Here is a 144,179-nt window from a genome sequence, read left to right as displayed (position 1 = left end):
ACCTCTTATGGACCTCCTCGTGGTATACAGTGATCTCTCTCCACCTCCTCAGTGATGTCATATGCCCCAGGTCACCGCTGAACACTGTTATTGACATGGGTACACCAAGCGCCATGATGCTCGACATGCCCATGTGACCGCTGGTGGTCTAATCATAGGCCTCAGTGGTAACCCCGGGTGCATGATGTCACCAGAAGAGTGCTGGTCGCAATGAGAGGACCCAAAAGAGGCACAGTGAATATGAATGGTTTTTTTGCTACCTCCTTTTTGTTGGGCCTTGTGGTATACAGTGCTCTCTCTCTGCCTCCTCAGTGACGTCATGTTCCCCAGGTCACCACTGAGGACTTCAATTGACATGGGCACACCAATTGCCATGAGTATTGACATGCCCATGTGACCACTGGTGATCTAATCACAGGCCTCAGCAGTGACCCTTGATGCGTGATGTCACCAGGAGAATACAGGTCGCCATGATAAGGCCCAAAAGAGGCAAGGTGAGTATGAATGTTTCTTTTTTTACCTCCCCTGGCCTCCACCCATTATAATCTGGAGTCTGAAGAGACCACAAAGTATAATGCAAAGACCATTTTACAAACCCGGCTCAGCATGAGTTGGTTCGCCCATCTCTAGACAGACCCCACTGATCATATAGCCATATCTTCTATCCAGTGGAGATCCCAGACTTGCCCCCAAATTCTTGATGGGTCCTGTTGACATTGGAGGGATTTTACATTGCTTTGTATGATTTATGCAATGTTGGTTGAAAATTTTGTAACTATTTAACAATTAAGGGAACCCACACTGGTTCAACAAGGCATAGCATGGTAAGGCAATGGGTCTTAGGTTGAGGGTTGGAGACAGTCTAGACAGACTATAAAGTTTTTCTTTATTAAAGTAAGAAATCTTTGAAGGAAACATCAAAGTGACCCCGTGCTAGATTTTCTATGTTGTTCAGATGAATTTTCCAATAACACATCATATACTGAAATGAAACACTTACTGTAAATGAAATATAACTAGATGCTGATGCTATTTGTATCTATGATGTGTCCTCTCCGTGTATTCGATATCTTCATTGCTTCATATTTGGCTGCTGATGTTCACTACATTCCCATTAACAAGAGTTTGATACTTTGTTACTTTGTTGCCCATATCGGTCATTGTTGGTGGCTGTAGTATTGTATCCTGGTGGTTAACTTCCATTGTTAGAGTGGTTTCTTATCCTGAACTCACTCAGTCAGTTACACGTCAGATATATCATTCTGAGTCTGACCCCTGCTGGTGGTGGTGGAACGTCGCACAAAGATAGGACAACAATATCTTAGTGCACTTTATGGTCAAGGCATTTGTCTGCTAAATTTACGTTTCAATACTAACATTTTGATGGGATCAGAGCTCTAGTTATCATGCACATTGCTCCAAATCCTCTGCTTCCTTTTATACAAGAAATGTTACAACTCTGGTCAGCTGCAGCCAACGATAGGGAGAGCCAGTGGCATAATGATCATGGTCGCCAGGGGTGGAACCACAACAGGGTCTGGAAGGGTATGGGGCCTGTGGTCAGCTGAAGATGGCCAGGCCCCACAGCACTATGTTAGCGGTCAGGGAAAGCCTGGTTCCCCAACTAGTATCTCCACTATACAGTTCACTAATAGAAAGAGGCTGCCGTGTCCAGGCGAGGTGATTACAAAAACCTTACACTTATACTCACCTCTCCTAGGCTTCCGGTGGCTCCCAGCATCTTCTTCGAGCCTCTTCCAGCTTGCAAATGCTGGGGCCTGTGATTGGGCCTCAGCAGTGACATGGGGTGCTGACCTCATTACACCATCGTGATGACCTCTAGGGCGAAGGGAAAAGAAGACTCGAGAGGATGCTGGAGCAAGGATACCCAGGAGAGATGAGGCAAGGTGAGTATAAGTGTTTGTTATTTTTCCCTCACCTCCACTGTTATACTCTGTGGTCTGAGGAGAGTATAAAAATATCACCAAAACAAACCAGATGGCCTAACCTCAAGAATATTTATCAAACTGAATTTTTGGGGGTTTGCCTGAAGTGGCTCAAGGGGGGCTCATAGGAGCATTTTACACTGTATGGGCCATTGTGGAGCATATTACACTGTGTGGGGGCCATTGTGGAGCATACTGTATTATGTGGGGGGCACTGTGGAACATATTATATTGTGTGGGGCCTCTGTGGAGCACATTATACTGTGTGGGGGCCATTGTGGAGTATGCTATACTGTGTGTGTGTGTGTGGGGGGGGCACTGTGAAGTATATTAAACTGTTTGGGAGCCACTGTGGAACATATTATATTGTGTAGGGCCACTGTGTATCACATTATACTCTATGTGGCCACTATGGAGTATCTTATACTGTGTGTGGAGCATAATATATTGAATGGGGGCTTTTCTGGCACACAGTATACTGTGTTGAGGCCATTGTGAAGCATATTATACTGTGTGGGGGCCTCTGTGAAGTATATTATACTGTTTGGGGCCACTATGGAGTATAGTATACTGTGTGGGGTCCACTGTGGAGAATATTATACTGTGTAGAGGTCACAATGGAGCATATTATACTGTGTGTGGGCCATCACACAGTAACTGTTTAATAGCAGACAGGCTGTAATAGCATTGCACGGTCAGCTATTTTTTAAATTTTTTTTGTTGTTGTAATGGACATGCCTCCTGCGCTGTAACATTCGACTGGAGGATGGCACAGAGGCCCGAGCGGGCAAAGATGTTACAACACTGTTGTCCTACATAGTCAAGTCCCCTAGTAGGGCTAAAAGTTGTTAAAAAAATTAATGAAATTATTTTATTTTTAAGAGTAAATAAATAAAAAAAAATTATTTTTAGATTCATCCTGCCTCCCTAAAAATGGAATATAAAGCAATCAAAATGTCATATGGTACCAGTGAAAATGTCAATTCCATTGACAAATTTAAAAAAAATCCCAAAAATGTATGGCTCTTATATGTTCAAAAACAATTCAAAATAGACAAAAAGACTATTCAAAGAATTCAAGCTGAGACTGAGCTTAAGGACCTAGAAGCAGTGAACAGATCTGCTTGGTAGAAACTGGATATCCCTTCTAATAAAATTTAATAAATACATTATATGCACACCAAAAATGGATTCATTGAAAAATATAACTCATCCCACAAAAAACAAGTCCTCCTATAGCTACGTTCATGGAAGAAACAGGAAAAGATATGATTATTGAAATGTGAGCATCAACAAAAATTGATCGTCCTTAAAGGGTTAAAGCTCTTGCCGCCATCTAGTATGTAATGGTTCCTGGACAGGACATTAAACCTCAATATCAAACCACTTTAGTAGATGCTCAGCTGAACATCCTTTAATACTCGTGGCTATATAAGGTTATTTAACCATAGAGATGCAGATGTAAGTCTTAAGTATAGCTTTATAGATCTATTTAGAAAGTTCCTTAAAATGTCATTTTCCACCGATTTTTACCTTTTCCCTAAAACTGACATTTCCTCTTTAATATAAGTTTATTTCACATTTAAATGTCATCATTTTAGCTAAAGGGCATTCGATAATGAACAGGTGGGATTATAAAAGAGCCCAATATTACTTTCAACAATATAGAGTCGTTTGATGTGAAAACAAGGTTATTCTGCACAAATCCTGTATGTAAAGTCATTACAAAGCTGAATGAGTGATGAGTAGTGGTTGGTCCGTATATACAATATACAATTATTTGTCTGTAGGTTGTAGAATCTGAATACAGGAAGAAGAAGATCAGAAGGATATTGTTATCCTAAGAGGAGTCCAATAATCCAGAAACATCTAAATATGTGGATTGTTACACACTTAAAGGGATCCTATCATTCAATCACTTTTTTTTTTCTAACACGTCGGAATAGCCTTAAGAAAGGCTATTCGTCTCCTACCTTTTGTTGTCTTCTCCACACCGCTGTTCACATAAAACCACGTTTTTCTCGGTATGTAAATTAGTGTTTTCTGGGCCCGCCCCCAGTGCTGCGAAATGAGTTCTTTCGCAGCACTGGGGGTGGGCCCCGGTGCTCAGACAGCACTGGGGGTGGCCCCAATGCTGCGAGAGAAATCTCTCCAGCGCCGCCTCCTCTTCTTCTGCAGCGAGGTCTTCACCGCGGCTTCTTCTGGTGGCGGCTTGTAACTTCTATGCCCCGGGTCTAGGGCAAGCCAACTGTGCATGCTCGAGACCATGAGAAAAATGTCTGCTTTCATAGTATCGGAAGCGGACATTTTCTCGTGGCCGGCGGGCATACACAGTTGGCTTGCCCTAGGCCCAAGGCCTAGAAGTTACAAGCCGCCACCGGAAGTAGACGCGGTGAAGACCTCGCTGCAGAAGAAGAGAAGGCGGCGCAGGAGAGAGTTCTCTCGCAGCATTGGGGCCGCCCCCAGTGCTGTCTGAGCGCTGGGGCCCACCCCCAGTGCTGCGAAAGAACTCATTTACTTACCAAGAAAAAACAGGATTTTAGGTGAACGGCGGTGCGGAGAAGACAACGAATGATAGGAGACGAATAGCCTTTCATAAGGCTATTCCGACGTGTTAGAAAAAAAAAGTGATTGAATGATAGGATCCCTTTAAGTGTGTAACAATCCACATATTTAGATGTTTCTGGATTATTGGACTCCTCTTAGGATAACAATAAGTTATAAGTTAGAAAAAAAGTGATTGAATGTTAGAATCCCTTTAAAGGGCGACTGTAACCAGAACCCAACCGAGGACCACAGATAGATAGGTTAGGGTTACCTGAATGGTGTTTCCCCTTGTGTGATTTAGTGCCGCTATTGCTGAGACATAGACAATATGCAATAAATATGTTTAATAGAGATGAGCGAACACTGTTCGGATCAGCCAATCCGAACAGCACGCTCCCATAGAAATGAATGGAAGCACCTTTAGAAATGAATGGAAGACTTTCCCATAGAAATGAATGGAAGACTTTGCCGGCGGCCAGCCGCTTAACCCCCCGCGTGCCGGCCGCTTCCATTTATTTCTATGGGAGCGTGCTGTGAGCGTGCTGTTCAGAACGGCTGTTCCGAACAGTGTACGCTCATCTCTAATGTTTAATAGAAAGTATAAAAAAAATAAAAAGTGAAAAAAATTCCTTTCGCAGTTCAAATAATGTAACCATAAATTATACAAAAAACATATCAGGTATTGCTGTGTGTGTAAGTCCAGACTATCCAAAAATAATGGCAAAACACAATGAAATAAATACGGTATCGCCATAATGGTAATGATCCACTGGACGAAATTGCCGTGTCATTTTTAATGCAGAGTGAATGTCATAAAAACAAAATGCAAAAATGAATGATATAATTGTACTTTTTTTCACATGGACCACCCAAAACCGTTAATAAAAGCCAATCAAAGCATTCTAAAGTACAACACCTCATGCAAAAAATAAGTCCTCAAATTTTTTTGGGTTTGGCAAAACTGACGAGAATTTTGATGCTGAATTTGAAGCAGAATTTGGATGGGAATTTGAAGAGTGTCACTGTATTTTGCCTAAATTCTAAATTCTGTAAGCGGATTTTGACAAATTCTGCGCTGACGGAAAAGGCGCATTTTCTGCCTCCCATTGAGTTCTGAAGCAGAATTTGCCTGAAGAACAAGCAGGATGTTGAACACTTCTTACTGTCAGGTGGGCGGAGCTGAGAGTCTCTAGCCACCGACATGACCATAGAGGACAGAATGGTGCTGAAACTAACAGCAACGATTGCTTGGGAATGTTGGGGGGATAGATATAAAATTCCAATTCAGATTGGTGGGAGTCCAATGGGTGGGACCCCCACTGATCATGATATTGGGGCTTCCTGTACCCCTACCTGAATAGAACAGTGCAATATTGCTCCAAGTAACTGTAAAGGACAATTGTCGAATGCTGTACTCGGCTTCTCTTTGAGAGTCTCACATAGCTGAATGAACATGACTCACCGATACTGACCTATTCATCTTGGGGTACAAGGAACCCCATTGCTCAATGGGTTCACCGTGGTCAGCTGTCAGACACATCTCATGTATCCTATAGGTAACCTTGCCGCAACCCCTTTAAATAATGTTCTCTGATACACATCCAGTACAATGTAACTCACATCTCTAAAGCATCGAAGACCAGGAGGTCAGATCTAGAGGAGGTGTATCTTTAATTTTTGATGTGGATATAAAGTGCATTGGAGTGCCTGGGAACGTTCGCCTGCTTCAGGTAATGTTACGTACTCCATGTTTTATCTACCATTGTCTCGCAGAGAAGTTATTACACGCATCAAGTCCTGTTTATGTACTAGATATAGATAAAAGACATTGTCTTACCGCTTTTTATGAAGGCATAAAGTCAACTTGGATTGTATACAGATGTGACTATTGTGAATCAAGTTCCCCGTGCGCCGCCATCATGACTGACATTACCATCATCAGTGAATGTACATCCAATAACTCAGGGAGAATACTATTACACAAGTTCTAGATAAAACCCTCGGATGGACAATAAATGGAAGTGGAAAGATTGAAATTGTTCCCATTTTACATTTTCTGTTTAATGTAACAACTTCATAACCTGAGGAGCGCATTTATGGTTGCGCACATGTTCCGGGTTGATAGAGGACCATAATATGGCTTTGATGTGTTTTCGTAATCGTATCTATTTTACGATCTGCTCGCCCTTGAATGTTACCATATTTTTGTTCTCAAATACTCAATGATTCTTTATGGCAAAAAATAACGCAAGATCAGACATTTATGATATCTTGGAAAAACTAAATATGTCTTATACATTATGGGGCCTAAGGGCCTGGTAGAAATCTATTATATGTTCATGCTCTTAAGAAAGAAGAATTGAAGTTCTTCTTAAGTGTTGGCCATATTTTTATATAAAACATACTGGAAAAGGTTGTAAAAAAAACCCTAGGATTAAATATGTCCTATGGTAATGTAAAGAGCTTTACAGTATATCCCATAGGTAATAACATCCACTGGATGGTCCATTGACAACAGAAAATAATTTTTATTATTTAATTTTTATTTTATTATATAATTATTTTTAAAAAAATAAGTTTTATATTTTATTTAAAAAAAATCCTAAAAATCCTGCAGTTCCGACTCTGTCCACTAAGTCAAATAATATGCTAGCACTTCCCGTTTTCTGAAAAAGATTTCGTTGCAGCAGTCGCCTCACTTACAGCACGCTGATGATCACCGCTATCATGTACAGTATATATACAGTCCTATGAAAAAGTTTGGGCACCCCTATTAATCTTAATCATTTTTAGTTCTAAATATTTTGGTGTTTGCAACAGCCATTTCAGTTTGATATATCTAATAACTGATGGATACAGTAATATTTCAGGATTGAAATGAGGTTTATTGTACTAACAGAAAATGCGCAATATGCATTAAACCAAAATTTGACCGGTGCAAAAATATGGGCACCTCAACAGAAAAGTGACATTAATATTTAGTACATCCTCCTTTTGCAAAGATAACAGCCTCTAGTCGCTTCCTGTAGCTTTTAATCAGTTCCTGGATCCTGGATGAAGGTATTTTGGACCATTTCTTTCTACAAAACAATTCAAGTTCAGTTAAGTTTGATGGTCGCCGAACATGGACAGCCCGCTCTCAAATGATCTGAAAACAAAGATTGTTCAACATAGTTGTTCAGGGGAAGGATACAAAACGTTGTCTCAGAGATTTAACCTGTCAGTTTCCACTGTGAGGAACATAGTAAGGAAATGGAAGACCACAGGGACAGTTCTTGTTAAGCCCAGAAGTGGCAGGCCAAGAAAAATATCAGAAAGGCAGAGAAGAAGAATGGTGAGAACAGTCAAGGACAATCCACAGACCACCTCCAAAGAGCTGCAGCATCATCTTGCTGCAGATGGTGTCACTGTGCATCGGTCAACTATACAGCGCACTTTGCACAAGGAGAAGCTGTATGGGAGAGTGATGAGAAAGAAGCCGTTTCTGCACGTACGCCACAAATAGAGTTGCCTGAGGTATGCAAAAGCACATTTGGAGAAGGCAGCTTCATTTTGGAAACAAAGATTGAGTTGTTTGGTTATAAAAAAAGGCGTTATGCATGGCGTCCAAAAAGAAACAGCATTCCAAGAAAAACACTTGCTACCCACTGTAAAATTTGGTGGAGGTTCCATCATGCTTTGGGGCTGTGTGGCCAATGCCGGCATCGGGAATCTTGTTAAAGTTGAGGGTCGCATGGATTCCACTCAGTATCAGCAGATTCTTGAGAATAATGTTCAAGAATCAGTGACAAAGTTGAAGTTACGCCGGGGATGGATATTTCAGCAAGACTGATCCAAAACACCGCTCCAAATCCTCAGGCATTCATGCAGAGGAACAATTACAATGTTCTGGAATGGCCATCCCAGTCCCCAGACCTGAATATCATTGAACATCTGTGGGATGATTTGAAGCGGGCTGTCCATGCTCGGCGACCATCTAACTTAACTGAACTTGAATTGTTTGTCCAAAATACCTTTATCCAGGATCCAGGAACTGATTAAAAGCTACAGGAAGCGACTAGAGGCTGTTATCTTTGCAAAAGGAGGATGTACTAAATATTAATGTCACTTTTCTGTTGAGGTGCCCATACTTTTGCACCGGTCAAATTTTGGTTTAATGCATATTGCACATTTTCTGTTAGTACAATAAACCTCATTTCAATCCTGAAATATTACTGTGTCCATCAGTTATTAGATATATCAAACTGAAATGGCTGTTGCAAATACCAAAATATTTAGAACTAAAAATGATTAAGATTAATAGGGGGCCCAAACTTTTTCATAGGACTGTAGGTGAAACACACAATCCACCAGGCTCAATAGAGGATTTCACAGCTTATCTACTCCCCTTTCCACACAATGACCTCAGCACAGGTCAAATAGTAGGCGTACAAAGCTCTCCCATAGATTTACATTGGTCCATCTTCAGGAAAAGGAAGTGACTGTCCATTTTAGGTTTAGTAGCAAGAGTTGGAATTGCAGGATTTTGAGTATTTTTTTTTTTACTAACAAGAAAAATTAAAAACAAGATCATCAAAAATTCTTAAAAACGTGTTAAATTTAACAATGTGATTTCAACAAACGGTCATTTTGTGCAGACAAATTCTTTTAAGTTGCTTCTGTACATCCAAAAGTTATATACCGTATATACTCGAGTATAAGCCGAATTTTTCAGCACAGTTTTTGTGCTGAAAAAGCCCCCTTGGCTTATATACGAGTCAAGCAAAAAAATAAATAAATTTTGGGTGGGGGGAGGGGGGGGGCCTATGACCAGCCGCAATAGTAATGTATAGAATCTCCCATAAAATAGTGAAAAAAAAGAAGCTTTAAAAAAAATCTAATAAAAAAATACAGTAAATAAAAGTTGTAAATCCCTCCTTTCCCTAGAATACATATAAAAGTAGAAAAATACTGTGAAACACAAACACATTAGGTATCCCTGTGTCTGACAGTGCCCGGTCTACTGAATATAGGGGATCTGCAGTGCTCCTGTTCCGTCAGGAAGGGGTTAATAGGAGCACTGCAGATACCCTATATACAGCCAGACTGAATTCCAAGTGGGGGAAGAAAAAACCCAGTCCTCAAGCTCAGGGAAGGGGCAGACAGACAACCAAAACAGCCCCTCCCCTTTCCCAGCACCTACTGCACCCAAAAACTCCAACCATTTTAATTTTTTACATTTTCCAGTAGCTGTTGCATTTCCTCCCCTCGGCTTATACTCGAGTCAATAAGTTTTCCCAGTTTTTTGTGGTAAAATTAGGGGCCTCGTCTTATATTCGGGTCGGCTTATACTCGAGTATATACGGTAATACATAATCCCCAAACTTACCTGACAACCTTTAATGGAGTTGTCTCTAGATAATAACCCCTGTCCCTACACATTATTTTGTCTTGTATGTTGAGGCAAGAATTTTGATGTTGCAATTTTCTGTGTTGTGGTGGATCACTTACTTACTGACAGCGGCTGGACACTAGACGTCAGAGCTGCTTTGCCCCTACAGCAGTTACCTTTTTGAGGTAATAATAGTGTGTCCTGGTTCTCAGATACCCCCAGAAACCACTGTAGGGCTGAGAGTTGTAACAGCCATATAATTAGGCTCCGTTCCCACGGAGTAACGCACCGCGCATTCAGACACGTATACACCTGTCAGAGTGTGAGCGCTCAAATCAGATCCCATTCACTTCAATGGGTGCTGGCTTACGGGCGCTACACATTGAAATCAATGGGAGGCTTTTTAACCCATTGATTTCAATGTGTAACGCGCGTGAGCTGGCACACACTGAAGTGAATGGGATCTGTTTTGGGCTCGTTATTCCGTGGACACAGAGCCTTACAAGTTAAGAGCTATATAAATAGGACTATGGAGTCAGTAGGCCAAACCACCAACTTTTCTATAGGTCGACACCAGCTCCTTTATAGGTCACAGTCATGGACAGAACCAGTAAAACTCATCGAATTCATTGATAAGATACTGATTGAATTACTATGAAAGTAAATATATAACAGACTATACAGCTAAAAACTTTAATGTGATTAAAAATTATTAATCATTTCATTTTAACACCAGAATTGAAGTCAGTAATTTTTTTCTGATGCCACCCAAAATCGGTCCAGGCTACGACTTCACAGCCCTGCTAACTAATTTCCCTGAGTCGTTTCCTAGATCTTTCCCTAAAAACTGACTCTAACACCAGTCAGGACCGACCCTCGCTGTCTCTAAAGATATCCCTAATGGAAACCATGATCTACAATAAACACAACCAGCACTAGGACCAACAGACCAAAGAACCAAGGCTCAGAAACAAGGGCTGGACTAGAATAACTAGAGCACCCCAGTTACTGTGAAACAACCGGGAACTCCGATGGAAGAGAATGGAGCATGTTGGGAGTTGTAGTTTCACAGTAGCTGGAGTGCTAAGGGCTTGTTCAGATGGTGGCGGTGGGGTGGATTTTGGTTCCCCGCCTCACTCTCAGATCAAAACCCGCCTGCCATGACCTTCGCGGTCGCAGCTTCCCCCCTCTGGAGTCGGCTCAAATGAATGGGTCGATTCCGGAGGTTGCTGCCACCAGGAGGGCAGCCCGCTTCTTTTTTCCACTATTAGCTACATGCCGCTAGCGGAAAAAAGAACACTAGTGGTCTCCATAGACCACCATTCTATGGAGGTGGATTTTGAGGCGAAATCCGCTGTGAAAATCTGCCTCCTTGCCCCCGTGTGAATGAGCCCTCAGGTTGCCACCTCTGCTCTACTTATTCTAGTCCAGCCCTTGTTTTTGATCCTTGGTTCTTTGGTCTGTTGGTCCTAGTGCTAGTTGTGTTTATGTTACGGTCAACATTTGTCTTGTAATATAAGACAGAATTTTGTAGGTTCAAGGATGTTGTCTTATATCATATACCCCTTGATGAGGATATAACTTCAACTCCTACTGCCTTGCAGCGCTGGAGCTCTGGGTTCAAATCCTGCCAAGGACAATAAGGAGTTTGTATGTTCTTTCTGATGTTTCTGTGACTATGACGCGAACTTCTCAGCCCTGTCCACCATGTAATTCTAAAATTCTTATGCAGTGACATCTGCAGCAGAAATGCCTGGGAAAAATCACTAGTTATGGGAAAATGTTTGACCTTGGATACTGTTAAATGTCCTTTTAAGGCTAGGGCCCCACGTTGCGGAAATACAGCTTCTTTTGTTGCAGATTTTGCAGCGTTTCTTTTATTTTGATTTTTTTATTGAGCCAAATCTAGGAGTGGCTACAAAAGGAATGGGAAATATATAGGAAGCTCTTATACTTCTCCCTTCTGTTGAATCCACTTCTGACCTTGGCTCAAAAAACCGCAACAAAATCTGCAAAACACAAAGCTGCATTTCTGCAACGTGGGGCCTCAACCTAACACATCTTTATTATAATCTACATTTAGGGTATGTTCACATGGAGGAATTTGTCACTGATTTTGAGTCGGATTCCTCCTCAAAATCAGTGACAAATTCAGCCCTTAATCTTCCTCCAGGTCGAAGCAAGACACTGAAAAATATAAGAGTCCTACTCAACCGTACTGTGGATTCCATGGCTGATCAGATAGGGGACCTTTGATAGGGGACACTCCTAATTCCTCTGGGGGGCGATCAGTTCATGAAAATCGGAGGGATCTTAATCGAAAGTCCATCTCAGTTCCTCTTCATTTTAGGTCATAGGTTAGGGTTCTTGATGTGTCTCTATTTACCGTATTTTTCGGACTATAAGACGCACCTAGGTTTTAGAGGAGGAAAATAGGGGAAAAAAATTTTGAAGCAAAAAATGGTAAAATATTTAATATATGGGAGTTGTAGTTTTGCAACAGCTGCAAGGCCACATTGACAGGTGACCCTGCAGCTGTACGGGGACGCATAGAGTGTTTTTTTTTTTTTTGCGGGGCCAGATGTACTTTTTAGTTATACCATTTTGGAGAATGTCTATTGCTTAGATCACCTTGTATTGAAAAAAACCCCGGCGGTTTAGCACTTGTGATTTTGACGTTCACCCTACAGGAAAACTAGTAGTAGAGCGGGCATTTTCGGACACAGGGATACCTAATGTGTATGTGTTTGACATATGATTTTCTACTTTTATATGTATTCTAGGGAAAGGAGGTGATTTAGAACTTTATAACTTTTATTTATTTCATTTTTTTATTATATATTTTTAAAGCTTTTTTTTTTTTTTTTTACTATTTTATTCCCCCACCCCGGGGGGGCTTGAACCTGCAGTCACTTGATTGCAAGTCCCATAGACGGCAATACAACTGTATTGCCGTCTATGGGACATTCTGTATATTAGTATTACGGCTGGTCATAGACCCAGCCGCAATACTAATATATAGCAGTGACAGGCCTGGGAGCCTCATTAGGCTCCCGGCTGTCACCCGAACAGGTCAGCTCCTGCGATATCGCCGCGCAGGAGCCGGCCTGCAACTTTACAGGTATGGGACCGGGGAGAAGGGGCCGCCGATACTGACCCGGCATCCGCAATACTAGAGAGGCGGATGCCGGAGAGGGATAGACGCCGACACAGGTGTCGGGGGCCTGAGACATCGCTGCGCTCCTCTGCCATGCATGAAGCCAGCGGCGGGGGGACGGAGCAGCAGAATAGTATCTCCCCTGCCGCTGCTGGCTTCATGCTGGGCAGAGGAGCGCAGCGATGTCTCAGGCCCCGGCACCTGTGCCGGCGTCTATCCCTCACCGGCATCCGCCTTTCTAGTACACATCTCTAGTACACTCTCTAGCGACCACATTCGGACTATAAGATGCACCTCCAAATTTGGAGGAAAAATATAGTCCGAAAAATATGGTAATATCTGAGGAGCTAATAAACATGGGTCATATCTGGTGGCGACTAGGGTTGAGCCGATCTTGAGATTTCAGGATTGATTTCAAAATCTGATTTCCGATCATTTTCCAGCTGATCCCGATCGTGATTGTGAAATTTGCTCGATCGCCGATCGGGATCTGATCTTTTCGGATCCTGATCCTCAACCCTAGTCATTACTTCTCTATGGGAAAAGTCACTTGAGGGTTGAGTTGATCTTGAAAAAATCTCCGACCTCGATCCCGCTGGAAAAGATTTGGTCGGAATTTCAATCGCGATCATGAAATTTACTCGATCACCGATCGGAATCCGATCTTTTCCGATCCCGATCGCTCAACCCCAGTGGCGACCCCTCATTGACTGCAATCCTCCCATTCTTCAGCAACACTGGGACAGGTTTACAAATACTGGCATTATGAATTCCAGTCTTTATAACCCCTGAGTGGGCGGAGAGTGTACCTCATTTATGAGGAAGCCCCTTCCTCCATATAAATAATGCGCACCCACCACCGGGTCCTATACATTCCTAAATTTACGCCGGTTCATAATTGGCCCCTCTTTGGGAAAGTGATGAGAATGGAACAGAAATTAAAAACCTGCCCAATGTGTTTCCTGAAATATATGACTAAACCTGAGACTGTGACCTCGATGTGTGCTAAATCCCACATTACGACACAGACTTGTACGTGACCTTTCAGTATATTTCTGTGCGAGTCATTTTGCCGCTCCTGCAAAGTTAAATTCCCTTCCGTGTGAACTTTAAGCAGAGATCAATCTTACTGCCTTCGCCTTGAGTATTTCTATTTTTGCAGCCTTGATACAATTTTAATTATTATGCAGAATGGTCGTGAACCTACATTACACTGTTCTCATGGCAACGACTCCTTATTGTCACTTGGTCTTTCCCCTTAAAAAGGACAGGCCTGTTACTTGTGACACCGTGAAATCCTTATCTAACACTCCTGATTTTTTCTTCTTCTCCGTGAATGTTCGGCATTAACCTCCAGAACATTTAATGGCTGCATTTTACTTGGCCAGAGCCAAATAGTCGCATGTGATTCAAGGCTGGAGCTTTGTAGTAATGCGGGGAGGTCAGAGGTCAGCAGCGGGTACCGCAGGGTTAAAGTTCTATAAAGAATATGACAATCTATTAAAATGTAATTTTTTGCAAAGTACAATCGACATTATCTGATAGAGCTAAAAGACCTGAGAAAAGAGTCAATTAAATTCTGAATTGAAGTGTAGCCTAGAATGGTCACCTTTAACAAACTTCACATAAATCAAAGCGAATATAAGAAACTTTACAATGTATCAATTGTTTCTTATCACAAAATGTCATTTTCTCATCATATTCACTTTCTTCTCTGTTCCTTTACTCTAAATTCTTCACTTATTCTGAAATCTAGGAAAAATCTGTCTTGGTCTCCCAAGGCAGACTGACCACTCACTCAAGTATTAGATTACATATGCCCATAGAATCCTTTGGAGAGAGGAAGGGGAAAAGGAAAGACTCAAACACAGACATGGTAAATACAGAAGTGATCATATTTAAAGGAGCTGCGTTTTGACTGGGATAAGCTTTAATCTGGGGAAGTGACAGGGAATGAGAGAAGGGAGAGGGGATATATATATATATATATATATATATATATATATATATATATATATATATCCCACAGAGTGGGTCATGGCCCTGTCACCACCTGCAGACTGGGCCATGAACTGTAAACAGCACTAACAAGGAGTTAACCCTTGCGGTGCTGCAGAACAAGACACGTGCAAGACTAGGGAATCCCAGTCATGCCGGGCCTGCGCTCGCTTCTTTTAGCTGCAGCCCTCACTTTACCAAACATTTGCCTAAAGTTTATGTAAAGGGTGTGGAAGGAGAAACTAATGCCAAGTTCTGAGTGGCAAAATTGGAAGGGAACTATGAATTTGCTACTTGTAGAAGATTGTCAGATTTGTCTCTTCATCTGATCTGAATGAATTTGCAAATTGATTTGATTGATCCAAACAAAACATGAGTTTGATTTATTCATCCATTGGATTTCAGGGTGATTGACACATCCCTATGGCTACCCCGATGGGCCTGCCATATATCTGTATGAGTAGCAGATTGTTGTCTGTCATCATGGCTATGTGCACGGCTTAGTAACCTCCATAGCTCTAGAAGAGATGGAATATAGAAGTTGCTGTGGCTGTCGGCGACCGAGAAGGATCTGTAATGATTCATTAGCAAAATGTAAAAAGGTCAACTGTTACATTTAATCAGAAAGTTTTGCCGCTGCTCTTTGTTCTGAAGTCCTGAACCCTCGATGTAAAAGCTGTTTGACTTGTGACAAAAGCGAGGAATGTTAGCACGTCTAGTTATAAGCGGCGGATTGATGTGGCGCAAACCCCATAGTGCTCCTTTTATACTCGCTGCCTTTCTTGTTTTAATGAAAACAGAAATTTTTAATGCTCCTTTTTCTGACCGTATTATTTTTGCTTTTGACATGGTGTTTTTTAGTTTTCCTACATACATTCTTTCCAGCGAAGGAAAAAAAATTGGTTTGTAAACAATGTAAAATGACGTCTTAGGGTCCATTCACAAGGAGTAAACGCGCGCTCATTTTGGCAAAATACACGGACTCAGACTTGTAACTGCTAAAATGTGAGTGTGGGCGAAATGTAGGGTGCGTTACAATCTGGAACAATGACTGACTAGAACTGAAGACCTACTAGGTGACTAATGGATGAGAACCAGACCTAAACAAGACAATGGAATTTAATGGATTATACAATCTTCATTCTTAAAGGGGTTGTTCTGACAATGCAATGCCTCCTTAGTGGCCCCACACAATACAATGCATCCTTAGTGACTACACACAATATAATGCCTCCTTAGTGGCCCCACACAATACAATGCCTCCTTAGAGGCCCCACACAATACAATGCGTCCTTAGTGACCCCACACAATACAATGCGTCCTTAGTGACTCCACACAATATAATGCCTCCTTAGTGGCCCCGCACAATACAATGTGTCCTTAGTGGCCCCACACAATACAATGCGTCCTTAGTGGCCCCACACAATACAATGCGTCCTTAGTGACCCCACACATTACAATGCGTTCTTAGTAACCCCACACAATATAATGCCTCCTTAGTGGCCCCGCACAATACAATGCGCCCTTAGTGACCCCACACAATATAATGCGTCCTTAGTTGCCCCACACAATATAATGCCTCCTTAGTGGCCCCGCACAATACAATGCCTCCTTAGTGGCCCCACACAATACAATGCGTCCTTAGTGACCCCACACAATACAATGCGTCCTTAGTGACTCCACACAATATAATGCCTCCTTAGTGGCCCCACACAATACAATGTCTCCTTAGTGACCCCACACAATATAATGCTTCCTTAGTGGCCCCGCACAATACAATGCGTCCTTAGTGGCCCCACACAATACAATGCCTCCTTAGTGATCCCACACAATATAATGCCTCCTTAGTGGCCCCACACAATACAATGCCTCCTTAGTGACCCCACACATTACAATGCGTCCTTAGTGACCCCACACAATATAATGCCTCCTTAGTGGCCCCACACAATACAATGTGTCCTTAGTGACCCCACACAATATAATGCCTCCTTAGTGGCCCCACACAATATAATGCCTCCTTATTGGCCCCGCACAATACAATGCGTCCTTAGTGACCCCACACAATATAATGCCTCCTTAGTGGTCCCGCACAATAAAATGTGTCCTTAGTGGCCCCACACAATACAATGTCTCCTTAGTGACCCCACACAATACAATGCCTCCTTAGTGACCCCACACAATATAATGCCCCCTTAGTGGCCCCACACAATATAATGCCTCCTTAGTGGCCCCATACAATACAATGCGTCTTTAGTGGCCCCACACAGTACAATTCATCTTTAGTGGCCACACACAATGAAATGCCTCCTTAGTGGCCCCACACAGTACAATTCATCTTTAGTGGCCCTACACAATAAAATGCCTCCTTAGTGGCCTCACACAATACAATGCCTCCTTAGTGGCCCCACACAATGCAATTCCTCCTTAGTGGCCCCACACAATACAATGCGTCCTTAGTGACCCCACACAATACAATGCGTCCTTAGTGACTCCACACAATATAATGCCTCCTTAGTGGCCCCACACAATACAATGTCTCCTTAGTGACCCCACACAATATAATGCGTCCTTAGTGGCCCCACACAATACAATGTCTCCTTAGTGACCCCACACAATATAATGCGTCCTTAGTGGCCCCACACAATATAATGCGTCCTTAGTGGCCCCACACAATACAATGCGTCCTTAGTGGCCCCACACAATACAATGCGTCCTTAGTGACCCCATACATTACAATGTGTCCTTAGTGACCCCACACAATACAATGTGTCCTTAGTGGCCCCACACAATATGATGCGCCCTTAGTGACCCCACACAATATAATGCCTCCTTAGTGGCCCCACACAATATAATGCCTCCTTAGTGGCCCCGCACAATACAATGTGTCCTTAGTGGCCCCACATAATACAATGCCTTCTTAGTGACCCCACACAATACAATGCCTCCTTAGTGACCCCACACAATATAATGCCCCCTTAGTGTCCCACACAATATAATGCCTCCTTAGTGGCCCCACACAATACAATGCGTCTTCAGTGGCCCCACACAATATAATGCCTCCTTAGTGGCCTTATAAAATATAATATCCCTTCACAGAGTCAAAAGCCCCTCCATGCAACATATTCCTGCTCTACATCCTGGAATCAGAGACCCTCTGATCCTTCTGTTAACTCTTTGATCATCTGAGTCTATAACAATACATAATAATAAAATAATAAAAGACATTACCTTCTGGTGGTCCATGATCAGGGTAGGAGAAGGCACAAGATGCTACCTTCATGCAGTCCATGGCTAGGGAGAAAGCACAAGACACCACCATCTGGCAAACCATGGCTGGGGTGAGAAGGTGTGGAACGTTAGATTCTGGTGGACCAAGGCCAGGGGGAAAAAGACACAAGACGCTACCTTCTAGTGGTCCATGGCCAGGGTAAAAAGTCGCAAGACTGTAGGTAGCTTCTTAGTGTTCCATGGCCAGTAGGTAAAGGCTCAAGTAGTTACGTTCTGTTAGTCCATCTTGTATGTATAGGATGAGCCACTTCACAAGGGTCAAGATATGTTACAGGAAGCCAATTTACCTATCAGTATATTTTTGGGAGGAAACCATGGCAAATATGGGAGGAAACTGAAGCACTTAGAGGAAATCCACAGAAACACTGAATAGAAATATTGCCCTTGGTTGGATTCTAACCCATATAAAACATACTGTCAGGGTCTGGGGTTGCTAGGTGGGTGGCATAGACACACATGTCCAGTTTCTTTAGTCCAAAACAAAGGTAGAGTTTATTTTCACTTAAAAAGGTAGTGCAGCAACAAAAGGAAACAATACAAAAATAAATCCCTGCCCGGCTAGGCTCTAACTGAACATAGAATAGGTTACCTCACCTAGAATAACAGAAATCCAAAAGCCAGTAGAATCACTCAGGACACAGCTCCAAAAATATGACCTCTCTCTATCAGCTCTCCAGCCAAGCTCTGCCCAAGTGTTGCTGCTGGAGCTGACTTCTTAAGCCTCCTTGATGAGGAGACTCTCTGCAGCTGAGTTGCTGCCGGAACATCCCCAAAGTGTGGACTGGAGGGGGGTGGAATGACAGGTCCCACTACCAACCTACCTGCCATTCCTAAAAATCCAGTCCAGTACTGAGCATTTACCAAAATGCTCAGCAGACGAAAGTTGTCTGCTGAGAACAAACATTCCTTCTGGAGTTTTCTCATCTCACCCCCTCCATTACCTAGCCAGCCATCGGCTTACAATACATATATATACTGTATGTGGGGAATGTATCAAATCCTCTATATAACATTTATTTTTTTTACTTGTAGCGCCATCATATTAGAGGATTTGGTAGACCCATGTTCTTCTTGGCCTCCTCCTGGTTGTTTTGCCTGATCTAATCTTATATTTGCTTCTAGAAATGTTGCTTTCCCAGTGGTCACAGCTGATCATTGGGGTCTCCATCTGTCAGATTAAAGCTGATTCTCCTATGCAAATAACACCACATACGTTACATTTACATTTTTATAGATCAAGAACATCTGGGATATCTTTCACTCCTAAGAGTGACATTTAATTTGTTCTCAATCTATCTCATTAGTTGTGATTTAGTATAAACTTGTATCATTAACCCCTTCCTGCCATAGTAAGTTTTCTTTGACTTCCTGACAGAGTTCCATTTTTCAAATCTGACATGTCACTTTAAGTAGTGATAACTCTGGAACACATTAATTCACTAAAGTGATTTTGAGATTGTTTTTTCATGACATATTGTACTGTAACATCTCTGCCTGTTCAAGTATCTGGTTAATTCTAGCCTTGCTTGTGTGAGTGACAGTCTGTCTTCCAATCAAGCCTAGGGCGGGTCTTTGGCTTCCTATATACAGGCCATCAGCCTACATACACTTGCTGGCTATTGTGACTCTGTCCTTACACTTTGTCCCCGCTAAGCTCTTCTTTCTGCTACTATTGTATTACTGATCTCTGACCCTTGGCTTCCCTTGTGACTATTCTCTTGGATTACGATTCTGTACTGTTTTGCCCAACTGCTATTAGACCCTTGGCAAGCTGACCTCCCGTTGTTGTTGTTTGTCTTGTCTGCGTTCTGTGTTGTTCTGTGTTGTCACTTATATACAGTCCTATGAAAAAGTTTGGGCACCCCTATTAATCTTAATAATTTTTTGTTCTAAATATTTTGGTGTTTGCAACAGCCATTTCAGTTTGATATATCTAATAACTGATGGACACAGTAATATTTCAGGATTGAAATGAGGTTTATTGTACTAACAGAAAATGTGCAATATGCATTAAACCAAAATTTGACCGGTGCAAAAGTATGGGCACCCTTATCATTTTATTGATTTGAATTCCCCTAACTACTTTTTACTGACTTACTGAAGCACAAAATTGGTTTTGTAACCTCAGTAAGCTTTGAACTTCATAGCCAGATGTATCCAATCATAAGAAAAGGTATTTAAGGTGGCCAATTGCAAGTTGATCTCCTATTTGAATCTCCTCTGAGGAGTGGCATCATGGGCTACTCAAAACAACTCTCAAATGATCTGAAAACAAAGATTGTTCAACATAGTTGTTCAGGGGAAGGATACAAAAAGTTGTCTCAGAGATTTAACCTGTCAGTTTCCACTGTGAGGAACATAGTAAGGAAATGGAAGACCACAGGGACAGTTCTTGTTAAGCCCAGAAGTGGCAGGCCAAGAAAAATATCAGAAAGGCAGAGAAGAAGAATGGTGAGAACAGTCAAGGACAATCCACAGACACCTCCAAAGAGCTGCAGCATCATCTTGCTGCAGATGGTGTCACTGTGCATCGGTCAACTATACAGCGCACTTTGCACAAATAGAAGCTGTATGGGAGAGTGATGAGAAAGAAGCCGTTTCTGCACGTACGCCACAAATAGAGTTGCCTGAGGTATGAAAAAGCACATTTGGACAAGGCAGCTTCATTTTGGAAACAAAAATTGAGTTGTTTGGTTATAAAAAAAAGGCGTTATGCATGGCGTCCAAAAAGAAACAGCATTCCAAGAAAAACACATGCTACCCACTGTAAAATTTGGTGGAGGTTCCATCATGCTTTGGGGCTGTGTGGCCAATGCCAGCATCGGGAATCTTGTTAAAGTTGAGAGTCGCATGGATTCCACTCAGTATCAGCAGATTCTTGAGAATAATGTTCAAGAATCAGTGGCGAAGTTGAAGTTACGCCGGGGATGGATATTTCAGCAAGACAGTGATCCAAAACACCGCTCCAAATCCTCAGGCATTCATGCAGAGGAACAATTACAATGTTCTGGAATGGCCATCCCAGTCCCCAGACCTGAATATCATTGAACATCTGTGGGATGATTTGAAGCGGGCTGTCCATGCTCGGCGACCATCTAACTTAACTGAACTTGAATTGTTTGTCCAAAATACCTTTATCCAGGATCCAGGAACTGATTAAAAGCTACAGGAAGCGACTAGAGGCTGTTATCTTTGCAAAAGGAGGATCTACTAAATATTAATGTCACTTTTCTGTTGAGGTGCCCATACTTTTGCACCGGTCAAATTTTGGTTTAATGCATATTGCACATTTTCTATTAGTACAATAAACCTCATTTCAATCCTGAAATATTACTGTGTCCATCAGTTATTAGATATATCAAACTGAAATGGCTGTTGCAAATACCAAAATATTTAGAACTAAAAATGATTAAGATTAATAGGGGTGCCCAAACTTTTTCATAGGACTGTAGGTAGGGCTTGTCAACCAGTTGTCGCCAATTGCTTAGGATAGGACTGGCAAGCAGGAAGGGATAGTGGGGGGGGGGGGGGTCCAGCTCAGGACTCACTGTCTATTGTGCCTCTCTCCTCAGGGTTCACCAGAAGCTACTGGGGAATTGCTGCTCTAGCAATTTCCTTACATGTACTTTGTATTATTGGTAAATTTTGCTCGATTTGTGTTTAACTATGAACAAAATGTAAAATTGGTGAAAATTTTGAAAGATATGCAATTTAAAAAGTTTAAAATTATCTGCTTTTCATATGGCTAGTCATACCAACGAATCTAGTTCATAAATCGACCATATCTCTGGATTATATTGCCATTAAACTTTAAACATCCTTTAACTTTTTTCGGACATTATAAAGCCTATCAATCAAACAGCAGTTTTCTCAATTTTCAAGAATATTACTAAAACCCATTTTTCAAGGGACTAATTCAGTTCTGTAGAAACCTCTGAAAGACCTCTGTATTAGAAACCCCATAAATCACCCCATTTTCAAAACTGTGCCCATTAAACAAGTCAAAACAGCATGTAAGAAGTTTGTTAGTCCTTTAAGCATTTCACAGGAATTAAAAAAGAATGGAAGTGAAATTTATACATTTCAATTTCTTTTACTAATACAGTAATTTAGCCCTATAATTTACACAGTTACACGCAGATAAAGGAGAAAATGCTTCTAAATAGAGATGAGCAAACAGCGTTCGATTGAGTACATGTTCGATCGGATATCAGGCTGTTCGAGATGTTCGATTCCAGTCGAACACCAGGTGGCAAATTCGCTAAAAATTTGATTCCCCTCCCACCTTCCCTGGCGCTTTTTTGCACCAATAACTGCGCAGGGGAGGTGGGACAGGAACTATGACAATGGAGGCATCGAAAAAAAATTGGAAAAAGTAATTGGCTGGCTAAAAAAGGTGACCTACAATTTATACAAATAGTGGATTTAATATCCGGTTCATATGAGACTGTGAACTATGTGACTGTGAGACAGGGACAGATGTACAGGCAGGGATAGCTAGGAATTACCTTTATTTAGGTGGAAATGTCACTCACCCAGCTCTTTGGGGCTCTATCTGGTCGGGATCCCTGTCAGCATGCGATATGCACAAGCTGACTTTTTCCCATAGGAATGCATTGACCAGCATTGATTGGTCAAATGCCATACAGAGTACAGCATTCGGCCAATCAACGCTGGTTCTGCTGGAGGCTTGTCTGTGAGGAGGCAGAATCTAATATCGGACCAGAATGGAGACTGCTGTGGACCGATGTTAGACTCCGCCTCCTCCGGCAGAACCAGCATTGATTGGCCGAATGCTGTACTCTGTATGGCATTCGGCCAATCAACGCTGGTGAATGCATTCCTATGCTGAGATGTAGCAGTGCTGGCTGTGCGCTGAGCTCGCCTACACCGGACATGCAGCCAAGCTGAGCGCACAGCCAGCACTGCTACACTGAAGATGTGAACCCTGCTACACACTCAGCTCTGCTGCATCAGAAATGCGCTGCTGAACCCTGCTGCATTTTTTTTAACAAAGTTTTTTTGCCATTCACAATATAGCATAAGCAACACATAACATTTATTCTATGGCTCAGTATAATTATGGCAATTCTGTAATTTATGTTGTATTTTAATGCATTACTAATTTTGCTAAATAAATTTCCATTTAGGGAAAAATCTGTTACATTTGCATCGCCATCTTCTGACAGGTGTAACATTTTTTTTCTGTTGACAGAGCTGTTTTTAGGTCTTATTTTTTGTGGGATGAGTTGTGCTTTATATTGGTAACTTTTTGGGGTTCATTTGACATTGTGATCAGTTTTTATTGCAGATTAAATAGAGTTCTATTGGGAGGCTTTTTTTGGAAGCTGATTTTGAGGTGGATTCAGCGTAAAAATTCTCGCCAAAAAACTCAGTGTGAACTGACCCTCAGCCTGTACAGACGGTGCCAGCCTCAGTTATGGGTAAGATCAACCAGGTATGTTAACTGTCAGATCCAAGTTCACCGATCAGACACTGAGCTTCCATATAGGGACATCGGCACCACTAGAACATTCCGTAGAGGGAATCGGGACCATAAAATATACACCACTTAGATGACGTGGTTACGGTTTATTGCGGCATCTAAGGGGTTAACAATTGCAGTTGGTGCTCAGCTCCGTCCATGGGTGTCAGCTTCTGAGTGCATTTCATGTTTCCCCCGTAATAGAACAGTGGATTGCGCTAAACCCTTCCTGGCTGTGAACAGCATATATTGGGAAGGGGTTAAAGGAGTTCTTCATCCCCAAAAGGATTTTTCCTACAGATGAGCTATCCTCACACATCCGCCGTTCCAGCAGCCTCCAGGCGCTGAAAATTATAGCAAGGAATAGGTCATCAGTATATAAAATCTTTTGGGGACAGAACAAGCCTTTAAAATGTGTTTGGTTTGTATTTATTCGGTACTATTCACATTCAGCTATGCATTCCTCTGATGTGCCATTGTAAGGAATTGGATGTTAGAAGAATCCCATTTATATGGAGCACATATTGTATATAGAGATTTTCACACTGTCTGATTTTCAGAAAAATGGAGCGACAAAATGTGAATTGTTATAGAATAAAATCCATTCCAAACAGATACATTATGGTGCTGTATATTTAAAGGGACACTCAAATCCCGGAAACTAACAACATAAACAAGAATATGCCTCAATTATTTCATCTCTAGATATGAATGCAAGTGATTATAGTAGGTAGACAATGGCTCCTGCCTTCCTATGGATCCATATTCAGCTACAGAATCGCTAGGGGCATGACATCAAGGAAAGTTACATCAGGGTGGGGCTTATCTTTAAAGGGCAGGGCTTAGTTCCCATAGTCATGGGTGGCTGTAATAGATACAGTGTAGCTCCAGAGCATGAATTATACCAGGGAGAGGTTTTCATGTACTTTTTGCTAATCACTCAGCCTTGCCAGATTCCTGAAAGGCAAAACTAGTCTGCTTTAGCAGTTCCTATAACAGAACTAACTGGGATATTTCCCCATATCTGTTACGGGGCAATTACAGGCAGTTAGGATTATTTAGTAGTCAGCAGTTTTTATTACAGCATTACTTTGTGTATTACCCAGCTTTTGCGGGACCCTGAAAGGTAATGTAGCAAAGGGAGATTTTATTTAAGGAATATTTAAAATAATTTTCAGTATTCTCCATATGTTATTTTTCCTCAGCTTTACCAGAACTCTCAAAGGGAAATGGCAAGCTATGGCATGAGACTCGAGCACATAGAGTGATTTATTAAGGTAAATTTAGTATCAGCAGTCCAAATTACCCAGCTTTCCCTGGACCCTGAATGGCAAATTAGCCAAACTATGCTACATACAATATAGTGGATTAGTCATTGCAGCTTCACAGGGATTTTTACCCAGTTTTCACAGGCTCCTGGATAGCAAATGAAGCTAGTCTGGGTAAACTGGGTATCAACTTCAATGGGGCGCTGGTCACTATTGCAGCTCCGCAGTGTTGTCATCTAGATTTACCACAACTTAAGCCTCATTCACATCTTCGTTGGTATTCCATACAGGGGAGTCCGCATGGAGACTCCCTGAATGGAATATCGAACGCAACTGCAAGTGGTGTGCAGTGAAAGCACACGGATCCCCATAGACTATAATGGGGTCCGTGTGCTTGCCGCCAGATCTCTGCAGGGATCATGCAGACAGGAAAGTAGTTCACAATCTACTTTCCTGTCCGCATGATTTGTGCGGGCAGCACACGGCCAGCATTCGGACCCCACTATAGTCTATGGGGTACATGTGCTTTCACTGCACACCACTTGCAGTTGCGTTCAGTATTCTGTCCGGGGGGTCTCCATGCAGACTCCCTGAACGTATGTGAACCAAGCATTAGCGTAGGAGCTCACTTCTATGGAGCTAATTGCAATCCGGAATCTTCCATAGAAATGAATGGAACTCCGCTCATGCAAGTACTTGGGCGCTTCATTCACAAGGAGGCTTTAGGGGTATTTTCAATCCCCTAGACTCCTGATCACTGGGGGTCCCAGCAGTCTGACACTTATTCCCTATCCCCCAGTTCTGGGGTCATGTCTTGATTTCCAACCTAGAAAACATTTCATTCCTTCATCTTGCACTAGTAGGTTTTGTGGAAATGAGTTTTCTACGACCATCCTGTAGCATGTGATGCTGACATGGCAGTACGTGTGCCCATACATAATATTTGGATTTCATCACTCTATGACATGATGAGCCGCATAACCACATAATAAGCAACAGAGGCAAGCTATTATTTTTTCCTTCTGTGACTGGGCCCTTGGTCTTGCAACAAAACTACATTGAGGTCAAAGCTAATATTTCTCTGTATTATACAGCAAGCCTCATACCCCGCTTTTCCAGTAACAGATTGTGCTCAGTGGCCGGAATGACCTCATTGGACTTTATATTTCTAGCAATTATATTTCTTTAGTGTTATAGTCATTAAACCAGCACCATTATATTATAGAATTCTATCTAGTCATTATATCTATAGAAATTCATTAAAGCTTCTTTACAACTATTTAATTGCTACACTGAGTAGGTGATGTTCTACTTTTGCCACCCATTTATTTTTAATGGTCTGAAAATTAAAGGGTGTCAACTCCTCCCCCCCCCCCATGCATATTTAAATGTTAGTGTTACACATCACAATACAGTGAAAAAAAACATACCTCTGTTATGTATATCAGCTTTGAAGATTTGGAGAAAAAAAATGTTGAATAAACTAATGCAGTTGGTGGATTGGGGGCCTTCAGCCCTGGGAGCACTGCTCTTGCTGCTGACATAGGATTGATGATGTCATAGCAGTGAGAGGTTCCTAAGAGCCCTGACAGTGTCCTACACTATGTTTTATAGATAGGTTCCTAGGAGCCCCGACAGTGTCCTACACTATGTTTTATAGATAGGTTCCTAGGAGCCCTGACAGTGTTCTACACTATGTTTTATAGATAGGTTCCTAGGAGCCCTGACAGTGTTCTACACTATGTTTTATAGATAGGTTCCTAGGAGCCCCGACAGTGTCCTACACTATGTTTTATAGATAAGTTCCTAGGAGCCCCGACAGTGTCCTACACTATGTTTTATAGATAGGTTCCTAGGAACCCTGACAGTGTTCTACACTATGTTTTATAGATAGGTTCCTAGGAGCCCTGACAGTGTTCTACACTATGTTTTATAGATAGGTTCCTAGGAGCCCTGACAGTGTCCTACACTATGTTTTATAGATAGGTTCCTAGGAGTCCTGACAGTGTTCTACACTATGTTTTATAGATAGGTTCCTAGGAGTCCTGACAGTGTCATACACTATGTTTTATAGATAGGTTCCTAGGAGCCCTGACAGTGTTCTACACTATGTTTTATAGGTAGGTTCCTAGGAGCCCTGACAGTATTCTACACTATGTCTTATAGATAGGTTCCTAGGAGCCCTGACAGTGTTATACACTATGTTTTATAGATAGGTTCGTAGGAGCCCTGACAGTGTTCTACACTATGTTTTATAGATAGGTTCCTAGGAGCCCTGACAGTATTCTATACTATGTTTTATAGATAGGTTCCTAGTAGCCCTGACAGTGCTCTACACTATGTTTTATAGATAGTTTCCTAGGAGCCCTGACAGTATTCTACACTATGTTTTATAGATAGGTTCCTAGGAGCCCTGACAGTATTCTATACTATGTTTTATAGATAGGTTCCTAGGAGCCCTGACAGTATTCTATACTATGTTTTATAGATAGGTTCCTAGGAGCCCTGACAGTATTCTACACTATGTTTTATAGATAGGTTCCTAGTAGCCCTGACAGTGCTCTACACTATGTTTTATACATAGGTTCCTAGGATCCCTGACAGTGTTCTACACTGTGTTATATAGATAGGTTCCTAGGAGCCCTGACAGTATTCTATACTATGTTTTATAGATAGGTTCCTAGGAGCCCTGACAGTATTCTACACTATGTTTTATAGATAGGTTCCTAGGAGCCCTGACAGTATTCTACACTATGTTTTATAGATAGGTTCCTAGGAGCCCTGACAGTATTCTACACTATGTTTTATAGATAGGTTCCTAGGAGCCCTGACAGTATTCTACACTATGTTTTATAGATAAGTTCCTAGGAGCCCTGACAGTATTCTACACTATGTTTTATAGATAGATTCCTAGGAGCCCTGACAGTATTCTATACTATGTTTTATAGATAGGTTCCTAGGAGCCCTGACAGTATTCTACACTATGTTTTATAGATAGGTTCCTAGGAGCCCTGAAAGTATTCTTTACTGCTTTAAGGCCCCATGTTGCAGAAAAGCTGCTTTTTCCTTTGCAGATTTTGCTGATATTTTTGAGCCTTTATATTTCTCATTCCTTTTGTAGTCACTTATGAGTTTGGCAAAAAAAAAAAATACACAGCAAGGTCTGAAACATGGGGTCTCAGCCTAAACCCTAACAAGGTGTTAGCCATTCTTGCCTGAGATGTGAATATGTTCAGGGATGTTCTAACCACCAGCCATTTATGGGTCCTATGATTTGGTGCCAGATAACACAGTTGTCTCAGTGGGTCAGAATTAAAAGTTGTTTAGGTGGAACAATGGGGTCCTACACAATATTAGGCAGGTCATAGTAAAGTCGAGACTGATTGAAAATGTAAATTCCATCAATATTCCATTAGTTCTTCTGATTGTTCCCTCCATCTTGGAGAACTAAGCACAGATCTTCTGTGGATATAGGCTTGCTCCAATGCTTCTAGCTCTTCATTTATTCCCAGACAGACTGGATGATGTTGAGATCGGGGCTGTATCTGTAGGGGTCATATCATCACTCCCAGGACTCCTCCTCCAAAGGGTAAAGATCACACCAAATATTGATGGGATGTAGATGGGTCACTTTATTTTGTTAATTTACAAAAATAAACTATTAACCCTTCTTTTTCTGAAAGTGTTCTTACTTTGCAGCATTTTTCCACAGTATTATATGTATGTGTATACACTATACACAGATACACAGACACAAACAAACACACACACACACACACACACACACATAGTTCTTGGCGTCGATGATCCGCCTTTATTCAGCAAAGTGCTGCTGTCGATGGTTTGCCTGATCTTTTCAGTAGTGCTCAAGCTGCTGCTGAACTTGTTCCTCACACTGTGCCTGTGATTGTTCAGGCATCTCAGCAGCTCGCTGGGATGCCATATAATGAGCGTGTTGTTGGTGTTGATGATCCGCCTGCTCCAGCGTTTCGACAGCTGTCAAGCTGGCCTGCTGGTGAACTAGTTCCTGGCACTGTGCCCATGATTATTCCGGTATCTCAGCAGCTCACTGGGACGCCATATAATGAGTGTGTTGTTGGTGTTGATGATCTACATGCTCTGGTGGTTTGGCAGCTCTCTAACTGGCCTGCCACTGAACTTGTTTCTTGCACTGGGCTGTGATTGTTCTGGCATCTCAGCACCTCACTGGAACACCATATAATGAGCGTGTTGTTGGCGGTAATGTCCCGCCAGCTGTCAAGCGGGCCTGCTGCTGCACTCATTCCTTGTGCTGTGCCCGTGATTGTTCTGGTATTTCAGCAGTTCGCTGGGACACTATATAATGCATGTGTTGTTGGCATTGATGATCCCCCTCAGCTCCACATGAGGAGAACTCTGTGACTTCTGGCTTCCATCATAGCTCTCGTTGCTTGCAACAAATTCGATTTTCTTTGTCCAGGCATGTTGAAAATTGGCAAACTGCCAATTTGGATTAAAGGTGTTTGCTCATGTCAGTTTGTCAGCAGTGCTTGGAGCAGTTCAGATAATATGCAAATGCATGAACACAAACCACTGAGGGTTAGCGTGTGTTTACATAGAGAGATAACAGACCTGGCTTTCTCAGAAGCTGAGATAACAGCAGTGTAATATAGTATGTGAACATAAATTCATAACAGTCATGAAGCCTATGTTTTAATCGAGGTTACAATCTATCTACATGCCAAACTTCATTCAAATCCATTCAGCCGTATTTGCGTGATTGAGGAACAAACATCCAAATACACAAACATCCAAACTTTCACATTTATATATGTAAATATATTGATATGGCCAAAAAACTTTCTGTTATTGCATTTTCGCTACCCTGTAATAGACATTTCTTCTTCCCTTGAACATTTCATAGAAAACATCTGGTATAGTTAATGTTTAATATGAAAAAAAATAAAACAAGAATAAAAAAACATCAGAAGATGTGACAAGTAAAACATTGTCTTATCCAGGATTATCACCTCGGCCCATCTGTGCGGCCTTTTATTCAGGAAGTTCAGACCTTGGCGGGTTATTTGTTCTGCTCTATCAGTTTGTATTTAGTTATTGTACTTTACATTACACAAGGGTATCAGAATAATGAACGCCATATCTACAGTGTCAGATACTATCGGGGAATAGGTCTGAGATCAGATATGTGTTCAAACCCATTCTCGAGAGGACATGAGTGTTACACATGCTGGTATTTCATGGCACTCATTATCTCTGCAATACAAATAAGAAAGTAAAGTAAAAGAAACCCTTATTAGTGGAGAGTTTAATTGGTGGGGTTGTAGGTGCTGTGAACCCCAAAACACTGACAATGAAAAGGCAGAAGTGCTCATTTGATTGTTGTGTCCTGTTGCTTAAAGGGAGTATGTGAACAAAATCCAGTATTAGAGATTGGCGAACCTCTTGTTTCATTTTGGGTTTGAGTGGTTCAGGTCACAGATTAGTTTCAGGGTGAACAAGTTCGGTACAAATCATACTTCAAAATAGTTTAAAACTTTGTGTACAACACTGTCAGGGCTCCTAGGAACCCATCTATAAAACATAGTGTAGAACACTGTCAGGGCTCCTAGGAACCTATCTATAAAACATAGTGTAGAACACTGTCAGGGCTCCTAGGAACCTATCTATAAAACATAGTGTAGAACACTGTCAGGGCTCCTAGGAACATATCTATAAAACATAGTATAGAACACTGTCAGGGCTCCTAGGAACCTATCTATAAAACATAGTATAGAACACTGTCAGGGCTCCTAGGAACCTATCTATAAAACATAGTGTAGAACACTGTCAGGGCTCCTAGGAACCTATCTATAAAACATAATATAGAACACTGTCAGGGCTCCTAGGAATCTATCTATAAAACATAGTGTAGTATACTGTCAGGGCTCCTAGGAACCTATCTATAAAACATAGTGTAGAACACTGTCAGGGCTCCTAGGAACCTATCTATAAAACATAGTGTAGAACACTGTCAGGGCTCCTAGGAACCTATCTATAAAACATAGTGTAGGACACTGTCAGGGCTCCTAGGAACCTATCTATAAAACATAGTATAGATCACTGTCAGGGCTCCTAGGAACCTATCTATAAAACATAATATAGAACACTGTCAGGGCTCCTAGGAATCTATCTATAAAACATAGTGTAGTATACTGTCAGGGCTCCTAGGAACCTATCTATAAAACATAGTGTAGAACAATGTCAGGGCTCCTAGGAACCTATCTATAAAACATAGTGTAGAACACTGTCAGGGCTCCTAGGAACCAATCTATAAAACATAGTGTAGAACACTGTCAGGGCTCCTAGGAACCTATCTATAAAACATAATATAGAACACTGTCAGGGCTCCTAGGAATCTATCTATAAAACATAGTGTAGTATACTGTCAGGGCTCCTAGGAACCTATCTATAAAACATAGTGTAGAACACTGTCAGGGCTCCTAGGAACCTATCTATAAAACATAGTGTAGAACACTGTCAGGGCTCCTAGGAATCTATCTATAAAACATAGTGTAGTATACTGTCAGGGCTCCTAGGAACCTATCTATAAAACATAGTGTAGAACACTGTCAGGGCTCCTAGGAACCTATCTATAAAACATAGTGTAGAACACTGTCAGGGCTCCTAGGAACCTATCTATAAAACATAATATAGAACACTGTCAGGGCTCCTAGGAATCTATCTATAAAACATAGTGTAGTATACTGTCAGGGCTCCTAGGAACCTATCTATAAAACATAGTGTAGAACAATGTCAGGGCTCCTAGGAACCTATCTATAAAACATAGTGTAGAACACTGTCAGGGCTCCTAGGAACCAATCTATAAAACATAGTGTAGAACACTGTCAGGGCTCCTAGGAACCTATCTATAAAACATAATATAGAACACTGTCAGGGCTCCTAGGAATCTATCTATAAAACATAGTGTAGTATACTGTCAGGGCTCCTAGGAACCTATCTATAAAACATAGTGTAGAACACTGTCAGGGCTCCTAGGAACCTATCTATAAAACATAGTGTAGAACACTGTCAGGGCTCCTAGGAATCTATCTATAAAACATAGTGTAGTATACTGTCAGGGCTCCTAGGAACCTATCTATAAAACATAGTGTAGAACACTGTCAGGGCTCCTAGGAACCTATCTATAAAACATAGTGTAGAACACTGTCAGGGCTCCTAGGAACCTATCTATAAAACATAGTGTAGAACACTGTCAGGGCTCCTAGGAACCTATCTATAACACATAGTGTAGAACACTGTCAGAACTCATGGGAATCTATCTATCTAATTTCTATCGCCCTAAGGCAAATACAGCTGAAATTATGTGAAGTTGACATTTTTATACTCTCGGGTCTCTTTAGACCCCTGAGCATAATAGATGGAAGCCCAGAGGGATGTATAAAAAATAAAAATAGCATTTATACTCCCCTTCCCTTGCTTCTTTTAGGAATCCTCGTACCATCCAGCTCTCTCCTGATGAGGTCTTTTCCCCATTGTCACTGCTGAGGACTTTGATGCCATGACATGTTGCCTTCCCATGTCACTGCCAAAGCCTGAGATTGGGTCCCAGGTATATGAAGTCACCAAAGAGACATCAGAGAATCAAAACATTCATGCCCATAAGTGGTGAGGAAAGGTGAATTTTTTACATCTCCACTGGGCATATAATAATTTCACTTTTGGTTGTATCTGAACATGTTCAACCCAAAACAGATCAGGGACCTTAGTTCCCCGAACCCGAGTCAGAATGAATCTTGGGAGGGTCGCCCATCTCTAGCTATAACCAGTGGTGTAATTATAGAGGACACAGCTGTAATAGAAGCAGTGGGGCCCCTAAGCAAAGGAGGGCCCAAGGGTGCTAGGAGAGTGCAAGGGTTCAGCCTTAACTGGGTGGCACCAATCCCATTACACTGTCCTTGGCGCACTTAACAAGAGATTCTATAGTTCTCATTCACTTCAATAGAAGCTGGTCAGCCAAAAAATATCAGTCTATGTATATTAGATTATTTTTCAGAGAACTTTGTTCATCATTTCCATAGTTATTGTTTTTGTTGCAGGATTGTCTTTCTTTTATTCTGTTACCTGAGACTTTCCATATCTGAATATTCTTCAGATTTTCATCCACATGTCGTGCGGCCATGGCAAGGTCTGGCTTGGAGTGGGCCATAGATAACAGTCCCTGTGCAGGACCCATGGGTAGTAATGGAATGTAAGCAACGTTTGAGGTGATACATTGTATTTCTTAGGTGGAAACATTTACAGAAACCCGTCTGCTGCCCCATTCCATCCCACTAGCTAAATATTATTCCTCTGTAACTTTATCATGCCTATGGCTTATTGTTCTAAGGGGCCAGTACATATAAGCTATGGAAACAAACATTTCCTTTTGGACTCAAATTCCTCTATTTTTGCAGGATAGAATACTTTAAAGAAAAATCGGATATTATTGTGGAATAAGAAGGAATGCAAAAGTATTCGACATATGGCGGACAGCTGACGGGACTCAAGTGATTTGCTTGGGCTGGATATACTGTATGTCTGTGGAGTTTTTGTAGCCAAGAGCAATAGGAGTCTCTTAAGGTTTTGACTGATACCTAGAGAGCGCCACCTACTGGAACATTGCTACTTCAAAAGAAGAAAATATACAAAGCTAAGAGCAACAGCAGGCACCTAAAGTAACCAATGGGGCAAATCTGATATGTTGTATGCTGTGGGCACCACATGCGAATTGCAAAAAAATAAAATGTGATTTAATACAATGGATAATACTGGATTTTAATCCTTTTAAAATATTTAATGGTGTACATGTATAATACAATCCATATTGAAATCTGCAACATCTTTTTGGTTGCTACTAGGTTACTGGTTGCAATTAGAGATGAACGAACACTGTTCGGAACAGCCGTTCTGAACAGCACGCTCACAGCACGCTCCCATAGAAATGAATGGAAGCAGCAGGCACGCGGGGGGTTAAGCGGCCAGCCACCGGCAAAGTCTGCGTGCCAGGTGCTTCCATTCATTTCTATGGGAGCGTGCTGTTCGGATCGGCTGATCTATATACTAGCCTCTGCCCGCAACTTCGTCTGCGTGTTGTTGGCGTCGATGATCCGCCTATATTCAGCAAATTGCTGCCGTCGATGGTTTGCCTGCTCCGGCGTTTCGGCTGCTCTTAAGCTGTCCTGCTGCTGAACTTGTTCTTCGCGCCGTGTCTGTGATTGTTCTGGCATCTCAGCAGCTTGGGACGCCATATAATGAGCGTGTTGTTGGAATTGATAATCCACCTGCTCCAGCGTTTCCGCAGCTGTCAAGCTGGCCTGCCAATGAACTTGTTCCTCACGCTGTGCCTGTGATTGTTCCGGCATCTCAGAAGCTCGCTGGGAAGCCATATAATGCATGTGTTGTTGGTGCCAATGATCTCCGTCAGCACCGCTTGAGGAGAACTCCGTGACTTCTGGCTTCCTTCATAGCTGTTGTTGTTTTAGAATTTTGCAACAAATTAGACTTTCTTTTTCCCAGCATGTTTAAAAGTAGCAAACTGTCAATTTGGATTTAGGGTGCATTCACACTGAGTAAACGCTAGCTTATTCTGAACGTAAAACACGTTCAGAATAAGCGGCGTCTAAAGCAGCTCCATTCATTTCTATGGGAGCGGGGATACGAGCGCTCCCCATAGAAATGAATGGTCTGCTTCTTTCACTCCGTGCAGTCCCATTGAAGTGAATGGGGAGTGCCGGCGTGTACGGCAAGCTCTGCTCATGCCGGAGCGTACACGCCGGCACTCCCCATTCACTTCAATGGGACTGCACGGAGTGAAAGAAGCAGCCCATTCATTTCTATGGGGAGCGCTCGTATCCCCGCTCCCATAGAAATGAATGGAGCTGCTTTAGACGCCGCTTATTCTGAACGTGTTTTACGTTCAGAATAAGCTAGCGTTTACTCAGTGTGAATTCACCCTAAAGGTGTTTTCCCATCCAGTGTGTCAGCATGTTGCCTGGAGCAGATCAGATAATATGCAAATGCATGCACACAATGGACTGAGGGTTAGCTGAGTGTTTACAGAGAGATAACAGACCTGGTTTTATCAGAAGCTGAGATAAGGCTGCTGCAAGAGCAGTGTAATATAGTATGTGAACATAAATTCATAACAGTCCTGAAGCCATGTCATTTACCGGGATAAAAAGCAGCCTATGTGTTACTCGAGGTTACAATCTATGTATTACAATGTTTCCTCTCTCCCACGTTCTAATATGCCACAAATAGTAAGGTTATATCAGCAACCAATTCCATTTTATTTGGGTGTATCCATACCTATGGCCCACCCTGTATATTAACCCAAGTATGTAGGTTAGTAGAGGTCTGAGAAGGTTTGGAGAATGAGCATACCTATATACAACCTATATACATGGGTTAATATACAGGGTGGTCCATAAGTAGGGATACACCCAGATAAAGTAGAAGAGGTTGCTGATATCACCTTACTATTTGTGGCATATTAGAACATGGGAAGGGGAAACATTTGACCCCCTTCCCATTGAAAAAAGTAAAGTTGAATTCAAAATGGCGGCTTTACAGATAGCCGCCATGGGCGTCACCCGGCCTCAAATGTTTCCCCCCTCCCATGTACTAATATGCTACAAACGGTAAGGTGATATCAGCAACCACTTCCTTTTTACCTGGGTGTATCCATACTTATGGCCCAACCTGTATTGCGTTCCTTAAACTTGATCTGGTCATACATTGGCCTTCATGTCAGAGAACAAGACTTTGGGAAGTCGATCTGACAGACTGTAATCTACAGCTCATATTATAGCGCTTATACATACGGCTGTCGAACCCAAAATTTCTAATTTAACCAAATTATCATTTTAGCCAGGAATTAATACAATTCAAGATTTTAAAGATGTACATAGTCTTTAAAGGGGTTGTCCAGGAAAAAACATTTCTTCTCAGGAGGTCGGGGAAGGTGTAAAAAGAATGAAATAAAACCATCTAATAAGACTGAACTAACAATCTTATCACTCACTATGACATTGACTGTTCAAAGTCACCACAGAAGTCAATAGTTAAAAAAAAAAGAAGTCAATGGAAACCTCTCAGTAAGTTTCTCCTGACGCCGCACTTACAATTCTCTTAGAAAGTTTTGCGGTGAAATTATTGATTACAAAGTCAAGGAACAGAACTTGTTGTAAATGAGCAGTTGCGTGCACAGAAAATGATCATATTCCGAGCGGCGGCGGAGCTATTTATTTCGATTCAGCGTGACTTTTTGTGTTCTCCGCTCAATCAGGGCGAATTCTAAGGTACTTTTGTTGGTTTTCGGTTTTCTTGATTTTGGGCGCTGATGATCTGTAGGCTGCGAATCAGATCTCTAATTACAATCATTTCCTGGAATATCACAATAGCGGAAATAACCTGTCTAATAGTAACTCTGCAGAGAGATGTCTCGCTGTATACAACCTTAATCACACCGGATAGGATTACTCAGAGCTCAATGAATCCGCTTTCATGTGTTGGAAGAAAAATGTATCAGTGTGAATGGGAGTTTAGGTTTTAGTAAATGGTTGTGGGAAATAAGTTTCTTCTGTGACGGCGGTTTCTTCATTCATGTAGGATAATAGATGAATGTTTAATAATACCGTCATTTGGTCTGAATTTTGGAGTCTTTAGTATGGCTGCACATTATGGTCATGTATTATATGTTATCAGGACCCCCGGGATTTACAATATGATGGTTTTGGATCTGGATATATTTGGAGAAATGGGAGTTTTGATTCAGTTAGAATAAACAAGGATGAGAGAAACCTATATGTACTACTACTATAACTCCCATGTAACCTATATGTGTTACTATAACTCCCATGTAACCTATATGTGTTACTATACCTCCCATGTAACCTATATGTACTACTGTAACTCCCATGCAGCCTATATGTGTTGCTATAACTCCCATGTAACCTATATGTGTTACTATACCTCCCATGTAACCTATATGTACTACTATAACTCCCATGTAACCTATATGTGTTACTATACCTCCCATGTAACCTATATGTGTTACTATACCTCCCATGTAACCTATATGTACTACTATAACTCCCATGTAACCTATATGTGTTACTATACCTCCCATGTAACCTATATGTGTTACTATACCTCCCATGTAACCTATATGTACTACTATACCTCCCATGTAACCTATATGTGTTACTATACCTCCCATGTAACCTATATGTACTACTGTAACTCCCATGTAACCTATATGTACTACTATACCTCCCATGTAACCTATATGTGTTACTATACCTCCCATGTAACCTATATGTACTACTATACCTCCCATGTAACCTATATGTGTTACTATACCTCCCATGTAACCTATATGTACTACTAGCATGTGCCCGCGACTTCGTCTGCGGGTTGGTTGCGGCGCTGAGCCATCTTTATGTAGCGAACTCATGGTGGCTATGATCCACCGCACTCCTTATGCCATTGGGTCCAATCCCTATTTACTACTTTCCCCCTCCCCCCCCCCACCTGGGCTCTACCCTCCCGCGCATTATTCCCCTTTCCCCCAGCACGCGCTCCCGCGCCCCTGCCCCTTTTCCTCCCGCACGCCTGCCCGCGCCCATGCCCCTCCTTCCCTTGTGGTGTAACTGCAGCCGCCCCACCCACTTACGGGCTTCCCCACCTCCCCACGGCACTGGTCCCTGCTGGTTACCCCTCCCTTGGAGGCTCCCCAAACTCCCCCCAGCACCCCACAACCACCTCATCCCCCCAAAACCCCTCAACAAACTTACCCCTACATCGCATGTTGGCACTGCTACATCACATCCTATGCCACGCAGCACAATCAGACACGGCCCAGGCTGGGCAGCACCCGGTCCCGGTGAACTCACCAAAGAAGTATAGGCGATCCAGTTCTGTTGCAGCCGCTACGTATGCCAGCATGTGCAGTCCTTGGCCAAGCGTGTGCTTGTGCGGCCGCAAGCTAAACCAGCATGTGCGATCCAGTCCTGCACGTGTGTCGGCCAGCTATTAGCGAAGCCGGCCTGTGCGCTGCACAGCTGAACATGTGCCGAGACGCCATAGTGTTTGGCTCGCAGTCTGGCTGAGAGCTCCGCCCACACAGTCAGCCCAGCCAATCGGGGAATGGCTCAAAGATCCGGGATGACGTCATCTCAGGTCCTTGAGTGTAGCCCGACCAACAAATTTTTGTTAGCGGTGCCAAAGTACGGGTGTGCGGGGGGCTACTATGTAGCCTAGGTTTCAAACCAGGACCCAATATATGTGTGTGTAAAATTCCAGCCAAATCCATGCAGCCGTTTTGCCGTGATTGAGGAACAAACATCCAAACCCACAAACTTTCACATTTCTAATATTAGTAAGATAGGATAGGATAGGATAGGATAGGATAGGAAGGATTATAACTCCCATGTAACCTATATGTGCTACTATAACTCCCATGTAACCTATATGTACTACTGTAATTCCCATGTAAACTATATGTGCTACTATAACTGTCATGCAACCTGTATAACCTACTATAACTCCCATGTAACCTATATAACCTACTATAACTCCCACCCATGTATCCTATATGTGCTACTGTAACTCCCATGTAACCTATATGTGCTACTGTAACTCCAATGTAACCTATATGTACTACTATAACTCCCATGTAACCTATATGTACTACTATAACTCCCATGTATCCTATATGTGCTACTGTAACTCCCATGTAACCTACAGTATATGACCTACTGTAACTCCCATGCATTTAACCCCTTCCTGCTCTGCGCCATACAGTTACATTATGCTGAGCGTGTAGTTAACACTCAGTGCTGTAATAGTACGGCGCTGTAATGCTGCGAGCACAAGAGCCGGACGATACTCTGAGTCTGGCGTATTAACCCCTCAAATGTCGTGATCAATAGCGATCACACCATCCATGGAGTCTGGAGAAAAGATCACTTCCCCTCCCCCTCCCCGCCTGACTGCGTGTGCACATTACACATAGGGAGCCTATGTGCGATGCACTTCAATACAATGCATTTCCTTACATTGCACTGGGGATAAGAGATCCCAGGTTCCAGTCCCCTTTTGGGACAGTGAGGCCGCTGCGTTTTTCCTGCGGTGCTTTTTATCCTGTGGGATGCCATGGGGCACATAAGGATATGTTCACATGGCAGAATTTGCCACAGATTCAGGGATGAAATCCACCCCCGAATCTGTGGTTAGATTCTGTCCGGAATTTGCCTCCCATTGTTTTTATAATCACAGCAGAAAAACACTGAAAAAAATAAGCATTCTGTTTGATCCTGCTGCGGGTTCAGTCGTGGAGTCCGTGGCTCGAGACTCCCTGCCGATTAGGCCCGCTCATATACGGCGGCATAACTTAGGACTGGTTCACATCTGCATTCGGTATTCTGTTCAGGGAGTCCACATGGGGACCCCCGAACGGAATACCTAACATATTGACAAGCGGTGAGCAATGAAACCACACAGACCCCATAGACTATAATGGGGTCCGTGTGTTTTCCGCGCAGTATCCACACAAGTCATCCAAAGAGGAAAGTACTACATGAACTACTTTTCCCTCCTTATGTTCCGTGCAGAAAACACATGGACCTCATTATAGTCTATGGGGTCCGTGTGGTTTTATTGCTTACCACAAATCTCAGTGGTCCTTCACGTCCCGTGAGGTCAGCAGATGAGCGGTTAGAGATGACTCAGTATATGTTGTGTTTCTGCACCGCCACTTTTTATACTCTGAGATCTGGCATAATAATAGCATTTCCAGTTTGGGCAGGCAAACCTCGCAAAACAAGCCTCATAGATTTGTCCATCTACGGAAGTAAGAACATGTAATACTACATTTCCTCTGTAGGGTTCACAGGACGATGTCTAGCCAGCTGCGTTCCCTCCCCCTTGGCTATCAAATTCCCCTTGTACTAGATAGGAGTAACTTTCTGTACATAGGTGATCCAGATTCCTTGATAAAACAATACAAGTGGACATCTGTGGCAGAATCAGCACAACGGGCTGAAGTTCCCTCCCAGTAATCAGGACCAGAGGGTGAAATCTTAATATCTTATCTCTTACATAGCGTGTCCTCATCCTCTTATGTGCTGAGTCTGCTCTTCGTGTGGGAATCGGGCTGCCATGGGGGTGGAAAGTTCTGACGTTGTGAGAACCATCAGGATTTTAGATGACTTATGTTGGGCTATTGTTAGACGCATTTAACCCGCTCACTGCCAATAACATACTGTATGGAATAAGTAGAAGAACCCCATGAGTATATTTTCACTATAGACCAGGGATCTGCTTTCTGAAAAGGTTTCGTTTTTATTTTACAATTTTCAGGTTTGTGTTTGACAAGTGTGACAACTGCCTGAGTACAGAAAGGTAGGTATTGTGTGATACGGCAGAGGAGCGACACACAGGGTCTCAAAGGTTACTCAGCAGGGGATGGAGATGCTATAGAAGAGCTTTACTGTGGGTATCACCTGCAGACTTCTATAGGATTTGGTGCAGAGGCCTTCCAGAACGCTATAACTTTAAAGGGATCCTATCATCGGATACCCTTTTTTTCTCCCTAGCACGTATGAATAGCCTTAAGAAAGGATATTCTTCTACTACCTTCTCCACGCCGCCTTTCAGTAGAAATCTGGGTTTTCTTCAGTATGCAAATGAATTCTCTTGCAGCAGTGGGGGCTTCCCTACTGTTGCGAGAGAAATCTCCAGCGCTGTCTCCATCTTCTTCAGGAACGGCCTCTCCCTGTGTCTTCTTACGTCCTGGGTTTCAATCTTCTAGGCCTTGGGCCGAGCCGACTGTGCATGCCCGATCCACAAGAAAATGGTCACTTACACAGTGAGCTGGTGTAAGCGGCCATTTTCTTGTGGCCCAGACAGTCAGCTCTGCCCGAGGTCTAGAAAAAACCCCAACTCCGGAAGAAGATGCAGAGAGAGGCCATTCCTGAAGAAGATGGAGGCGGCACTGGAGAGTTCTCTCGCAGCATTGGGGACACCCTTAGTGCTGTTTGAGCATAGGGGCCCGCCCCCAGTGCTGCGAGAGAACTCATTTGCATACTGAAGAAAACTCAATTTCTACCGAATGGCAGCGTGGAGAAGACATCTAAAGGTAGGAGAAGTATAGCCTTTCTTAAGGCTATTCCTATGCGTTAGGGAGAAACAAAGGGTATCCAATGATAGGATCCCTTCAAGGTGGTTGTCCTGGATGTAGAGCTGCAATACCAGACAAAGCCACTATACAACGTACGGCGCTGTGTTTGGTACACAGTGAAGAGGCCACAGCAATCAATATCCCAGTCCCGGACAACCCCTTTAAGTGTCTCCATACCCTTCAATGGTGACCGCGGTCAGACACAGATGCCGGGAGATATTTTTGTGAGTCATTTGGTGCTTAAAGAAATACAGAAGAGAGTTTTTTTTCAACAATAGTTTATTCTGTACCTGAATGATGTTTAGCACACTGTTGGCGGCATACAAACAGTAGCTGGTACAAACCCCGTCTCTCCCCGATTATCGGAAGCAAATGGCGATCCACTCAAACCTACGAAGTGAGATTGTACAATAGCTTCTGGAGTGTATTTTGGCATCTTATTCATGAATCCTCCCCCCAGCCCAGAGACGGAGGAAATTACTGATTGAGCAGAAATGTGTTAATATGTAAGAAAAAATCCGAGCGCTGTAAACATATACAAGTGAAAGGATTGTAATAAGGAACACGTAACACTACTGTACCACGTCCGGTTTCCTCAGATCAAGATCGCTTTCAGGACACTTTGTAATGGCTTGTGGAATCTATATAAGAACTTAAAGGGGTTGTCCAGGGGTCTTATTTTACGTCCTTCCTCTGGAAGGGTTTTAGATGCTATACATGGGGGCTGGTTCTGACCCTGGGTAATGTGATTGGAACCAACAGCACGCACCCGGGTTGCTCCATCTCCTCTCTGGTGCTACCTGTGGGTTGGCAAAATAGGGAGAAGTCAGAGCGATCTGGGGACTGGATGGTGGGTCCGATCACGTGACGTGCGGACAAAGAAAAATCAGGGCAGTAGTAAAATAAGACCCCCTGGACAAACCTTGGAAAGTGAATTTCCACCTAAAATCCGAAAAATGTAATCCACTGTATAGGAGACATATAGCTATATAGTCAGTCACAGTAGTAGAACAGCAGAGAAAATCAACCCAAAAATATTTCCGGTCTCATGCCATGCTGGCAAGGCGCTGCCATCAGATGCATGGGACAGGCGTGGACTCTACAGAAGAAAGGACGCAGGACTTGTCAGTCAAGATTCATTAATAAACAGCCAGGACGCTTCCCTGGCTTGGTAATGCCCCGTGGACCCTTACCAGAATCGGGTGAGACAGGATTAACATTGATCCTCTGCCAGACTCCTTTTCATCTCCAGAAGTTCAAAATTCTGTGTACATTTTTCAAGATTTTAGCAGTCAGAGCAGTTTTTCTCTGATACAGAGCTCCAGATCCCTTGCATAGACTTAAAGGGGTTACCCAGGTGAATGCATTCCCCCCCCCCAAAAAAAAAAAAAAAAACAAAAAAAAAAAACCCCACATACTCCCATTGACCCTGCCCGCCATTGTCTGGTACAGTGTAGCCTGGGAGATTGTTCTGGCGGAAAATCCTTGCCGGTTATGACCAATCAGTGGTCTCAGAAGAGGACCTGGGACTAGTGATGTGTCCTGTGACCGCCAAAGCCATCAATTGGTCACAGCAGTTATATGTGGTGAGGACAAGTCCCTGGACCAGGTAGCAGCGGGGAAACAGTGGCGGTGTTTGTTTTTTTTAATGCATCACCTTCCCTCGGTCTCTCGGCCCAGGACTGCAATTCCTGGGGAACCCCTTTAAATATGTAATGCTAACCTGTTGTCTGTCTACAGTGACCACTAGATGGTGCTCCCTGCATACAATAAATGCTATAATAACACAGTTTGCACTTAGCTCCCCCTGTAGGCAGCTTTAGGATACCTTTCAACTGTATGTCTATGCAGGGCATTTGGCGCAATGCATCAGAAACTCTATAAAGATATATTAAGGCCTTAGCCCCACGTTGTGGAAACACAGCTTTTTTTTGTTGCAGATTTTGTTGAGGTTTTTTGAAACAAAGCCAAGAACGTCTACAAAAAGAATGGGGAATATATAGGAAGTTCTTATACTTCTCTCTTCTGCTCATTCCAATCCTGGCTTTGGCTCAAAAAAGTGCAACAAAAAAAAGCTGCGTTTCTGCAACGTGGGGCTTTAGCCTAAAGGGGTTTTCCAGGACTTGACATATCCATAGGATAGGCCATGAATTTGATTAGCTGTCTGAAATGACAGCAGCACTTCCCGAGCATCACTTCCAGTTCACAGGCTATTTGACTTCACGTTCTTGAGTCACATAACCCGTTTGCAGCTCAGTCCCATTCAAGTGAATAGGCTGAGGTGCAATACCAAGCACAGCCACTGCACAAATGTACAGCGCTGTCCTTGGTAAGCATTACAGAGGCTGCAGCACTCACCCGAGCACTGCAGCCTCTACAAAGAGTTGCTCGGCCGGGGGCTCTGGGTGTCGTCACCCACCCTCCTAAGGATAGGTCTTCAATTATTCAGCCTGGAAAACCCCTTTAAGAAGTTAATCAGCACAAAGATATGGAGCAATAAATGACAAAATACAAGGTGGAGATTCACTTTATAACATGGAGTTTCTTCTCTTGTGCGTCGCAATAGTTTTCTAAATTCTAAAAGCAAAGATGGAAAAAAAAAAATGAAGTTACAAAAGCCGGTGCGGTCTGCAAGTGGAAATATATACAGGCCATGTGACTGTCATTTAGGCGGTCCCTGCCGAGAGCGCAAAAAAAAAAAAAAAAAAAAATTACAAACATTAAAAGCAGGACGTCACGCCGGCCTTCTCCAAGAACCTGCATGTGAACAGTACATAGAAGGCAAAAACAACAAGAACATCGATAAGATCACGCTATGCGGTAAAATAACGCCTACAAGGAGTGGCGCATCAGCAGGGAGCCAAGCATGGAAGGCAGAGAGAAGAACTGCGCATTACAAAAAGTCTGATCGTCTCAGCCGTGCAGCATGGTGCCCGCCGGCGTGTAATGGAAGCCTACTGACACCGGTGACACATTACAGCAGGATCCAGGGTCAGCAGGGCAACAAACGTCAATGGTTTTGGGTATTCACAGTCACGTAAGATCCCTAAGCTCTCTCAGGAGTCACAAGAGCCTCAACTTGCTGATAACCAGTCCGTCCTTGTGTCTTCTTCATGCTCTGTGAATGAATGAACCCTAGTACATAGAGATCAGCAGCACCAGGTTCAACCCCTAGGCCTGTATTAAGGCTTCTCTAACACCCCAGTTATTTCTTTCCAACTCCATTGGTGACTTTTCCCCTGCGATTCCTTCTCCTGGACGTTGTGTTACCTTCATTGTGTTTCACTGGAACGTCTGTCCCAAAAAAAATTAAAAATAAATTACAATTAAATATGTAAAAATAATAATAATAATAATAATAATAATAAATAATATAAAAGCAACAATAATAAAAAATATAAAAAACTATAAATATAAAAAAATATCAATAACAACAATAGTAAAATATTATTGATACTATTATTTTTATTATTAACAAAACAATAGTAAAAATCATCATAAATAAAAAAAAAATAAAGAAAATTGTAACAATGATAATATCGTTACTTTCATCATTCTTATTAATAAGACAAAATAAAATATATAAATATCAAATTATAATAAATAAAAATACATGGAATAAATAATAATAATAATTATTATTATTACATTGTGGCTGCTTATAATAAAAATGAAATAGATAAAGGCAACATCCTATAAGCAGAGGCTAAAATGGTTGTTTGTGTTTTAAAAAACATGAAATTGCAAAACATGTATTTTGTAAAGTACCGCAATGATGTTATATGGTAATAGATTGTACAGTCCTACGGCGCCATCTACTGGCAAACAGAGAACAAGACATACCGCAAAGATAAGGCAAAGAATATGCATTACACAATAGGACTTAAAAGGGAGTCTGTCCATGAGACACAAATGGCATAGTTACATAGATTAGGGTCAGAGAGAACACTGATGGCGGCATTCTGTTTCGGAAGAGGTGAAACGGAACGTCACTGGATTATCAGAAACTGTCCCTGGGACGGTCACATGACGGCTCCAGGAATATGTGTAATAATTGGAGATGAGCGAGTACTATTCGAAACTCCAGTTTCGAATAGCACGCACCCATAGGAATGAATGGACTCAGCCGGCATGCAGGGGGTTAAGCGGCCGTCCGCCGGCAAAGTCTGTGTTCGGCCGCTTCCATTCATTCCTGTGGGTGCGTGCTATTCCAAAACGGGAGTTTCGAATAGTACTCGCTCATCTCTAGTAATAATAGATTTTTTTTTTTTAAAATTGAAGTAAATTAGAAGTTAGGTGAGGGAAAGGGGTTTAGTTTAGGTGTTAATTCTTAGTTTATCCTGGACAACCCCTTTAAGTAAACAATATTAGTAGGATTCCAAAGAGTTGTAAATGTGAAAGTTTGGATGTTTGTTAGTCAATCACGCAAAAATGGCTGAATAGATTAGAATGAAATTAGGCACATAAATAGATTGTAACCTCGAGTAACACATAGGCTACTTTTTATCCGGGTAAATTACATGGTTTCGCAACTGTTATGAATTTATGTTCACATACTATATTACACTGCTCCTGCAGCAGTTTATCTCAGGTCCCAGGGCTGTTATCTCTTTGTGTAAACACACTTAACCCTCAGTGGTTTGTGTACATGTATTTGCATATTATCTGATCTGCTCCAGTGCTGACAAACTGACATGGGCAAACCCCTTTAATCCAAATTGGCAGTTTGTCAATTTTTAACATGCCTGGAAAAAGAAAATCTAATTTGTCGCAAACAAGAGCTATGAAGGAGCCAGAAGTTAGAGAGCTCTCCTCAAGCGGAACTGAAGGGGATCATCGACGCCAACAACGCATGCATTATATGGCGTCGCAGCGAGCTGCTGAGATGCCGGAACAATCACGGGCACAGCGTGAGGACCAAATTCAGTGCCAGGCCAGTTTGAGAGTTGCCAAAACACCGGAGTATGGCGATCATCAACACCAACAACACACTCATTATATGGCGTCCCAGCGAGCTGCTGAGATGCCGGAACAATCACAGGCACGGTGTGAGGAACAAGTTCAGCAGCAGGACAGCTTAAGAGCTGCCAAAACGCCGAAGTAGGCAAACCATCGACGGCAGCAATTTGCTGAATATAGGTGGATCATCAACGCCAACAATCCGCAGAAGAAGTCGCAGTTAGAGGCTAGTAACTTATATAGAAGAGTACACAGAATAGAGATTTTAGTGATAACAGCCAATTCTGCCTTGAAAGATGATGTAGCCAGGAGGAAGACTTTTATTATCCTGATCCTTAGCTTCTCTGGGAAATAAGTGCCTGGCAGTGATTTTTGACCCTATGGGGTCACGCATATTACTATTATCACATAACCTTCTTATTGAAAAAATTATTAAGTATGGCTTTGACAAAAAATCAGTTAGGTGGATTCACAACTGGCTTAATGATCGGGCACAACGAGTAATACTAAATGGCTACACATCGAACTGGAAGAAAGTCAAAAGCGGGGTGCCGCAGGGCTCTGTTCTGGGCCCAGTACTTTTTAATATCTTTATAAATGATCTGGACGATGGAATTATTGGGGAACTCATAAAATTTGCAGATGATACGAAGATAGGAGGAATAGCCAACACTAGAGAGGAGAGAGAGTGTATTCAAAAGGACTTAGACACACTGGAACAATAGGCTGAGGCGAACAAAATGGTATTTAACAGGGACAAATGCAAAGTTCTACATCTGGGTAACAGAAATGCAAAAAACATATATAGTATGGGAGGAATAGAACTAAGTGATAGCATAGGGGAAAAGGACTTGGGCATAATAGTAGATCACAAATTCAACATGAGCCAACAGTGCGGTGCTGCTGCAAAAAAGGCTAATAAAATTCTGGGATGTATTAAGACAAGCATTGAATCTAGATCAAGAGAGGTCATTATTCCGCTGTACTCTTCCCTGGTCAGACCACACCTGGAATACTGTGTACAGTTCTGGGCGCCTCAATTCAAGAAAGACATCGATATATTGGAGCAAGTCCAGAGAAGAGCAACCAAAATGGTGGAAGGTCTGCAAACCATGTCCTATGAGGAGCGGCTAAAAGAATTGGGATTGTTTAGTTTGCAGAAGAGAAGGCTGAGGGGAGATTTAATAGCAGTCTACAAATATCTGAAAGGTAGTCACAGTGCAGAGGGATCTCCCCTATTCTCATTAGCGCAAGGAAGTACAAGAAGCAATGGGATGAAACTAAAGGGAAAGAGATACAGATTAGACATTAGGAAAAACTTTCTGACAGTGAGGGGAGTGAGAGAGTGGAATAGGCTGCCACGGGAGGTGGTGGGCGCTCCATCAATGGAAATCTTCAAGCGGAATCTGGATAAACATATAGCTGGGATGATTTAGGAAAACCTGCACTCGCAGGGGGTTGGACCCGATGGCCCTTGAGGTCCCTTCCAACTCTACCATAAGAATAAAGAATAAGAATAATATAACTATACTAGCATCTGCCCGCGACCTCGTCTGCAGGTCGGCGTTATAACTGAGCCGCATACATGTAGGCAATTGGCGCTGGTTATGGTACCAACCTGCCGTACCTAGGCCCCCCCCCCTCTCCCGCGGCACCCAGCTCTGGCGGCAACCCCTTCCCCCCCCCCCCCCTCCCGTTCCCCTTACCCACCTCGGTGTCCAACACCGACGCCCCCCCCCCCCCTCAACACTGACCTCCGACTCTCCCCTCCTCACCCCACCTAACCTTCCTTCCCGCAGCAACCCCCGCGCCTACCTCCGGTTCCCCCTCTCGCAGAAACTCCCCCACCCTTGCAGAAACTGCCCCAACCCCCCCCCCTTGAACCCCTAAACCCGGCAGCCCCCCCCCTCTCGTGTACCCCACTCCCCCCCCTCCTACCACGGCATCCCCTCCCGCGGTTCCCCCTGCCTCCCCTCTCACCCTGTTTCCTCAGTCCCCCCTACCCCTCCTTCCTCTGCAACCCCCTTCCGCGGAACACGGCAGTGTCCTGGCGTACTCATCGAAAAGCCATAGGCGATACACCAGGCGCGTGGCTGGAAACTCAGGCTGTATGTGAGGTCCTCTCCCGAGTGAGTGAGCGCCGCCATTTTCTTTAGCTTATAGCTCCACCCACACTGCAGCACAAGCCAATCCGCTGACTTCTCAAGGGTCTGGGATGACGTCATCTTAGGTCCTCAAACTGATACCGTAGTGAACATCGGCGTGATTTACCGTGAAGTCCGGTGGGTTAGGGCTCTACAAAGTAGCCTATGTTTCAATCCGGGACTCAAGGTAAGTGTATGCAAAATTTCCCGCAAATCCGTTCAGTGGTTTAGGCGTGATTTCACAAACATCCAAACTTTCACATTTATAATATTAATAGGATTACAACTGCTGATTTATAGAGAAACTGTTCCATCCGTTCCTTACTGTGCATCCAGGTTATAGATTCATTTGACATAACATAGTCCGGATATCGTATAATCCGCGATTAGAGATATTACCATGATTAATGGCGATTATTAAGGTCAACCCTAATACAGCACCACACATCGCACTTATGGCTGTGAGCCTCCTTAGTGGTATCACACGTACACGAGCACTTACCCGTCTTCTCCGTATGGTGCCAGGGAACATCCGTGTTGTAAGTGCTGTCCTCACACTCGGAAAAGCTCTGTAAAGAATCACACAATGTGCTGGTAAATGTCAAGGACCTATAGACTAGAAGGAGGTGGATGGGAGAGAAAGGGATCTTTGTTTATCTTCTTGCTTTATTCTTGAGAGTGCTGAGCGGAATCTTAAGGTAATAAGACAAAAGTCCGCTCTCCTACATAGAGGTGCATATAAAACATATACAAAGGCCGTCACTGCAATACAAAGGCAAACCCAGGACGCAACGTGCTCGGTATACATTACAGTCTATCTCTGACTATAATAGCACATGTGAATAGAAGACACTCTGTAATATCTTGTATTAACCCCTTCCCACCACAGCCATTTTCTGATTTTCAATATTCCTTTTTCCAAAAGCCATAACCATTTTTCTGTTCCGAGCTCTTTTGTGGGACAAATTCTGCTTCGTAATGGTACCGTATAATACGCCAGACTATGTACTGGAAACATGGAAAATATAATACAGAATGGGGTGGAATGGGAGAAAAACCGCATTTGTTACGGGTTTTATTTTTATGGTGATCGATATGCGGCCTAAATGGTTCTCAGCATTTGAAACCTTATACAGATAGGAGGTATAGCTTATCCATACAGGATAAATAAATGGGGTTAAAAAGGCCTATACAAGCAATGAAGGACAAAATACATGTATTAAAGGGATCCTATCATTTGAACTGAATTTTTTCTGCTTATCACGCAAGAATAGCCTTAACAAAGGCTATTCTTCTCCTACCTTTAGAGGTCTTCTCCGTGCCGCCGTTCCCTAGAAAACGCAGTTTTCGCCGGTATGCAAATGAGTTCTCTCACAGCACTGGGGGCGGGCCCCAGCATTCAAACAGCACTGGGGGTGTCCCCAATGCTGCAAAAGAAATCTTCAGTGCCGCCTTCATCCTCTTCAGGAACAGGGTCTTATTCGCATCTTCTTCTGGGGGTTGGCTTCAAACTTCGAGGCCCTGGGCAAAGCCTGCGCATGCCTGCTGGCCACAAGAAAATGCCCGTTTACAATACTGCGTAAGCAGCCATTTTCTTGTGGCCGGCGAGCATGTGCAGTCGGCTTTGCCCTAGGCCTAGAAGTTTGAAGCCAACCCCCGGAAGAAGACCTAGTTCCTGATGAAGATGGAGGCGGTGCTGGAGAGTTCTCTCGCAGTATTGGGGACGCCCCTAGTGCTGCGAGAGAACTCCTTTGCATACCGGCGCAAACTGGGATTTCTACGGAACGATGGCCCCGAGAAGACATCGAAAGGTAGGAGAAGAATAGCCTTTCTCAAGGCTATCCCACGTGATAAGCAGAAAAAAATTCAGTATAAATGATAGGATCCCTTTAACATGCGTGTATTTATAGAGGAACTCTAGCCAAAATGTCCTGCTGCCATGTTACTTAGCCCTGATCGGGGGTCTATCGTACCTTCTGGCGTTGTCCGCAGTGATCGGCATACCACACCATTCCATACAGGCAGAGGAAAGTTGTAATCGCCTGCAATGAACAGACATTTAGTGTTATATCTAGTTGGATCGAAGGTAGAAATACATTCAGTACGAAGAAGGGAGAGCTAGAAAAGTTAAGGTTCGGATGAGAAATGGCAAATGAAGGTAGAACTATATAATAGGGATAAATAAAGGATGAGGGAAGATACTTAGGACGGGCTCACATCTGTGCCCGGTCTCCGCATTGTGGGTTTCCGTCTTCTCCCCAAGAAACCGGACAGAAGACGGAAACTGGCAGTCAGTGTCCGCCCGTGAGCATCTTGTGCCTCTGTGTGTATCTGTTTTTCAGCTCCAAGAGGATCCAAAGAACAGAAACTAGAGATGAGAGAGCAGTGAAATATTCGCGATTCGTTTTGAGTAGAGCCTCAATATTCGACTACTCAATCGAATATCGAATCCCATTATAGTCTATGGGAAAAATGCTCGTTTCAGGGGAAACCACTATTTGACTAAAGGAGAGTCACCAAGTCCACGAATAGCAGGAGGAGAGTGTTTAGGAGGAGCGCTGTGTAGTTAAAGAGCATGGACCCCATTATAGTCTATGGGGTCCGTGCGCTTTAACTGCACAGCGCTTGCAGTTGCGCTGATATTACGCTCGGGGGGGGGTCGTCCTCCTGCAGACTCCTTCCAGACGGGAGGCAAGCGATAATGTGAACCGGCCCTTACTCGTCCTGCAGAACCAGCATTGATTGGTCGAATGCTATAGCATTCGGCAAATCAACGTTGGTTTTGCATGGGGCTCTTCCTTGCTAGTCGGGAGAGCTGGCAGCTTGCAGTTACGAGGGAGCTTACTTTTTCTCATAGGAATCCATTGACCAGCGTTGATTGGCCAGTGTACAGCATTCGGCCAATCAACGCTGGTTCTGCCGGAGGCTCACCTGTAAGGAGGCGGAGTCTAAGATTGGACCACAGCAGTCTCCTCACAGACGAGCCTCCAGCAGAACCATCGTTGATTGGCCGAATGCTGTACACTGGCCAATCAACGCTGGTCAATGCATTCCTATGAGAAAAAGTAAGCTCCCTCGTAACAGCAAGCTGACAGCTTTCCCGACTAGCAAGGACGAGCCTGCTGCAGGACCAGCGTTGATTTGCCGAATGCTATAGTATTCGGCAAATCAACGCTGGTTCTGAATCAAATCTTTACTGCGAATAGCAATAGTATTCGAACGAGTACGAGTATCATCTCTAATGGAAACCCAAACACTAGTGTGAATCTAGAATATGAGAGTCTCTGTCACAGAGGCCGACGAAAGTCGGAGACCTGACAGGCCCCTTTATAGATGGAGAGCCTGGCTCTAGCGTAAAACAGTAAACTTGCATTGAAAGGGATTCAGTCATGTCTGTAAACGGTGAGCTGAACACGAGCAACCAATGCCAGATAGCTGCTGCCAAAGCAAATAAGATCATAGTATGTATCAACAGGTTGCCTAAGACACACGAGAAAAGAACTTCTTTAAGTCTGGACAGTGACATATTAATGATGTACTCACCACACACAGCAGCCACAGCACCACATACAGCAGATGGGTCTTGGAGAAGAGATCCTGCCCAAACTTAATACACACTATTGCTTCCAGGAAGGCGATGGCCCTGTGAGATAAGATAAGACGGAATCAGATACAACTGGATGAGATTTTATCGACGGACGGGTGATGGAGAAGACAGAAAGGTCAGGAATTATATTAACCTCTTTATGACAAAAGCGTTCTCACATGATACTAGCATGTATGGGTATGAGACCACGGAGGCCTGGGATTGGTTGGAGCGGTCACGTTAAAGGGGAACCGGTCAGGGTTGGAAGGCCAAAACCAACGACTCTGGTTCCAACTGTGATATCTATGGTCAGACAAGGTCTGGGAAATATCCAGTGATCATGTAGGAGAGGAACCAGAACACAAAAAGACTTCAACATAGGGCCGGGCAACGAATCGAAATCGAAAGACCACTCAATGAATTGTTGTTTACAAGGAGAAACGCAAAGTTACTCCAAACCCACAAGCGAAAGGTTTAAAGAACTAAGTTATTCAGTGTGCAGCATCTATATATACACATCACATAAATACTCACCCAAAGACCCAGCACTGTGTGCCCACTCTTTTGCACTGTGTATCCGTCAGATATGCGTAATACTGCCTGTAAAATATAAAATAGACAATAAAGTGCCGCTCTGAGCTGTACGTTATATTAGGGGTGGTCAGAAATTAGAACAACAGCGCCACTTTTGTCCATAGGTTACATCTGGTATTGCTACTTAGCACCATCCAAGCAATTAGGGCTGAGCTGCCATATATTATATATATATATATATATATATATATATATATATATATATATATATATATATATAGTGGTGCTGCTTCTGGAGGACTAATAAGTAATAAATATAGTGTAGAAAATGGACCATGTACATTGTAATTAAATGTACCAAAACATGGCTGTCATCAGACATCTGATATACGGCACTAGCCCATAGACTGAATGAGAACATCTGACCATGCCTTTAAGGAAACATCCATATGTCTCATCACAGGCAGGCTAGATCTTGCACTGGTCTGACACCCAAAACCCCTATGGATCAGCTGGTTGAATTGGCTGGAGTGTTCCCCAAGCACCATTTCCACTTAACAGGTCATGTGGCGTCATGTTTATTGAAGCTCAGTCCCATTCGAGTGAACATGATCAGCCTTGATGCCAAGCACAGTGTACGCACAAATGTACAGCCCTGAAGAGGCTGCAGCACTCACCCAAACACTTCAGATTCTCCATAGAGCTAGACCCGTGCCAATTTTCCAATCCTTTCCAAAGGATACGTCATCAATTAGTAAGTCCATGAAATCCCCTTAATTTCCCTATAAGATGTATGGTCGAAGCTATCCCTCTTAAAGATGAAGTAGAGCAATAGTGTTGTTTTTTTTTTATCCCAGAGAGAACTGTGCAGCTGTATAGTTCCAGTTGTACAATCCTCTTTATCCCCTCCCTGCAATAATTCCTATGATCAGAGATGGGGCCTGAGAACATGAGACTGCAGCATTAACCCTTTCGTTATCCTCCACCAGGTTCTTCATGACATTAACCCTTTACTGTCCTTGATCATCACAGATGTCGATGCTAAGTTCTTTACGACTATAAAACATCAGTGATTCTGCTCTTAGTCCCTCAATTAACCCAGAATCAGGCGTACAGACATTACCCTCTACACTGTCCGAGACCTCCATGGCTGCAGACAGTAACCTTCGCTGTGCTAGTCCTACGTGCTGTTTTATACTATAGCCTTGTTAATATGTGGCCCTGCACTACTAGTTCCTTTATAGCCAATTATCAGGGTTAGCACTGTTGCCTTGCAGCGCAGGAGTCCTAGATTCGAACCCACCCGTTCATGACGTTTTTATGTTCTCCCCATGTTTGCATGGGGTTTCTCCCCCATTCCAAACACTTCCTGATAGGGAACATAGATTGTGAACTTTGTAAAGCGCTGCGGAATATGATGGCGCTATGTAAGCAAGCTAAATAAGTAATGGGAGTGCTGTAGGTTAGTATTTATTTGATTTGGTTTTGTATTGGCATAAAGGGATCAGTGTCAGGCCCCTAACTGGCTGTTTGTTCCTCTATCACGCAAAAAACGCTGAACAGATTTGAATGAAATTTGGCACATAGATAATTTCTAAACTCGATCAAAAATAGGCTACTTTTTATCCTGATAATGACATGGCTTCACAACTGTTATGAATTTATGTTCACATACTATATTACACTGCTCTTGCAGCAGCTTATCTCAGGTTCTGATAAAGCCCGGTCTGTTATCTCTGTATGTAAACACTCAGCTAACCCTCAGTCCATTCTGTACATGCATTTGCGTATTATCTGATCTGCTCCAGGCAGTGCTGACACACTGGATGGGAAAGCACCTTTAATCCAAATTAGCAGTTTGCTACTTTTAAACATGCCGGGGATAAGAAAATCTGATTTGTTGCAAAATTCTAATACAACGAAAGCTATGAACGTAGCCAGAAGTCACAGAGTTCTCCTCAAGCGGAGCTAACGGGGATCATCGGCGCCAACAACACGCTCATTATATGGTGTCGCAGGAAGCTGCTGAGATGCCGGAACAATCATGGGCACAACGCAAGGAATGAGTTTAGAGGCAGGCCAGCTTAACAGCAGCCGAAACGCGGGAGCAGGCAGATCATCTATGCCAACAACACGCTCATACTATGGTGTCCCAGCGAGCTGCTGAAATGCCGGAACAATCATGGGTACAGCACAAGGAACGAGTTTAGGGGCAGGCCAGTATGACAGCTGCCGAAAAGCCGGAGCAGTTGGATTATCAACACCAACAACACACTCCTTATATGGCGTCCCTCAGCTGCTGAGAAGCCAGAACAATCACAGGCACGGTGTGAGGAACAGGACAGCTTAAGAGCAGGTGAACCATCGACGGCATCAATTTGCTGAATATAGGTGGATCAACGACACCAACACGCAGACGTGGGCAGAGGCTAGTCTCTAGATATATCCGATCCTATACGTCTTACGTTTCTTTTCTTAAAGTCAAGCAGCCTATTCCAAGTAAGACATCCGAGTCTATATCCTACCGGAATTATCTTTCGAGATGTCAGATCTTCATAGCTATAAATATAACAAAATGATCTGGTAATTTGAAGACCTCCGGGTGGGCCTGCGCCGGCTGGGAAGGTAAAGTCTTTGTGAAAAGATATTCAGTGTGTTCTATAGGAAATGGCTCTAGTACATTACCTGACTGTCGGCGCTGTAATGATGCCAATAAAGAGAATCCGGCACCAGCTCAATGGGTGACTGGCTTGGAATACAAAGATATGTTTTAGGAAGAATGTATTCAGCTCTGTCAGCTGAGAGGGAAAGAAAAGACAAGAAAAATACTATTATTATTCCATACAAAGTGAACTTCTACATCTCTGAGGTTCTGGGCTGTCGGAGACCAAACCATAAGATTCAGATGCTACACCGTCCATGGGTCATGGCTCAGCCTAGTCAATGGTCATTTCCATAGTCCAGAGGGGCTGGTTATGTACAAAACTACAAACTGGGGTACAGAATGCATTGGGACGGATGGGACAAGTTAAAAGATGTCAAAGGTTTTTTTTTTACCCTCTCCAGTAGTTAGATTGAAGGAGCTGGGACACACTGGACATGGTAGCCATGCGTCTTCTATCTGCATGCATGTTACAGGGTCTGCTGCAATGAATGGTGTTAACCACTGACTTGGAAATCTATAATCATTGCAGTCCCATCAGACTAGCAGAGTTTCCCTTCCTATATGACATCTTCTGACTTACAATGGTGTCCTATCTGAGACACTTCTGGCTTATTCTCCCTGCTTCACTATTCACTAGAGTCCCATGAAAGTGAATGTAGAGCAGAGCAGGAGCAAAGTATTCTCCAATCACTGGGGCCGCGAAATTGGGGGAGAGAGGGAATGTCAGGAGCCCTAGTTATTAAGTGGGTACCAGAGGTGAGACTATACTGGCATTGGTAGTATATACCGTATTTTTCGGACTATAAGACGCACTTTTTTCCCCCCAAAATTTCGGAGGAAAATGAGGGTGCGTCTTATAGTCTGAATGTGGGTTTGCAGCATGGCTGCGCTACTGCCACCGCTGGTTTTCTTCAGTGGCAGTAGCGCGGCAATCTGCAGGCCCCGGCAGCCAAGACAGTCCCCGGCATCTGCTGTAATAGACCGGCGGATGCCGGGGAGTGTCTTAGCTGCCGGGGCCTGCAGATTGCCGCGCTACTGCCACCGCTGGTTTTCTTCAGCGGCAGGAGTGTGACTATACTGCAGGCCCCGGCAGCTAAGACACTCCCCGGCATCCGCCGGTCTATTACAGCAGATGCCGGGGACTGTCTTAGCTGCCGGGGCCTGCAGATTGCCGCGCTACTGCCGCTGAAGAAAACCAGCGGTGGCAGTAGCGCGGCCATGCTGCAAACCCACTCCTCCTCCACAGGTCCCGGCAGTCAGTTAGCCCCCCCCACCGGCCCCATACCTTTAGTGATGCAGGCCGGCTCCTGCACGGCGAGGCCGCAGGAGCCGACCTGTTCCGATGACAGCCGGGAGCCTAATGAAGGCTCCCAGGCCTGTCATAGATATATATTACTATCGCGGCTGGTCTATGACCCTCCGCGATAGTAATGTATAGAATCTCCCATAGACGGCAATACACTTGTATTGCCGTCTATGGGACTTGCAATCAAATGATTGCAGGTTCAAGCCCCCTAGGCGGGGGATATTAAAATAGTAAAAAAACAAACAAAAAAAAAAACACTTAAAAAAAATATAATAAAAAATAAAATAAATAAAAGTTCACCTCCTTTCCCTAGAATACATATAAAAGTATAACATTACTGTGAAACATACACATTAGGTATCCCTGTGTCTGAAAATGCCCGGTCTACTAATAGTTTTATGTACAGTGAACGTCAAAATCAAAAGTGCTAAACTGCCGGGTTTTTCTCTCTGTTTTGCCTCTGAATTAAATAATAGGTGATCTAAGCAATAAACATTTCCCAAAATGGTATATCTAAAAAGTACACCTGGCCCCACAAAAAAAACGCCCTATACATCCCCGTACAGCTGCAGGGTCACCTGTCAATGTGGCCTTGCAGCTGTTCCAAAACTACAACTCCCATATATTAAATATTTTACCTTTTTTTGCCTGAAAATTTTTTTTCCCTATTTTTCTCCTCTAAAACCTGGGTGCGTCTTATAGTCCGAAAAATACGGTATGTATGATAGTATATATTTTGGTTATGCCATAAATGTGCCAGATAGGAAAAAAAAATAGAATTACTGATCGGTAATTTGGTTTTGCAGATCCCATGACAACACCCTGACTTATAATTTTGGAAAAGACCCAAGGTGCTAGGGAGATCTCAAAGGAGAGGCTTCTTGCATGGAACAGGAACCTACACCTTCAAGAACCAGAACTTCTTGTTCTAAGGCCGACTGGGAATTGGCTGAAGACTGGGATTTGTTAACCTGAAACCTTTTGTGGGAGAGGGGAGCAAAATTTTACACATGGAAGGGACATCATGTGTTCTGGAAAACCAAATTATCAGTAAAGAAAAAAAAAAAAAAAAAAAAAAAAAAAAAATTATATATATATATATATATATATATATATATATATATATATATATATATATATATATATATATATATATAATTCCCCCCCCCCCTATAATCAATGACAACACCAGCCACATAAGAACCCTTTAAGCAGGGGTGCCCAATACGTCGATCGCGAGCTACTGGTCGATCGCAAAGGACGTATGGGTCGATCGCAGGATGCAGGGATCCCCGGTGTCTGCTTGTTCACAGCACAGGCTGAGAGTCATCTCCGGACACTGGCAGGCGGGGCTACCGCTGCCCCAGCCTGCCAGTGTCCAGAGATAACTCTCAGCCTGCGCTGTGAACAAGCAGACAGCGGGGATCCCTGGGCGGCCACAGAACGCCATCTCCTGCTCTCACGCTCCGCCCGACCCTGCCCACATGCCCGGCCCTGCCCACAGACACACCCCGCCCATAGGCCCACCCCGGCCCCACCCACAAGGTGGGTAGTAGATCTTTTGCCTTGGTCAGCTAATAAAGTAGCTCACACGCTGAAAAAGTGTGAGCACCCCTGCCTTTAAGGGTCTGTTCACCCAGAGTTTTTTTTTGCAGGCGGATTTTGACGCAGAATCCACCTCAAAATCCACCTGCAAAAAAGGCTCCCATTCGTTTGAACGGGAGCCGCTTGCTTTTTCTTCCCGTTAGCGATTTTTTTCCGCTAGTGGAATAAGAAGTGACATGCTCCTTATTCCTGCGGCGTCTGCAGTGCGACACTCACTCCTGATTAGGCCCATTCATTCGGGCCTAACCAGGAGCACTGCATCGGCATCCCATCGTGGCGAGCCACGAAGGCCATATCCTCAGGGTTTTCCTATTTCCAACCTTTATGGCAAATCTAGAGGATATACTGCAATGTCTTATAGACATTATACAGATCTTGCACCTCCATATTGCATATTAGCGTTAATTTCCTATAACATATGCTGCAATAGTCACATTTAGTAGCCCGCAGTGAGATTTCACCCAATAACTCCTAGCCAATACTAGGCCCGCCATGTTCTTACCTGCCAGATGATCATGAACAGATACACTCCGGCCACTCTCTGAAATGAGGATTTAGGGTCAAACCAGCGGACGTAGATCCAGCTGGCTGGGGTAAACTGCAGCACGGCCCTCTTTATTTTCCCCGTGGTGGTGTGAATGTCCCTGAAAGAGATAGAAAAGTAGAGGTGGTCACCCAGCTTTCCTAGACAGAGAAACAACCGAGCAGAATTTTTCCATTTAAAAATGGGGAAAGGGGGTGGGGCTTGAAGGAGTCAAATCTTACTAAACATTTGGTATAAAATTCAGGCCAAAGTAAGCTAACAAAGAGGACACTATAGATGCGCCATATTAATCATCCAGCATCAGTCACTGTGATAAACCTGGCGTAGTTTCAGACTGTCTTGCCATTTTGGCTACTAGGAGTTGATGAAAGGATACACCAGAACATTTTTTTCTATTATTTTTAAATGAGGGGAACATTTTTGCCACCTCCAGGGGGAGCAAACATGCCATCATTCACCTCTTAGGGCCAAGGAGGGTAAATGAAGCGGAACCAAGCAGAGCGTTGACTGGAACCAACATCGGCTTTGCCATCAGGATGGAAAAGTCAGGACAGGACTCCATTTCTGCCCTCCCCATCCTGACCCGACCCTTCCCAATGGTGGAAGGAGTGGGGACAGTGGCAGGGCGAATCCCCAAATCTTACAGATCATTTCACAAACAGGAAGGACTTACTTGAAACTTGCCCAGTGATAAGTCCTCATCTCCAAAAAGCGACAAACCACCATGCCAAGCAGGATGCCCCCTCCATTACACAAGAGGATGTCCAGAATCACCTGGTCCCACCAGCACTCCGCAAAATTAGGAAGAAGGTGCATGAAGAAGAGCTGAATGGATGGAAAATAGGGAACAGGTTACAAGAGGAAAGCAGCCAAATATTCTGCACAGGTCCTGAATATGCTAGGCCTTCTGCAACGTCCATGTATTAGTAGAGGGGTTCTGTCATTCCTTATCAGAAATTTACAGTTGCCTACAGCAGGTGTATACGAGTTTAAGAAAGGAAGATGATGAGGAGGAGGCCATCTTAAAGGGGTTATCCGGCTTCTCTGATCAATGGCCTATCCTTAGGAAAGGCCGTCCATATTAGATCTGCAGGAGTCTGACACCCAGGACCCCTACATACATGTGTGTGTATACATGTGTATATATACATACACCCACATATATATATACATACACACACACACACTTGTTTTTGGGCTGCAGAATATAGAGCATGTCCTATTCCTATGCATTTGTGAAGGCTTCGTCCATTCGGTTCAGTGTATGAGTAGGTGAAAACACAGACAGCGCAGCGATGACAATCTGAGGACCATCTGCTCCATTTGTACCACCCTGTTCGCCACATATGGCCGTGTACATGAAGCCTAACATTTGCATTTTGTTTTCATCACCAGCAATGCTTAACAGGGGAAAGACTTTGCGATTTGATGGTCAAGCCCTTACCTCCGTCAGCTCCCAGGTGATGCTTATTGTCCAGCAAAGGCCGTAGCTGCGGATCAGTAAGGCCTTCATGGCCCAGCCCCAGAAATGGCCAAAAGCAAAGATGTCAAAGTGACTGAGGATTCGCTCCCAGGTGATCACATGGCAATTAATTGCATATTCCTGTACAAAACAGAAACGAGGAGGATTGTAAAAAAACATTTAAAGGGGTCTTCCAATTCATTTGTTTTTCATCCCTTAAAATTACAAAAACTCTCTGTTCAACCAGGAATCCAGCAGAAAGTCATCAGTATCAGATTGGTCGGGATCTGAGACCAGGACCCCATCCTGATCAGCTGTTACTAGGTATACGACTAGAAGTAGCCCCTGCCCCTATTGAAGTAAATGGGAGCAGGGCTGCAATTCCAGGCGCCATCGCTACAGTGTACAGAGCGATCTGATACTGATGATCTATCCTGTGGATAGGTCACTAATATCAATTATTTTCATATCCAGGACATCCCCTTTAATTAAACATTATTTTAGGACACTCCCCTTTTTATGGGCCACACTCCTATTTATACGCCACTGAATTTTGGTTCCGGTTCTTCGCATACCCTGATTGTATAGTGCACAGTGAGTGACATATCCATTAGCCAAGGGCAGTGTGAGACAGGATGGCATTAGATGCCAGTTCATATAGATTAGTGTTGGCCCTAAATAAGTATATGCGGTGCCTTCTGAAGTCCTTGGTAACCTCTACATGACAGGCATTGACGTAGTCTTGCAGAATTCCTCTACCAATAAGTCACGCACTTCAGTCAAGTGGAAACGACGCAACAATGAGTGACCTATTTGCAGATCCTCAGTCCTCTGATCCCAATGTTTTCTGTGTAAACCTGTGGCCTTTCAGATTTCTGAAGAATTGCTTCATATGATGGCGGACACAACAGGTTTCTGAGTGGAGTAAATTTTGCAGGTTTCTGGTTCTTCTTGAGAATCGCAATTGCAAGCAGTGTGCAGTAAAATCACGCGGACCCCATAGACTATAATGGGATCCGTGTGTTTGCCGCCAGATCTCCACAGAGAACATGCAGACAGGAAAGTACTTCACAATCTACTTTCCTCTCTGCATGATTCATACAGGCAGCGCGCGGCAAGCACACGGACCCCATTATAGTCTATGGGGTCCGTGTGCTTTTACTGCACCAGCACTTGAATTTGGTATTCCGTTCGGAGGGTTGCCATGTGGACTCCCTATATGGATTACCAAACGCAGATGTGAACGAGGGGTAAGACACTTAATACTTCACCCTCCTGAAGGCAGGCGGAGGGCATAATTTTAGCAGCGGCTCAGTCTCTTTCGACTGAATGTGGCTGAGCTGCAATACCAAGCACAGCCACTATGATACGTATGGCGCTGTGCATGGCTGCAGCGCTCACATGACAAACTGATATGTGGAGCCCATCACAGATCACATATTGAAGACTTATCCCAATACACAAGCCCCCCCTCTGATATGAAATCCCCAGGCAAATAAAGTAATGCAAAGATTTGGTGGATCTAAATAAGGATCGAGAGCTTTCCAATCTACATCCGCCACTGTCCTAACCGAACACACTTTACTATGTATAATAAGTATATCAGTCTGATGATTTCCCACCATAATGTCGGCTTCTCTCGTGGCATAGCGCAGGTTTGGATCCAGCCAATACATAACCGATTTCACCTGCTCAAAGTTCAGGAAGAGCAGAAATACTAGAAAGAGGAAATACAGGACGCTGAGGCCTAGGAGACAAAACAGGAAGCAAGAATTAGAATCCCAGAATGTGAAAAACATTATTAGGAAATAAAAACCATATACCGCATGGGTAAGAAGTGGCTTGACTGAGGAACCTTGCGTTCTAAAACGCGTTGGCGTTTTTTAAATGTATTCTTCACTTTTTCTATTTTCTTCATCATTCGGTTTGCTGTATTTTAATCTCATGGATTAAAAGTTAACTTTTATGAAAGATCCTCGGAGAGATGCCGTCCTTCTTTATTGTTTGATTCATTGCTGATAATTCCTTGAGTCCGGAAACTGGATCGTGCACCCCGAAGGACAAGCCTAAGAATATCACGGTGAGCTCCCATCCCATTTTTGTCTAACATCGTTATATAACTGTGTTACTATCATTAAAACTGTATACAGATTGGATCCGATTTTTAGTGCAGCTTTTGGTTTTACAGGTGAAATGTGTGAAATACACGTTTCATCTGTGGAATAAAAAAAAAAAAAAAAAAACTGCACCAAAACCTGCCTAGAATCTGCGTGCATTTATTTCTGATGTAGTTTTAACTGTGCCCAAACTAACAGTCAGAAAAAACCCTATAGCGAAATTTATGGGAGTTCTGGAAGAGCTGGAAAATAGTGAATAATGTTGTAACAAGCAGAATCACAATCGCCGTTTTCATAACTCCAAAAATAGCGCCCCCTACAGCTTAGTAACTGTAGAGTTCAGCAACAATAAGATCTGGCCAAATGTGGAGAACACAAGGCTGGAGGAACCAAAGCAAGCTGAAATGCCAAGGAAAGCCTATGACTACAGGTAACATGGCCCTACAACAATACACCCGTCATACGTGCAGCAATGATGCCTGCACACATGTATGTAACTGAGGCTGAGCCTGACTTACTAAATACCATAGAAGATTCAGGCCAGGAAAAGCCTCTCAGCAGAACGGAAACTGTCAGGGTGACTCAGGGCTCACTCCATACATCATCACTCACATGGAGAAGGTCAGACATGTTACTGAGCGGTAACCAAGGAACTACAGGCCTGGTGGCAGACAATAACAGTATGGCAGGCCTCGAAAAAGGAGATGCTAAAATACATCTAGAACAGCTGCCTGAAATAGTCATGGAAAGTCGTGGATGGCGGGTCATTTCAGAACAGCGTCAGTGGAATATAGGATATGACATACCCTAGGGTTGTCCAAGGGCAGGTAAAAAAACAAACAAACCTATAGTCAGATGTCCCCATGTCTCCCACTGCGGTCCGGTCTGCTGCTTTTGTTTTGGAGGAAGTCCTCGCCGCACGTTACAGCTGAGGCCAACCAGCAGCCTAAGAAAAGGACACGTGACATCACAGAGGACCTATGCGGGTGACGTCCCCTGTCCCTTCCTTAGGACGCCAATTGGCCTTAGCTGTCACGTGTCGTAAGGACTTCTGCCAAAAAAAGACCTCAGAGCATCAGGACTGGACCGAGGAGACAGACACCGGAGCCACGGGGATAGGCGAGTATGGGGTGGGGGTTTTTTTTTCACCTTCCCCGGCCTCCTTGCAAAAAAAACTGTTATCTTGGACAACCCCTTTAAGTAAATAGAGTGTACTTTCAGAATTCATCTTTGGACTGTGTCATAGGGTAGACAATTACTCATGGGTGAAGAGGAATCACTTACCAAAGACCATCCTCCATAGTGCAGGGTGCGGCCTCGTAAACGGACCTGTAAAAAGGGCAAAGAAGACTCATGAGACTACAAGGCGGCTTCAAGCTACTCTATAAGTAGTTCATAGATAAGGAAATGTATTGTATATTGAAGATTATGTCTCTCTCTCATATATATATATATATATATATATATATATATATATATATATATATATATATACACACACTGTGTAGTGGATTTGCAAATTCAAGTAAAGGGGAGCTGTCAGCTTCTGTCTCCATACACTGTGCAGATGCAGCATCTGATCAGTAGGGGTGCTGGGTAGAGAGTCCCCACCAATCTAATATCAGTGACCTATCCCAAGATCAAGTCTTGGACAAATGATTCACTTATAGATGCACCAATAAAACTACAAAGAGAAAAATTATTATTATTATTTATTTCTATAGCACCATTAATTCCATGGCGCTGTGAATTATTATATTAATTCCATGGCGCTGTACATTATTATATTAATTCCATGGAGCTTTACATTTGGGGGTTACATACAATACACAGAATATACAGGTAGATATAATACTAACAATGACCGACTGGCACAGTGGGGTAGAGGGCCCTGCCCGCGAGGGCTTACAATCTATGGGGGAAGGGGGTAGAGACAGAAGGAGAGGGGGAGACTGTACAGATGGGGGTGCGGTGATAGTGTTATTGGAGGTTGTAGGCCTTCCTGAATAGGGGAGTCTTCAGGGCCTTCTTGAAGCCTGTGATTGTGGGATCAGTCTTATGTGTCGTGGTAAGGAGTTCCAGACTATGGGGGATGCACGGGAGACATCTTGGAGGCGGTTGTGTGAGGAGCGGATGAGAGAGGAGCGGAGTAGGAGGTCATTGGAGGATCTGAGGTTACGTGTGGGCAGGTAGCGGGAGATGAGGTCAGAGATATATGGAGGGGACAGGGTGTGGATGGCTTTGTATGTTAGCGTTAGTAGCTTGAACTCAATTCGCTGGGCTATAGGTAACCAGTGGAGGAACTGGCAGAGGGGAGCAGCCGATGAAGATCGGGGGGTGAGGTGGATTAAGCGAGCAGCACAGTTTAAGGTGGACTGGAGGGGGACGAGGGTGTTAGCTGGGAGTCCATGGAGAAGGGTGTTGCAGTAGTCTAGGCGGGAGATTATGAGGGCCTGGACGAGCATCTTGGTAGTTTCCTGGGTGAGGAAGGAGTGGATTCGGTGGATGTTCTTGAGTTGGAGGCGGCAGGAGGTGTTGAGGGCTTGAATATGTGGCTTGAAGGATAGTTCAGAGTCCAGGGTTACCCCAAGGCATCGAGCCTGTGGGACAGGGGTAATTGTGGTTCCATTAACTTTGATAGATGGGTCAGGTGGTGGGGCCACTCAGGATGAAAAAGAAACTTTGCACATTGTATATGCAGCTTGTTGTAGAGCAGGAGAAGCCGAGCAGATTGATATACAGTTTTGTAGGAAAAGATTCAGTATAAGTGAATAATTTCAGTATAGTGTTTTCTCCTTGAATTCCCTGCTCAGTCTGGGCTTAGGAGTCCAGTGGGCGGAGCTAATCAGTGATTGAATACATACAGAAATAGCTGTCAATAACTGAAAGGGCTCAGTATATGTAACTATATGATCATATTGTGTTATCAATGATTCTGCAAGTCCAGGTCATACTGCATTTGACCCATCTGTAGGGTAATGTGCTTGATTGTGAAGTTATGTGCTTCTTTCTGGAGCACTGACCTTTTCTCTGCTCTGCTGATGATCAGCAGGTCAACCTTACCATGCAAGACTAGTGAAGTCTCAATCTAACCCTCAACAGACCTGCAGTGCGAGGTTCAGACACGAAATACTGTGTTCATAAGGAGCAGAGAGGAGGTCAGTACTCCAGAAGGGAGCACATAACTTCACAATAAAGCTGATGGTTATTAATTAACATTAATTACACACAGGATTTATTTTTTTTTTAAACTGGAGTGCTCCTTTAGTAAAACTAATATGAAACCATTTCCCCATTTAGTCAGGCGGTATAAGTGTAATAAAAGTGTGCACGGCGCTTTGTGATAATACAACATTCAGTAGTACGATGTCAGTCACGCCGGAGTAAACATGGATTATGTTGGCACGGTGTAAATAAAGCATTAATGCTTGCCTGGCTGACATTTTGGCCTGCTGCCTGTGTTTACAGGGACCACAAAGCTGTTCTAGTACCAAGTCAAGGACAGCACAAAAATACCGCAAATCCCCTGAATATAACAAAAACTAGGTGTGAACAAGAAGGAATACAGAGATAAACGCTATAGTACAAAAAGTCTCAAGAAGCGCAAGGAGCAGGTCCTATCCCGGTCTGTATTTGCGGCTGGGGCAAAAAAAAAGTCAAAAAGCACTTCCTAATTCATGAAGCATATTTTATCAGCCTTCAAAAAAACCTCTGTGTGAACTTATCCTTAGGCCTCATGTACACATCCAGTTGAAAAAAACATGGCTAACACACTGACCCATTCATTTCTATGGCCCAGTTCACATGACTGCATATTTTCACAGTTTGGTGTATGGGGCCGTGGGTAAAAATCAGGACAGGTCCCATTCCTGTCTGTTTTGCGGCCTGTGCTGTTCAATCACGGCCTAGTGACGCGCACATAGTTGTGTACATGTCGCCTTAGACCTCATGCACATGGACATGTAGCCTAAGGGCTTGTTCACACGGGGCAAGAGGGGGCGGATTCTGACGCCGAATCCACCTCAGAATCCGCCCCCTCACAATAGAGGTCTATGGAGACCGCTAGCTTCCTTTTTTCCGTGAGTGGTATGTTCCGGCTCACGGTAAAAAGAAACGAGCTGCCCTCTCTTCAGGTGGATTCCGCAGCCCCGGCGTCCGCCTCGCAGCAGCACCCTCCGGATTGGGCCCATTCATTTGGGCCTACTCCGGAGCGGGAAGCCGCGACTGTTTATAAGCCGCGACAGTCGCATTTTGGTCCTATTCTGACATCAGAATCAGGACCAAAATACGCGGCCCCGTGCCCTGTGTGAACGAGGCCTAACACTGTTCTATCAGGGCTACTAGGGTCAGATTGTATAGGGGAAAGGTAAAATGGAGGTGTCAGTGTACTTGTACATTTCCAAGAGGAACAGAGCAGATGCGCCATGTTACGCCAGTGCCTAGTCATATCCACAATAGTAACTCTGGGCCCCAGTTATAAGTGGTATTTCATGGTGAATACAGGTTTTTACTAAAACATATATATCCCGATCGGTGACAGGAAGAGCTCAAAAGTGAGGTGTATACACACATGGAAAAAAAAAACAAAAAAAAAACCTTGCATTTAACATAAGGAGTGGATGAGAACACGTACCATTGGGGAAGGCTAAGACACTGATAATTAGGAAGAAGAAGATGACGGACAGGATCCCTCTCCATATATTGTCTTCTGGGCTTGTGTCTTCCCTAGAACACAAACAAAGATCAGATCAATCGGTGAAATCCAAGTTCTCTTAAAGGGGCGCTCCAAGGAATAAATACTTATTGTCAAAGTACTTTTTCTGAGAAGCCTGCCTCGTGTCACCCCTCTGTTATTCCTCCTGGAAATATAGGATGACACTTACAGCTTTCTCATGCTTTCCCCATACAGTCCATTTTCAGTGTTCCACCCAGCTTTCTAGATTTCCAGGAGGAATAATAGAGTAACGTATAACGCAAAGACCACTGAAAACCAAACTCGCCCTTACCCACATATAGACAATAAATGCGCCGCTACGATCAAATGTGTTTCCAATGGGGCGGTACGATATGACCATACGACAGCCACATTTTAGGACATTTTTCTAGCCATTGATAGTATGTCGCTGCTACTTAGAAGCGATCCCCCCTCCCCACTGTAAAATCTGCTTATCAGGCAGTCACATACTTGCCAAGATTATAACGTTCCTGGTCAGATATCAGACAGTCGCACAGCGTAATCCTATTCATTACCGCTAAGCTCCAATGTGCACATGTACACTATATGGCTGAACGTATGTGCACCTCGACCATCAAACCTATAGGCTCTCCCCCTCCAAAGCCATAGGTGTTGATATGGAGTTGGACCAACCTCTCCGTTTTATTGGGAAGGCTTTCCATGAGATTTTGGGGTCTGTGGGAATTTGTGCCCATTCAGTTAGCCACGCAGATTGTTCACACGTGGAATGCAAATTCGGCCATGTGAACATACCCTTAAAGGGGTTGCCCAGTGACTTTAACTTACTACCTATGGACATTTGCTCATGATGGGCTGATCATGTTCCCCAAGTCACGTCATTGGATTCAGTCCCCAGGTCACTCCGCGCCTCCCTCCGTTCCCACTTTCATAGGTATGAGGGCTGGCCACTATAGTAAAACTGGAGAACAGGGAGGAGGCGGAGGGACCTGCGGGACATGGGCTCGTTCCAATCATATGACCTGGGGCAAGAACAGCCCAAGATTTGTTTTCCTGCAATGTGTGGATGGGATTAGCCAGAATCCTATCCACGTTGCAGGTAATGTAAATGCAACGCTTTTTGTCCCGTTCGCAACATGGGGCTTAAGCCTAAAGGGGTTTTGACCATGAACTGAAAATCAACAAGGATCTGAAACCCGGTTGGAAGAGACCGTCGTGTTCAGGCGAGTGCTGTGGCCTCTTTTTAGAAAGACAAGTATAGCACTGTCCATTTGTACAGCAACTGTGCTTGGTATGGCAGCCTAGACTATTCACTTGAATGGGACTGAGCTGGGATGATGCCGTGTGACATCACAAGGCCTGAGAAGCAGAAGCAATGCTTAAAGAGGACCTTTCATGGCTTGGGCACAGGCAATTCTATATACTGCTGGAAAGCTGACAGTGTGATGAATTCAGCGCACTGTCTGCTTTCCCGATCTGTGCCCTGGGTAAAGCGCTATCGGTCCCGGTACCGTAGCTCTTCACCGTCAGAAGGGCGTTCCTGACAGTCTGTCAGGACCGTCTCTCTGTACAAGCAGCGCCAATAGCGCTGTACAGTGTGAGCGGGGAGGAACGCCCCCTCCCCTCCTGATAATACCGGTCTATGGACGAGCACTGTGAGCAGAGGGAGGGGGCGTTCCTCCCCGCTCACACTGTACAGCACGACAGGCGCTGCTTGTACAGAAGGACGTACCTGACAGACTGTTCTGACGGTGAAGAGCTACGGTATCGGCACTGATAGCGCTTTACCCGGGGCACAGATCGGGAAAGCCGACAGTGCGCTGAATTCAGTGCACTGTTGGCTTTCCAGCAGTATATTATTATTATTTATTATTATTATTATTATTTATTTATATAGCACCATTAATTCCATGGTGCTTTACATTTGGGGGTTACATACAATACACAGTATATAGATCTGCCTGTGCCCCAAACCATGAAGGATCTTCTTTAAGGAGCACCCCTGCTGCTTCAAATAGGGTGTTGGACCTCCATTCATGACCTACACTAAGAATAGGTCAGCAACTGATAGAGCTCAGAAAACTTCCTGAGGCCGGGGCCCCGTGTGACGTAAATGCTGTGACTTTGCAAGAAAACACGGCATTTTACAGTCACTGTAATCTAGAGAATCCCATCTACACATTGCGGAAAAATATGCACAGCGGAGACGCTGCGATTTGTAAAACAGTCAAGGATTTGGAAACCGCAACATGTCAATTATACCTACAGAAACGTCAAAGGTTTCACTATAGATATAATGGAAGCAGAAACCTCTGCAAACTTTCCGTGAAAAGTGCTGCAGAAAAACTGTGATTCACTCCTGCCGTGGTTTTGCTCGCAGCGCTTTTTTGCCTGAGCCCGTTACGTGGGGCCTTAGCGCCCACGTAGTGCAAAAGCAGTTTTTTTTGTTGCAGCGTTTTTGAGCCAAAGCCAGAACTTCTACTTCTCCCTCCTGCTCAATCCAATCCTGGCTTTGGCTCAAAAAACGCAGCAAAATCTGCAATTAAAAATAAAAATGCAGTTTTTCCACTACGCGGGGCCTCATTCTATATAGCTTCCTATATATTTCCCATTCCCTGTGTGCTACCCTTGTTTTTGGCTCAAAAAAACTGCAGCAAAATCTACAACAACAAAAAAAGAGCTACTTTTTCACAACATGGGGCCTCAAGATAAAGGGAATCCAGTGTTTACTATTAATGTCCCCTTTATTATTAGATATGTGGGGGTCCCGGGTGTCATCTGTGCAATGCACGGTAATGCTGCCCAATAGAGAGGCGCTGCAGCACCAAAATCTGCTGGTACAGTTTCTACAGCAGGTGAGCAGTGCGGCCCTTGGCATGTAAACCATAGCGGGTATCGATACAGATCTAATACTGATGGCCTATGCTAAGGATAATCCATGAATAGTAGAAACTGGATAATCCCTTAAAAATATAGTAAAAAAAAAAATAGAATTTGTCACGGAGGCTACAAAATTAAAGGCTTTTTAAAATCTTTTCTGCCGCTCTGGTCTTGCAGCAATGGCGACCTCTTGGCTGCCCGTGTTGTGCCCATATACACATAAGCATGCGGCCACTCACTGGCCTTAGCAGTATATGGCACGTGGCGTCACCAAACATGGAGGACTGGAGCACAGCACAGGGAGAAAACTGCTAAGTACCTCTTGTTTTGTTTTTGCACTGAGACTTTTTTCTTTTTTTAAATTGGAAAATCCCTCGAAGGTAAGGACACGTGTTCATGTTTTAATGCAGTTTTTGTAGTTAAAACCAGGTGTGGATCATAAAGAGTGAGGAACTATGAAGAACAGATGTTACTTCTCTTTCTTTTTTCCCAATATACTCACTGCAAAAGGTGCAAAAAAATCAAACACAAAAAAACCTTGTCCTTACCCTGAGACCCCACGTTGCAGAAACGCAGCTTCTTTTGTTGCAGATTTTGCGTTTTTTGGAGCCAAACCTAGGAGTAGCTTCAAAGGGAATGGGAAATATATAGGAAGTTCTTATACTTCTACCATCTGCTGCATCCACTCCTGACTTTGGCTCATAAACCGCATCAAAATCTGCAACAACAAAAGCTGCGTTTCTGCAACGTGGGGATTATGCAGGCCAACCAAGAATGGCTACAAAAGGAATGGGACATATATAGGAAGCTTTGATACTTCTACCTTCTGCTCAGTCCACTCCTGGCTTTGGCTAAAAAAAAAAAAAAAAAAAAAAAAAAAAAAAAAAAAAAGCAACAAAATCAACATTTCCGTAATGTGGGGCTTCAGCCTTCGGCTAAGGCGCCACGTTGCAGAAAAGCAGCTTTTTTTGTTGCAGGTTTTGCTGCAGTTTTTTGAGTCAAAGCCAGGAGTGGATTGAGCAGTAAATAGAAATATAAGAATGTCCTATATAGTTCCCATTCCTGTTGTAATCACTCCTAGGCTTGGCTCAGAAAAAGCAACAAAATCTGCATCAAAAGAAGCTGCGCTTCCGCATCGTGGGACCTCAGCCTTAGGCTGGAGCCCCACATTGCAGAAATGCAGCTTTTTTTTGTTGCAGATTTTGTTGCGTTTTTTTAAGCCAAAGCCAGGAGTGGATTGAGCAGAAGGGAGAAATATAAGAACGTCCTACATATATCCCATTCCTTATGCAGCCATTCTTGGCTTTGGCTCAAAAAACCTCAACAAAATCTGGAACAAATAAAGCTGCGTTTCCGCAACGTGGGGCCTCAGCCTTAAAGGGTTTTAAAGGCTTTATAACTGATGACCTTGGTGTGTCGCAGCTCAGCCCATTCAGGATGTGTCACCAATAAACATGATGTTACATGGCCTGAGAAGTGGAAGCAGCGGTTTAAACAGCTGATCCGTGAGGTTCCAGGTTGTTGGGCCCCCCCCTTGGATCTTCAGTTGGTGATGTCATCAATTAAAAAGTCTTTGAAAGTCCTTTTAATAACGGACCTTTAGGTCGGTTGCAGATGACTGTGCTGCAACCAGCTAGCCGTGAAGTAAAAGCACTGGAGACGCGGGGATGTCCCCTGTGTGCACCCCATACACGGGCTGTGCTTGTGCGGCTCCTTTCATTAAATGAATAGGAGCCACGGAAACATGAACCTCAAATAGGACCTGTTCTATATTTTGCAGCCCGGACTGTTGACCCGCACACAGAACCATGAAATTCACACGGTAGCACAGCCATCTGCAATCGTCCTTAAGACATTCAGCCCCTCTGTAATACCCGGCAGTACTGATACTATAAGTATGGGGGTCTGAAGTAGGCATCAATGTCCAGACCACTGTAAGCAATGGAGAGGTGGCAGAGCATGCCCAGTGCCAATCCATCGAAACAGTGGGGAAGGGGCGAGTCGAAAGCCAGACCACCATCGATCTAATATGAATGGACAACCCAAAAGATAAGCTTACTATTGATGAGCCAACGACAGAAGATCTATGGGGTCCGACACCCGACATCACCATAGCTCAGCTGTTTGAGCACTTGCATGAGACTTGGCTTGATCACAACTCAGTCCCATTCAAGCGAATAAGTGATAAGAAGCACAGCCACTATACAAATGTACTGGTAAGTGCTGAGGCCGCAGCGCTTGGGGTAGGGTCACATCTGCGACGGGTTCTGTTGTTTGGTCCGCTGGGAGATCCCATTGACTATAATGGGGTTGCCGGGTTTCTGCAGTTTCTTTTCTGTGTGACGGAGTCTCTGTTGGATATTGATGGGTTAATCGGAATATCCTGCCGCAAATTCACACTAAGAATATCTGCAATTCTCTGTATGGGAAAGGAAATAAATATTCTGGCGCGTTAGAGGTCTATGATGGGAGTGACTGTCGCATGTTGCAGCTCATAGTGCATTGCTGGGAGTAGTAGTCCTTACGGTGACATTGCAGATACCTACAGAATCACATGTATTATTAGAGGTGACCCGTCAGCAGATACTGCGGCACTACAAGTCTCAGCGCAGATAGCCATGCTGGGAGTTGTAGTGCCACCCCAGCTTACAGAGGATGACAGGGCAGTAGTCCTCCTTGTACCCTGGCCATACAGTAGCATGCTGTGCATACAAGCTGTGCCCTGCAGCGCCCCCTTACCTGGTGAAGGCGAAGTACATAAGACTGATGATGGTGAAGGTGAGGAGGGTGATGGTGTGCGGCTTGTAGAAGAAGTCTATGGTGATGTCCTCCACCTGCTGCTCGTTGATCATCCTGAAATGAAGTTTATAGTTGACATCATCTTTACTGAGAGTCCTGGAGCGCAGACAGGACGCCATGTCCCAGCGAGCGCCCTCTCCGCCCAGCCCAGGAAGCCAGCGGTGACACCCTCACAGCCCGGAGCGGACCAAGCGGCAGAGCGCGGGGGAGGCCTGCACACAGCTCCGAGCACTACAGCGTGTATCTGCAGCCTGTATGATTTATGTAGCGGCTCCGAGATTTACTAACACCCTCTGAGCTGTAACTGAGGAGCGTGCCAGCACAGGAAGTCAGTGTCTCCCCCTGTGGGCACAGAGTGGTACAGTCCAAAGAGGAAGTGGTTTGCTGTGGTACCCACGTGGGTAGAGCTCTGCGGAGGACTGAGCTGGAGGTGCCAGGTAGTGTATACAGGGGGGCATAGACTGGAGGTGCCAGGTAGTGTATACAGGGGGGCATAGGCTGGAGGTGCCAGGTAGTGTATACAGGGGGGCATAGGCTGGAGGTGCCAGGTAGTGTATACAGGGGGGCATAGGCTGGAGGTGCCAGGTAGTGTATACAGGGGGGCATAGGCTGGAGGTGCCAGGTAGTGTATACAGGGGGGCATAGGCTGGAGGTGCCAGGTAGTGTATACAGGGGGGCATAGGCTGGAGGTGCCAGGTAGTGTATACAGGGGGGCATAGGCTGGAGGTGCCAGGTAGTGTATACAGGGGGGCATAGGCTGGAGGTGCCAGGTAGTGTATACAGGGGGGCATAGGCTGGAGGTGCCAGGTAGTGTATACAGGGGGGCATAGGCTGGAGGTGCCAGGTAGTGTATACAGGGGAGCATAGGCTGGAGGTGCCAGGTAGTGTATACAGGGGGGCATAGGCTGGAGCTGCCAGGTAGTGTATACAGGGGGGCATAGGCTGGAGGTGCCAGGTAGTGTATACAGGGGGGCATAGGCTGGAGGTGTCAGGTAGTGTATACAGGGGGGCATAGGCTGGAGGTGCCAGGTAGCGTATACAGGGGGGCATAGGCTGGAGGTGCCAGGTAGCGTATACAGGGGGGCATAGGCTGGAGGTGCCAGGTAGCGTATACAGGGGGGCATAGGCTGGAGGTGTCAGGTAGTGTATACAGGGGGGCATAGGCTGGAGGTGTCAGGTAGTGTATACAGGGGGGCATAGGCTGGAGGTGCCAGGTAGCGTATACAGGGGGGCATAGGCTGGAGGTGCCAGGTAGCGTATACAGGGGGGCATAGGCTGGAGGTGCCAGGTAGCGTATACAGGGGGGCATAGGCTGGAGGTGCCAGGTAGCGTATACAGGGGGCATAGACTGGAGGTGTCAGGTAGTGTATACAGGGGGCATAGACTGGAGGTGCCAGGTAGTGTATACAGGGGGGCATAGGCTGGAGGTGCCAGGTAGTGTATACAGGGGGGCATAGGCTGGAGGTGCCAGGTAGTGTATACAGGGGGGGGGCATAGGCTGGAGGTGCCAGGTAGTGTATACAGGGGGCATAGGCTGGAGGTGCCAGGTAGTGTATACAGGGGGCATAGACTGGAGGTGCCAGGTAGTGTATACAGGGGGCATAGACTGGAGGTGTCAGGTAGTGTATACAGGGGGCATAGACTGGAGGTGCCAGGTAGCGTATACAGGGGGGCATAGACTGGAGGTACCAGGAGGTAGTGTATACAGGGGGCATAGACTGGAGGTGCCAGGTAGCGTATACAGGGGGGCATAGACTGGAGGTACCAGGAGGTAGTGTATACAGAGGAGCTGCCAGGAGGTGTGCAGGGAGGCATAGGCTGGAGGTAGTGTAGCTGTATGTGGAGGTGACTATATGTATACAGAGGGGGTAGCAGGTAGTGTGGCTATATGTATACAGAGGGGGTAGCAGGTAGTGTGACTATATGTATACAGAGGAGCTGCTGGGTAATGTGACTATATGTATACAGAGGGGGTAGCAGGGGTTGTGCAGTAGGCCCAGGATGGAGGTACCAGAAGGTGTGGAAGGGGACACAGGCTGCAGTTGGGGGGAGGGGGTAAAGGCTTCAGCTGGCAGGAGGTGTAATGGTGAAACTTCATAGAACAATCCAGCTATATGAATGTATGTGTGTAACACACACAATCACTCTGACTATTATATATACAGGTACATTGTTCATATACTGATAGAGGACATAAACACACAACGTTCATATAAAGGAGGCCGCTAAGGAAGAGGCACATAGTCACAATCTCTATATTATCAGGTGCTAAGTTAAAGGGGTATCCTACCTATACACGAAAAACATATTGAACCATGGGGGCTCAGTATCGGTGCCAAAATCTGCCCCACCGCCCCCGTGTGAACTAGCTCTAATATTATGGTCTTGGCTTGTGATGGTCATCCCAGAATCCATATTGTAGCTTAAACGGGTTGTGCTGTTATAGACAAGGGTCCAACCCCTGAAGGGCCCCCAAATGCCGGGTCCTTCAATGCTTAGGAGGACAGGGGACCAAAAGTCCCCCTAAACCTCCTTGTGAACGGATCTCCAGTGCGCTTAAAGGACTGTGGGCGCTGTCGGATATGACAGTCCAGGCAGCCCCAATGAAGTGAATGGAGTGCCAGTCAAGGAAACGCACTGGTGCTCCATTCATGAGGAGACTTTAGGGGCACGTTGGTTCTTCCTGTTCACTGGAGGACCTGGACACGTATCCACTGTCCTTTGGATATGGAATAAGTGCCCATAATGGCACAACCCGTGTAATGGACCATTTTTTCATATCACCAGGACAGACTTTCAACTTCTGGTATTAGAATAAATAAAGATTGTTATTCAGTAACAGCAGAGATCTTCAAAAGCAGAACATAACGACTTAAAGGGATTTTCCAGCTTGATGACCTATTTCCTTCCGCTCCCATGTCCTCTTAGTGTTGACCGTGCAGGGAATTGAAACTTCACACCGTTCACTGCTGCAACACTTTGCCCTTCCCCTACTGAGCAGATGGCATACAGATAAATGCATCAATGCAAACAATAAAGAGGTGTGGGGCTGAGTTTGCAGCGGAGTGCATTTCGTGATGCATTCACCTCTGGGGGGCTTCCGATTTGTTCTGTTCCGATGCCACGGAGCAAGATAGGACCTGCTATATAATCATCCTTGTCGGATCAGAAGCTCCTATAGGCGTGAGTGCACTCGTATGTCACTCTGAGTGTCAATTGACCACATTCCGCTGTAAACTGGGCTTCACATTGGAAACGCACTCTGTTGTGTCCTTAAAATCGAAATGGAGCACAAGATTGGAAGACACTCGGATTGCATGCTCTGTCATGAGCATAAACCGTAAATTTATAATAATAATGCATTGCAGTTTTTCAAAATCATTGACTTTTTATAAGGAGCTAATACACCCATAGTCATAGTAGGCCTGAGACCTTCTCTTCCATAGTGACACCCCGCATGTTATGGGGTTACAATTGGAACCTCCTCCAGTGCCGTTAAGTGTACAGAGCACTGCAGGATGAGGTTGTTTGATCCATCTCTGACAACCCCTTTGTGTATGTTTTGTTGGGGCACATGACTATATAAAAGAAAGGCCCCCATACTGAGTATGCCCCACTATTTGCTACAGTTTTAGGCTGCTACTAAGAACATTTCTCCCTTTACCATATCTTTCTAGGTTGCACCGGTGAAGGATGGCTCTGTGTATGTGCCAGAGGAGCGCTCGGTGTCTATTGTCAGTGCTACGTCATTCGCTCACCACAACCCCCAGGCAGCTGAAGAAAGATGACCCTGGGCCATTGCATCGATTTTCCCGGCAATTTTCTATGATACAAAACACAGCAAGGAAAAGTATTTTTCAGTCAAGAGCAGCCTGCACACAATCCAGCACTGAGGACGGGATAAAGGTCACTCATCCAGAAAGCAATCTGCCTTCCATCAGCCAAAATCAACAGGAGAGCATTGTAATACCCACAGTGGAAATGGCTCCCCTCCCAGAAGGTATGAAAACTATAATCGCGCCCTCACGGCCGGGGAGCCCTGCACATCCTAACAGGAATCTGCTGCTAGAAATGGGAACACAAGGTGCACAGATGTGTCAGGCCTGTCTGCAACTCCATAGGATAAAAATTCATTGGTGTGTACTGAGGAAAACCTCCAAGATGGAGGCTTCTGGTGCACAAAACTAAAAATGACTAGTTTACAGGCGACATTCACAAACTGTGTTATGCATAGGGCAGGGCCGGAGAGGAGAGAGCCAAAGGGGTTCAATGAACATCACAGTGGTTGTCCGGGGACTATGATATTGATTCACGACTTGCCAAACACAGCGCCATACATTTTGTAATTATTTTATTTTTGATGAAGTAAAGGTGAAGTTTTAATTTTTCATTTCTGGCGCTGGATATTTTATTTTCTTCGGTTTCAATATTATACATTGTGTAGAGGCTGTGTTTGATATTGCAGTTTAGCACCATTCATTGTGTATGGGACTGAGGTGCAGCATAGCCATTTAACCAATGGAGATGAGGTCACTGACCTTAGAAGATAACGTGGTGCTCAATATCATAGTCCTGGAAAACGTCATTAGAAACTTCCTGCATCAAACATAACATTGTGTAAGGACCCATGCACCGTAGTTGTTTTCGGTATAGAAATGTGGATGGTATACGGACCCATGCATTTCTATGGCCCCATGCACACATCCATGGTTCTTATAGTTCAGTGTCTGATCTACAGAAACCATCAGTAAATTATGGAGCGGGTCCTATTCCTGTCTGTATTTGTGGTTCTTCCCATACAAGTGTAGGATCATACCATTTAGCTGTCCGCTTGAAAAATCAGACATCTTTGTAAACGGACACTTAAGGACAGACACAGACAGTAAAGGACACTACATGATGTCCCATTTAAAACAATGCAAAATGTAACGGACACAGCTAGTGTCCGATGCTAATGTCCGCGCAAATTTTTGCATGGACATTAGCATTGGACACTAGCTGTCGGACACCGACGCTAGTGTTAGCGCCCCCTAATATAGTATGTGAACATAAATTCGTAACAGTCATGAAACCATGTCATTTACCGGGATAAAAAGTAGCCTTTGTGTTCATCGAGGTTACAAATTATCTATGTGCCAAATTTCATCCCAATCCGTTCAGCTGTTTTTGCGTGATTGAGGAATAAACACAAACACTTCACATTTACAATCTTATTAGGAAGGATTGTTGATACATTGACTCCTGACTGTCTTTGTCTTTTGCCATTCCAAGCCCTGGTTGATGTTTCTCCTATCTCACCGCTGGATATAATGACAGAAGATGAAGCCGCTATGATCGTACCTCCTCCTCCAATCCCTCCTGTATCTTATACACTTCGAGATTATGTGGACAGTTCAGAAACCTTACAGAAGCTTGTCATGCTTGGTGAGTGTGCACACAGTGTCTACATTGTATTATCAGTGTGTTTTCTACATCTAGGTTTCTTCGTAACAAAAAATATTGATAAGGCTTTACGATAGGTCATCAAAGGGGTTTCAACAAATGTGATCCCCTTAGATCGGCAGCTCAGGTGTGTGCTGCTTCCACTTCACAAGCCGCTGACTGTAATTTATGACATGGCCTGTTTGCAAAATGGTCTTATTCAAGTGAATGAGGGTGAGTTGCAATGCCAAGTACGGCTCCTATGCAACATATGGCGCTGTGCTTGTCCTTCAGTGAAGAGGGGAAGCCCTCACCTGCATCCTACAGTCTCTTTAAACAACTGGTATCCGATATTAAAAGGGTTTTCCTCGTCAGATAAAAAAAATTGATGGGTGGTGACACCTTGGACCATCAAATGTTGGGAGATACAGCAGTGTTCGGCGAGCGCTGCAGCCTCTTCACAGAAAATCAAGAACAGCAGCATACATTTGTATGTGAGGAGCTGAGCTGTGAAGAAGCCAAAGAAGATGACATCACATGGCTGTTTGTGGAGCACCTCTATGGCTTTGTGGCTTCAAACAGCTGATCAGCGAGGGGCCTGGGTATCACAACCCCAACGATCTCAAAGTGATGATTTATCCTAAGGATAGGTAATGGATTACCAAAGACCAGAAAACCCCCGTAAATGTTGGGAGACCTTTTAAATATTCTAAACAACGTTTCATAAACGAATCATACCATATGTATATACGTATATATTAGTGGGAAAGGTAGCTCAGAAGCAGCAATGGTGTGGACCCAAGCAGTCAAAGACAGGGACACAAAATCTGGTGCACACAGGCTTATTTAGTGAAAAAACGGCAAAATAAATAAACCTTCAGGTCAGGTACAAAAGTAAGCAAAATAAAATACAACCTTAACGTCAGACGAAAGGCAACACAAAAACTCCGGCTCGACCGAGCTCTAACGAATACCGAATAAGGCTAACTGTACTGTACGTGTAGCTTACTTCCGGCCACATGATCAAACAAAACACAAGTCCCAGTTTGGTCTCGCCAAAACTCAGCTCTCGAAGACAGACCCAGGCACCTCCACTTACTCCCAGGATCTGCCCTGAAGTTCAGGCTCTGAACTCTTTCATGGGCCAGTAATGAGCCCAGGACCCACACCTGGGGCTGAGGCCTATTCAAGACCTGCCCTAGAGCACACGTATGTTAGAAACCTGAGGATATATATATATATAGAAACAAAAAGAAATGTAGAGCAGCACCAAATATAAAAACCTGTCATGGCTAATGGATGCAAATCCTCAGGGATCTGGCATCTGGTCCCAAAATAGTGAAATGGAAAAAATGGATCGCGCTCCAGGTATATGCAAAAATATTATAGTGGTTTTATTCCATACGGCTGCAAAGTTTAGGTCCTACTGGTGGAGGATCTTTTTTGAGCAAAAGGTACATATGCACTGTCTACGTTTTATCCACCTCCATTTACATCCTCCAACATGGAGCTCTATGTAGTAGGGAGTGGTGCAGTAAGATTCTCCTGCCGCCAGTTACCGTAATTGATTTATTTCCTTATCCTTTGCACTGTCAGCCTCTTATCTACAACCTAGAGGTATTAAAAGAGCTCAGAGTAGCTGAATGTAACCTCAGCAATTTTTTATTTTATTTTCTCCCTTCCGTCTACATAAAGTAATGTACATGGAGAAGAAACATGAAGAATACCTATTTATATATTACAATGTTTCTTATATTAACCTGTATTATTCATTTCTGAAACGCTGTTCATAACTGTAAGTACGCTTTAAGGCTTGAATCGTAGCAGATCTGTGGTGCATATACAATTTCTTGATCTATGATCCAGTTCCCCTAGACTTTAATAGACAGACCTATTGCATAAAGCATGTGCTATGTTATTTGTATGGCAGTTTATAGCAGGTATATGCAGTGCAATAGACATATACAGTTGCCTGCGTCTCCCTATACAGTGAAAGGGAGACAGTCTTTCCGACCATAAACACCAATCACTGTGTGAATTTGGCCTAACATGTCAGAAAACGTATTCTTCTAACCGATCTTCTATCATAGGCAGGGATCTGGCTCTGCATTATTGAGTTATGTGCTCGAGTCCCAGTAGTAGATAAGGAACTGAGAACAGTAATTGCTTATGAGCAAGGTGACATTGTGACACTGCTCCTGTGAATGGCGGCTTATCAGAAAATTGAGAAGACACCGGCATAACAGCTGTGCAATGATAATGTGCTGTGAAGGTCTTTGCTCTGTGTAGGTCATGTTAAGTGTAGTTGCTGCACTGAAGCTGTGTAATGGCTCTGAGAGGACAGGCTGCTGTGAGGATATGACCCGCTGCTCTTACCTGGATAATAGACTCCATGCTGTTAGAAGACTGAGGACACGGAACTAAACTCGAATGTATAAAAAATTTTTTTTATAAAAAATTAGACAGATACATCAGGTGTCTGGGAAGGTTTTAGACTCTCAACTCTCTCGGACATACCGTTCCCAAAACAATTACCTGCATTAGACAATATAAACTGTAAGTCTTTCACTCATATTCGAACTCCCATATACTCAGTCACTCCACATCCAACATCCAGTTTCTAACACTGATATCCAACCATCAGAGGATTAGATGCACAGCTCGGCACACAGTATCACACATCAAAGGAATAGATTCACAGCCCAGCACACCGTATCACACATCAAAGGAATAGATTCACAGCCCAGCACACAGTATCACACATCAAAGGAATAGATTCACAGCCCAGCACACCGTATCACACATCAAAGGAATAGATTCACAGCCCAGCACACAGTATCACACATCAAAGGAATAGATTCACAGCCCAGCACACAGTATCACACATCAAAGGAATAGATTCACAGCCCAGCACACAGTATCAGACATCAGGGGGTTAGATACACAGCTGAGCACACAACATCACACATCAGGGAGTTAAATACACAGCTCAGCACACACTATCGCACATCAGAGAATAAGATTCATAGCTCAGCATACACCATCACACATCGGGGATTAGATACACAGCTCAGCACACATCAGAGGATTATATACATAGCTCAGCACACAGTATAACACATCAAAGGATTAGATACACAGCTCAGCATACCCCATCACACATCAGGGGATTAGATACACAGATGAGCACACAACATAACACATAAGAGGAAAGGTCATCATACGGGATCACACAACAGAGGATTAGATACACAGCTTGACGCACAGTATCACACGTTAGAGGATTAGATACACAGCTCAGCACATACTATCACACATTAGAGGATTAGATACACAGCTCAGCACCATCACACATCAGAACTTTAGTCCAAGTTTCCAGAAAAACCCAGCCATCTTTCGCCACTGCTGTAGGTCAGTTTAAAAGGGGCAGGACACTGTGGATGACACTGTTACACAAGGTCACATACACACAGCTTTACTCCAGGTCTCCATTACAACTGATCGCAGGTTTTTCACTGATATCCAAACTGAGATACACATGATCACATGACGCTTATGGACAAACACAAACAGCATTCAAAATACACCAGTGCAAAACTGGGCAATTCTTATGGGGCCACTACACAAACCAAAAATAAAATATACCTGGGCGAAGCTGGGTCCTCCTGCTAGTATGTATGTATATAGTTGCCGTTGTCATTTTTTTTTCCTATACACAGACACACTTTGACATAAAAGGAATGTTTCCTATATTTAATTTTAACTTAATTTGTTTCATGTACCGCAATTTTATAGATGAAAAATATTGGATTTACTCTCTTTCAATCCTTTTTTTTTTTTCTCTCTACCCAATTATTATTTTACAAATTTCTTTTTGGGTGGCCATATTGGAGATTCTCTTTTTTTCCCTACAGTCTTATAGTTTATTACATTCTTCAGAAAGTGACTATGGAGTTGGGTCTGTCACTTCTGAAGGCGTCGGAGCAGGAGTCAGTCATTGGTTTGCCCCAGTGTTCGCACAACAGATTATATAGTCACACAGCACAGATTATATGTTTGCCCTGTAATCTGACTTCTCACTCTTTACACCACATTAAAATGTGACTATAAAAGTTGTCAGGAAACCTCTGCGAACTTTCTGTGAAAAACGCTGCTTCATTGCCGCCACGGTCTTTCTTGCGGCCGGCTACGGGGTTACGCCACAAAACGTACTGTCATGAATTCGCCACAGATTTTGTTGCAGATAGTCCACAGCCAGTAGGTTTAGGACAGATCTCTGATGCTAAAAATTTGGGAACAAACACTAAGGCTCTTGGCGGTCTCTAGAATGAATGGGTCTGTATAGGCAGATGAGTCCCATTGACTTGGCCCATCCAATCTACTGGTGGGTGGGTATCGTAGGGGTCAAGCACCGCTCATCATCTCTTTATATTTGTATACAAAATTGCTTCTAAATGACAATCCACTGATTATAATATGGAATTTAAAGGGGTTGTCCATCTAGGACGGCCCCCTTTCTCTAGGTAGTTTCGGTAGAGGTGAGCTGGCCATCTGCTATTGAATAGTAGCCATAAGTTATATTACTTAAGGATCCCTGTTGATCTACTAAAAAACTTATGTTTTTCTTCAGGTGTGGATTTATCTAAGCTTGAAAAGCGGCCAAATGTGGGAACGTTCCTCCTGAAGTTAGACTTTGAAAAGGACATCAGTAAAATTCTCTTTTTCCTGAAAGATGTGGGTGTACAAGACGATCAGCTCGGGCCCTTCCTGACCAAGAACCCGTTTATCCTCAATGAGGATCTGGAGAATCTGAACCAAAGGTATTAAACTCCTTTATTTTCTAAGACATTTTGAGTTTATTTGTATCGCACATTCAGATTTATTCGCAAATTTCTGCTTCAAGGTGGGGTGCACAAACTTTTCTGGACCATGCACCATATGGTCACTATCAAGAGTTGTATTCCATATAGTGATACCAATGTCTTATTTTTGGGGTTCCCCTTCTCCCCTGTCCTCAGTTATCTTTGTTGCAGATGACTAGTTGATCTTTTCCCAAGGTTGTGGATCCCTGTTCTAAGTGGATTGAAACTAACAATTCTCAAAAATTGGATGTAATTCTAATCTAGTAACCCACTGGCAAAATCACAGCTTCAGGGTACGTTCACATGTAGGAATCCACCCGCAAATCCGCAGAAGATTCCACCCCAAATCTGCCACCCATTGTTTTCAATTGCAGCAGGACTGGGATATTTTCAGAGTCCTGCTCAATCTTGCCAGGGCTCAAGACTCCCTGCTAATTTGGCCCAAGCAGCTGGGTCTAGTCCGTAGTGGGTAGCTGTGGCGGATTGGTGATGTCCTTCATCAGTATCCAGTCGCAGTTAGACTGCGGATTAATACAGTGGCGGAAACTGAAAAGGAAGCTATGTGAACATACCCTCAGGGGTCTCAGTATCTGAGCTATGGGTAGTTGTTGGAGTGCCTGAACAATTGAAAACTGGTGGTCGCCTGTGATTTTGTTTTTGTGGGGATAGAAATGTTTCACATGGCAAAAAAGGTCAGTGTAACATCCGGACTTATGAATTCTGCGGCGTGAACAGGCCCTTACTGTTATTCCCTTTGTTGACCCTGTACATACAGATCCCCTTATTGCTGTTCCCTGAGTTGACCCTGTACATACAGATCCCCTTACTGTTGTTCCCTGAGTTGACCCTGTACATACAGATCTCCTTATTGCTGTTCCCTGAGTTGACCCTGTACATACAGATCCCCTTACTGTTATCCCCTTTGTTGACCCTGTACATACAGATCCCCTTATTGTTGTTCCCTGAGTTGACCCTGTACATACAGATCCCCTTATTGCTGTTCCCTGAGTTGACCCTGTACATACAGATCCCCTTATTGCTGTTCCCTGAGTTGACCCTGTACATACAGATCCCCTTATTGTTGTTCCCTGAGTTGACCCTGTACATACAGATCCCCTTATTGCTGTTCCCTGAGTTGACCCTGTACATACAGATCCCCTTATTGCTGTTCCCTGAGTTGACCCTGTACATACAGATCCCCTTATTGTTGTACCCCGAGTTGACCCTGTACATACAGATCCCCTTATTGTTGTACCCCGAGTTGACCCTGTACATACAGATCCCCTTATTGTTGTACCCCGAGTTGACCCTGTACATACAGATCCCCTTATTGTTGTACCCCGAGTTGACCCTGTACATACAGATCCCCTTATTGTTGTACCCCGAGTTGACCCTGTACATACCGATCCCCTTATTGCTGTTCCCTGAGTTGACCCTGTACATACAGATCCCCTTATTGTTGTTCCCTGAGTTGACCCTGTACATACAGATCTCCTTATTGCTGTTCCCTGAGTTGACCCTGTACATACAGATCCCCTTATTGTTGTACCCCGAGTTGACCCTGTACATACAGATCCCCTTATTGTTGTACCCCGAGTTGACCCTGTACATACAGATCCCCTTATTGTTGTACCCCGAGTTGACCCTGTACATACAGATCCCCTTATTGTTGTACCCCGAGTTGACCCTGTACATACAGATCCCCTTATTGTTGTACCCCGAGTTGACCCTGTACATACAGATCCCCTTATTGCTGTTCCCTTCATTGACCCTGTACATACAGATCCCCTTATTGTTGTACCCCGAGTTGACCCTGTACATACCGATCCCCTTATTGCTGTTCCCTGAGTTGACCCTGTACATACAGATCCCCTTATTGCTGTTCCCTGAGTTGACCCTGTACATACAGATCCCCTTACTGTTGCTCCCTGAGTTGACCCTGTACATACAGATCTCCTTATTGCTGTTCCCTGAGTTGACCCTGTACATACAGATCCCCTTATTGTTGTTCCCTGAGTTGACCCTGTACATACAGATCCCCTTATTGTTGTTCCCTGAGTTGACCCTGTACATACAGATCTCCTTATTGCTGTTCCCTGAGTTGACCCTGTACATACAGATCCCCTTACTGTTGTTCCCTGAGTTGACCCTGTACATACAGATCTCCTTATTGCTGTTCCCTGAGTTGACCCTGTACATACAGATCCCCTTATTGCTGTTCCCTGAGTTGACCCTGTACATACAGATCTCCTTATTGCTGTTCCCTGAGTTGACCCTGTACATACAGATCCCCTTATTGTTGTACCCCGAGTTGACCCTGTACATACAGATCCCCTTATTGTTGTACCCCGAGTTGACCCTGTACATACAGATCCCCTTATTGTTGTACCCCGAGTTGACCCTGTACATACCGATCCCCTTATTGCTGTTCCCTGAGTTGACCCTGTACATACAGATCCCCTTATTGTTGTACCCCGAGTTGACCCTGTACATACCGATCCCCTTATTGCTGTTCCCTGAGTTGACCCTGTACATACAGATCCCCTTATTGCTGTTCCCTGAGTTGACCCTGTACATACAGATCCCCTTATTGTTGTTCCCTGAGTTGACCCTGTACATACAGATCTCCTTATTGCTGTTCCCTGAGTTGACCCTGTACATACAGATCCCCTTACTGTTGTTCCCTGAGTTGACCCTGTACATACAGATCCCCTTATTGCTGTTCCCTGAGTTGACCCTGTACATACAGATCCCCTTACTGTTGTTCCCTGAGTTGACCCTGTACATACAGATCTCCTTATTGCTGTTCCCTGAGTTGACCCTGTACATACAGATCCCCTTATTGTTGTTCCCTGAGTTGAGCCTGTACATACAGATCCCCTTACTGTTGTTCCCTGAGTTGACCCTGTACATACAGATCTCCTTATTGCTGTTCCCTGAGTTGACCCTGTACATACAGATCCCCTTACTGTTGTTCCCTGAGTTGACCCTGTACATACAGATCTCCTTATTGCTGTTCCCTGAGTTGACCCTGTACATACAGATCCCCTTATTGCTGTTCCCTGAGTTGACCCTGTACATACAGATCCCCTTATTGCTGTTCCCTGAGTTGACCCTGTACATACAGATCCCCTTATTGCTGTTCCCTGAGTTGACCCTGTACATACAGATCCCCTTATTGCTGTTCCCTGAGTTGACCCTGTACATACAGATCCCCTTATTGCTGTTCCCTGAGTTGACCCTGTACATACAGATCCCCTTATTGCTGTTCCCTGAGTTGACCCTGTACATACAGATCCCCTTACTGTTGTTCCCTGAGTTGACCCTGTACATACAGATCCCCTTATTGCTGTTCCTTTCGTTGACCCTGTACATAGTGATCTGTGCACAGCACCAGGATAACGGTGATGGGTTCCTCCATAAGATGCTTTTACAATATCCTCAGCATTGCCTATTGCTACTTATTGAAGGGAAAATCTTGGTAAGAAGGAGCTTCAAAGGCTTTCTAGTGACAGCACAGACTGCGGCAGTCACTTTACAGAGCTGACATCAGACACGCCGAGCTTTATAGAGACAACAGACGTCTTCATAAGATCATCCCGCAACGTCTGACCTAAATCTGGGGACTGCTCTGAACTGAGGTTGTTTTGATGTGATATGAGAAATTTCTTTTTTCTTTTATGTAGATTATGAGCCCACATAGAGATCACAATGTACATTTTCCCTATCAGTATGTCTTTGGAATATGGGATGGAAATCCACACAAACACAGGGAGAACATACAAACCAATTAACATATTCATACATTACTAGGGGGAACAACAGAGGAACAGTATAATGCAGCGTTGTAATGTAATCGGCCTTCCCATTACCAATGCTCTAACTATACATTGTCAGGGATCCTCTGTCCATATACCTGTACTCAATGTAGTATATAGAGCTGAAGAATCTACCAAAGGGGAGGGATGGGGACTTCAAATGGTTATATCTCCGGTTGTATACCAAGTAAAAAAATGGTTCCCATGCTGACAACAGCTTTAAAAGTATTAGAGATATCACAAATTGAAAATCCATTAACGTTTTCTTGTGATACCGGAACCTTTTTTCTAGGTGGTATAAAACTAGAGATACGGCCATTTGAAGTGACCACCCCCCGATTTGGTAAATGCTTCAGTTCTGCATATTCACAACACAAAAGTGTACGGACTTTCCCTGGTAACCGCTCACCTAGAGGGTTGCTAAGGAGAATATTACAGCCTGTTTTCTATTAAAAGGAAGTTAGATAGGTTATAAAATCTAAAAAAAAAAAGTTTGTGTGTTTGGATGTTTGTTCCTCAATCACGCCAAAACGGCCCAACGGATTACAGTGCGATTTCACACATACCTAGAATGGCGCATGGAGGTAAACCTAGGCGCCTTACCATCCCTGTAGTTTGTTGGTTTTTTTCCCAACCGCGAGCACCGAAATCACGGTTGGCAGAGGCTGAAAGACCTGAGGGCGAGGCCGGGGACACGGCGGCCGCAGGGAGCTAGGGGAGGCCAGGGTCACGACAGCCACAGGGCAATGCGGGGGGCCCGGGGCTGCACTGCAGGTGGGTCGCGCAGGGGTGGAAGGGGGCCGCAGACGAAGTCGCGGGTATTGCTAGTTAAACAAATGACAAAATGAGTTTATCAGTAACCTTGGCGGTGGAGGCGCTGCGGCTTGTTCCTTGCTTTTCCATGAAGACTGAGTCTTTTATGGAGTTCAGCAGCTGCTGCGCCACAAATAGTCATTTCTTATCTTTTTCCTATCTAGTCTGTTTGCGAGCGCTGTAACTAATATAAATATATTTAGAAGGACACAAACTGCATTTATATGGTGAATATATGGAGAAAATTTATATATATATATAATTTTTTTTTTTTATTATTGGTAACTATATGCAAATTGCATTATATTCCTATGACTTACAAGAATTTGACTTTGAGAAAAACCTTTTATGACTTATCATCTTGTTAGCCAGAGCCATCATATAGTCAGTGAGTGTTTTAGACCCCCTTTGGAAAGTTTATCAAAGCCCATGTACTATTGTTTCTGGCCACATTTTTGTGTTGCTGTAGTGGAGAGTTGTATATTTGTGGGCTAAGGCTGTGTTCACATCAGGCAGTGTCTGCCTGAAAATTGGTTAAAATAACATAAACCTGATGGACCCCATTAAATTTGATGGGGGTTTGTTGGACCTTGTGTGTTACTGCTATTTTAGTGGACCGCCTCTCCACTGTTCTGGTCCTCTGATAAACTTAAACAACGGAGAGGAGACGCTAGAATTAGCTGAAGAGGGAGTGACCACCCACAGTGTGCAAAATTTTTAAAGAGAACCTTTCACCACCTCATTCTTATTCTTATGGTAGAGTTGGAAGGGACCTCAAGGGCCATCGGGTCCAACCGCCTGCGAGTGCAGGTTTTCCTAAATCATCCCAGCTATATGTTTATCCAGATTCCGCTTGAAGATTTCCATTGATGGAGCGCCCACCACCTCCCGTGGCAGCCTATTCCACTCTCTCACTCCCCTCACTGTCAGAAAGTTTTTCCTAATGTCTAATCTGTATCTCTTTCCCTTTAGTTTCATCCCATTGCTTCTTGTACTTCCTTGTGCTAATGAGAATAGGGTAGATCCCTCTGCACTGTGACTACCTTTCAGATATTTGTAGACTGCTATTAAATCTCCCCTCAGCCTTCTCTTCTGCAAACTAAACAATCCCAGTTCTTTTAGCCGCTCCTCATAGGACATGGTTTGCAGACCTTCCACCATTTTGGTTGCTCTTCTCTGGACTTGCTCCAATATATCGATGTCTTTCTTGAATTGAGGCGCCCAGAACTGTACACAGTATTCCAGGTGTGGTCTGACCAGGGAAGAGTACAGCGGAATAATGACCTCTCTTGATCTAGATTCAATGCTTGTCTTAATACATCCCAGAATTTTATTAGCCTTTTTTGCAGCAGCACCGCACTGTTGGCTCATGTTGAATTTGTGATCTACTATTATGCCCAAGTCCTTTTCCCCTATGCTATCACTTAGTTCTATTCCTCCCATACTATATATGTTTTTTACATTTCTGTTACCCAGATGTAGAACTTTGCATTTCTCCCTGTTAAATACCATTTTGTTCGCCTCAGCCTATTGTTCCAGTGTGTCTAAGTCCTTTTGAATACACTCTCTCTCCTCTCTAGTGTTGGCTATTCCTCCTATCTTCGTATCATCTGCAAATTTTATGAGTTCCCCAATAATTCCATCGTCCAGATCATTTATAAAGATATTAAAAAGTACATCAGTTCCAGTTCTTAACATCTGTTAATAGTCACTGCTCCACTGATTCCAGCACAGTTGGAATTTTCTCTCTAGCCCCCACTGTTCCTGAGCAACAAGCGCAGTTAGTTTTGGTGCCTGATGTGCTATTTAAGCTCTGTAATGTAAGAAGGGTGGTGTCAGGCAGGGGGCGTGATTCAAAGCCCCAATCAGAGGCAGCCATTGTCAGAACCGCACCCCTTGCCTGCTCCTGCCTGACACCACCCTCCAGAGCCTATATAGTATATCAGGCACCAAAACTAACAGCATTGATTGCTCAGGAACGGTGGGGGCTAGAACAAAAAAATCCAACTGTGCTGGAAACAGTGTAGCAACCGATATTGATTGATGCTAATAGCTGAGACTAGTTGGGCACATTGTAGGAGGAAAAATAAGGGGGGTACACACAATCGGGCACTAATTTTTGTTCCCATGATAACTTGTCAAGTTTTATTTACAGAACATATATGGGACTTGAAAGCCCGCCAACCCTGACACAATCCTATGTGCTGGAGAAAGTAGCAGATATATAGACGCTATATACTGCAATGTATTTACAGCAGAAAACCTCTCGTTTTTTTTTATTCTCCGATTTTCATCAGGCCTCAGTATGCGCTTCTGTGGTTGACCTATATTTTTCTCTTATCAGTTCTTATTTTGTCATGCGGGTAGCAATTTATGCCGCCTGCAGTGGTATCACTTTCTATAATACGCCACAGTCCATAATGACTGTGATTAGCTATATCCACTACTAGCAACCCCTGTGTATACTGTATAGATAGCGGTACTGGAGCATGCATCAGACCATTATTATTAGGTGTTGTAAGGTTGGGGTATGTTTAATTTATATTCTGGGTGACATTATTTGTTGTGCCACCCATCAGTGCACCAAACTACAAAACAGGAGCCAAAACAAACTTTTAGTTTTCAATCTGTATAATGCTCCCCTTTGGCCGCCACATGCAGTATAATGCTCCCCTGTACTCTGCTATACACTATGATTCTCCCAAGTGACCCCAATAGTATAATGCTCCCCATTTCCACCTCTCGCACAGTATAATACTAACCATTTGGACCCCTAACACAGTATAATGGTCCCCAGTGGACCACTTGTAGTAGTTATATAAATATGAAAAAGAGTGTTACCATGGCTTGTTCTCACTGTGCTTTTTGCAACTTTCCTCCTGTTATCTCTGGTTCTATCTAGCAGGCCTGCACTGAGCCATAGATATCACCAGCAGCAGTCTGAATGGTGGAGCAGGAAGCTCCAGGCTCCCTGCTTCACCATTCTATTCAACTCCGTCTGTGTCCTAAGGATGCAGATAACGTTGACAGTGACACAGTTGACACGTACCCATATTTTTCAACTGCCTTAAAAGTCTAGGTGCCATTTGCAAAATGTTAGCCACATTGACATCTTACTTGTCATTTACCCAGTAAAGCGTAACTAAACTTTTGAACAACTTTTGGTATTTTGGCAGCTTTTGTGCCATTAATAATTTTTTTTTCCTCTCCCTCTTGCTTTACGCTGCATGTCTGCTCGTTCAGATTGAATATTAAAGGGGTATTCCAGTTTCTACACTTGAAGGGGTTGTCCCATCACAAGGATCCTATCTATACTGCTAGTTTATGTGGATTTAAGACTTTTCCTAAATGCATTGCTTTATCAAAACTGCTTTGTTTGGCCGCTATCTTAATTTATTCACTTCATTGTTTACACTCTGTTTCTATGGCCCTTCGGATTAACTGCTCATTTGTCAAGTGATGTAGCTGCCTGCTCTCAGGGGGGAGGGAGGGGAGCAGCTCTGAGCTGTTTGTGTCTGATAAGTAGCGGAGCTTCTCAGATGGTTGAGCTGAGAGCTCCCTGGGATTTCTGAGCTCTTATCAGTAGGTTTAATTGAATTTGGCTGATAAGGGCTGAGATAGGGAGTCTATTACCTCTGTATGTAATACAAACTGACTCAAATCCAGCTCTGCTACATCAGCTTCACACTGTGGTAATTCTTTTACAACCAATCCCGTGCAAGTGAAACCCCGCCCACCTATGTGCCGAGAAAAGCAGGAAGTGAAGAGAGCACAACAGCCTGCAGGTTAGTGAACAAGCGTCATGGGAGTACCCCTTTAAAAATGGGGTCATCACAGGTCATGTAACATTATGTTCATTACTAACTTGGCCTGTTTGCAGCTAAGACATTCGAGGATAGCTGCTACGTAAAGTATAGTGCTGTGCTTGGTAAATAGTGAAGAGGCCTCAGCCCTCACCTCTTCAAACAGCCAATCGGCGGGGTCCTGGGTGTTGGACCCTCAGCGATCTACAGTTGATTACCTATCCTAAGGATCGGTCATCCATTTTTATACCTGATAACGCGCTTTAATGTTTATTTCCGGTAGATCATTGTCTGCCTTGGTCATGTGATTGTATAGGTGCACGGGTCGCTACAGTACAATTATGGAGGATATATCTTGTAATGATGGAGAATTATCTGGTGATATACTGTATATACTCGAGTATAAGCCGAGCCCCCTAATTTTACCACAAAAAACTGGGAAAACTTATTGACTCGAGTATAAGCCGAGGGGGGGGGGGGGAATGCAGCAGCTACTGGAAAATTTCAAAAATTAGACTTAACCATTTTTCCTTGGAAATCTGCAGGGACATAACTTACCTGTTTACAGCTGCCATCTTGTATACGCTAGCCTAGTCGACCTTCCCGGTAACAATTACGCGTCTAACAAAAAACCCTTCCGGCTGTCGTCCATCATACGCGCTGTTGGGCACAACCTGGAATTTAAGCAAGAAAGTAAGCTTCATATGCTTTGTAGTGGAAACGTTTCTTTGTAATGTTGGGGTGAGATATTAATGTAACTTATATATGGTATTATTTAGAGCACAACACTCTTTATGCTATATACTATATAGACAGGGTTTCACCATTGACTATAGTATAGAGGGCAGTGTATATATAATCACTGCTGTGGTTTATTGTGAGGAACAGAGCAGTATACGCAATTTTGTATGATGTTATACGGCTCTTGCATTACCGGCAGGTTTTCCGGCTCCAAATCGATTTTTCATACTGATGACCTATCCACAAGATTATGGGATTTGTGGGTGTCTGACAGCAGGACCCCATGCACCGCACCTGAAGCTGCTGTCGGAGGAGAGCACGATTCAAGTAATAGGAGCGGCACAGCGGCCCCGCTTACTGCCTAACAGTGGTACTGGCGGATTGGACCGCCGCGCCTAGCGATGTTGCGCACGCTCCCCGTCCACTAGAAGTTTCTGTCATCTGGAGGCTGCCGGGACACTTGATCTGTGTGTGGTTTAGGCATCAGGCACCCAAAGATCACACATTGATGTCATATCCTGTAGACAAATACATTTGAGACCAGATAACCACATTAACCACATTAACGCCTCTTTATCCTGTTGCACAGTCTAAACAAAATCTGTAATAAAAATAAGTTTTTCTTTTAATGATATTCTCCAATCCACAGTATGTTAGATGGAAGCAGCAAACCACATTGTATGCTAAAATTATGGGAACCCTGGACAGCCGACTATACATAGTATGTTAGACTAGCTGGGACCGACATTGTATTCTAAAACGGGTACCCTATGAGGAAGACTTCTGCCTTTGATTCCTGCCCTTTTGCTTCATGTGGCTTTCTGCTATGGCATTCAGCGCCCAATGAATAGGACCGATCAGCCACAGATTTTGCAGCAAGATCGAGCAGAACGCTCTTTTTTTTTTTTTTTTTTTTTTTTTTTTTCAGTGCAAACAATGGGGGTCAGAATCCGGGTGGAATTTGGAGCTGGTTTTGAGGCATCTGTCTCGCTATTGGCACCAAATTCAGCTATGTGAGCATAACTATGAGTGATGTACCCGACCCTGGCTGCTGTCACCCATACAACTCTGGAAGATATGGAAACACTCATGTGTGTTTACTTGACTACCGTATATACTTGAGTATAAGCCGAATTTTTCAGCACAGTTTTTGTGCTGAAAAAGCCCCCCTTGGCTTATACTTGAGTCAGCAAAAAAAAATAAAAATTTTTAAGGGGGGTGGGTGTCTATGACCAGCCGCAATATTAATGTATAGAATCTCCCATAAAATAGTGGGGAAAAAAGAAGCTTTAAAAAAAATAATAGTTGTAAATCCCTCCTTTCCCTAGAATACATATAAAAGTAGAAAATGACTGTGACACACAAACACATTAGGTATCCCTGTGTCTGACAGTGCCCGGTCTACTGAATATAGTGATCTGCAGTGCTCCTGTTCCATCGGGAAGGGGTTAATAGGAGCACTGCAGATCCCCTATATACAGCCAGACTGAATTCCAAGTGTGGGGGGGGGGGGGGAACAGTCCTCAAGCTCAGGGAAGGGGCAGACAGACAACCAAAACACCCCCTCCCCTCCCCCAGCATCTACTGCACCCAAAAACTCCGACCATTTTAATTTTTGAAACTTTCCAGTAGCTGCTGCATTTCCCCCCCTCGGCTTATACTCGAGTCAATAAGTTTTCCCAGTTTTTTGTGGTAAAATTAGAGACCTCGGCTTATATTCGGGTCGGCTTATACTGGAGTATATACGGTATTTTCCTTCCGTATCTCCTATATATGTGTACTTAGTAGCCGCACACCAGCTTGGTAAGTCCACACAACTCCTTATCATGGCTACTCGCTTGCTTGTCAGTTTTAAGAACTCCCGCAGAAGTGACTGGAAACAGCAGCTGCTTATATGTGACCCCTTCTCCATTCACGGGGACTGCCAAATTTAGGTTGGGAACACCTGTGTGTCAGACATGGGATATTGTATGGAAATGCCATAAATGTACAGGCAGGGAATATCCCTTTAAATGCTGACGGAGTCCGCTACACCACAGAACATATCATACATATATATTTTCTGGATTTTTCTTCCATTTATCTGGCAGTATATGTAGCTGATACACTCCATTCCTTTCTATGCCAGCTGTATACTAATAAATATCCGTAGTCTAATAAAACGTTCGAGGAAAAGTTCAATGACCTCTGAGCCTAAAATACATGGGATGATTTCCAGGCAGACGACTCTCATGGACATACACTGTGTGCCCAGCTCTCTGGTCTCTCATGTCTGATAGCCTTGAACAATAGACAGCTAGCCGGGGAATGGCAGTGTGTATATATAGTATATGCGCCTATAAGTAAAGCATGGCGTGTTTACTTGTCACTCACTGACACTTTGCACATTAGGTGTTCTCTTCTAATGGTGCATAATAAAATGTCGACTGACAAGTCAGGACAAATGTTGTGTGTGACTATTATCAGAGTCCCTGCCAAAGTGAACACAAAGCAGCTTGTTGTACTGAGCAATTATATGGTATCGTATCTAACAGCAGCTCTGGTTGTTTCATAACAGTGTCAGGGTGTGTGCGAGCAGGTACATGGTGAATACACAGGCTTATCTCCACTCATTTGCATTTTCTTCCCACGGGGCCGTGCTTCAACAACACAGCGTTGTAATGGTGTTCGTACTCGAGCATTCAGTGTCAGTGGTTTTCTTGTATATCACTGGGAGAATCCGTTCAACTACTGACCTTTCTGATAGAGGGAGAGAAGCTGAGCTCTGTGATATATAGGGTTATAGTTTAGAGGAGAGAAGCTGAGCGCTGTGATATATAGGGTTATATGATAGAGGAGAGAAGCTGAGCTCTGTGATATATGAGGTTATGTGATAGAGGAGAGAAGCTGAGCTCTGTGATATATAAGGTTATGCAATAGAGGAGAGAAGCTGAGCTCTGTGATATATAAGGTTATGCAATAGAGGAGAGAAGCTGAGCTCTGTGATATCTAGGCCAATAAAACTGGCTATCCACTAAATTAATGTCAGCCAGACCCGCCAACCATCCAGTGTATATGGTGCGTCCTAAAGAATTGGGCTATTGAATTTCAACATTGCAAATCTTCTTGTCTCAGGGATGATGAGTTGTCCCTAGTTCAGTATTCTTCCATGTGTATAGTGAGGAAGGCATAGCTTTTCCCAAACAAGCATTCAGCCAGCAGCTATCTGATATTACCTGCCAACCTAAACTTTTAAGGTGGATACAACAAATGACGGAGGAGCGTGCGGACCCTTTGTGAAGTTTCAGAGCATACAGACATAAAAATGAAATATTTGCAATCTGGAGACTTAGTGAAGACTGAATTGGGATTTAAGGTGCTAAAGTTTGTCGCTTGATGGCAGATCATGTGTTCACTGATAATCCTTGTGTATCGCTTAGTACAGCCATGTACATGTAGGCTGCGGTGTAAGCAGATATGGCGCCTTCTCAGCCATAATCCAGACCTGACATTTCAGGTTCCTGATTAATTTGGAGCCTTTTATGTTTGTTCAGTCTTTGTAATTGGATCTGACGACTCCGAGGCCGTAACTTAGAATGGGCCTAGTGTATGTAAACCAAGTGAGCTCTCCTCTAGAAGGAAGACAACGGTCGCTCTAGTCCCACCTATAGATGAAATGCTGTAAGTCCATGCCTAACCCATGACGGCATTGATGCTAGGACAATTCTGCAGTAGCAGGTCGGTTCTCCAGTGTGAATGCCTCTCAGGCTAGGTTCACATCTGCGCACAGGTCTCCATTATTTGGGACCTGAACAACAGAGATCCAGACTGCTGGAGCTCCAGACATAACCAAGAGCTGTAAATTGGCAGCTCATCTGGCACTCCCACTGAAATGAATGGAGCAGTGCCCCCTGTTCTCCTGATCAGTGGGAGCAAAAGTGTACAGACCCCCGCTGATCTGCAAGCTATGGGTCCATAGGATGGGGGATAATGTGCTTTGTCAGGAAACTCCCTTGAAATACAAGTAAAGGGATAAAACATCAATGCTGACTCCGATTGTCACCACAGATAGATAGATATAGAGAGAGTGTGTGTGTGTGTGTATATGTGTGTGTATATATATATATATATATATATATATATATATATATATATATATATATGTGTGTCGAGTATAAGCCGAATTTTTCAGCACAGCTTTTGTTCTGAAAAAGCCCCCCTTGGCTTATACTCGAGTCAGCAAAAAATATTTTTTTTATTTTTTTTTACAGGAAGGGGGGGGGGAGGTCTATGACCAGCCGCAATATCAATGTATAGAATCTCCCATAAAATACTGGGGGGAAAAAGGAAGCTATAAAAAAATAAACATTCTACATCACTCCTTTCCCTAGAATAGACACAAAAGAAAATGACTGTGAAACGCATACACATTAGGTATCCCTGTGTCTGACAGTGCCCGGTCTACTGAATATAGGGGATCTGCAGTGCTCCTGTTCCGTCAGGAAGGGGTTAATAGGAGCACTGCAGATCCCCTATATTCAGCCAGATTGAATTCCAAGTGGGGGAAAAAAAAACAGTCCTCAAGCTCAGGGAAGGGGCAGACAGACAACCACAACACCCCCTCCCCTCCCCCAGCACCTACTGCACCCAAAAACTCTGACCATTTTAATTTTTGAAATTTTCCAGTAGCTGCTGCATTTCCCCCCTCGGTTTATACTCGAGTCAATAAGTTTTCCCAGTTTTTTGTGGTAAAATTAGGGGCCTCGGCTTATATTCGAGTCGGCTTATACTTGAGTATATATGGGGAATAACACTGGGACCTTTCTCAAGTGCAAAAGGTCCCAGTGTGGACCGATACGTGGTGTACTGCTTTTTCCAATAAAAGGACATTTTCCATCCATACAAGTTGCTGACAGACCGGATTGTTTTTTCTATTGCAAACCCTTATGCCTGGAGAGGGGTTTCAGCCGTGCAATTTGTGGGATAATCCCCAGATTTGCTGGTGCTGCTTCAACTATTTTTCTTTGAAAAAAAAAAAAAAAAATATATATATATATATATATATATATATATATATATATAAAATATTATTTTTTATTCTATATGTGTGTTTATGTATGTAGATATTTTCTTACTAGGTGCATATGAGTCACATTAGGACACAGATAAACATGTGTTCAGACTCTAGGTCTCTTGTACTAGAATGACCTGACAGCTCATATAGTGTTAGTAATACAACACTGTATACAAAGTGACCTATCAGGATATGTAAACTTTCACATAGGCATCTGTGGATTTGTGAAAAAGGAGACTTGTATTTTAGGTAGACGTCCCTTTAAATAGTCCCGTCCTTGTGCACATGGAACAACACAGAGTATGGTATCCTCGTAGTTATTTTCCACTGCAGTCATTCATATACTGACATCTGCCTGCAATACAATATAGTTGCATTTTTCGGTTGACACCTTCACTGAAACTCCTTTGCACTCTCCTCACACCTGTCTGGAGATCACTAGGTAACGTGCGGTGCTCTTATTCCTGTAGGGTGGCTTACCTGAGCTCTAAAAAGTTCAGCAGACATGCGATTGCCAGAATTGTCTCCCGCGCCCCCTATTTACTGAACTTTTCAGTGGAAAGGCTGGATAACCGCCTGGGCTTCATCCAGAAACAACTGGGGCTCAGTGGCGAGAAGGTAAGAATGTGTTGGCTTAGGGTACTTGTAGTGTTTGCTTTTCCTGTGTGTAACTTCTAGTACGCTTTGGTGGAGAGCGCCCCCTACTGCAAATTCTGATTATTACAACATTTATGTCTTAGGTGGGAAATAATGCAGGACCTTATTGAGACATGATAACTTTCCTATTATAGTTTGTAGAGCAATTCCTTAAGATTATCAAGATCTCTGCTTGCTGTCAATTAGAAGTAAATTCACACAGTGGAAAGCAATGAGGAATTTCCTCTCCTATTCCGCCACACTTTCCAGCCCTCTGACTTTCTACCATAGCTTTTAATCTTTAGAAAAATGGGGCTGATCTGCAGAGTGAAACAGCTGATCTGAGTGGGGATCTTTCAGTTATTGTTCCATTTGTGTTCAGGACACCTACAAAGTCAGTGATTGTAAATAGGTCTGTAGGTTACCCATTTTTTTAGTTTAAAGGGATCCTATCATTAAAACTCAATTTTTTTGTCCCTAACACATAGGAATAGCCTCAAGAAAGGCTATTCTTCTCCTACCTTTAGATGTCTTCTCCGGGCCACCGTTCGGTATAAATCTCGGTTTTCGTCAGTCTGTAAATGAGTTCCCTCGCAGCACTGGGGCGGTCCTCAGCGCTCAAACAGCACTGGGGCATCCCCAGTGCTGAGAGAGAACTCTCCAGCGCCGCCTCCATCTTCTTAAGGAACGGGCTCTTTCTTCTTCCGGCGCTGGCTTCAAACTTCTAGGCCTTGGGCAGCTGACTGCGCATGCCCACTGGCCACAAGAAAATGGCCTCTTACACACTATTGTAAGCGTCCACTTTCTTATGGCCGGCAGGCATGCACAGTTGGCTGCCTGAGGCCTAGAAGTTTGAAGCCAGCGCAGGAAGAAGCCGCGAAGAGAGGCCGTTCCTGAAGAAGATGGAGGCGGCGCTGGAGAGTTCTCTCGCAGCATTGGGAACGCCCCCAGTGCTGTTAGAGTGCTCCGGCCTGCCCCCAGTGCTGTGAATGAACTCGTTTGCATACCGATGAAAACCAGTATTTATACTGAACTGAGGCCCGGAGAAGACCTCTAAAGGTAGGAGAAGAGGAGCCTTTCTTAAGGTTATTCCTACGTGTTAGGGACAAAAAATTGAGTTTTAATGATCAGATCCCTTACCACCTCCATCAACTCTAGCTCTTTGCATCCTGCTATAGGTGCAACTTTATCAATTCTGGCTCACTTGGAATTTTTTTTCTCTAGCCCCCACCTTTCCCAAGCAATCATTGCTGTTAATTTCAACACCGTCATGCTCTCTATGGTCAGGTGGGCGGTCCTTGCCTGGAGCAGACGGACTGGGACCGCGCATCTGACAGCAGAAAGTATAACTGTGCTGAAAGTAACACCTAGCGAATGGTAGGGGCTAGAGAAAAAATTCCAACTGAGCCACAGTCGGTGGCATTGCCCCTATTGAAGGATGGAAAGAGTTGGTCGAGGCAGTGAAATGTGTGGTTTAACGTCTGTCAGATGTATTTTTAACCACTCTACAGACTGAAAAAAATGAATAAAAATAACAATTTATAAAATCTTCTGTATTTTACTTTTTTATGCCTTTACAGCCATTGTAATTCAGAACCTATAGATGAGATGACATTGCTGTGTTTTGCTTTGTTTTACCTTTCCTGCAGACTCGAGAATTGGTTACTTGTCTTCCAAGGATGATAACTGGCAGCCTTGAGCCTATAAAGGAGAATCTGAAGGTAGTGGAGTCGTGTTTTTTTTTTTTTTTCTTAAATAAAACTTCTCTCTTCATTGCCACATGAATTGATCGGTTTCTGGAGGATATAAAACATCTCAGCTGTAAAGTCAAAGGCCATTATAAGTTGGTGTCAGCTGATACATTTTAACTTGATGCAATGGCCACTCAAAGTGCCCACCAGAAAGACAGAAATTCTCTCACCGATCAGCTGTAGCTGGCACAGAGAATGGAGCAGGAAGCAGACAGCGCTATTCTCTGTATGATGGCACAACTGAGTCACTGCAGCTTATGAACTGCAGTACCTGATCTGGCCACTACACTGAGAACAGTGCTGTCTGCTTCCTGCTCCATTCTCTGTGCTGTGGAGTGCTGAATATTGGCTGCACAATTCTTATGATAGGTCAGCAATATTTTTAGCCCTGAAAACACATTTAAGGTATACTTATTCTAAAACTATTCCTCTCGATTCGGCTTTTTCTTCCTCTGTATGTTGAGAGGAGAGTAAGCTGCTGCCAGGCTCAAATTATCACCCTTGAGAACTAAAGTTGAGACGTCACCGTACACCTAAGGATAACAGACCGAATGAAAATGATGGATCTCGACAACGTTTCTATTACTGTATCTGTATACAGGCTTATCTGTCCGATATCTGTCACATAAAGCGGATAATCCTGACCACTGATACCAACCCTCTTCCCCAGGTGGGCACTTGAACTGACACATGTTCTGTAGAGATCACTTCTCAGTAGTCGTCTTGTTACCATCACAGACAGGATTACAATGACGGTTAACACCCCAATTATTTTCAGTAGATGATTGTCTCAAAAAATTGCAGTGCAATCTGCAACAAAAAGCACTTTTTTTGTGCACTATGTGGACCCCAATAATTTCTTCATGATATATTTATTTTATTTCTCTTCCTTTGGAAGGTATTCGAAATTGAATTTGGATTTCGTAAAAATGAGATACAACATATTGCGCTAAAGGTTCCTAAGATGTTAGCGGGTAGCAAGAAGAAGCTTACCGAAACCTTTGATTATGTGCACAACACGATGGGGATTCCTCACCACATCATCATGCACTTCCCACAGGTAATTGTACATTACAAGATCCCATTCGTCTAACATGGTAGATTTGTTGTAGACATTTGTGCAAATTAAAGTCCGCTCTGTGCATAGGAATTGGGTTTTTTTCCTGCAAAATTGATTTTTCATAATGATGACTTATCCACAGGACAGGGGATCAGTACGTCATCTGTGAGGGTATCTGACACCCTGACCCTACACAGATCAGCTGTCCAGTCAGCCTCTGGATGCTGTACGCTGCTAGTGGACAGTAGTCTGCCTACTCTCTAAATCACTCCCACATCTGAGGTGACGTGCTGCTGTGCTGTTTCATATGCTAGCTGAACTGCTTACAGGGAGGAGTAGTGAGCTTGCAAACAAAACTTCACTCTGAGGTCATTGACCTGGAAATAAAATGAATAATAATAACAAATAAATCAGATGAACTCTGATTAATTTAAACAGGGCATGCATTGTATTGATTCATCCTGCTATTTGGTCCATATATTTTTAATAACTGGATAACCACTTTAAAGGGATTTTCACATATAAGAAATTTATGGTATAGCTACAGGATATGCCATAAATGTCTGATGGATGCGACAGAAGTGAATGGTAGTTACAGAAGCAGCATAGAGTAGCGAGTGACATTGTTCCATAGCTGACAGTCTTCACAGCTAGGTGACCCTCAGGTTAGTAAAGGGGCGTGAAGGCTGGTGGGGTCTCGTTATTGATATAGTTGGGGGTCCCAGAGGTGAGTATTCTGTGGATCTGCCATAAAGGTTTTTCCTTGGAAAACTTCATTAAGCTAAGGCCCCACGTTGTGGAAACACAGATTTTTTTTGTTGTTGCGGTTTTTTGAGCCAAAGCCAGGAGTGGATTGGGTAAAAGTTAGAAATAGAATGACTTCCTATATACAGTAGCTCTCATATCCCTTTGTAACCATTCTTGGCTTTGGCTCAAAAACCCGCAATAAAATCTGCAACAAAAAAGCTTAGTTTCCGCACTGTGGGGCCTCAGTCTAAGGGAGCCTTCACATGGAGTAAACACGCATGTATTTTTGCAAAATTCACTTGTAAAAATAAGACTCCCATTGACTTCAATGACATTTTACAGGCATGTAAAAAATATCAATTGAAGTCAATGGCAGTCTTATTTTTACACGTGTACTTTGCAAAAATACACGCGTGTTTACTCCATGTGAAGGCTCCCTTAGGCTTAATTTAAAGAGGACCTTTCATCAGATTGGGCACAGGCAGTTCTATATACTGCTGGAAAGCCGACAGTGCACTATCGACTTTCCCGATCTGTGGCCAGTGTAAAGAGCTATCGGTCCCGGTACCGTAGCGCTTTACAGTCAGAAGGGCGTTCCTGACAGTCAGTCAGGTACGTCCTTCTCCACAGCAGCGCCTATCGTGCTGTACAGTGTGAGCGGGGAGGAACGCCCCCTCCCCTCCTGATAATACTTGTCTATTGACGAGCACTGTGAGCAGAGGAAGGGGGCGTTCCTCCCCACTCACACTGTACAGCGCGATAGGCGCTGCTGTGGAGAAGGACGTTCCTGACTGACTGTCAGAAACGCCCTTCTGACTGTAAAGCGCTACGGTACCGGGACCGATAGCTCTTTACACTGGCCACAGATCGGGAAAGTCGATAGTGCACTGTCGGCTTTCCAGCAGTATATAGAACTGCCTGTGCCCAATCTGATGAAAGGTCCTCTTTAAGTAGAACAAAATGCAGCTAGGCAAAATCTGTATATATGTCTGTCTGCATAAGAGAGTAACATAGACTCCTGCAGAACAAGGTGCAAGAAAAACATGTGACTGGTCCCATATATTCCAAAGTGGTAAATCCTACCTAGTATATGGAGTTATTCTTGCCATGAGCATTGCATCTACAGAATAATGTCCCTGTAATACAGCTGTACATGGAACAATGCACAATGGTATATGTACTCCACACCAACAGGGACTACATGTGCCATCGTACCACTTGCCACAGCTGACTCTGCCATGGACCTCGTTGGGGCTGGTCTTAGACAGGCCTCTTCAAGATAACTTGGTAATGATTCCTTTGATATCACCGATACTCAGCATATAGTCTTAAAGACAGAAGAGGTAATGGATAAGGTTATATAACTGAAACTATATCAGCCCATCACCAGCTGGTATCTGTGACTATACAGATCCTAAGTACATGGAGTGCAGAGTAACTTCTAGATGTAGGGGTCAGGATCTGAGGAATGGGGTAGGAAGGATAGAATAGGAGAAGAAACGTTCGTGTAGTGTGCGGAGGTGTAGTACAATAATGTGGTCAGGACATGTGATAAGCTGCCTAAAGAGATGGGTTTTTAGGACTTGTCTGAAGCTGCTGTACTTATTAATCTTGTACCGAGTAGAGCATTCCATATATTTCAGTGAAAGCTTCCACCACATGTGCGACCCTTTTATAACATCTTTTTTTTTTCTTTTCAGGTTTTTAACTCCAACCTGTTAAGAATTAAAGAAAGACATGAATTTCTTACATTTCTTGAAAGAGCAATCTATGACCCGACACAACCCAACTACGTCTCCTTAGATAAGCTGGTGTCCACGCCTGATCAAACCTTCTGTGAAGACGTCGCCAAAACTTCCATACAGGACTTTGAACAATTCCAAAAAAATATGTGAAGAAACAACAGAACAAACAATATTATTAAGATTTGTAGCTTTTATGTGTTTAGGAGACTTGATACGCTTTAATTTATTATAGTGGTAATAAACTACAATGTGATCATTTCCTAAATATTACGTCGGGTGTTTTTGTAAAGGGACCTTTATGATCATAGTATAGCATATGTACATGGAAGAACAGACACAAGCAGTATGTGCATACATTGTCACACACATATACAAACACACACACTGTGACACGCATACATACATCGATGAACACCTTGCAAAAGGCAAACTAAGGAGCTGACCCCCCTACATATATGGTGGCTGCTGACTTTATTATACATGTGTACAGATTCTGCTGCTTACTTCATTCCTCTCATTGAAATAGGTTAGTAAAAATCTGCACACAAATTGACATGCAGCAGATCTTAAAAACCACACCATAAGTCAATCCTTATCTAATCTGCCACACTTGACTTGCATGTAGTTGTAGGGGTTGTCAGAGACCAAGTCATAATGTACACTGATGACCTATCCACAGGATAGGCCAATGGTATCAGCTCGGTGGGGCCTCACCTGGACCCTACACTGATCAGCTGATTCGGTTGATACAGCTAGAAGCAGATGTGCTCCTAGTCAAGTGACTGGGAAAAAGGGCTGCAGTTACACTACATTGTAGCGCTCTGTATACTGTAAACTGCTTCCAGCTCTATACACTGTATACTTGAATAGGAGCAGAGATGATTCCTGTCGTATACCTTGTATATGGCTTCTGATAGCCAAATCAGCTGATCAGTCTATAGTGCAAATGTCCGTGCCCCACCAGATTGATACTGATGATATACAGTCCTATAAAAAAGTTTGGGCACCCCTATTAATCTTAATTAGAGATGAGCGAACAGTGTTCTATCGAACTCATGTTCGATCGGATATTAGGCTGTTCGGCATGTTCGAATCGAATCGAACACCGCGTGGTAAAGTGCGCCATTACTCGATTCCCCTCCCACCTTCCCTGGCGCCTTTTTTGCTCCAATAACAGCGCTGGGTAGGTGGGACAGGAACTACGACACCGGTGACGTTGAAAAAAGTAGGCAAAACCCATTGGCTGCCGAAAACATGTGACCTCTAATTTAAAAGAACAGCGACGCCCAGCTTCGCGTCATTCTGAGCTTGCAATTCACCGAGGACGGAGGTTTCCGTCCAGCTAGCTAGGGCTTAGATTCTGGGTAGGCAGGGACAGGCTAGGATAGGAAGGAGAAGACAACCAACAGCTCTTGTAAGAGCTAAATTCCAGGGAGAAGCTTGTCAGTGTAACGTGGCACTGACGGGCTCAATCGCCGCAACCCAGCTTTCCCAGGATCCTGAATGGAATACACTGTCAGTGTATTCCCGTATACCCGATATATACCCCGATACCCGTTCCAACGGTGTGCCCCCCCACCTTCACCCCAGAAATACCCTGCAAGTCCCCTAGCAATAGAATTGGGGCTATATACACCCACAATTTTTACTACTGGTATAAAGTGCCATTGTCTGACTGGGAATTCAAAGAATATATTGGGAATACAAATACCCTCATTTCTTGCTACTGCCATATAGTGCCAGTTTCTGACTGGTAATTCAAAGAATATATTGGGGTTACGTGCACCCACAATTTTTACTACTGGTATACAGTGCCATTGTCTGACTGGGAATTCAAAGAATATATTGGGAATACAAATACCCTCATTTCTTGCTACTGCCATATAGTGCCAGTGTCTGACTGGGAATTCAAAGAATATATTGGGGTTACGTGCACCCACAATTTTTACTACTGGTATACAGTGCCATTGTCTGACTGGGAATTCAAAGAGTATATTGGGAATACAAATACCCTCATTTCTTGCTACTGCCATATAGTGCCAGTGTCTGACTGGGAATTCAAAGAATATATTGGGGTTACGTGCACCCACAATTTTTACTACTGGTATACAGTGCCATTGTCTGACTGGGAATTCAAAGAGTATATTGGGAATACAAATACCCTCATTTCTTGCTACTGCCATATAGTGCCAGTTTCTGACTGGGAATTCAAAGAATATATTGGGGTTACGTGCACCCACAATTTTTACTACTGGTATACAGTGCCATTGTCTGACTGGGAATTCAAAGAATATATTGGGGTTATAAATACCCTCATTTCTTGCTACTGCCATATAGTGCCAGTTTCTGACTGGGAATTCAAAGAATATATTGGGGTTACGTGCACCCACAATTTTTACTACTGGTATACAGTGCCATTGTCTGACTGGGAATTCAAAGAATATATTGGGGTTATAAATACCCTCATTTCTTGCTACTGCCATATAGTGCCAGTTTCTGACTGGTAATTCAAAGAATATATTGGGGTTACGTGCACCCACAATTTTTACTACTGGTATACAGTGCCATTGTCTGACTGGGAATTCAAAGAGTATATTGGGAATACAAATACCCTCATTTCTTGCTACTGCCATATAGTGCCAGTGTCTGACTGGGAATTCAAAGAATATATTGGGGTTACGTGCACCCACAATTTTTACTACTGGTATACAGTGCCATTGTCTGACTGGGAATTCAAAGAGTATATTGGGAATACAAATACCCTCATTTCTTGCTACTGCCATATAGTGCCAGTTTCTGACTGGGAATTCAAAGAATATATTGGGGTTACGTGCACCCACAATTTTTACTACTGGTATACAGTGCCATTGTCTGACTGGGAATTCAAAGAGTATATTGGGAATACAAATACCCTCATTTCTTGCTACTGCCATATAGTGCCAGTGTCTGACTGGGAATTCAAAGAATATATTGGGGTTACGTGCACCCACAATTTTTACTACTGGTATACAGTGCCATTGTCTGACTGGGAATTCAAAGAGTATATTGGGAATACAAATACCCTCATTTCTTGCTACTGCCATATAGTGCCAGTTTCTGACTGGGAATTCAAAGAATATATTGGGGTTACGTGCACCCACAATTTTTACTACTGGTATACAGTGCCATTGTCTGACTGGGAATTCAAAGAATATATTGGGGTTATAAATACCCTCATTTCTTGCTACTGCCATATAGTGCCAGTTTCTGACTGGGAATTCAAAGAATATATTGGGGTTACGTGCACCCACAATTTTTACTACTGGTATACAGTGCCATTGTCTGACTGGGAATTCAAAGAATATATTGGGGTTATAAATACCCTCATTTCTTGCTACTGCCATATAGTGCCAGTTTCTGACTGGTAATTCAAAGAATATATTGGGGTTACGTGCACCCACAATTTTTACTACTGGTATACAGTGCCATTGTCTGACTGGGAATTCAAAGAATATATTGGGGTTATAAATACCCTCATTTCTTGCTACTGCCATATAGTGCCAGTTTCTGACTGGTAATTCAAAGAATATATTGGGGTTACGTGCACCCACAATTTTTACTACTGGTATACAGTGCCATTGTCTGACTGGGAATTCAAAGAGTATATTGGGAATACAAATACCCTCATTTCTTGCTACTGCCATATAGTGCCAGTGTCTGACTGGGAATTCAAAGAATATATTGGGGTTACGTGCACCCACAATTTTTACTACTGGTATACAGTGCCATTGTCTGACTGGGAATTCAAAGAGTATATTGGGAATACAAATACCCTCATTTCTTGCTACTGCCATATAGTGCCAGTTTCTGACTGGGAATTCAAAGAATATATTGGGGTTACGTGCACCCACAATTTTTACTACTGGTATACAGTGCCATTGTCTGACTGGGAATTCAAAGAGTATATTGGGAATACAAATACCCTCATTTCTTGCTACTGCCATATAGTGCCAGTGTCTGACTGGGAATTCAAAGAATATATTGGGGTTACGTGCACCCACAATTTTTACTACTGGTATACAGTGCCATTGTCTGACTGGGAATTCAAAGAGTATATTGGGAATACAAATACCCTCATTTCTTGCTACTGCCATATAGTGCCAGTTTCTGACTGGGAATTCAAAGAATATATTGGGGTTACGTGCACCCACAATTTTTACTACTGGTATACAGTGCCATTGTCTGACTGGGAATTCAAAGAGTATATTGGGAATACAAATACCCTCATTTCTTGCTACTGCCATATAGTGCCAGTGTCTGACTGGGAATTCAAAGAATATATTGGGGTTACGTGCACCCACAATTTTTACTACTGGTATACAGTGCCATTGTCTGACTGGGAATTCAAAGAGTATATTGGGAATACAAATACCCTCATTTCTTGCTACTGCCATATAGTGCCAGTTTCTGACTGGGAATTCAAAGAATATATTGGGGTTACGTGCACCCACAATTTTTACTACTGGTATACAGTGCCATTGTCTGACTGGGAATTCAAAGAGTATATTGGGAATACAAATACCCTCATTTCTTGCTACTGCCATATAGTGCCAGTGTCTGACTGGGAATTCAAAGAATATATTGGGGTTACGTGCACCCACAATTTTTACTACTGGTATACAGTGCCAATTTCTAACTAGGAATTCAAAATGCGCAAGGCTCCCGGAAAGGGACGTGGACGAGGCCGTGGGCGAGGTCGGGGGAATGGTTCTGGGGAGCAAGGTAGCAGTGAAGCCACAGGGCGTCCCGTGCCTACTCCTGTGGGGCAGCAAGCATTGCGCCACTCCACAGTGCCAGGGTTGCTTGCCACATTAACTAAACTGCAGGGTACAAACCTTAGTAGGCCCGAGAACCAGGAACAGGTCTTGCAATGGCTGTCAGAGAACGCTTACAGCACATTGTCCAGCAGCCAGTCAGACTCTGCCTCCTCTCCTCCTATTACCCAACAGTCTTGTCTTCCTTCCTCCCAAAATTCCGAAGCTTTACAGAACAATAACCCAAACTGTCCCTGCTCCCCAGAGCTGTTCTCCGCTCCTTTCATTGTCCCTCAACCTGCCTCTCCACGTCACGATTCCACGAACCTAACAGAGGAGCATCTGTATCCAGATGCTCAAACACTAGAGTCTCCTCCATCTCCGTTCGATTTGGTGGTGGATGACCAGCAACCCACCCTCATCGACGATGATGTGACGCAGTTGCCGTCAGGGCATCCAGTTGACCGGCGCATTGTGCGGGAGGAGGAGATGAGACAGGAGTTGGAAGAGGAAGTGGTGGATGATGAGGACACTGACCCGACCTGGACAGGGGGGATGTCAAGCGGGGAAAGTAGTGTGGATGTTGAGGCAGGTGCAGCACCAAAAAGGGTAGCTAGAGGCAGAGGCAGAGGTCAGCAGCTTAGGCGAAGCCAGGCCACACCCGGAATCTCCCAAGATGTTCCAGTTCGTACCCAGCCCCGAAAAACTCCCACCTCGAGGGCACGTTTCTCGAAGGTGTGGAGTTTTTTCAAGGAATGCGCCGAGGACAGATATAGTGTTGTCTGCACAATTTGCCTCTCGAAATTGATTAGGGGCTCTGAGAAGAGCAACCTGTCCACCACTTCAATGCGCCGTCATTTGGAATCCAAGCACTGGAATCAGTGGCAGGCAGCAACGGCAGGACAAAGGCCGACTGCCGTTCACGCCACTGCCACTGCCTCTGCCTCTGCCTCTGCCACTGCCACTGCTGACTGTGCTGGCGATGCACTCCAGAGGACGAGCCAGGACACCACTTCATCTGCCTCCGCCACTTTGTTGACTTCTACCTCATCCTCCCCTGGTCCTGTCTTATCTCCTTCTCCTGCACCATCAAAGGCACCATCAGGCGTTTCTTTACAACAACCCACCATCTCTCAGACATTGGAGCGGCGGCAGAAATACACTGCTAACCACCCACACGCGCAAGCCTTGAACGCCAACATCGCTAAACTGCTGGCCCAGGAGATGTTGGCGTTCCGGCTTGTTGAAACTCCCGCCTTCCTGGACCTGATGGCAACTGCGGCACCTCGCTATGCCGTCCCTAGCCGTCACTACTTCTCCCGGTGTGCCGTCCCCGCCTTGCACCAGCACGTGTCACTCAACATCAGGCGGGCCCTTAGTTCCGCGCTTTGCACAAAGGTCCACTTGACCACCGACGCGTGGACAAGTGCATGCGGACAGGGACGCTACATTTCACTGACGGCACACTGGGTGAATGTAGTTGAGGCTGGGACTGCTTCCCAAACTGGCCCGGTGTACCTCGTCTCCCCGCCTAACATTCCTGGCAGGGACACGAGAAGAACACCCCCCTCCTCCTCCTCCTCCTCTACCGCCTCCTCCTCCGCCACCGCCTCCTCCTCCGCCACCGCCTCCTCCTCCGCTGTTAGATTGACCCCAGCTACGAGTTGGAAACGTTGCAGCACTGGCGTTGGTAGACGTCAGCAGGCTGTGCTGAAGCTGATCAGCTTGGGGGACAGACAGCACACTGCCTCCGAGGTGAGGGATGCCCTCCTCGATGAGACGGCAATATGGTTTGAGCCGCTGCACCTGGGCCCAGGCATGGTCGTTTGTGATAACGGCCGGAACCTGGTAGCAGCTCTGGAGCTTGCCGGACTCCAACATGTTCCATGCCTGGCCCACGTCTTCAACCTAGTGGTGCAACGTTTCCTAAAGAGCTACCCCAATGTTCCAGAGCTACTGGTGAAAGTGCGGCGCATGTGCGCCCACTTTCGCAAGTCGACAGTAGCCGCTGCTAGCTTAAAATCTCTCCAGCAACGCCTGCATGTGCCACAACACCGGCTTTTGTGCGACGTCCCCACACGCTGGAACTCAACGTTTCAGATGTTGAATAGAGTGGTTGAGCAGCAGAGACCTTTGATGGAATACCAGCTACAAAACCCTAGGGTGCCACAAAGTCAGCTGCCTCAGTTTCACATCCATGAGTGGCCATGGATGAGAGACCTTTGTGACATCCTACGGGTCTTTGAGGAGTCCACAAGGAGGGTGAGCTCTGAGGATGCGATGGTGAGCCTTACAATCCCGCTCTTGTGTGTTCTGAGAGAATCCCTGATTGACATCAGGGATAACTCAGATCACACAGAGGAGTTAGGGATAGCATCCGATCCGTCACAGCTGGAGAGTAGGTCCACACATCTGTCCGCTTCACTGCGTTTAATGGAGGAGGAGGAGGAGGAGGAGGAGGAAGAAGAGTTGTCCGATGATGTGATGGTGATACAGGAGGCTTCCGGGCAACTTCGAATCGTCCCATTGTTGCAGCGCGGATGGGTAGACATGGAGGATGAGGAGGAAATGGAGATTGAACTTTCCGGTGGGGCCAGAGGAGTCATGCCAACTAACACTGTGGCAGACATGGCTGAGTTCATGTTGGGGTGCTTTACAACCGACAAGCGTATTGTCAAAATCATGGAGGACAACCAGTACTGGATCTTTGCTATCCTTGACCCCCGGTATAAAAACAACATCTCGTCTTTTATTCCGGTAGAGGGGAGGGCCAATCGCATCAATGCTTGCCACAGGCAATTGGTGCAGAATATGATGGAGATGTTTCCAGCATGTGACGTTGGCGGCAGGGAGGGCAGTTCCTCCAGTAGGCAACCAAGTTCTCACCGGTCCACACAAACGAGGGGCACACTGTCTAAGGTCTGGGACACCTTGATGGCACCCCCTCGCCAAAGTGCCGCCACGGAGGGTCCTAGTGTCACCAGGCGTGAGAAGTATAGGCGCATGTTGCGGGAATACCTTTCCGACCACAGCCCTGTCCTCTCCGACCCCTCTGCGCCCTACACGTATTGGGTGTCGAAGTTGGACCTGTGGCTTGAACTTGCCCTATATGCCTTGGAGGTGCTGTCCTGTCCTGCCGCCAGCGTCCTATCTGAGAGGGTGTTCAGTGCAGCCGGTGGCATCATCACTGACAAGCGCACCCGTCTGTCAGCTGAGAGTGCCGACCGGCTCACTTTGATAAAAATGAACCACCACTGGGTAGAGCCGTCATTTTTGTGCCCACCTGTGTAAAGCACCCCAACATGAAACTCCATGTCTGTACTCAACCTCTCCAATTCCTCCGCATCCTCATACTCATCCACCATAAGCGTTGCACAATTCTGCTAATACTAGGCTCCCTCCACCCTGATTTCCCCCAACTCTGCTGGTTAGAGGCTCCCTCCACCATGAATTTGCCCAAACTGGGCTGTTTAGAGGCTCCCTCCACCATGAATTGGTCCAAACTGGGTTTTTTAGAGGCTCCCTCCACCATGAATTTGCCCAAACTGGGCTGTTTAGAGGCTCCCTCCACCATGAATTGGTCCAAACTGGGCTGGTTAGAGGCTCCCTCCACCATGAATTTCCCAAAACTTGGCTGTTTAGAGGCTCCCTCCACCATGAATTTGCCCAAACTGGGCTGTTTAGAGGCTCCCTCCACCATTAATTGGTCCAAACTGGGCTGGTTAGAGGCTCCCTCCACCATGAATTTGCCCAAACTGGGGTGGTTAGAGGCTCCCTCCACCATTAATTGGTCCAAACTGGGCTGGTTAGAGGCTCCCTCCACCATGAATTTCCCAAAACTTGGCTGTTTAGAGGCTCCCTCCACCATTAATTGGTCCAAACTGGGCTGGTTAGAGGCTCCCTCCACCATGAATTTGCCCAAACTGGGCTGTTTAGAGGCTCCCTCCACCATTAATTGGTCCAAACTGGGCTGGTTAGAGGCTCCCTCCACCATGAATTTGCCCAAACTGGGCTGTTTAGAGGCTCCCTCCACCATGAATTGGTCCAAACTGGGGTGGTTAGAGGCTCCCTCCACCATGAATTGGTCCAAACTGGGGTGGTTAGAGGCTCCCTCCACCATTAATTGGTCCAAACTGGGCTGGTTAGAGGCTCCCTCCACCATGAATTTGCCCAAACTGGGCTGTTTAGAGGCTCCCTCCACCATTAATTGGTCCAAACTGGGCTGGTTAGAGGCTCCCTCCACCATGAATTTGCCCAAACTGGGCTGTTTAGAGGCTCCCTCCACCATGAATTGGTCCAAACTGGGGTGGTTAGAGGCTCCCTCCACCATGAATTGGTCCAAACTGGGGTGGTTAGAGGCTCCCTCCACCATTAATTGGTCCAAACTGGGCTGGTTAGAGGCTCCCTCCACCATTAATTGGTCCAAACTGGGCTGGTTAGAGGCTCCCTCCACCATGAATTTGCCCAAACTGGGGTGGTTAGAGGCTCCCTCCACCATTAATTGGTCCAAACTGGGCTGGTTAGAGGCTCCCTCCACAATTAATTGGTCCAAACTGGGCTAATTAGAGGCTCCCTCCACCATGAATTGGTCCAAACTGGGTTTTTTAGAGGCTCCCTCCACCATGAATTTGCCCAAACTGGGCTGTTTAGAGGCTCCCTCCACCATGAATTGGTCCAAACTGGGCTGGTTAGAGGCTCCCTCCACCATGAATTGGTCCAAACTGGGCTGGTTAGAGGCTCCCTCCACCATGAATTTGCCCAAACTGGGGTGGTTAGAGGCTCCCTCCACCATTAATTGGTCCAAACTGGGCTGGTTAGAGGCTCCCTCCACAATTAATTGGTCCAAACTGGGCTAATTAGAGGCTCCCTCCACCATGAATTGGTCCAAACTGGGTTTTTTAGAGGCTCCCTCCACCATGAATTTGCCCAAACTGGGCTGTTTAGAGGCTCCCTCCACCATGAATTGGTCCAAACTGGGCTGGTTAGAGGCTCCCTCCACCATGAATTGGTCCAAACTGGGGTGGTTAGAGGCTCCCTCCACCATTAATTGGTCCAAACTGGGCTGGTTAGAGGCTCCCTCCACCATTAATTGGTCCAAACTGGGCTGGTTAGAGGCTCCCTCCACCATGAATTTGCCCAAACTGGGGTGGTTAGAGGCTCCCTCCACCATTAATTGGTCCAAACTGGGCTGGTTAGAGGCTCCCTCCACAATTAATTGGTCCAAACTGGGCTAATTAGAGGCTCCCTCCACCATGAATTGGTCCAAACTGGGTTTTTTAGAGGCTCCCTCCACCATGAATTTGCCCAAACTGGGCTGTTTAGAGGCTCCCTCCACCATGAATTGGTCCAAACTGGGCTGGTTAGAGGCTCCCTCCACCATGAATTTCCCAAAACTTGGCTGTTTAGAGGCTCCCTCCACCATGAATTTGCCCAAACTGGGCTGTTTAGAGGCTCCCTCCACCATTAATTGGTCCAAACTGGGCTGGTTAGAGGCTCCCTCCACCATGAATTTGCCCAAACTGGGGTGGTTAGAGGCTCCCTCCACCATTAATTGGTCCAAACTGGGCTGGTTAGAGGCTCCCTCCACCATGAATTTCCCAAAACTTGGCTGTTTAGAGGCTCCCTCCACCATTAATTGGTCCAAACTGGGCTGGTTAGAGGCTCCCTCCACCATGAATTTGCCCAAACTGGGCTGTTTAGAGGCTCCCTCCACCATTAATTGGTCCAAACTGGGCTGGTTAGAGGCTCCCTCCACCATGAATTTGCCCAAACTGGGCTGTTTAGAGGCTCCCTCCACCATGAATTGGTCCAAACTGGGGTGGTTAGAGGCTCCCTCCACCATGAATTGGTCCAAACTGGGGTGGTTAGAGGCTCCCTCCACCATTAATTGGTCCAAACTGGGCTGGTTAGAGGCTCCCTCCACCTTGAATTTCCCAAAACTTGGCTGTTTAGAGGCTCCCTCCACCATTAATTGGTCCAAACTGGGCTGGTTAGAGGCTCCCTCCACCATGAATTTGCCCAAACTGGGCTGTTTAGAGGCTCCCTCCACCATGAATTTGCCCAAACTGGGCTGTTTAGAGGCTCCCTCCACCATGAATTGGTCCAAACTGGGCTGGTTAGAGGCTCCCTCCACCATGAATTTCCCAAAACTTGGCTGTTTAGAGGCTCCCTCCACCATTAATTGGTCCAAACTGGGCTGGTTAGAGGCTCCCTCCACCATGAATTTGCCCAAACTGGGGTGGTTAGAGGCTCCCTCCACCATTAATTGGTCCAAACTGGGCTGGTTAGAGGCTCCCTCCACCATTAATTGGTCCAAACTGGGCTAATTAGAGGCTCCCTCCACCATGAATTGGTCCAAACTGGGTTTTTTAGAGGCTCCCTCCACCATGAATTTGCCCAAACTGGGCTGTTTAGAGGCTCCCTCCACCATGAATTGGTCCAAACTGGGCTGGTTAGAGGCTCCCTCCACCATGAATTGGTCCAAACTGGGCTGGTTAGAGGCTCCCTCCACCATGAATTTCCCAAAACTTGGCTGTTTAGAGGCTCCCTCCACCATTAATTGGTCCAAACTGGGCTGGTTAGAGGCTCCCTCCACCATGAATTGGTCCAAACTGGGGTTTTTAGAGGCTCCCTCCACCATGAATTGGTCCAAACTGGGGTTTTTAGAGTCTCCCTCCACCATGAATTGGTCCAAACTGGGGTTTTTAGAGTCTCCCTCCACCATGAATTGGTCCAAACTGGGGTTTTTAGAGGCTCCCTCCACCATGAATTTGCCCAAACTCTGCTGGTTAGAGGCTCAATCCACCCTGATTTTCAAAACAAATGTTGGTGCCAACCTCAACTTACTACAAGGGCCAAATTCACTGCTGGTGACAAGCTCTCCTCACTGCAAGTGCCAAATACACATGTTTCAAGGTGTTTTCCTACTGTCAGAGAGGTGGTATTGAGTGTGTAAAGTGTGTAGTTGTTAGGCTGTGATGTTGGGGTAATAGAGGGTCTTTGGTGTGTTAGATGCCCCCAGACATGCTTCCCCTGCTGTCCCAGTGTCATTCCAGAGGTGTTGGCATCATTTCCTGGGGTGTCATAGTGGACTTGGTGACCCTCCAGACACGGATTTGGGTTTCCCCCTTAACGAGTATCTGTTCCCCATAGACTATAATGGGGTTCGAAACCCGTTCGAACACACGAACATTGAGCGGCTGTTCGAATCGAATTTCGAACCTCGAACATTTTAGTGTTCGCTCATCTCTAATCTTAATCATTTTTAGTTCTAAATATTTTGGTGTTTGCAACAGCCATTTCAGTTTGATATATCTAATAACTGATGGACACAGTAATATTTCAGGATTGAAATGAGGTTTATTGTACTAACAGAAAATGCGCAATATGCATTAAACCAAAATTTGACCGGTGCAAAAATATGGGCACCTCAACAGAAAAGTGACATTAATATTTAGTACATCCTCCTTTTGCAAAGATAACAGCCTCTAGTCGCTTCCTGTAGCTTTTAATCAGTTCCTGGATCCTGGATGAAGGGATTTTGGACCATTTCTTTCTACAAAACAATTCAAGTTCAGTTAAGTTTGATGGTCGCCGAACATGGACAGCCCGCTCTCAAATGATCTGAAAACAAAGATTGTTCAACATAGTTGTTCAGGGGAAGGATACAAAACGTTGTCTCAGAGATTTAACCTGTCAGTTTCCACTGTGAGGAACATAGTAAGGAAATGGAAGACCACAGGGACAGTTCTTGTTAAGCCCAGAAGTGGCAGGCCAAGAAAAATATCAGAAAGGCAGAGAAGAAGAATGGTGAGAACAGTCAAGGACAATCCACAGATCACCTCCAAAGAGCTGCAGCATCATCTTTCTGCAGATGGTGTCACTGTGCATCGGTCAACTATACAGCGCACTTTGCACAAATAGAAGCTGTATGGGAGAGTGATGAGAAAGAAGCCGTTTCTGCACGTACGCCACAAATAGAGTTGCCTGAGGTATGAAAAAGCACATTTGGACAAGGCAGCTTCATTTTGGAAACAAAAATTGAGTTGTTTGGTTATAAAAAAAGGCGTTATGCATGGCGTCCAAAAAGAAACAGCATTCCAAGAAAAACACATGCTACCCACTGTAAAATTTGGTGGAGGTTCCATCATGCTTTGGGGCTGTGTGGCCAATGCCGGCATCGGGAATCTTGTTAAAGTTGAGAGTCGCATGGATTCCACTCAGTATCAGCAGATTCTTGAGAATAATGTTCAAGAATCAGTGACGAAGTTGAAGTTACGCCGGGGATGGATATTTCAGCAAGACAATGATCCAAAACACCGCTCCAAATCCTCAGGCATTCATGCAGAGGAACAATGACAATGTTCTGGAATGGCCATCCCAGTCCCCAGACCTGAATATCATTGAACATCTGTGGGATGATTTGAAGCGGGCTGTCCATGCTCGGCGACCATCTAACTTAACTGAACTTGAATTGTTTGTCCAAAATACCTTTATCCAGGATCCAGGAACTGATTAAAAGCTACAGGAAGTGACTAGAGGCTGTTATCTTTGCAAAAGGAGGATGTACTAAATATTAATGTCACTTTTCTGTTGAGGTGCCCATACTTTTGCACCGGTCAAATTTTGGTTTAATGCATATTGCGCATTTTCTGTTAGTACAATAAACCTCATTTCAATCCTGAAATATTACTGTGTCCATCAGTTATTAGATATATCAAACTGAAATGGCTGTTGCAAATACCAAAATATTTAGAACTAAAAATGATTAAGATTAATAGGGGTGCCCAAACTTTTTCATAGGACTGTATCTTGTGAATAGGTCATCAGTATCCCTTATGCCGAATTCTCAGACAACCCCTTCTAATCTCCTTGTTTGAATTTTTGACAACATTTACATCTACGTCCTTGCACATATCTGTCTATATCTACTATTGTAAATCATTCTGGTCTTCCGTACCGATATGTTCCCGGCTGTCATGGCTGCTGGGAAAGCATGTTCATAGTGTCCATTTTGATATCTGATCAGAAGATGTCTTGCACCCCCACTATTCAGCTCTATGAAGCGGTAACAGTCATCAGGTAGGTCATCAATGTTACCGAAACAAAGTGTTTCCACAATGTGTGGCCTTAGCCTAAAGGGATTGTTTGGCCAAAGCAGGAAACCCCCTACCCACAAGATAGGGGTAACTTGCTGATTGACTGCTGGGACCCCTACTGATCCCTGATTGTCTTCTGTGCATCACTAACTAAATGTGGACAAGTATCACCATCACCCTGGAGCCCCATATTGCAAAAACGCAACATTTTTGGCCTCTGCAAAAAGCACTGCATTTTACAGTACCTGCAACATTACTGGAAAAAAACCGCTGGCATTTTCCATATATGTTTAAAGGGATCCAATCATTCAGATGGAATTTTTTGTGACTAACACGTCGGAATAGCCATAGGAAAGGCTATTCATCACCTACCTTTAGATGTCTTCTCCACGCCGCCGTTCCGTAGAAATCCCGGTTTTTGACGGTACTCAAATGAGTTCTCTCACAGCACTGGGGGTGAGCCCCAGCACTCAAACAGCAATGAAACTTGTAGGCTTTGGGCAGAGCCGACTGCGCAGGCCCACAGGCCACAAGAAAATGGCCGCTTACTATGTAAGCGGCCATTTTTCTTGAGGCCTCGGGCATGCGCAGTAGGCTCTACCCGAGGCCTGCAAGTTTTACCGCCTGCAGCGGAAGAAGACACAGGAAGAGAACGTTACTGAAGAAGATTGAGACGTCTCTGGAGAGTTCTCTCGCAGCATTGGGGACGCCCCCAGTGCTGAGAGAGAACTCATTTGCATACCGACAAAAAAAAACGGTATTTCTATGGAAGAAGACATTTAAAGGTAGGAGAGGAATGGCCTTTCTTAAGTCTATTCTGACGTGTTAGTCACAAAACATTCCATCTGAATGATAGGATCCCTTTTATAGGGGCCGAAAGGAGTTTTCAGAAGAAAACAGCAAAATTGCAATAAATAAACTGTGGGAAAAAAAATGTTTTCAGTGTGTTTTTTTTTTTAATGCTACATGGGGCGTACCTCCTGAGGTTGCGGCTGCCACAGGGGTATCAGGGGGCCCGGTGGTAGCCGCTACCGCAGCTGATTTTTATTTTTTTTAAGGCCGTTACCAGCTCCTACGATCCTGGCTCCTGCTCATGGCCATCAGCGCTTCCCCTTCTGCGGAGGCGGCTGTGAACAGGAGTGAGGATCGGTAAGTGAGGCCGCGGGCCCGCGAACTCCATAAACAATGCTATCATTGTATCTGGAGGGCTTTTCAGACCCCGCCATATAATGATCAGAAGGGCTAGAAGAGGTGAGGGAACATTTAAAAAAAAACAAAACAGTAACTTACCTCTCCTACACTCCAGAAGGCTTCGGGCCCACTTGATGACGTCCCAGACATCACCTGAGCTGGGCTTGCATCATTAGCATCGCGACGCAAGCCCAGCTCAAGTGACGTCCCTTCCATCATTGAAGATGGCCAACATCAGCGGGGAGTGCGCCGGAGCCCAGGAGAGGTAAGTACCAGTGGTTTTTATGTTTGTATCCTCCCTTGGGTCTCCCATCCTTATACTCTGGGGTCCACTATGCAAAATACTGTGGGCAGGGGCCACTATGTCACTGTGGAGGAGGGGGTCAAAGGACATAACATGTAGAGACCTAGACTAGAGCCTTGTATGGACCACTATGACCGGAGCAGCCATCACACAGAGTGTCTCTGCTGTCTTTGCCTCTGGTCTTCAACCCACGGCCTACAAGCTGGTCTCTTACGTTACAAGGACAAACCCAGGTTTGTCCTCCAGGTTCCAGGCCAACTCAGTCTCTTGATAAGATGACGTCTTCCATGTTGTTGAGGGTTCACAACTGGATCTGTGCTGTACCCATCCCAACTAGCAACATGGACTCTTTTCCATTTTTCTGTCTGCAACATTGTCTAGCCTCTCCAATGGTAGTTCTGTGGCTCAACCCCATTGTCTACGTACTGGACCCTACTCGGTTCACAGGTGCCATACTGAAGACCCTGCCTCTGTCCTACGGAGACATCTTGGGGCTTTTTGGATCTATGGAACCAGCTACCCCCAATGGCCAGGGGCGAGACTTCTGCACTACAAATACAGGAGGAAAGTACTGAAGTACATTTACACTCATAAATAATGATTCTGGAAGGGGGCAAATACTTTTTTTATAATGCTTACATTGGACGTGACTAGAAAGAAATAATAATAATTGTGGCTCCTGCTGGGTTGTCGATATAATTGAGTGATGGTTCTGCTGCGGATTGTGTCCTCTGGGAGGTAGAACGCCGAGCATGTACTGGGAGATGGTAATAATTGACCTCCCGGGTCTGAAGCCTCCATGATATGTACAGTATGTATATATATATATATATATATATATATATATATATATATATATATATATATATATATATAATGTGTGTGTGTGTGTGTAACAAAGAGTGGACTGAATGAGACACGTGCGGCACCGCAGCATCACACAAACCCCTGACAGATGCACTCCATGAAGGTTATATGAAAGTCTGCTCTGTCACTTTAAGCCGTCAGCATAGAATCGGTGCAGAATATGGATAATAACATTTCTATGGGGTCTGACAGATGTAGCAGTGCTGACTACAGAGTCCCCGCTGTGTGAGGCTAGGGATAATGCATGCTCAAAACACTCTGACTATAGATAATATTAGATCAGGAGTATACGGAGCCCAAGACAAGACTAAGAAGCATCCAAAGACCAGGCTAAACAGAGCCCTAGGTCAGAACTAGATACAGCCCAAGACAGGACTAGACACAATACAGGTCAAGGCCAGACACAGCCCAAGCATAGGTCTAGACACGGCCCAAAAGCAGGGTACACCAGGCCAATACAGGACTAGATACAGTCCAAGACAGGACTAGACACAATCTAGGACAGGGTCAGAGACAGCCCAAGAATAGGTCTAGACACGGCCCAATACAGGACTAGATACAGTCCAAGACAGGACTAGATACAGCCCAAGACAGGACAAGGTCAGACACAGCCCAAGACCAGGACTAGATACAGTCCAAGGACAGGACTAGACTCAATACAGGTCAAGGCCAGACACAGCCCAAGGATAGGTCTAGACACGGCCCAAAAGCAGGCTACACCAGGCCAATACAGGACTAGATATAGTCCAAGACAGGACTAGATACAGTCCAAGACAGGACTAGACACAGTCCAAGACAGGACTAGACACAATCTAACTACAAGAGGGAATGGGGAAGGAGATTGAACAGCCCACTTACTTGTAATTCCACAGAAAGTAAGTATATATTCCTCCACTGGGTTCGAAGATGATATTTATTCCAGGAAAGAGTGAAGCACGTGGTTACTGCCCACCGACCATGGGACGATTACAAGAGATACATAGATAAAGGAATCCAGCTCCACTCCAATTCCATAAAATGTAACTTTTATTGCATCAACTTAAAAAATCCATAAAGGATGCAAACAATGACTGATGTCACAGTAGGTCCATGCCAATAAAGGGGAAAGAGCTGATGCGTTTCGAGGTAGAAAAAAGGACCTCTTAGTCGTAGCCTGATTCCCTTGCTTATGACATCCATATATATAGAGGGTCTCATTGCATACACCTGATGCATTAGCCAATTGCAACCATGTGTGAATGCAGCCAAACCCACAACAAAAATCAACAACAACTAGCACATGACAACTATACAATAATAAAAGAAAAAAATGAAATAAAAACATGCAAGTTTGATGGACATATATGCAAACCATGTGGTTGTGAATAAACATTTAGAAATTGTTCACATTAAACATTGTACTATAAAGTTCAACACATATATATACACATGCAGGACTAAAGGCCCAGGAGATGATATGTACCTATAACCTTCTAAATACACTCTTGTACGATTAAACCAAATATCTATGTAAAAATAAACGTAAGTAACATGTGAACATAAATGTCACACATTGCTCTAAAGAATACATAGCAACTAGAGTGTGCAAAGAACTCAAAACATGAGGAATAACCTGTTGATATCCGGTTGATAGACAAAATAAACCATATGTATATAAAAAAGGGTAAGATCATGTAAAAAGCTCTTGCCAAACACAACCCAAATACAAAAAATACATAAGATTATTGCACCAACCTGAAAGACGCCATCCCGGAAGATAACACTCACGACGGCACAGATCATCTAACTAGGCCGCACCGCAATGATGAACCACCTAAGGAGTAACAATAACCATGACTACTTCGCGCATGCGCTCAAAACCGTATCCGAAATACAACGAGAGGAGACGAAACGAAGGTCCAATGAACAACGATATAGCCCCAATAGTTGATGTAAGGTGAGTATGTGTATGTAATGAAAATGTTGTTGTGTGATACAAACAATCTTAATCCCTAAGGGGAAATGCGATCTGATTTGACTTAATGCATATTACCCTTACAGACAATCATCAAACTAGACGCGCAAAAAAGATGTAATACTCCATAGTCAGAAAGTTAATGTAAAAAACACTAGATCTAAACAAGCATTTATAATGAGTATACCAAGTACAATAACTCAGTAAATGTATGAGATATCATTTCTACGATTGAGTCCTGTAGGGTATCGAGCTTTCAGCTTTAGGATCCAAAATGCTTCTCGCAACCTAAGTTTATGATCCCAGTTCCCACCCCTCGGTGGTCTGTTAACCCTTTCGATGACTTTAAATTCAAATGAAGACAAATCACTTTGGTGTATCTCAATAAAATGTTTCGAAGCTCCTGTCTGTTTGATAGAATTGGGATTTCGGATACCTTGAAGGTGTTCCGAGATCCTGATTTTGACAGATCTCACTGTGCTTCCCACATAATTGAGATTACAATTCTTACATGTAATCATATACGCCACATGTTCTGTGGTGCAATTACTGAACTCCCTAATTTTATAAGTACATGATTTGTTAGCATCAGTGAAATTAGAACTCTTTTTTGCAAATCTCCACACTTGGCAGCGACTAAGCCCGCATCTAAAAAAGCCGGTTAAGTGTAGCCAAGTGTCTGTTCCTTTATTTTCCCTATTGGTGTAAAGGCTTGGTGACAAATAATTACCTATTGTCTGTCCCCGTTTGGCGACAAAATTACAGCCCTAAGAGGTCCTTTTTTCTACCTCGAAACTCGTCAGCTCTTTCCCCTTTATTGTCATGGACCTACTGTGACATCAGTCATTGTTTGCATCCTTTATGGATTTTTTAAGTTGATGCAATAAAAGTTACATTTTATGGAATTGGAGTGGAGCTGGATTCCTTTATCTATGTATCTCTAGACACAATCTAGGACAGGGTCAGAGACAGCCCAAGAATAGGTCTAGACACGGCCCAATACAGGACTAGATACAGTCCAAGACAGGACTAGATACAGCCCAAGACAGGACAAGGTCAGACACAGCCCAAGACCAGGACTAGATACAGTCCAAGGACAGGACTAGACTCAATCCAGGACAAGGTCAGACACAGCCCAAGACCAGGACTAGATACAGTCCAAGACAGGACTAGACCCGATCCAGGACAGGGTCAGACACAGCCCAAGAATAGGTCTAGACACAGCCCAAGACCAGGCTACACACAGCCCAATACAGGACTAGATACAGCCCAAGGACAGGAATAGACACAATCCAGGACAAGGCCAGACACAACCCAGGACAAGGCCAGACACAACCCAAGACCAGGACTGAACACAATCCAAGACAGGCGAGGACTTCAGCGAAGACTAGGACCAGATCAGGACAACCAAGAACTTCCATCATATTAAACCTCAAAGAGAACACAAAACAAAAAGGCACCGATCAAAAACCGATAACAGTGTAGTAATTTTTAAAATATGGTTGGTACAAAAAAAGTATAAAAAGTAATAGTATCTATTTAGACCCGATGGCCTCTCACCTGTTCAGGTTGTGAAACTGACGTGCACAACCACGTGTAAGGGAACATTCACACAGAGTAACGCCGAGCGTGTATCACAGCCGTACACGCCAGCGCTACGGCAGGCTGCCGAACACTTCCCCTTAAATTCAATGGGAGCGCTCGTAATGGGTTCAGTCTGTAAAGAAAGAATAAATAATTGAGTTATCAGCTGCTAAAATGTGTATACATTTTTTTGGGACACCCTGTATATGCGCGCGCATATATATGGGACACCCTGTATATGCGTGCGCATATATATGCGAGACCCTGTATATGTGCACGTATATATATGGGACACCCGCGCCCATGTGTGCGCGCTTTTTTTTGAACACCCTGTATATGCGCTCGCATATACATCTCAGACTGAATCTGGATCTGACCTCTCATACCGATTCTATCTCTGACCTCTCATACTGATTCCAGTTCTAACCTTTCATACTGCTTCTGGCTCTGACCTCTCATACTGATTCTGTCTCTGACCTCTCAGACTGATTCTGGCTCTGATATCTCATACTGATTTTGGCTATGACCTCTTATATTGCTTCTGGCTCTGACCTCTCATACTGATTCCAGTTCTGACCTTTCATACTACTTCTGGCTTTGACCTCTCAGACTGATTCTGGCTCTGACCTCTCAGACTGATTCTGGCTCTGACCTCTCAGACTGATTCTGGCTCTGACCTCTCAGACTGATTCTGGCTCTGATCTCTCATACTGATTTTGGCTCTGACCTCTTATAGTGCTTCAGGCTCTGACCTCTCAGACTGCTTCTAGCTCTGATGTCTCATACTAATTCTTGCTCTGACCTCTCAGACTGATTCTGACTCTGACCTCTCAGAATGATTCTGGCTCTGACCTCTCAGTCTGATTCCGGCTCTGACTTCTCAGACTGATTCTGGCTCTGACCTCTCAGACTGCTTCTGGCTCTGATGTCTCATACTGCTTCTGGCTCTGACCTCTCATACTGATACTGGCACTGATCTCTCATACTGATTCTGGCTCTGACCTTTCATACTGCTTCTGGCTCTGTCCTCTCATACTGATTCTGGCCCTGATCTCTCATACTGATTCTGGCTCTGACCTCTCATACTGATTCCAGTTCTGACCTCTCAGACTGCTTCTGGCTCTGATGTCTCATACTGCTTCTGGCTCTGACCTCTCATACTGATTCCGGCTCTGACCTTTCATACTGCTTCTGGCTCTGACCTCTCATACTGATTCTGGCTCTGATCTCTCATACTGATTCTGGCTCTGACCTCTCATACTGATTCCAGTTCTGACCTTTCATACTACTTCTGGCTCTGACCTCTCAGACTGATTTTGGCTCTGACCTCTCAAACTGCTTCTGGCTCTGACCTCTCAGATTGATACTGGCTCTGACCTCTCATACTGATTCTGGCTCTGACCTCTATTACTGATTCTGGCTCTGACCTCTCATATTGATTCTGGCTCTGACCTCTCAGACTGATTTTGGCTCTGACTTTTCAGACTACTTCTGGCTCTTACCTCTCAGACTGATTCTGGCTCTGACCTCTCATACTGATTCTGGCTCTGACCTCTATTACTGATTCTGGCTCTGACCTCTCATACTGATTCTGGCTCTGACCTCTCAGACGGATTCTTGCTCTGATCTCTCATACTGATTCTGGCTCTGACCTCTCATACTGATTCTGACTCTGACCTCTCAGACTGATTCTGGCTCTGACCTCTCAGACTGATTGTGGCTCTGACCTCTCATACTAACTCTGGCTCTGACCTCTCAGACGGATTCTTGCTCTGACCTCTCATACTGATTCTGGCTCTGACCTCTCATACTAATTCTGGCTCTGACCTCATACTAAATCTGGCTCTGACCTCTCAGACTGATTCTGGGTCTGACGTCTCATACTGCTTATGGCTATGACCTCTCAGACTGATTCCAGCTCTGACCTCTCAGGCTGATTCTGGCTCTGACCTCTCATACTGATTCCGGCTCTGACCTCTCATACTGAGTCTGGCTCTGATCTCTGATATTGATTCTGGCTCTGATCTCTCATATTGATTCTGGCTCTGACCTCTCAGACTGATTCTTGCTCTGATCTATCATACTGATTCTGGCTCTGACCTCTCATACTGATTCTGGCTCTGACCTCTTATAGTGCTTCAGGCTCTGACCTCTCAGACTGCTTCTAGCTCTGATGTCTCATACTAATTCTTGCTCTGACCTCTCAGACTGATTCTGACTCTGACCTCTCAGAATGATTCTGGCTCTGACCTCTCAGTCTGATTCCGGCTCTGACTTCTCAGACTGATTCTGGCTCTGACCTCTCAGACTGCTTCTGGCTCTGATGTCTCATACTGCTTCTGGCTCTGACCTCTCATACTGATACTGGCACTGATCTCTCATACTGATTCTGGCTCTGACCTTTCATACTGCTTCTGGCTCTGTCCTCTCATACTGATTCTGGCCCTGATCTCTCATACTGATTCTGGCTCTGACCTCTCATACTGATTCCAGTTCTGACCTCTCAGACTGCTTCTGGCTCTGATGTCTCATACTGCTTCTGGCTCTGACCTCTCATACTGATTCCGGCTCTGACCTTTCATACTGCTTCTGGCTCTGACCTCTCATACTGATTCTGGCTCTGATCTCTCATACTGATTCTGGCTCTGACCTCTCATACTGATTCCAGTTCTGACCTTTCATACTACTTCTGGCTCTGACCTCTCAGACTGATTGTGGCTCTGACCTCTCATACTAACTCTGGCTCTGACCTCTCAGACGGATTCTTGCTCTGACCTCTCATACTGATTCTGGCTCTGACCTCTCATACTAATTCTGGCTCTGACCTCATACTAAATCTGGCTCTGACCTCTCAGACTGATTCTGGGTCTGACGTCTCATACTGCTTATGGCTATGACCTCTCAGACTGATTCCAGCTCTGACCTCTCAGGCTGATTCTGGCTCTGACCTCTCATACTGATTCCGGCTCTGACCTCTCATACTGATTCCGGCTCTGACCTCTCATACTGAGTCTGGCTCTGATCTCTGATATTGATTCTGGCTCTGATCTCTCATATTGATTCTGGCTCTGACCTCTCAGACTGATTCTTGCTCTGATCTATCATACTGATTCTGGCTCTGACCTCTCATACTGATTCTGGCTCTGACCTCTTATAGTGCTTCAGGCTCTGACCTCTCAGACTGCTTCTAGCTCTGATGTCTCATACTAATTCTTGCTCTGACCTCTCAGACTGATTCTGACTCTGACCTCTCAGAATGATTCTGGCTCTGACCTCTCAGTCTGATTCCGGCTCTGACTTCTCAGACTGATTCTGGCTCTGACCTCTCAGACTGCTTCTGGCTCTGATGTCTCATACTGCTTCTGGCTCTGACCTCTCATACTGATACTGGCACTGATCTCTCATACTGATTCTGGCTCTGACCTTTCATACTGCTTCTGGCTCTGTCCTCTCATACTGATTCTGGCCCTGATCTCTCATACTGATTCTGGCTCTGACCTCTCATACTGATTCCAGTTCTGACCTCTCAGACTGCTTCTGGCTCTGATGTCTCATACTGCTTCTGGCTCTGACCTCTCATACTGATTCCGGCTCTGACCTTTCATACTACTTCTGGCTCTGACCTCTCATACTGATTCTGGCTCTGATCTCTCATACTGATTCTGGCTCTGACCTCTCATACTGATTCCAGTTCTGACCTTTCATACTACTTCTGGCTCTGACCTCTCAGACTGATTTTGGCTCTGACCTCTCAAACTGCTTCTGGCTCTGACCTCTCAGATTGATACTGGCTCTGACCTCTCATACTGATTCTGGCTCTGACCTCTATTACTGATTCTGGCTCTGACCTCTCATACTGATTCTGGCTCTGACCTCTCAGACTGATTTTGGCTCTGACTTTTCAGACTACTTCTGGCTCTTACCTATCAGACTGATTCTGGCTCTGACCTCTCATACTGATTCTGGCTCTGACCTCTATTACTGATTCTGGCTCTGACCTCTCATACTGATTCTGGCTCTGACCTCTCAGACTGATTCTTGCTCTGATCTCTCATACTGATTCTGGCTCTGACCTCTCATACTGATTCTGACTCTGACCTCTCAGACTGATTCTGGCTCTGACCTCTCAGACTGATTGTGGCTCTGACCTCTCATACTAACTCTGGCTCTGACCTCTCAGACGGATTCTTGCTCTGACCTCTCATACTGATTCTGGCTCTGGCCTCTCATACTAATTCTGGCTCTGACCTCATACTAAATCTGGCTCTGACCTCTCAGACTGATTCTGGGTCTGACGTCTCATACTGCTTATGGCTCTGACCTCTCAGACTGATTCCAGCTCTGACCTCTCAGGCTGATTCTGGCTCTGACCTCTCATACTGATTCCGGCTCTGACCTCTCATACTGATTCCGGCTCTGACCTCTCATACTGATTCTGGCTCTGATCTCTGATATTGATTCTGGCTCTGATCTCTCATATTGATTCTGGCTCTGACCTCTCAGACTGATTCTTGCTCTGATCTATCATACTGATTCTGGCTCTGACCTCTCATACTGATTCTGGCTCTGACCTCTCAGACTGATTGTGGCTCTGACCTCTCAGACTAATTGTGGCTCTGACCTCTCATACTAATTCTGGCTCTGACCTCTTAGACAGATTCTGGATCTGACCTCTCAGACTGATCCTGGCTCTGAACTCTCATACTATTTCCGGCTCTGACCTCTTAGACTGATTCTGGCTCTGACGTCTCATACTGCTTCTGGCTCTGACCTCTCAGTCTGATTCCGGCTCTGACCTCTCAGTCTGATTCCGGCTCTGACCTCTCATACTGATTCTGGCTCTGATCTCTGATATTGATTCTGGTTCTGATCTCTCATATTGATTCTGGCTCTGACCTCTCATACTGCTTCGGGCTATGACCTCTCAGGCTGATTCTGGCTCTGACCTCTCATACTAATTCTGGCTCTGACCTCTCATACTGATTCTGGCTCTGACCTCTCAGTCTGATTCTGGTTCTGACCTCTCAGAATGCTTCTGGCTCTGATGTCTCATACTGATTCTGGCTCTGACCTCTCATACTGATTCTGATTCTCACCTCTCATACTGTTTCTGGCTCTGACCTCTCATACAGATTCTGGCGCTGATCTCTCATACTGATTCTGGCTCTGATCTTTCAGACTGATTCTGGCTCTGACCTCTCAGACTGCTTCTGGCTCTGACGTATAATACTGCTTCTGACTCTGACCTCTCATACTGATTCCGATTCTGACCTTTCATACTGCTTCTGGCTCTGACCTCTCATACTGATTCTGGCTCTGACCTCTCAGACTGCTTCTGGCTCTGACGTTTCATACTACTTCTGGCTCTGACTTCTCATACTTCTTCTGGCTCTGACCTCTCAGACTGATTTTGGCTCTGACCTTTTTTACTGTTTCTGGCTTTGACCTCTCATGCTGATTCTGGGTCTGACCTCTCTTACTGATTCTGGCTCTGACCTCTCATACTGATTCCGGCTCTGACCTCTCATACTGATTCTGGCTCTGATCTCTCATACTAATTATGGCTCTCACTTCTCAGACTGATTCTGGCTCTAACCTCTTAGGGTGCATGCACACTGAGTAACGCCGGGCGTGTATGAGAGCCGTACACGCCGGCATTACAGCAGACTGCCGAACACTTCCCATTCACTTCAATGGGAGCGCTCGTAACTGCGGCGTTTACGAGCGCTCCCATGGAAGTAAATGGGAAGTGTTCGGCAGCCCTGCTGTAACGCCGGCGTGTACGGCTCTCATACACGCCCGGCGTTACGTAGTGTGCATGCACCCTTAGACTGATTCTGGCTCTGATCTCTCATACTGATTCTGGCTCCGACCTCTCAGTCTGATTCCGGCTCTGTCCTCTCATACTGATTCTGGCTCTGATCTCTCATACTGATTCTGGCTCTGACCTCTCAGACTGATTCTGGCTCTGACCTCTCATACTGATTCTGGGTCTGACCTATCATACTGATTCTGGCTCTGAACTCTCATACTAATTCTGGCTCTGAACTTTCATAATGCTTCTGGCTCTGACCTCTCATACTGATTCTGGATCTGATCTCTCATACTAATTCTGACTCTGATCTCTCATACTGATTCTGGCACTGACCTCTCATACTGATTCTGGGTCTGACGTCTCATACTGCTTATGGCTCTGACCTCTCAGACTGATTCCAGCTCTGACCTCTCAGGCTGATTCTGGCTCTGACCTCTCATACTGATTCCGGCTCTGACCTCTCATACTGATTCCGGCTCTGACCTCTCATACTGATTCTGGCTCTGATCTCTGATATTGATTCTGGCTCTGATCTCTCATATTGATTCTGGCTCTGACCTCTCAGACTGATTCTTGCTCTGATCTATCATACTGATTCTGGCTCTGACCTCTCATACTGATTCTGGCTCTGACCTCTCAGACTGATTGTGGCTCTGACCTCTCAGACTAATTGTGGCTCTGACCTCTCATACTAATTCTGGCTCTGACCTCTTAGACAGATTCTGGATCTGACCTCTCAGACTGATCCTGGCTCTGAACTCTCATACTATTTCCGGCTCTGACCTCTTAGACTGATTCTGGCTCTGACGTCTCATACTGCTTCTGGCTCTGACCTCTCAGTCTGATTCCGGCTCTGACCTCTCAGTCTGATTCCGGCTCTGACCTCTCATACTGATTCTGGCTCTGATCTCTGATATTGATTCTGGTTCTGATCTCTCATATTGATTCTGGCTCTGACCTCTCATACTGCTTCGGGCTCTGACCTCTCAGGCTTATTCTGGCTCTGACCTCTCATACTAATTCTGGCTCTGACCTCTCATACTGATTCTGGCTCTGACCTCTCAGTCTGATTCTGGTTCTGACCTCTCAGAATGCTTCTGGCTCTGATGTCTCATACTGATTCTGGCTCTGACCTCTCATACTGATTCTGATTCTCACCTCTCATACTGTTTCTGGCTCTGACCTCTCATACAGATTCTGGCGCTGATCTCTCATACTGATTCTGGCTCTGATCTTTCAGACTGATTCTGGCTCTGACCTCTCAGACTGCTTCTGGCTCTGACGTTTCATACTACTTCTGGCTCTGACTTCTCATACTTCTTCTGGCTCTGACCTCTCAGACTGATTTTGGCTCTGACCTTTTTTACTGTTTCTGGCTTTGACCTCTCATGCTGATTCTGGGTCTGACCTCTCTTACTGATTCTGGCTCTGACCTCTCATACTGATTCCGGCTCTGACCTCTCATACTGATTCTGGCTCTTATCTCTCATACTAATTATGGCTCTCACTTCTCAGACTGATTCTGGCTCTAACCTCTTAGGGTGCATGCACACTGAGTAACGCCGGGCGTGTATGAGAGCCGTACACGCCGGCATTACAGCAGACTGCCGAACACTTCCCATTCACTTCAATGGGAGCGCTCGTAACTGCGGCGTTTACGAGCGCTCCCATTGAGGTAAATGGGAAGTGTTCGGCAGCCCTGCTGTAACGCCGGCGTGTACGGCTCTCATACACGCCCGGCATTACGTAGTGTGCATGCACCCTTAGACTGATTCTGGCTCTGATCTCTCATACTGATTCTGGCTCCGACCTCTCAGTCTGATTCCGGCTCTGTCCTCTCATACTGATTCTGGCTCTGATCTCTCATACTGATTCTGGCTCTGACCTCTCAGACTGATTCTGGCTCTGACCTCTCATACTGATTCTGGGTCTGACCTATCATACTGATTCTGGCTCTGACCTCTCATACTGATTCTGGCTCTGAACTCTCATACTGATTCTGGCTCTGACCTTTCATACTGCTTCTGGCTCTGACCTTTCAGACTGATTCAAGCTCTGACCTCTCATACTGATTCTGGATCTGATCTCTCATACTAATTCTGACTCTGATCTCTCATACTGATTCTGGCTCTGCCCTCTCATACTGATTCTGGCTCTGACCTCTCATACCGGTTCTGGCTCTGACCTTTCAGACTTATTCTGGCTCTCACCTCTCAGACTGATTCTGGCTCTGACCTCTCATACTGATTCTTGCTCTGAAGTCTCATACTGATTCTTGCTCTGACGTCTCAAACTGATACTGGCTCTGACCTCTCAGACTGACTCTGGCTCTGACCTCTCAGACTGATTCAGGCTCTGACCTCTCAGACTGATTCCGGCTCTGACCTATCATAATGATTCTGGCACTGATCTCTCATACTGATAGTTGCTCTGTCCTCTCATTCTGATTCCGGCTCTGACCTTTACTATTGCTTCTAGTTCTGTCCTCTCATACTGATTCTGGCACTGACCTCTCAGACTGATTCTAGCTCTGACCTCTCATACTGATTCTGGCTCTGACCTCTCATACTGATTCTGGCTCTGACCTCTCAGTCTGATTCTGGCTCTGACCACTCAGTCTGATTCCGGCTCTGACCTCTCAGCTTGATTCCAGGCTCTGACTTCTCATACTGATTCTGGCTCTGACCTCTCATACCGCTTCTGGCTCTGACCTCTCATACCGATTCTGGCTCTGACCTCTCAGACTGATTTTGGCTCTGGCTTCTCAGACTACTTCTGGCTCTTGCCTCTCAGACTTATTCTGGCTCTGACCTCTCATACTGATTCTAGCTCTGACCTCTATTACTGATTCTGGCTGTGACCTCTCATTCTGATTCTGGCTCTGATTTCTCATACTGATTCTGGCTCTGACCTCTCATACTGATTCTGGCTCTGACCTCTCAGACTGATTCTTGCTCTGATATCTCATACTGATTCTGGCTATGACCTCTCATACTGATTCTGGCTCTGACCTCTCAGACTGATTGTGGCTCTGACCTCTCATACTAATTCTGGCTCTGACCTCTCAGACTGATTCTTGCTCTGACCTCTCAAACTGATTCTGGCTATGACCTCTCATACTGATTCTGGCTCTTATCTCTCATATTGATTCTGGCTCTGAATTCTCAGACAGATTCTAGCTCTGACCTCTCATACCGGTTCTGGCTCTGACCTCTCAGTCTTATTCTGGCTCTGACCTCTCAGACTGATTCTGGCTCTGACCTCTCATACTAATTCTGGCTCTGACCGCTCAGTCTGATTCTGGCTCTGACCTCTCATACTGATTCTGGCTCTAACCTCTCAGACTGATTCTGGCTCTGACCTCTCAGACTGATTCTGGCGCTGACCTCTCAGACTGATTCTGGCTCTGAATTCTAAGACAGATTCTAGCTCTGACCTCTAAGACTGATTCTGGCTCTGACCTCTCATACTGATTCTGGCTCTAACCTCTCAGACTGATTCTGGCTCTGACCTCTCAGACTGATTCTGGCTCTGACCTCTCAGACTGATTCTGGCTCTGAATTTTAAGACAGATTCTAGCTCTGACCTCTAAGACTGATTCTGGCTCTGACCTCTCAGACTGATTCCGGCTCTTACCTCTCATACTGATTCTGGCTCTGACCTCTCATACTGATTCTGGCTCTGACCTCTCATACTGAATCTGGCTCTGACCTCTCAGACTGATTCAGGCTCTGACCTCTCAGACTGATTCCGGCTCTGACCTATCATAATGATTCTGGCACTGATCTCTCATACTGATAGTTGCTCTGTCCTCTCATTCTGATTCCGGCTCTGACCTTTACTATTGCTTCTAGTTCTGTCCTCTCATACTGATTCTGGCACTGACCTCTCAGACTGATTCTAGCTCTGACCTCTCATACTGATTCTGGCTCTGACCTCTCATACTGATTCTGGCTCTGACCTCTCAGTCTGATTCTGGCTCTGACCACTCAGTCTGATTCCGGCTCTGACCTCTCAGCTTGATTCCAGGCTCTGACTTCTCATACTGATTCTGGCTCTGACCTCTCATACCGCTTCTGGCTCTGACCTCTCATACCGATTCTGGCTCTGACCTCTCAGACTGATTTTGGCTCTGGCTTCTCAGACTACTTCTGGCTCTTGCCTCTCAGACTTATTCTGGCTCTGACCTCTCATACTGATTCTAGCTCTGACCTCTATTACTGATTCTGGCTGTGACCTCTCATTCTGATTCTGGCTCTGATTTCTCATACTGATTCTGGCTCTGACCTCTCATACTGATTCTGGCTCTGACCTCTCAGACTGATTCTTGCTCTGAAATCTCATACTGATTCTGGCTATGACCTCTCATACTGATTCTGGCTCTGACCTCTCAGACTGATTGTGGCTCTGACCTCTCATACTAATTCTGGCTCTGACCTCTCAGACTGATTCTTGCTCTGACCTCTCAAACTGATTCTGGCTATGACCTCTCATACTGATTCTGGCTCTTATCTCTCATATTGATTCTGGCTCTGAATTCTCAGACAGATTCTAGCTCTGACCTCTCATACCGGTTCTGGCTCTGACCTCTCAGTCTTATTCTGGCTCTGACCTCTCAGACTGATTCTGGCTCTGACCTCTCATACTAATTCTGGCTCTGACCGCTCAGTCTGATTCTGGCTCTGACCTCTCATACTGATTCTGGCTCTAACCTCTCAGACTGATTCTGGCTCTGACCTCTCAGACTGATTCTGGCGCTGACCTCTCAGACTGATTCTGGCTCTGAATTCTAAGACAGATTCTAGCTCTGACCTCTAAGACTGATTCTGGCTCTGACCTCTCATACTGATTCTGGCTCTAACCTCTCAGACTGATTCTGGCTCTGACCTCTCAGACTGATTCTGGCTCTGACCTCTCAGACTGATTCTGGCTCTGAATTTTAAGACAGATTCTAGCTCTGACCTCTAAGACTGATTCTGGCTCTGACCTCTCAGACTGATTCCGGCTCTTACCTCTCATACTGATTCTGGCTCTGACCTCTCAGACTGCTTCTGGCTCTGACGTCTAATACTGCTTCTGGGTCTGACCGCTCATACTGATTCTGGCTCTAACCTCTCTTACTGATTCTGGCTCTGACCTCTTATACTGATTCCGGCTCTTACCTCTCATACTGATTCTGGCTCTGACCTCTCACACTGATTCTGGCTCTGATCTCACATACTGATTCTCGCTCTGACCTTTCAGACTGATTCTGGCTCTGACCTCTCATACTGATTCTGCCTCTGATCTCTCATACTGATTCTGGCTCTGACCTCTCATACTGATTCTGGCTCTGACCTCTCATACTAATTCTAGCTCTGACCTCTCAGACTGATTCTGCCTCTGACGTCTCATACTGCTTCTGGCTCTGACCTTTCAGTCTGATTCCAAATCTTACCTCTCATATTGATTCCGGCTCTGACCTCTCATACTGATACTGGCTCTGATCTCTCATACTGATTCTGACTCTGATCTCTCATACTGATTCTGGCTCAGACCTCTCATACTGATTCTGGCTCTGACCTCTCGTAATGATTCCAGTTCTGACCTTTCATACTGCTTCAGGCTCTGACCTCTCATACCGGTTCTGGCTCTGACCTCTCAGTCTTATTCTGGCTCTGACCTCTCAGACTGATTCTGGCTCTGACCGCTCAGTCTGATTCTGGCTCTGACCTCTCATACTGATTCTGGCTCTGACCTCTCAGACTGATTCTGGCTCTGACCTCTCAGACTGATTCTTGCTCTGAACTCTCATACTGATTCTGGCTTTTACCTCTCATACTGATTCCAGTTCTGACCTTTCATACTGCTTCTGGCTGTGACCTCTTATACCGATTCTGGCTCTGACCTCTCAGTCTGATTCTGGCTTTGACCTATCAGACTGATTCTGGTTCTGACATCTCATACTGCTTCCGGCTCTTACCTCTCATACTGATTCTGACTCTGACCTCTCAGTCTGATTCCGGCTCTGAACTCTCAGACTGATTCTGGCTCTGACCTCTCAGTCTGATTCTTGCTCTGACCTCTCATACTGATTGTGGCTCTGACCTCAAAGACTGATTCTGGCTCTGACCTCTCAGTCTGATTCTGGCTCTGACCTCTCATACTGATTCTGGCTCTGACCTCTCATACTGATTCTGGCTCTGACCTCTCAGACTGATTCTGGCTCTGACCTCTCAGACTGATTCTTGCTCTGACCCATCGTACTGATTCTGGCTCTGACCTTAGAGACTGATTCTGGCTCTGTCCTCTCATTCTAATTCTGGCTCTGACCTCTCAGACTGATTCTGGCTCTGACGTCTCATACTCGTTCTGGCTCTGACCTTTCAGACTGATTCCGGCTCTGACCTCTCATACTAATTCCAGCTCTGACCTCTTATAATTTTTCTGGCTCTGATCTCTCATACTGATTCTGACTCTGATCTCTCATACTGATTCTGGCTCTGACCTCTCATGCCGATTCTGGCTCTGACCTCTCGTACTGATTCCAGTTCTGACCTTTCATACTGCTTCTGGCTCTGACCTCTCATACCGGTTCTGGCTCTGACCTCTCAGACTTATTCTGGCTCTGACCTCTCATACTAATTCTGGCTCTGACCTCTCAGTCTGATTCTGGCTCTGACCTCTCAGACTGATTCTTGCTCTGACCTCTCAGACTGATTCTGGCTCTGACCTCTCAGACTGATTCTGGCTCTGACCTCTCAATCTGATTCTGGCTCTGACCTCTCATTCTGATTCCGGGCTCTGACCTCTCATACTGCTTCTGGCTCTGACCTCTCATACTGCTTCTGGCTCTGACCTCTCATACCTATTCTGTCTCTGACCTCTCAGACTGATTCTGGCTTTGACCTCTCAGACTAATTCTGGCTCTGACTTCTCATACTAATTCTGGCTCTGACCTCTCAGACTGATTCTGGTTCTGAAATCTCATAATGCTTCTGGCTCTGACTTCTCAGAATGTTTCTGGCTCTTACCTTTCAGTCTGATTTCGGCTCTGATCTCTCAGACTGATTCTGGCTCTGACCTCTCAGTCTGATTCTGGCTCTGACCTCTCATACTCATTCTGGCTCTGACCTCTCATACCGATTCTCGCTCTGACCTCTCATACTGCTTCTGGCTCTGACATCTCATACTGCTTCTGGCTCTGACCTCTCAGACTGATTCCGGCTCAGACCTCTAAGACTGATTCTGGCTCTGACCTCTCAGACTGATTCTGGCTCTGACCTCTCAGACTGATTATCGATCTGACCCCTCGTACTGATTCTGGCTCTGACCTTAGAGTCTGATTCTGGCTCTGACCTCTCATTCTAATTCTGGCTCTGACCTCTCAGACTGATTCTGGCTCTGACGTCTCATACTGCTTCTGGCTCTGACCTTTCAGACTGATTCCGGCTCTGACCTCTCATACTGATTCCAGCTCTGACCTCTCATACTGATTCTGGCTCTGATCTCTCATACTGATTCTGACTCTGATTTCTCATATTGATTCTGGCTCTGACCTCTCATGCCGATTCTGGCTCTGACCTCTCGTACTGATTCAAGTTCTGACCTTTCATACTGCTTCTAGCTCTGACCTCTAATACCGGTTCTGGCTCTGACCTCTCAGACTTATTCTGTCTCTGACTTCTCATACTAATTCTGGCTCTGACATCTCAGTCTGATTCTGGCTCTGACCTCTCAGACTGATTCTTGCTCTGACCTCTCAGAATGATTCTGGCTCTGACCTCTCAGACTGATTCTGGCTCTAAACTCTCAGTCTGATTCTGGCTCTGACCTCTCAGTCTGATTCCGGGCTCTGACCTCTCATACTGATTCTGGCTCTGACCTCTCATAATGCTTCTGGCTCTGACCTCTCATACTGATTCTGGCTCTTACCTTTCAGTCTGATTCCGGCTCTGAACTCTCAGACTGATTCTGGCTCTGACCTCTCAGTCTGATTCTGCCTCTGACCTCTCATACTCATACTGGCTCTGACCTCTCATACTGATTCTGGCTCTGACCTCTCATACTGATTCTGGCTCTGACCTCTCAGACTGATTCTGGCTCTGACCTCTCATACTGATTCTGGCTCTGACCTCTCATACTGATTCTAGCTCTGACCTCTCAGACTGATTTTGTCTCTGACCTCTCATTCTGATTCTGGTTCTGACATCTCATACTGCTTCTGGCTCTGACCTCTCAGACTGATTCTGGCTCTTACCTTTCAGTCTGATTCCGGCTCTGAACTCTCAGACTGATTCTGGCTCTGACCTCTCAGTCTGATTCTGCCTCTGACCTCTCATACTTATTCTGGCTCTGACCTCTCATACTGATTCTGGCTCTGACCTCTCATACTGATTCTGGCTCTGACCTCTCAGACTGATTCTGGCTCTGACCTCTCATACTGATTCTGGCTCTGACCTCTCATACCGATACTGGCTCTGACCTCTCATACTAATTCTGGCTCTGACCTCTCAGACTGATTCTGGCTCTGACATCTCATACTGCTTCTGGCTCTGATCTCTCGGACTGATTCCGGCTCTGAACTCTTAGACTGATTCTGGCTCCGACCTCTCAGTCTGATTCTGGCTCTGACCTCTCATACTGATTCTGGCTCTGACCTCTCATACTGATTCTGGCTCTGTCCTCTCATACTGATTCTAGCTCTGACCTCTCAGACTGATTTTGGCTCTGACCTCTCATTCTGATTCTGGCTCTGACCTCTCATACTGATTGTGGCTCTGACCTCAAAGACTGATTCTGGCTCTGACTTCTCAGACTGATTCTGTCTCTGACCTCTCAGTCTGATTCTGGCTCTTACCTCTCATACTGATTGTGGCTCTGACCTCAAAGACTGATTCTGGCTCTGACCTCTCAGTCTGATTCTGGCTCTGACCTCTCATACTGATTCTGGCTCTGACCTCTCATACTGATTCTGGCTCTGACCTCTCAGACTGATTCTGGCTCTGACCTCTCAGACTGATTCTTGCTCTGACCCCTCGTACTGATTCTGGCTCTGACCTTAGAGTCTGATTCTGGCTTTGACCTATCAGACTGATTCTGGTTCTGACATCTCATACTGCTTCCGGCTCTTACCTCTCATACTGATTCTGACTCTGACCTCTCAGTCTGATTCCGGCTCTGAACTCTCAGACTGATTCTGGCTCTGACCTCTCAGTCTGATTCTTGCTCTGACCTCTCATACTGATTGTGGCTCTGACCTCAAAGACTGATTCTGGCTCTGACCTCTCAGTCTGATTCTGGCTCTGACCTCTCATACTGATTCTGGCTCTGACCTCTCATACTGATTCTGGCTCTGACCTCTCAGACTGATTCTGGCTCTGACCTCTCAGACTGATTCTTGCTCTGACCCCTCGTACTGATTCTGGCTCTGACCTTAGAGACTGATTCTGGCTCTGTCCTCTCATTCTAATTCTGGCTCTGACCTCTCAGACTGATTCTGGCTCTGACGTCTCATACTCGTTCTGGCTCTGACCTTTCAGACTGATTCCGGCTCTGACCTCTCATACTAATTCCAGCTCTGACCTCTTATAATTTTTCTGGCTCTGATCTCTCATACTGATTCTGACTCTGATCTCTCATACTGATTCTGGCTCTGACCTCTCATGCCGATTCTGGCTCTGACCTCTCGTACTGGTTCCAGTTCTGACCTTTCATACTGCTTCTGGCTCTGACCTCTCATACCGGTTCTGGCTCTGACCTCTCAGACTTATTCTGGCTCTGACCTCTCATACTAATTCTGGCTCTGACCTCTCAGTCTGATTCTGACTCTGACCTCTCATACTGATTCTTGCTCTGACCTCTCAGACTGATTCTGGCTCTGACCTCTCAGACTGATTCTGGCTCTGACCTCTCAATCTGATTCTGGCTCTGACCTCTCATTCTGATTCCGGGCTCTGACCTCTCATACTGCTTCTGGCTCTGACCTCTCATACTGCTTCTGGCTCTGACCTCTCATACCTATTCTGTCTCTGACCTCTCAGACTGATTCTGGCTTTGACCTCTCAGACTAATTCTGGCTCTGACTTCTCATACTAATTCTGGCTCTGACCTCTCAGACTGATTCTGGTTCTGAAATCTCATAATGCTTCTGGCTCTGACTTCTCAGAATGTTTCTGGCTCTTACCTTTCAGTCTGATTTCGGCTCTGATCTCTCAGACTGATTCTGGTTCTGACCTCTCAGTCTGATTCTGGCTCTGACCTCTCATACTCATTCTGGCTCTGACCTCTCATACCGATTCTGGCTCTGACCTCTCATACTGCTTCTGGCTCTGACATCTCATACTGCTTCTGGCTCTGACCTCTCAGACTGATTCCGGCTCAGACCTCTAAGACTGATTCTGGCTCTGACCTCTCAGACTGATTCTGGCTCTGACCTCTCAGACTGATTATCGATCTGACCCCTCGTACTGATTCTGGCTCTGACCTTAGAGTCTGATTCTGGCTCTGACCTCTCATTCTAATTCTGGCTCTGACCTCTCAGACTGATTCTGGCTCTGACGTCTCATACTGCTTCTGGCTCTGACCTTTCAGACTGATTCCGGCTCTGACCTCTCATACTGATTCCAGCTCTGACCTCTCATACTGATTCTGGCTCTGATCTCTCATACTGATTCTGACTCTGATTTCTCATATTGATTCTGGCTCTGACCTCTCATGCCGATTCTGGCTCTGACCTCTCGTACTGATTCAAGTTCTGACCTTTCATACTGCTTCTAGCTCTGACCTCTAATACCGGTTCTGGCTCTGACCTCTCAGACTTATTCTGTCTCTGACTTCTCATACTAATTCTGGCTCTGACATCTCAGTCTGATTCTGGCTCTGACCTCTCAGACTGATTCTTGCTCTGACCTCTCAGAATGATTCTGGCTCTGACCTCTCAGACTGATTCTGGCTCTAAACTCTCAGTCTGATTCTGGCTCTGACCTCTCAGTCTGATTCCGGGCTCTGACCTCTCATACTGATTCTGGCTCTGACCTCTCATAATGCTTCTGGCTCTGACCTCTCATACTGATTCTGGCTCTTACCTTTCAGTCTGATTCCGGCTCTGAACTCTCAGACTGATTCTGGCTCTGACCTCTCAGTCTGATTCTGCCTCTGACCTCTCATACTCATTCTGGCTCTGACCTCTCATACTGATTCTGGCTCTGACCTCTCATACTGATTCTGGCTCTGACCTCTCAGACTGATTCTGGCTCTGACCTCTCATACTGATTCTGGCTCTGACCTCTCATACTGTTTCTGGCACTGACCTCTCATACCGATACTGGCTCTGACCTCTCATACTAATTCTGGCTCTGACCTCTCAGACTGATTCTGGCTCTGACATCTCATACTGCTTCTGGCTCTGATCTCTCGGACTGATTCCGGCTCTGAACTCTTAGACTGATTCTGGCTCCGACCTCTCAGTCTGATTCTGGCTCTGACCTCTCATACTGATTCTGGCTCTGACCTCTCATACTGATTCTGGCTCTGTCCTCTCATACTGATTCTAGCTCTGACCTCTCAGACTGATTTTGGCTCTGACCTCTCATTCTGATTCTGGTTCTGACATCTCATACTGCTTCTGGCTCTGACCTCTCAGACTGATTCTGGCTCTTACCTTTCAGTCTGATTCCGGCTCTGAACTCTCAGACTGATTCTGGCTCTGACCTCTCAGTCTGATTCTGCTTCTGACCTCTCATACTCATTGTGGCTCTGACCTCTCATACTGATTCTGGCTCTGACCTCTCATACTGATTCTGGCTCTGACCTCTCAGACTGATTCTGGCTCTGACCTCTCATACTGATTCTGGCTCTGACCTCTCATACTGTTTCTGGCACTGACCTCTCATACCGATACTGGCTCTGACCTCTCATACTAATTCTGGCTCTGACCTCTCAGACTGATTCTGGCTCTGACATCTCATACTGCTTCTGGCTCTGATCTCTCGGACTGATTCCGGCTCTGAACTCTTAGACTGATTCTGGCTCCGACCTCTCAGTCTGATTCTGGCTCTGACCTCTCATACTGATTCTGGCTCTGACCTCTCATACTGATTCTGGCTCTGTCCTCTCATACTGATTCTAGCTCTGACCTCTCAGACTGATTTTGGCTCTGACCTCTCATTCTGATTCTGGCTCTGACCTCTCATACTGATTGTGGCTCTGACCTCAAAGACTGATTCTGGCTCTGACTTCTCAGACTGATTCTGGCTCTGACCTCTCAGTCTGATTCTGGCTCTTACCTCTCATACTGATTCTGGCTCTGACCTCTCAGTCTGTTTCTGGCTCTGACCTCTCATACTGATTCTGGCTCTGACCTCTCATACTGATTCTGGCTCTGACCTCTCAGTCTGATTCTGGCTTTGAGCTCTCAGACTGATTCTGGCTCTGACCTCTCATACTGATTCTGGCTCTGACCTCTCATACTGAATCTGGCTCTGACCTCTCATACTGAATCTGGCTCTGACCTCTCAGTCTGATTCTGGCTCTGACCTCTCAGTCTGATTCCGGGCTCTGACCTCTCATACTGATTCTGGCTCTGACCTCTCATACTGCTTCTGGCTCTGACCTCTCATACCTATTCTGGCTCTGACTTCTCAGACTGATTCTGGCTCTGACTTCTCATACTAATTCTGGCTCTGACCTCTCAGACTGATTCTGGTTCTGACATCTCATACTGCTTCTGGCTCTGACCTCTCAGTCTGATTCTGGCTCTGACTTCTCTGACTGATTATGGCTCTGAACTCTCAGACTGATTCTGACTCTGACCTCTCAGACTGATTCTGGCTCTGACCTCTCAGTCTGATTCTGGCTCTGACCTCTCATACTGATTCTGGCTCTGACCTCTCAGACTGATTCTGGCTCTAACATCTGATACTATTTCTGGCTCTGACCTCTCAGACTGATTCTGGCTCTGACCTCTCATACTGATTCTGGCTCTGTCCTCTCATACTGATTCTGGCTCTGACCTCTCAGTATGATTCTGGCTCTGACCTCTCATACTGATTCTGGCTCTGACCTCTCATACTGTTTCAAGCACTGACCTCTCATACCGATAATGGCTCTGACCTCTCATACTAATTCTGGCTCTGACCTCTCAGACTGATTCTGGCTCTGACATCTCATACTGCTTCTGGCTCTGATCTCTCGGACTGATTCCGGCTCTGAACTCTTAGACTGATTCTGGCTCCGACCTCTCAGTCTGATTCTGGCTCTGACCTCTCAGTCTGATTCCGGGCTCTGACCTCTCATACTGATTCTGGCTCTGACCTCTCATAATGCTTCTGGCTCTGACCTCTCAGACTGTTTCTGGCTCTTACCTTTCAGTCTGATTCCGGCTCTGAACTCTCAGACTGATTCTGGCTCTGACCTCTCAGTCTGATTCTGCTTCTGACCTCTCATACTCATTCTGGCTCTGACCTCTCATACTGATTCTGGCTCTGACCTCTCATACTGCTTCTGGCTCTGACCTCTGATACCTATTCTGGCTCTGACCTCTCAGACTGATTCTGGCTTTGACCCCTCAGACTGATTCTGGCTCTGACTTCTCATACTAATTCTGGCTCTGACCTCTCAGAATGATTCTGGTTCTGATATCTTATACTGCTTCTGGCTCTGACCTCTCAGTCTGATTCTGGCTCTGACTACTCTGATTCTGGCTCTGAACTCTCAGACTGATTCTGGCTCTGACCTCTCAGACTGATTCTGGCTCTGACCTCTCAGTCTGATTCTGGCTCTGACCTCTCATACTGATTCTGGCTCTGACCTCTCAGTCTGTTTCTGGCTCTGACCTCTCATACTGATTCTGGCTCTGACCTCTCATACTGATTCTGGCTCTGACCTCTCAGTCTGATTCTGGCTTTGAGCTCTCAGACTGATTCTGGCTCTGACCTCTCATACTGATTCTGGCTCTGACCTCTCATACTGAATCTGGCTCTGACCTCTCAGACTGATTCTGGCTCTGACCTAGCAGACTGATTCTGGCTCTGACCTCTCATACTGATTCTGGCTCTGACCTTCCATACTGATTCTGGCTCTGACCTCTCAGACTGATACTGGCTCTGACCTCTCAGTCTGATTCTGGCTCTAACCTCTCAGTCTGATTCTGGCTCTGACTTCTCAGTCTGATTCTGGCTCTGACCTCTCATACTGATTCTGGCTCTGACCTCTCATACTGATTCTGGCTCTGAACTCTCAGATTGATTCTGGCTCTGACCTCTCATACTGATTCTGGTTCTGACCTCTCATTCTAATTCTGGCTCTGACCTCTCATACTGATTCTGGCTTTGACCTCTCATACTGATTCTCGCTCTGACCTCTCAGACTGATTCTGGCTCTGATTTCTCAGACTGTTTCTGGCTCTGACCTCTCATACTGATTCCAGTTCTGACCTTTCATACTGCTTCTGGCTCTGACATCTCATACCGATTCTGGCTCTGACCTCTCAGACTGATTCTGGCTCTGACTTCTCAGACTGATTCTGGCTCTGACCTCTCAGTCTGATTCTGGCTCTTACCTCTCATACTGATTCTGGCTCTGACCTCTCAGTCTGATTCTGGCTCTGACCTCTCATACTGATTCTGGCTCTGACCTCTCATACTGATTCTGGCTCTGACCTCTCAGTCTGATTCTGGCTCTGACCTCTCAGACTGATTCTGGTTTTGACCTCTCATACGGATTCTGGCTCTGACCTCTCATACTGAATCTGGCTCTGACCTCTCAGACTGATTCTGGCTCTGACCTTTCAGACTGATTCTGGCTCTGACCTCTCAGTCTTTTTCTGGCTCTGACCTCTCAGTCTGATTCCGGGCTCTGACCTCTCATACTGATTCTGGCTCTGACCTCTCATACTGCTTCTGGTTTTGACCTCTCATACCTATTCTGGCTCTGACCTCTCAGACTGATTCTGGCTTTGACCCCTCAGACTGATTCTGGTTCTGACCTCTCAGTCTGATTCCGGCTCTGAACTCTCAGACTGATACTGGCTCTGACCTCTCAGTCTGATTCTGGTTCTGACCTCTCAGTCTCATTCTGGCTCTGACCTTTCATAATGCTTCTGGCTCTGACCTCTCATACCTATTCTGGCTCTGACCTCTCAGACTGATCCTGGCTTTGACCCCTCAGACTGATTCTGGCTCTGACTTCTCATACTAATTCTGGCTCTGACCTCTCAGACTGATTCCGGTTCTGACATCTCATACTGCTTCTGGCTCTGACCTCTCAGTCTGATTCTGGCTCTGACTTCTCTGACTGATTCTGGCTCTGAACTCTCAGACTGATTCTCGCTCTGACCTCTCAGACTGTTTCTGGCTCTGACCTCTCAGACTGATTCTGGCTCTGACGTCTGATACTATTTCTGGCTCTGACCTCTCAGACTGATTCTGGCTCTGACCTCTCATACTGATTCTGGCTCGGACCTCTCACACTGATTCTGGCTCTGACCTCTCAGTCTGATTCTGGCTCTGACTTCTCAGACTGATTCTGGCTCTGACCTCTCAGACTGATTCTGGCTCTGACCTCTCAG

General features: G+C 44.8%; 2 protein-coding genes across 2 annotated transcripts; one reads left to right on the top strand and one right to left on the bottom strand.

Moving 5' to 3' along the window:
* Positions 1 to 42,695: 42,695 nt before the first annotated feature.
* On the bottom strand, positions 42,696 to 72,737 carry PTDSS1 (phosphatidylserine synthase 1). The gene is made up of 13 exons (XM_075270331.1): positions 72,517 to 72,737; positions 66,838 to 66,929; positions 63,489 to 63,533; positions 61,710 to 61,834; positions 60,070 to 60,228; positions 59,299 to 59,450; positions 58,584 to 58,725; positions 55,191 to 55,303; positions 52,506 to 52,571; positions 51,929 to 52,028; positions 50,359 to 50,427; positions 48,888 to 48,954; positions 42,696 to 44,576 (listed from the first exon to the last, which is right to left on the bottom strand). The coding sequence occupies exons 1-13, from the start codon at positions 72,693 to 72,695 to the stop codon at positions 44,488 to 44,490; spliced, it is 1,398 nt and encodes a 465-aa protein (XP_075126432.1). The 5' UTR covers positions 72,696 to 72,737; the 3' UTR covers positions 42,696 to 44,487.
* Positions 72,738 to 72,927: 190 nt separating this feature from the next.
* MTERF3 (mitochondrial transcription termination factor 3) lies at positions 72,928 to 103,213 on the top strand. The gene is made up of 8 exons (XM_075272092.1): positions 72,928 to 73,013; positions 76,254 to 76,576; positions 77,848 to 78,000; positions 82,628 to 82,817; positions 97,558 to 97,705; positions 99,373 to 99,444; positions 100,373 to 100,534; positions 102,982 to 103,213. Exons 2-8 carry the CDS (start codon positions 76,270 to 76,272, stop codon positions 103,174 to 103,176), a joined length of 1,227 nt encoding a protein of 408 aa, XP_075128193.1. The 5' UTR covers positions 72,928 to 73,013; positions 76,254 to 76,269; the 3' UTR covers positions 103,177 to 103,213.
* Positions 103,214 to 144,179: the final 40,966 nt, after the last annotated feature.

The sequence above is a fragment of the Leptodactylus fuscus genome, chromosome 4 (genome assembly GCF_031893055.1).
Source record: "Leptodactylus fuscus isolate aLepFus1 chromosome 4, aLepFus1.hap2, whole genome shotgun sequence".
Lineage (NCBI taxonomy): Eukaryota > Metazoa > Chordata > Amphibia > Anura > Leptodactylidae > Leptodactylus > Leptodactylus fuscus.
Note: the sequence above shows the minus strand (reverse complement) of the source record. Positions and strands in the feature narration are given on the sequence as shown.

Excerpts from the sequence above, each read along its gene's own strand:
- PTDSS1 (XM_075270331.1), bottom strand. The coding sequence starts at position 72,695 with ATGGCGTCCTGTCTGCGCTCCAGGACTCTCAGTAAAGATGATGTCAAC. Across the intron at positions 61,835-63,488 it reads ACTATGGAGGATGGTCTTTG|GCCTCAGCGTCCTGTATTTC; the intron begins GTAAGTGATTCC and ends TTTGTCTCCTAG. Across the intron at positions 55,304-58,583 it reads TGTTCATGATCATCTGGCAG|CTGACAGAGCTGAATACATT; the intron begins GTAAGAACATGG and ends TTTCCCTCTCAG.
- MTERF3 (XM_075272092.1), top strand. The coding sequence starts at position 76,270 with ATGGCTCTGTGTATGTGCCAGAGGAGCGCTCGGTGTCTATTGTCAGTG. Across the intron at positions 76,577-77,847 it reads AATGGCTCCCCTCCCAGAAG|CCCTGGTTGATGTTTCTCCT; the intron begins GTATGAAAACTA and ends TGCCATTCCAAG. Across the intron at positions 82,818-97,557 it reads CTGGAGAATCTGAACCAAAG|GGTGGCTTACCTGAGCTCTA; the intron begins GTATTAAACTCC and ends TTATTCCTGTAG.